Below are 144179 nucleotides of genomic sequence, written 5' to 3'. Positions count from 1 at the left end.
TTCGACATAACTTATGTCAGTCAAAAGTTTGTGAAAGGGTGGGCAATCTCCGACCATCTAGCAGCATTTCCCTCAGAGGATGATTCCCGAGCAACAGAGGACCTCTTCCCAGATGAAGATTTGCACTCCATAGAAGCCGAACCAACTAGAGGGTGGCAATTGTACTTTGATGGAGGCGTCAATCAAAAAGGATTTAGCGCAGGGGTATTATTGATAACCCCAGAGGACTTTTACTTGCCAATGGCCTTTAGATTGGAATTTAGTTGTACCAATAACATAATAGAGTATGAAGCTTGTGCTATTGGGTTAGAAATGGCTCTGTCTGTAGGAGTTGACAAAATTAAAGTTTACGGAGATTCCTCTATTGTGATCTGTCAAACACAAGGAAAGTGGAAGACTAAGGATGAGAAGCTGAAGCCCTACCAAGTTTATCTGGAACAACTGACGTAATGCTTCAAGGAAGTTTCTTTTGAGTATTTGCCCAGGGATAGCAATCGGTTTGCCGATGCTTTAGCCATTTTGGCATCCATGGTAGAATGTGATACTCGGGACAAGATCCAGCCCTTCCTAATAGAAAGAAGGACCCGCCCAGCATATGGAGAACCAGTCAATACACTCACCGAGGATGGAAGGCCTTGGTATGCTCCAGTGGTCGACTACATCAAGGAAAGGAGGTACCCTGAAGAGTTTTCAGTAAGAGAGAAGAGGCATTTGCAAAAATATGCTACTCAATTCATCCTCCAAGGAAACTTGTTGTATAAGAGGTCTTATGATGGTATCTAACTAGTATGTGTAGATGAGGATCAGGCTCAAATCATTATGGAAGAAATCCATCAAGGAATATGTGGACCACACATGAATGCAAGGATGTTGGCCAAGAAAATTCTCAGGATGGGATACTATTGGGTCACTATAGAAGCTGAGTGTGCTGCCTTCGTAAGGCGATGTCATAAATGCCAGATATTTGCCAACATCATTCATATTCCTCCGACAGAGTTGCACTCATTAAATGCCCCTTGGCCATTTTCTACCTAGGGAATTGATGTAGTTGGTAAAATAACTCCAAAGGCTTCAAATGGACATCAATTTGTTTTAGTCGCTATCTACTATTTCACAAAATGGGTGGAGGCTCAATCTTATGCAGTTCTAACTTCTGCCAAGGTAGCAAAGTTCATAAAAGAGAATCTCATCTGCAGATATGGTGTGCCACAATAGTTGATTTCAGATCAAGGCCTGCATTTCAGGGGAAAAGTGGAAGAACTCTGTAACCAATTTGGCATTAAGAGGCATAAGTCTACTACTTACCGGCCACAGACTAATGGAGCAGTAGAAGGTCATATTGCAAAAGATGGCAGATACACACAATGACTGGGTGGAGAAACTTCCACTAGCCTTATGGGCATATCGGACATCCATCCGAACCTCTACTGGAGCTACCCCGTATTCTCTGGTATATGGGATGGAAGCCGTATTGCAGGTAGAAATTCAGGTCCCTTCTCTTCGAGTCTTACTCGATAGTCAATTGCCAGAAGGGGAATGGGTAAGGGCCAGATACGAAGAGCTCAATCTCCAGGATGAGAAAAGGATGAAGGCCATGGACAATCTCAAGAAATATCAGCAAAGAATGGCTAGGGCATTCAATAAGGGTGTTTGCACTAGGAGCATTCAAGAAGGAGATTTAGTCCTTAGAGAGCAGCGAGCTCCAATCCACGACCTAAGAGGAAAGTTCCTACCCAATTGGAGTGGACCCTACAAAGTCAAGACCATATTGCCAGGATAGGCGGTCTAACTCTCTAATCTTGACGGAGAAGATCTTCGGGGTTTGGTCAATATGGACCAGCTAAAGAAGTGTTTTATCTGAGATATGCGAAGCAATTTGAACTACGTTTGACCTGATTCCTCCGAAGGGATACGTAGGCAACTCGATGTATTCGGGTACGGTCTCAAAAAAAAAAAAAAAAAAAAAAAGAGAGAGGTCATTTATTGGTTTCCTCCCATAAATTTCGCCAGCCTGCGTCCCTTGCACATATGAGTAAATCTTGCCATTTGGCCGTCTATTCCTTGACCTAGCTTAGGAGTAAAGTCATCTAGAGCTGGTTATTAACAAAGAATTTATTTATTCTGTGTCGCAAAGTGCTAACCTAATCCTTGATGTAGGTAGTATGAGGGGACCAAAGAAAGAAGGACTCGATGAACAGTTGCGTCAGTGGACTCTTCGGATGAATGTGGACGAGCCTACACTTCTAGAGGATCACCATCTGATAGTATTAGGAAGAATCGGTTGCTTCAAGCTCCATCATGATTTACTAAGGGAAGTGTCGAAGTGCTGGAACCCCCAATTGCATGCGTTTCGCTTCGAAAAAGTCTGGCTAGCTCCGACCATTGAAGAATTTTGGGCTTGCATGATGTCACCCCCTCGAGGAAAGTTGTTCCTCCCAACAATGATGAAAGAACAGCTTTTCAAAAATTTAGGAGATTTCTTTGCCATGAATAAGAAGGAGTTAAAGCAAGTTCTCAATTATGATAAGGTGGATGCGTTGAAAGTTGCGAAGATCTTCAATAATAATGGATTTGAAGAAGAAAGACAGATCCAACGCAAAAAGTGGGCGTAGTTATTCTGTATGATTGGGAGGTACTTGTTAGCATCTCCAGGAAAAGGCATGTCTCCAATAATTACAGAAGTGGTTAGGCAAATTGAAGAAGGATGCGACATCGCTCCTACCATTTTAGCAGAAATATTCAAAGGGTTTGATACCATGAGTCAGTCTCAGAAATACGAAACAGACTTCCTTCATAGATCTTCGACGGTGTTCCAAATGTGGTTGGTAGAAAAACTAAAATTGATCACGCCAATTCCGTGTCCTCACCTCCGGCCTATGCATTATCAAATACAAAGGGAAAAGTCAGAATTCCACAAGGTCCAAGACTGGAAGAAATATTTGGAGGAGAGAGATGTCCAAGAAATCCAATGGAACTGCCCTTGGATGAAGGCCGAGATAGAAAAATCAGAAACATCAGGGTACAATTATATGAGATTCATGGGTTTAACTCACACCAGTTTTTATATCCCTTCCTTAGTATCTCCGAGGCAGGAACAAACTAAGATGGAGAATTTTAGAACCCCAGAGATGTGACACAAGAAGTGGTGATTCTGTTATCCAAAAAATGTTACAAATAAGTGATATCAATTTGATGTTCCTATCTTTACTTGTTTATCTGTCCTTTCTCATGTAATGAAACCATTTACCAATGGAATTTGTGCTTCTAAGAAAAGGGATGGAGTCTCATGTGCATTTCAAAGAAAGAAATATCCAATGAATTCATAAACAATTCGTTTATGTGTACAAAAATAGAAGAAGAAAAGTATACATAAAAATTGCACCAGTATCCATACCAAAATGTATAAACAAAAAAAAGAAGAGGGGAAGGAGCGTAAATGTACATAGTTGTAACAATACTTCCAAATAAAAAAAAGGAACAAAAAAAAAAAAAAAAAAAAAAAAGAGGAGCGATCATGACTCAGGGGAGTAATCGTCAACATCCAAGCCTTCCCCCTCTCCGCTTTGGGACGCTATCAGGGCATCCCTCTCGACCTCAACCCGCGTAAGGTTGAGCTGCAGCTGATCATTTGCAAGCCTGAGTCTCTCAATCTCTCTCTGGCAATGGTCGAGCTCAACCCTCTAAAAAAAAAAGAGAGAGAGAGAGAGGAAAATCAAAAGATAAGCAAGAAAAAAAATAATAATAATAAAAAAATAAAATAAGAAAAAAAAAAGAAGAGAGAGGGGGGGAAAGAGACGAAGCATTACCATCCTATGGCCCGCGTCCACATGCGAGATGATCGTCTCATCCATGCTCACCATCATGCGCCTCATGTTGGCGTATCGGCTCGCATCCACCTAAACATGATAATCATCCAAGATGTCAAGAATTTGAAAAATAACGGATGAAGTTAGGAAAGTTGGATGTGCTTACCCCATCATAAGGAAGAGGGAGGCCTAGGTCGGTGTCTGCAGCCTGAGGAGGTGGTAAGATGGCCTCAACCATCCCAGGCTCGTGGTGGCAAATAAACCATGAACGATACCCTGGAATGTGGTCATCTGGACCAGCAATCCGCAGGGCTGGAACCTCTCCAGAAGGCCCAACACCTGACTCCACCTCCCCTACTCGGGAGGCGAGAGAAGAGCTCCCACCACCATAGACCTGGAATCATGGGGCGACCTGGAAACTATCAAGAAAAGAAACACATCAGGATAAAAGCTAGATTAACAATCTAAGGAGAAGAGGGAAAAATGGATAAAATCTTACCTGAGGTCCCTCGCGGGTGAGGGGGACGCAGATTGTCTCTCGGAGATGGAAGTCGGTATAGTCCGTCTCGGCTAGCACCAGCCTAGTCGCAGGCTCACCAACCCTCCAGTGCTCGATCTCATCCCGATCCATCAAGGCTGGCTGATGGACCCAAGCAGGAGGAGGGCAGGGCACCAAGCGAGCCTCAGACCACTGCAGGGACACTCGCTCTCCCAAGTAAAAGGCAAACCCCCATGGGCCCTCAAAAAGGACCCTACGAGTGGAGAGAGCTGAGGCCCTGTCAAACATGTCCGGCTCTAAAATCATCTCTCCCAAATAAGGACGGAGAGAAGCCTGTCAAGTAAGAGTTAGGATCAATGCAAAAAAAAAAAAAAAGAGAAAGAGAAGAAAAGAGAAAATAAGATAAACAACCACTTTAGATTTACCTCGGTAGGCTGCAGCTCATTCAGGAGGCCGCGAATGGACCCAAGGTCCTTATGGCGACCGCTCTTGAGCAAATGGGACTTACGCCATCACGTAGTCCGAGGAAAGGTGGTTCCAGGGTCATCTCCAGGTCTGAAAGAGGGGACCCAGAACCGAAGGATCTCATAGCTCCACGTCTATAATAGACAATCATAAATGAGCTCAAATAAATAAGAATAAGATAAAAATAAAAAAGGAAAGAGAAAAAGGCAAAGTTGAGAGAACTAACCCATAGGACGTAGCAGCATCCGATCAGGTTCGGCGACCCCACAACCAGATAGTCTAACATATCTAGGAAGTAGGCGTACACTGAACCCCCCCAATCGTAGCTCGCGGCCACGTCAAAGTGCTCAAAGAAACAAACATATGCGGCATCGACCGTCACTGTACCCGTCATATCGCTAAAGATCACCTCCGCCAGCAAGAAGAGGAGGAAGCATCGAGCCTACTGATCCTGATGGATGGACGGCGACTGGTCTGTAACAACCCTCTCATCCCAGGTACCCCTCAGGACCGACGCGGGGATCTCTCTCCCTATAACGGCAATCCCCAACTGCTGCCTGTAATACTCCAGGCGCTCTGATGGCTCCGTCGAGGCTATAATCCTCTCCTCCGGAGTCAATGTCTTGGGTAGCCCACCAAAGGGTAATCTCGTAATCATATAGAAATTTAGGGGGGTGGCCGTCGCCTCACCAAAGGGAAGGTGAAACATATGGGTGCTCGGCCACCACCTCTCTATCAGAGCCCTCGCAGTCGGGTTGTCCAACTCGTGAGCTAGGGACGAGGCGATGTGTCCCAGCCAGGTTTGAACTACCCATGACTGTACCGTCGGGCAGAGTGTGCGGTACCACTCTGAAATAGCCTCCAGCCCACAATACTTCTTGGGTGAAGGAAGGAGGCTGCCATGCAAAGAAAAATAAGGCAAATGGTTAGCCAAAATAATTGGGACAACAATTAAATAAATAGTAAAAAAAAAAGAGAGAGGGAGAGACTGTAAAAAGGGGGCATTACCTCAATTTGTGTGCCAAAAGACACTTAGGGTAGTGTCTAATGGCCTCGCTTTGATTTATGTGCCACTAGGTACCTAGGATGGTATCTAGAGGCGTTATCTCGATTCACATGCCAAAAGATACTTAGGGTAGTGTTTGATGGCCTTGCTTTGATTTACGTGCCACTCGGTGCCTAGGATGGTATATAGAGGCATTGCCTCGATTTACATGCCAAAAGATACTTAGGGTAGTGTCTGATGGCCTCGCTTTAATTTATGTGCCACTAGGTACCTAGGATGGTATCTAAAGGAGTTACCTCGATTTGCATGCCAAAAGATACTTAGGGTAGTGTCTGATGGCCTTGCTTTGATTTACGTGCCACTAGGTGCCTAGGATGGTATCTAGAGGCGTTGCCTTGATTTGCATGCCAAAAGATACTTAGGGTAGTGTCTGATGGCCTTGCTTTGATTTACGTGCCACTAGGTGCCTAGGAGGGTATCTAGAGGCGTCACCTAGATTTACGTGCCAAAAGACTCTTAGGGTGGTGTCTGATGGCCTTGCTTTGATTTGCATGCCACTAGGTGCCTAGGATGGTATCTAGAGGCGTTGCCTTGATTTGCATGCCAAAAGATACTTAGGGTAGTGTCTGATGGTCTTGCTTTGATTTACGTGCCACTAGGTGCCTAGGAGGGTATCTAGAGGTGTTACCTAGATTTACGTGCCAAAAGACACTTAGGGTAGTGTTTGATGGTCTTGCTTTGATTTATGTGCCACTAGGTGCCTAGGATGGTATCTAGAGGTGTTACCTAGATTTACGTGCCATTAGGTGCTTGGGGCAGAATCTAGGGACGTTACCTCGAATCTATGCGGTGAGGTATGAAGCTAATATAAATAAAATGCATAAATTGAAAGGGAAAGAGTAAGAGTACTGACCTGGCCCCATATGGAGCGGCAACCATGGCGGGCAATGTCGGCTAAGGTAACCCCTGAAGGATACCATGCAGCCTGTGCATCACGAGCGGTAGTACCGAGTAGTGACTCCCGGTGTGACTGGCATCCTCATCGACGGAAAGACATGATGTGAGTGAATAAAAAGGGAGTGAAGTCTAAAATCAAAAACAGCAGAGCTTCGCAGCAGAAATGATAGTGAAGAAATGAGGGAGGGAACCCTCTATTTATAAACTCTCCATCGCGCCCACGGCGCCGTGGAATTCTCCACGGTCCCATGGGATAGCGGCCCACGGCATCGTGGAGGTTTGCACATGGAGCCGTGAAGTCTGGCATGGAGCCGTGCACGCGGGGCTGTGCAAGCACGGGGCCGTGCAGACACCCACACGGTGCCGTGGACCAAAGAAGAAGAAGAAAAAAAAATCCCAATGAAATCCCTCAATACTGAATGCTTCGGTAGAGTGGTGCCTTATCACCCTCCAAACTTGATGGTTTTGGTCGAGTGGCACTTTATAACCATCCAAGTTTGACTTTCGGTCGAGTGGTGCCTTATCGATCGAGTGGCACCTTATAACCATCCAAGTTTGACTTTCGGTCGAGTGGTGCCTTATCACCCTCCAAACTTGATGGTTTCGATCGAGTGGCACCTTATAACAATCCAAGTTTGACTTTCGATTGAGTGGTGCCTTATTACCCTCAAATTTGATCTTCGGGCCGAGTAGTGCCTTATCTAGATCTTCGGTCGAGTGGTACCTTATCACCCTCCAAACTTGATGGTTTCGGTCGAGTGGCACTTTATAACCATCCAAGTTTGACTTTCGGACGAGTGGTGCCTTATCACCCTCCAAACTGGATGGTTTCGGTCGAGTGGCACCTTATAACCATCTAAGTTTGACTTTCGATCGAGTAGTGCCTTATCACCCTCCAAACTTGATGGTTTCAGTCGAGTGGCACCTTATAACCATCCAAGTTTGACTTTCGGTCGAGTGGTGCCTTATCACCCTCCAAACTCGATGGTTTCGATCGAGTGGCACCTTATAACCATCCAAGTTTGACTTTTGGTTGAGTGGTGTCTTATCACCCTCAAAATTCTATCCCAGTGGAGTCCCTCATATTCGATCTTGTGGGTCGAGTGGTGCCTTATCTAGATCTTTGGTCGAGTGGTGCCTTATCACCCTAAAAAATTGTTTGAGCAATGCTCACAAGATAAATATTTGGTTCTTCCGAGTTTTTCTTTTGAGGATTATCGAAAGATTTCATCGTGATTAACCGCCTATTTTTAGCAACTCTGCCACCTTTGAGCAAAGCGTCAGCAGTACATGCTCTTGGTGACAAAATTAGTCGGTCTTTTATCTTTACCCTTGGGCTATTGGCCCAGGCCTCGGCCAAAGAGGGGCAAACTGTAGACACTGATTTTTTATCACCCCCTAATTGGCGATGATGACAACGGGACATGGACGATGGACGACGCACTCTCCCTCTTTTTAGACCCAAGATACCTAACCCATAAGACCAAGAACCATGCTGAACACAAAATGGCCCATTTTAGGCCCAAAAACAAGGAAAAATGGTACTACGCTCCCACGGCGCCGTGGACTCTTCCCACGGCACAGTGGGCGCCTTCCCATGGCACCGTGGGGATGTGTACCGGATTTCCACGGCGCCATGAGGGGGTGTGACATCAGCCTGCTAATGTCACCCACGGCGCCGTGGAAAAGTCCCCCACGGTGCCGTGGAGATGTCCACGGCACCGTGGAGGACTTATCCAGCCAGGAGAGAGAAGGGGTCCCTCCTTATAAATAGGAAGGCCCCCTCCCACATTTCCCAAGGAAGATTGGGTGGAGAGACCCTCCCCAAGTGATTCCTAGCCTCTTTTCCTCCCTTTTCACCCTCATTTCTCCTCCTTTTCTCATGAGAGTGTGAGTGCTTGAAGTTTTCTTGTGGCGGACAGATCCTTTGGTTGTCCCTCTGAGTATAGAGCGCTTTGGCCCCTTGGCATTGTTATCCCGTCTGTGCACGGATAACCATCAAAACTCCTTTATTATAGACAGTATTCTGTCTGTTTACCCCTCTCCAAATCACTTGAAAGAGCCGTTACTCTGCCAAGAAAGAATCGGCATCAGTCCATTCGTCTATCTCCCCTGAGCCAGGGGAATACAACCATACAAGTATAAGTACTGCATTTTTATTGATTCAATGTAGTCCTTTCATATTTCATCAGTTTAGTCCGCATTTTTCATATATGAAATGTAGTTTATTATGCTTTAGTTCAATTCATAGCATCTGAATGTAGTTCATAATATCCCCCATCCCCGTAATAAAAGAGAGAGAACATTCATCTTATGTAGCATCTAACATAGAGAGACCGGCTTCAGCCGGGCGAGGTGGGTGCCTAACACCTTCCCACACTCGTAACCTGACCCTTTACCCGAACCTTTGGTCGGACCATATAGAGTCACGTAGCCCGATTCCGCTCACAACGGGTAGGGCTACACTTAATGGGTCCTAGGCCCTAACCCAAGGTGGCGACTTCACATTATATTAGCATATTTTAATGTATAATCCCAATCCCCTATTTATCAATATTATACATTGACAATATTATTCATATCCATATACACACACACATATATCTCCCAAAACCCTATGTCGCCATATACCATAAGGGCCAGGGGGAACCCTCGTCTCGAGGGACCACGGTACTTACATCATGTAATTTAATTCTGCTTTTTTGTGGACTAGTTTATGTTTTCCTTCATTTAATCAGTTATTTGAAAGTCTATAAATTTATTATGAAAGCATGTTGTATTTCATTCTTTCTTTTACTGGTTATGGTGTGTTGGAACAGTGATGTTAAACTTAAGTTATATATTGGACATCTTGAATGGAAATTGAGATAGAATAGGTGTCGTAGTCGGCATAGAAATGAAGGACATGGTGAGCCGTAGTATGGGATGCGGGAACACTGTGTACTTCATAGTACACCATGTAGAATGCATTCGGTTAGGTATAACTGTATCCCTATGCTACGACCCTTACAACAAGGGTTTAGGTGTTAGTTGTCATAGCTCCTTGTCGTCTGAGGAGTGTGAATGTTAAAAGAAAAATACGTGTTACTAGACTGGATTACTGAAAAGAGAATGATTGTTACGTTCTAAGAAGTACCAGGGTAAGGATGACAATGGTTATCGGGTCAGCCAGATGGATGATTATACAACCCATTACCTAAGCGGGCTCCATGCAACAATTAAGGTTACAACCCGGTGAGGTGTAGAAGAAGCCGTGGGTGTTTCTCTGAGTTATTGTAGTAGCATAAACCTAGAGACCTACACTTGATGTTAGGTGGATTAAAATATAGAATTGAATCTCATGCATATAGGTTCATATGTTGATGTGTATGCTTGTATGGTTTACTTTCACTCAATGGGCTCAGTGGAACTCACCCCTGCGGAATTTTCCCTTTATAGATGGTTTTGCAGGTGAAGATATTCCAGTGCTGAAGGTTGAGGATGTTCTTGGTGTTGCTACCGATCATGAATACATAAAGCTAGAGCCCGAGGGGCATGGTCCTTCTTGTGTGTGCGACTACTGCACGTCTTAATGATATGGCCTGAGGGACTTGGCTACTCTTTTTGTTGTTATAGTCACTCTTTATGTAAATAAACCTCCTTGTAGTCTAACTGTAAAGTTTAACTAACGATACTTATGTAATTAAATTATGAATATTACTTAGAACTCTGATATAAACTTGTTAATATGTTATTAGTATTCACTTTCTGTTGCATTGATTTTTCTGTATTGTGATGGCTGGTGAGTTGGAGTACTGTGTTAGCGGTCCTGGTGGTTGTTGGGGTGCCAGTTGGCATCCGAACTTACCGTATCCTCCTAGGGGTGGGTTTGGGACGTGACAAGAGCTCTCTACTTGGTCGCATGATCTCTACACAAGCGTTTGTGCCAATGGGTGAGCACGCCTAGGTATCTACCCAGGGGGCAGAGGCATCATCTCACGGTGCCTTGTGAGAGGGTGTAGGAAACATCGCTAAGTAGAGATCTTTTTCCCTTAAAATAAGTAATTTATTTTACTTAATGGAATTGATGCAATATTTAATTATCCATTAAAGGAAAAGTAAATAATTATTTTACTTTCCCTTTTAAATTCTGTTTCTTCCCTAATTTGATGCATACAAGGATAGGAAGTTGGGTATAAAGACAATAAATGAGGAGAGAGAATGTTAGACTCTCACAAGGAATCCAAAAAGGGAGTTCCCATATAAATAGACACCAAAGGGGAGGGGGCTTGACCAAAAAAGGTCCCCTTGGTCGAATTTTCTCTCTCCCCTCTCTCCACCACTCATCTCTCATTCTCTTGCTTCTACACTTGTGTTTGAGAATTAGGGTTTGGTGAAACCTTGAATTCGTGAAGGTGTGGATTGTGGAATCCCATGGAAATTCAAATTGATGGTTTTTTGACTTGGATATCCTTCACTGAATCAAGAAAGTTCGTGATCTCTTTCTATGTGTGCTTGTTGGAGGAAGAACCATTATCTGGAGGAGGAGCAACATTTGAGGCTCTTCAGGTTAGTAAATCTTACATTCCTATGTATGACTATATTTTTTATTTTTGGTTTGATATTCTTGGGATGCGAAATAACCCGAATCATTCTATTCCATTGCACATTCGGGCTTGGGATGGTTTCCTCTTTTTCCTAACATGGATCACATAAAACCTATGTATTTGTGGGTTTCGTGTCAATACATGATTCTTACAACCATATTATTTGGGTTGTCTAATTCAAATTTGTTATAATGTTATCATCTATAATTATTTTAAATAATTTTACCATAGAGAATAAATAGAAAACAAACATTGTAAAATTTTATTGATATTTTATATCATAATTTATTTCTTCAAAACAAACATTGAAAATTTTTTCAACGTATAAAATTTTCTCGTGTACAATTTGACACTAAAACAAAATAGCCAATAGTACAAATAACTGTAAAATATATAAAAATATGGGGAAAATTTCCCTCTTCCCCATGTTACACTTACACCGGAGTGCAATTTTCTTCTCACATAAGGTTTTTTTTTAATTATTTTTTTCTTCACTCTAAATATATAAACTCATAAATAATATTTTTTTCAAGACAACCATTAGTATGACGTGCACATTCCTTCCCACACTAGCAACTTAGAACCCTCTCTTTGAAAATATTTATGACACAAATATCAGTATGGTAAACCACGCCGTCATAGTTTAGAGATCTTCAAAGGACAAAAGGGTCAAGCCGCCATAATAAAAGGTTTGACCCATGGTCCCTACTCTTTCAGCTTTAAGGTTATGAATTAAGGATAATAACGTTACCAGGTTCACTTACCAGAACCATTCTCATACGGCATCTGCCATACAAATGGAATCTAAGAAATAATGCTGAGGTAATCACCAACGTCTATGCATCGGTTCCCTGTAGGTTGGAACTTGGAAGTGGTTGCTGAAGTAAGCTCGAACGTCTCCGAACCTTATCTTTTCAAAAGCGTTTTTTTATTTGTTTTAGTAAGTTGAAAAGGGTATTTAAGGTTATTAATTAATTAATGACAATAATACATGTGGGTTCTTCACCAAAAAAAAAATATAATAATAATAATACATGTGGATTTAATAAGCGTTATCAGTTATCACGGAAAATAAACTTTCCTTCTCCAGTCGTTTGACTAGAGGAACTATGTTAGGTCACCTGAGACGCAATCGTACGAATTCCAGTCTTGGATGGAAGGGAGATGATAGGACTCTACTATCAGAATTTGCAGAGCCATGATGTATTTGTACACGGCATCAAGTTTAGGGTTGAATTGGTATTACACACATCTCACTCTCTCACCCGTCAGCTGAAACGATATACACGATCGTATATTAAACTTTTCTATTTGAGATCATGTTCCCTGCGTCAACGTAGGAGCCAATAAAAACACGTGCAAAAGCATCAATGAGGGTAGGATTTCCGATAAGATGATCATTTTGCTCCATCCTGAGTGTAAGCAAAGGAGCCATGCATGTTCCCCAAGAGAATCCTTTTTCCTAATAAAAAAAAAGAGTCAGAGATCTCTCTACTTGGTCGCATGGTCTCTACACAAGTGTCTGGACTAATGAGGGGAGCGCACGCATTAGTATCTACCAAGGGGACAGAGGTGTCATTTCACGGTGCCCTCTGAGAGGGCATAGGAAACACCACAAATTAGAGATCTTTTTCCCTAAAAAAACAAAAAAAGTGTATGGTCAATAGGTCATGGTGTTTAAATTCAAACAATTAAAATGACCAAAATGCCACTTTCAAGTGAAGTGAATATGGCTAATTTGATCACGGGACAGTGCCTGCGTTAGGTGGACTAAAAAAGTGCATGATCAATTGGCCATGGTGTTCTTTCAGGGTGCCACGAAATCTTCTTTTCGCGCCTATATATGTATATATATAGCAAGATTTGTTGGATTTCTTTGTCCATTACAGAAAAACCTACCGATCGAGCCAATACCCATCAATGCTTTTGAGTGTTCATAAGTACAGTTGAGAATTTCAGCTACTCAAAGCTTTTTGTTCTTTTTGGGTTCTTGGTGAGTTTTCAGGTTTTTCTTTGTACAGTTAAGAAACACAAAGAAGAACTATAGACAGAGGGAGACTCAATGGAGAGTAGTGATGCATATCGAATTAGTAGTTTTCGTGGTAACAATTTTTCAATTTGGAGAAACAGTGTAGTTGATGATGTCTTCTCGAAATCTTCTCTAGAAGAAGATGATGAAGAAGCTCTGAAATGGGCTGCTCTAGAGAGATTACCAACTTATAATCGGCTCAGGAAAGGTGTATTGGCTGGCACAGAAGGTGACACCAAGGAAATTGACATTAAGAGTCTTGGTTTATCAGAGAGGAAGATTTTGTTAGAAAGGCTGCTTAAAGTTGCAGAGAAGGACAATGAGAGTTTCTTGTTGAAGCTCAAGAACCGCCTTGATCGGTAAGAAACTTCTCCTTCCAAAAACAATGAAAATCCCTATACATTTTCTCTGTTTTTAACTTTCTTTATTACACAGAGTTGGAATTGATGTACCCACAATTGAAGTCCGATTCGAGCATGTAAATGTAGATGCAGAAGCTTATGTGGGAAGTAGAGCTTTACCTACAATACTCAATTTCTCTGCTAATATATTAGAGGTAGAAAGTCTGTCTATCTGTAAATCATCATATGCAGAGTTCTTCTTCGGTAGAAACTGTTTCTATCTCAAACATAACTTTGCCAAGTAATTTGTTTTCTGGTTTTATAGGGGTTCTTGAGCTATCTTCATATTCTCCCAAGCAGAAAGAAGCCACTCTCAATCCTTCATGATGTCAGTGGAATAATCAAGCCTGGCAGGTGAGAACATTGAGAAGACAAACCCCGAAGATTGAATCAATTACTGAAGTTTTAGTTGATTTTGGTTTAATTCAACTAGTTAGGCTCTCTGGCTAATCCATTTTCTTTTATTGAGATGACTTCTGCAGAATGACATTGCTTTTAGGCCCTCCAAGCTCTGGAAAAACCACTTTCCTGATGTCTTTAGCAGGAATGCTTGATCGAGATCTAAAAGTACGAAAATGAATCACCTTTGGTATTCCTTTTAAAGTTCTAATTGTTCTTCTGAAAACACAAACATGTTCTCTTGAATCTTCCTCAGTTCTCTGGGAGAATAACTTACAATGGCCATGGAATGGATGAATTTGTCCCACAAAGGACAGCGGCTTATATCAGTCAACAAGATCTCCACATAGGGGAAATGACTGTGAGAGAAACCTTGGCTTTTTCTGCAAGATGCCAAGGGGTGGGAGCCCGATATGGTAAGTTGAACATGTTATCTTTTTTGAGATGGTTAGCTTCAATCGAAAAAGACTTAGACTGATGAGTGGTATCTGAATTTGATCAATTATTCCTCTACATTGAAAACCTGCAGAGATGTTGGCAGAGTTGCTGAGAAGAGAAAAGGAGGCAAACATTAAGCCAGATGCCGACCTTGATATTTACATGAAGGTAAAGAAGCTCTTATGATACAATAGACAACGCATTCAATAGAGTTTGTCAAATTATTTCAGGATGAATTGGGGTCCATTCTTGAATGGGATTAAAAAACTTTATGATTCATTACTCAAATGTATCCAATGAGATTCTCGTCGATCCCAAGATTCATTAGCTATTTTTTATCTCTTTGAATTTTCTGTTCAAAATCTTCTGTGGTACCACCCATCTTTCTCCATCCCCCACCCACATGGGGGGGGGGGGAATTCTAAATCAATTTTTGTAGTTAAATAGTGTTCTTAGAAGAAGAGATTAGTTTCTAGAACTTGACAACCTAATGCAGGAGAATTTGGGTTCCTACATTTGCAGGCAGCAGCATTAGATGGACAAGAGGTCAGTGTGGTCACAGATTATGTTCTAAAGGTATCAACTCTTCAAACTCATACCTGAATAAAGAGGATACTTTTAAACATAGGCAGATAGACTGATAAATAATTTTCCATAATACTCCACTTCAAACTTCTAGATCTTGGGGCTCGAGGTTTGTGCTGATACCTTGGTGGGAGATCAAATGCTTAGAGGGATCTCCGGAGGACAAAGAAAGCGTGTCACGACAGGTTAGTGTAACTTGTATTTCTAGTAGTCAATTTATTCTTGTTCTTCCTTCATGATGAAATGGATTTTGATATTCTTGACCAACATGATACAGGGGAAATGTTGGTTGGACCAGCAAGAGCACTTTTCATGGATGAGATATCAACCGGTTTGGACACTTCGACAACCTTCCAGATTGTGAATTCAATTAGGCAATGCATCCACATTCTAAATGGGACTGCAGTGATCTCTCTCCTCCAGCCAGCACCAGAGGTTTACGATCTATTTGATGACATTATTCTCCTATCAGATGGGCAGATTGTTTACCAGGGTCCTCGTGAACATGTGCTTGAGTTCTTCGAATTTATGGGATTCAAATGTCCTGAAAGGAAGGGAGTAGCTGATTTCTTGCAAGAAGTAAGCCTTCAAAATCCTTTTCCTTTGTCGTTTTGTTCCTTCTCTATCTCTAGCTTTTAGCAAAACTGGGACTATATTTCCCTGGGTTGGACAGGTGACATCAAGGAAAGATCAAAAACAGTACTGGACAGATAAAAACAAACCATACAGATTCATCCCTGTCAAGGAATTCTCTGAGGCGTTCCAGTCATTCCACATGGGCCAGAAGCTAGGAGATGAACTTGAAACCCCATTTGATAAGAACAAGAGTCACCCTGCTGCCTTAGTTACCAAAAAATATGGTGTCAGCAAGAAGGAACTGTTGAAAGCCTGCATATCAAGAGAAATATTACTGATGAAGAGAAACTCTTTTGTCTACATTTTCAAGATGACACAGGTGGGTAATTGGTTTCATCAACATTTGATTAAAAATTTTTTAGTCATGTCAAAAATTAAATGGTTTGCATTTTTATTTCAGATTACTGTTATGGCATCCATTTCAATGACCATCTTCTTGCGTACTGAGATGAAACGAGATTCAGTAACTGATGGCGGGATTTTTTTGGGTGCTTTGTTCTTTACTCTCAACTTTCTTATGTTTAATGGCCTCACAGAGCTTGCCATGACTGTAATGAGGCTTCCTGTATTTTACAAGCAAAGAGACTTCTTTTTTTATCCTTCTTGGGCGTACTTATTGCCCTCATGGATTGTAAAGATCCCACTCACACTAGTTGAAGTTGCCATTTGGGTGTTCATGACTTACTATGTCATTGGCCTTGACCCAAGCATTGCAAGGTAAAGATCAATGGAAAGAGGTTATAGTGTCTCTAGTGAAAGTCTACTTCTCTATTATTTGGATCTGTCATCAGAGAAGTAACTGGGAGAATGTTCACTGCAGGTTTTTCAAACAGTACTTTCTACTTGTATGCCTTAAACAGATGGGATCTGGATTGTTCAGATTCGTTGGATCAGTGGGGAGGAACATGATTGTTGCAAACACATTTGGGACCTTTGCATTCCTCATACTCATGGGTCTTGGTGGATTTATCTTGTCAAGAGGTATGGTTTCGATTTTACGTAGAGAGATTTCTTTCTTTGGATAATTTTTGAAGTAGGGATTTTGATTTGCTTTATGGCAGCTCTATATTTTTGGGTTCAACTTCATAAGAACCTTCTTTCTTGGTCACAGACAATATAAAAATATGGTGGAAATGGGGCTACTGGATCTCTCCATTGATGTATGGGCAAAATGCATTAGTTGTGAATGAGTTCCTTGGGAAAAGTTGGAAACATGTAAGGCTCCCTTTTTTTTCCTCCCAAAATCAAGATATAGAATCAAGATTAAATGAGAAGAATAGTCTCCTTTAAGTTCTAAATGACATTTGAACTTTTTTTTATAGTTTCAATCCAATTCTACACAGACATTAGGAGCGGCGGTCCTAAAATCTCGTGGGTTTTTCACTGAAGCTTATTGGTATTGGATCGGAGTAGGGGCATTGATTGGTTATACTTTCCTATTCAATGGTCTTTCAATTTTGGCTCTGTCTTATCTCAATCGTAAGTATACTTTAGAAAGAAAAAAAATTCAACTTTCAAAACTGAGTCATATTGTTTTAATAATTGGAAAATTTTATTGCAGCATTTGGGAAGCCTCAAGCAGTTCTATCTGAGGAGAGCTTGAACGACAAGCATGCTAACAGAACTGGAGAATCCATCAAGCTATCATCCAAGGAAAAGAGCTCAGTAGGTTGGTCCTCATCTAGATGCATATAAGCTGAATGAATTTCATCTACTTACTTTCTATTTTACCTTATGATGATTGACTTTATGAATAATGCATAAATGCAGAATGTGGAGATGAAATTGAAATAAGCATGTCGTCTGACACTTCATCTGCGAGGATAGCAGCAAGTGATGCCAATATGAGCAGGACACGGGGAATGATTCTTCCATTTGAACCACTTTCCCTTACCTTTGATGAAATTAGATACTCCATAGACATGCCTCAGGTAGTTTAAAGATTCAAAGAAATTGGAATTATGTCTATCAGAATAGGAGGTCTTGATTGCAATGATAACGATGACGCAAACTGAAAATGCAGGAAATGAAAGCAAAAGGTATTACAGAAGACCGGTTGGAGCTTCTCAAGGGAGTCAGTGGAGCTTTTAGGCCAGGAGTTCTTACAGCTCTAATGGGTGTCAGTGGTGCTGGTAAGACCACTTTGATGGATGTTTTGGCTGGAAGGAAAACTGGAGGCTATATCAAGGGAAACATAAAAATATCTGGCTACCCAAAGAAACAGGAAACATTCGCTCGTGTATCAGGATACTGTGAACAGAATGACATCCACTCTCCTAATGTTACGGTCTATGAGTCATTGCTCTATTCCGCTTGGCTTCGGTTACCCCATGAAGTCAATTCTGCCACTAGAAAGGTGCAAAAGAACAATACTTTAATCCTTTTTATGAGGTTGTTTGTATCAGTTGGGTTTTTTACTAACTGGTTAATGAATTAACAAATTGTAGATGTTCATTGAGGAGGTCATGGAGCTCGTAGAACTGACGACATTGAGGCAAGCAATGGTTGGGCTGCCAGGTGTAAATGGTCTCTCAACAGAGCAGCGCAAGAGGCTAACCATCGCAGTTGAACTTGTTGCCAACCCTTCAATTGTATTCATGGATGAACCAACCTCTGGCCTAGATGCAAGGGCAGCAGCTATAGTGATGAGAACAGTAAGAAACATCGTGGACACTGGACGAACAGTTGTGTGCACCATCCATCAGCCAAGTATTGACATATTTGATGCATTTGATGAGGTTAGAAATGTTTGAGATCAGTGGACTAGTAATCTGTTATGGCTTTCTAGTATTTACCACATACTTAGGCCTTTAATACTATGCAACAGCTATTATTACTGAAACAAGGAGGAGAAGAAATATATGTCGGCCCGTTGGGGAAACACTCATGTCATTTGATCAAGTATTTTGAGGTGAGGCAAACTATAAAAAACAACAAATAAGTAACTGAAACCTTGGATACTTTCCAATCTTTGGTATAGTTATAAATAAATGTGGTTAATTTGTGTTTCTTCTAGGCAATTGAAGGAGTCAAGAAAATAAAAGATGGTTATAATCCAGCCACATGGATGTTGGAAGTGACAACAGAAGCCCAAGAAGCAGATTTGGGATCCAACTTCAGTGATATATATAAGAACTCAGAACTATACAAGTAGGTTCACCTAATAAAATTCCTCTTCAATGTCACAGAGTTAATCGTTTAATTTTGTGCTTTTAACATTTAATGGTCTATAATCATTCAGGAGAAACAAAGCAATGATTATGGAATTGAGTGAACCTATCCCTGGTTCAAAAGACCTTCATTTCCCTACTCAGTACTCCCAGTCTTTCTTCACCCAGTGTGTAGCTTGCCTTTGGAAACAACATTGGTCATACTGGAGGAACCCACCATATAATGCAGTTAGGCTCTTCTTCACAACTATCATAGCTCTGATTTTGGGGACATTGTTTTGGGACCTTGGATCTAGAAGGTAACTTATCCTACACTGAACTCCAAAGTTTTTATGCTTTGCTTCTTTTTGTGTCCGATACTAAAACGATTTGGATTTTGAAAAAACCACAGCCAAAGGCAACAAGATATCTTCAATGCAACAGGTTCTATGTATATTGCTATTGTTTTCCTTGGGATGACAAATGCCTCCTCAGTACAGCCAGTTGTTGCCATTGAACGAACAGTTTTTTATAGAGAGAAAGCTGCTGGAATGTATTCAGCTTTGCCATACGCCTTTGCCCAAGTAATCACTTTTCTTTAATAAGATCAACGATACAGAATTTAATAAAGAAAATTATAGTTTAATTGTCTGTCTGTTTTCACCAAACACATTTCTTTCTGGTGCAGGTAATAATTGAGCTTCCATATATCTTCATGCAGGCTATAATATATGGGGTTATAGTATATTCAATGATTGGATTTCACTGGACAGTTGCTAAGTTCCTTTGGTATCTATTCTTCATGTACTTCACATTGTTATACTTCACCTTTTATGGCATGATGGCGGTGGCCATGACACCCAACCAATACATTGCTTCTATAGTTTCAACAGGATTCTATTCATTATGGAATATTTTCGCAGGGTTTATAATTCCAAGAATGGTCTGTTCATATAATTCTTTCTTGTTTTACAGTGTAGAAGTAATACACAACTTTTTTTTATTACTTATTAAATTTTTTTTTCTCTTTACAGAGGATTCCTGTGTGGTGGAGGTGGTACTACTGGATGAACCCTGTTTCTTGGACATTGTATGGATTGGTGGTGTCACAGTTTGGAGATATACAGGAAAAGCTTGAATCAGGCATCACAGTTGAAGGTTTTGTGAGGAGCTATTATGGATTTAGACATGAGCTTCTAGGAGTGGTTGCCATTGCGATTGTTGGGTTCCCTGTGCTTTTCGCATTCATATTTGCTTTTTCAATAAAGGCGTTTAACTTCCAGAGAAGATAAGAAGCCTCAAGTGATTAGCAAGTCAATGGAGCTATTACAGAACCTATCTCAAGGCTCTAAACTTTAGCAGTTAGAAACAATTTTCAAGTTTTATGGGCTTCAAATTTCGATGGTTATTTCATTATATCTCACTGCATGTAAGGAAAAAGGTTTCCTTCATTACTGTAGTTTGTAGAACTTTATATCGATACAAATAAATTGAAATTTTCAATTTTTTCTTTGAAAGGGAGTACTTTCATTACTATTTATTGCACTGTTACAAGGAAATGCAGAGGTCATTTTCTCAGAAAATGTCGAATTCTTAACAAGACAATCTGGACTAGTCAACAAAGTGAGTGCACAGTAATCTTGGATCCTCTAGACATAGCTGACTGTGATGGATCAAAATTCTTTTACAAGCTTTCCAAAGCCTTGTATTAAAATTTTTTCTTCTTTTTTTCTTCCATAATGTTCTGCAGCTACATATGTCAATTTTCCACATAATTACATTGGCAACTCCTCTATAATGATTCAGTGTTACATAAACTTCTTCGCCATTAGGAAGGCTTCTTCGCAGGCTTGTGCTTCTACTTCCATCTTCAGACAATCTTAACAGACTTGCGCTTATATTAATCTTAGGATTGAATTTTCAGAATTTGCCTGAGTCTTGCCATTACATACAGATTTCAATATCACAAACCTGATTCACACTTGTGATAACTTAGTAGTCTTGCTTCATAAGTGACCGTGCTGCTATCATTTCTTTTACTAAGAGAATGTAATTATTGGGGGAAAATAAAAGAAGTTAGGGATGAAATGTGGCTACGATACTAAGGCCCCCCTACAAACAGGCTAGAAATCAAAACAATAGAAGAAGAAAAGACTCACTCTATAAACTGTAAGCTTCTGCCAGAATTGAACCAGAATTGAATCTAGAGATTCCGATATGGCAGAGATTAAAGACTACTATAATGAACAAGGGAGTTGGAGACTTACCTCCTTGAGTTCCCAACATCCCAGCCATGCTCTGTCCAACCGTTGCCAATATGCTGCTTGCTACATCTGATATTCTGCAACTCTCCACTAGTCCCACTTGGTGCCAATCACATTCTTGTCAACTGGCTTAAGAACTAACAGTTGGAGCTTAGGGAATGAAGTTAAGCAAGGAAGAAGGAAGAAGACGAGAGAAGGAGAAGAAGATGAAGGCAAGGAAAGGAGAGAAAGAGAGTTCGGTGGAATGTGTTGGGAGAGTATTCTCAACAATCCCATATATTGATTCACTGCACTCAGAAATAGAAATCACATTCTTGCCCCCCATGCTAATATAAGATAGCTGAGGGAGGTAAAAGGTAAAAACCACATTAAATCAAATTACAACATAATGGGCATGTGCCTAAAACACCTTATTAACTTTAACACTCCCCCTCAAGCTGGAGAATAAATGTCACATTCCCAGCTTGCGCAGAAGGGTACTGAACTTATGAGGAATAAGATCTTTGCTAAAGATGTCTGCTCTGATCACCAGTTCTTACAAAAGGAGTGCATATGTAGCTGGAGTCAATCTTCTCTTTGATGAAGTGTCTGTCCACCTCAATATGCTTTGTGCTATCATGTTGTACAGGGTTGTGGGCTCTATTTATAGCAGCTTTGTTATCACAATAAAGTCTCATAGATGTTTCAGTATCGAACCCCAACTCTTGAACCAGCCTCTTCAACCATAGGAACTCCATGAGCCATAGCCCTAAACTCAGCCTTTGTACTAGATCTGGCCACCGCAAGTTGTTTCCTGATAGTCAATGCCATACACCTGATTGTACCCTTTGACCACCAACCTAGCTTTATATCTCTCAACAGTACCATCAAATCTGTACTTGATTGTATAAAACCATCTGCAACCAACTGGAACTCCCCTCCTGGGAAGATCAACCAGTTTCCAAGTATAGTTCTTCTAAAGTGGCATCATTTCCTTAGACATTGCTTGCTTCCACTTTGGGTCAGACATGACCTCAGTGACATTCTTAGGGATGGAAATAGAGTAAAGAACAGCAGTTAAGGCAATACCTATAGAAGAGATAGCATCATAGGAAACAAACTGGGATATGAGATTAGTGCACACTCTCTTTCCCTTTCGAATAGCAATGGGAAGATCTAAGTCAGAAGGAAAGGAAGGAGTGTCACCTGACTGAGGAAGGTGGATCTCAGGATATGGATCCAAAGAGGACTCTTGGTAGATCTTCTTTCCCTTTCTTTTGTACACAATTAACTCCTTATCATTACCATAATCAATACCTGAATCAACCACATCCACCTATTTGTGGTTTCCAATATAAAGCATAAATGGAGTGATAGGTAAGGGAGGAAGAATAGGGGTGACATCAATGACCTTTTCACTCCCTCTATTCTCCCCTTGAAGAGGAAGTTGATGAGAAGTAAGGAAAGGGATAGATTCACAGAAGGTGACATCTTTGGAGAGAAGCCACCGGCGAGAAGAAGGGTGATAGCACTTATAGCCTTTGGTAGAGGAGGACTATCTAAGAAAAATGCATTTAAGAGAATTGGGGTCAAGTTTAGTCCGAGCAAACTTGTTGACATGCACATAATAGACACATCCAAACACTTTGGGGAAGAGAGAAGGTAGGAACCTGAGGAGATAAGGTCTCCAAAGGGGATTTACAATAAAGAAGTTTAATAGGCATGTGATTGATGAGGAAGGCAGCAACAAGAAGAGCATCCGACCAAAAGGTCTTAGGGACATGCAAACTAAATAGTAGACTCCTAGTGACTTCTAACAAGTGTGATTTTTCGCTCAACTAGCCCATTTTATTGAGGTGCGTCAACACAAACCTGCTGATGGATAATGCCATTATCAGTAAAAAAAAGTTTTGGTGTCCACCATACATGTATTCCCCCCCCCCCCCCTTATCAGAACGAACAATTTTAATTTAGTATCAAACTAAGTACAAATCAGTTGATAGAAGTTTTTGAAGGCATCATATACATCACTTTTATGTTTCAGCAAAAAAATTCATATGGACCGAGAATAGTCATCAATAAAGGAAACAAAATAACAATAACCAAATAAAAAAGTAGTGGGAGAGAGTCCTCAAACATCAGAATGCATAATATGAAAAGGACCAGTGAATATATTACCATGATATGAATTGAATAAGAAGAGCAACATAGTTTAGCAAGCATACATGGTCCACACTCAAAACATGAGAGGAAGAAAATGAAGAAAACAAATGTGGCAATTGTTTTTTCATAACAACAAAAGAGGGGTAGCCTAAACGTTGATGCCAAAGCATCACAGAATCCAGAGTACTGCTATCACTTTGTCCACACACATAGGACTAGGCCAAGGGCAAAAAAGGTATAGGCCTTTCTCCTCACAGTCAATGTCAATAATCCTCTTCATCACCAAATTCTGAAACACACAATGAGAGAGAAAAAAAATTGCACAACAGTTCAAGGATTTGGTAAGATGGCTAACAAAAAGAAGATTAATGGTAAAATTAGGAACAGAAAGGACAAAGTTAAGAGAAATAGAAGAGGTAACATGTACATTGCCCTTTCCAGAAATGGAGGAAAAGGAGCCATCAACGACCCTAACCTTACCACAACCAGAATAAACATAGTAAGAATCATAACACTAGGACATACTAGTCATATGATCGGTGGCACCAGAGTCAATGACCCAAAAAGGAGCAATGGAAGGGGCCGAGGTGGAAACCTACAGGGCGCAAGTCGAAGTGTCTGGCACTATGGATTCAAAAGAAGAGCTGCCCAATTGAGACACAACCCTGTGAAATGATGCAATGTCACCCCTAGTAAGGGAACTATAATTGGACGGTAGACAAGATGGATACGCCATTGGGTCAGGCTTAGCCATCAAAGTATGTGCTCGAGCTCTCCCTCACCTACCACCATGCACACTAGTGGAACCACCATGCATACCAGGGGGATGACCATGGAGTTCCCAACACCTCTCTCCAATGTGTCCAGGTTTTCCCTAGTGATTACATCGAAGTCTATCTCTATCATCCCTACAGGTAGGACCTAGGCCTCTACCACCACCACGTCAATCTCTGTTAGAGCTAGAAGTAAGAGCAGACCGCTTACGGGATGATACTGGTTCCATGACCGAGTAACGGGGTCTCCACACTTTGCAAGGAGCTACAGACGTCATCTAAGGAGGGAAGATGAGACAGGCCTAAGATCTGTATCCGAATTGGTTCATACTCAGGGTTTAGGCCACCAGACAGAATTAGAACACGCTACTTCTCAATAGTGTGGTACACCGTGTCTTCATCCTCTAAAATGGTCAGTTGAATGTCCCTATAGTGGTTATATTCCTCCCAAAGGCCAGCAAAAGTATTATAGTACTCATAAATTGTCCTATCACCTTGCCACATTGTGATAACTTTCTAGAGAATTTGGTAAACCTTGGCAGAGTCACCCACCCTATCAAAGGGTCTTAGAAACACTATCCATAATATCTTTGGCAATTTCCTTTCTTATAAACCTTCTCCCAATCTCAAGCTTCATCAAGAAAACCAGCCAAGTCATAACAGTGGAGTTTTCGGTCTTCCATTTCTAATATGTAGGACTAGAAGTTGGAGCTTCAATGGTACCAGTAATATATCCAAGATTCCCCTACTCCGGAGGGAAAGCTTCATAGAATGAGCCCAATCTAAGTAGTTGGTGTTATCTAACTTCACAATGGAGATCTGGGTGTTAGGATTCTCAAATGCTAACTGAGTGGCTAGCTGAGTGGGCTGTGAATCAGCCAAAACTTTACTGGAGGCCTCTGTAGGTCCACTGACCCCAGACATAGTGGAGGAAGGCACACAACAATATAGGAAAAAATAGCCAAACCAAGGGTGGGAGTATACACTCTACCCAAATACACAATCCCAACACTGTAGAGTACAACCAACACGCGTTGTGGACCAAGTGCACCCTTTTCGCGGGGGTTTGACACCTCGATGACGATGCCTAACGGCATTGATGTCCCTGTTTCTTAACGACTTGAATTGAATGCCAAAAGATGGTGTTGTTGTTCACTCTTATGAACCGGTGATGGAGGTGCGGGGAAAGCACAATTTAAAATAACAGAAGGGAGTCGCCACCTAGGTTGTGAAGGGCCTAGAAACCTAAATGGTAGTCCAAATCCTTGTTAATTAGAGGATAGGGCTACAATTCCATATGATCCTACTAGAGAATGGGTAAGAGGTCAAGTTATGGAGATGAGAAAGTTTTACACACCCCACTCCGCCCAGAGGAGCCAGTCCTTCGCGTTAGATGCTTGGGTTCACAAATTCTCTCTAAACAAGGTCTCATATAACAACATGCAAGGTTAATCTATTGTCAAAATATCATGATCATGCATCGTAAGACATAAAATATGCAAACCAGCAAAAAATTATGGAAATTACCAAAATACCCCTAAAGGACATAAAGGCATAAAATGCAAATAAACCTATGTCTGAACATCACCACTGATCCAAATATGGCTAAATGTATTAATAACATATCTGTGAGGTATTCCAAATACCAATTATGCACTCCAACTCACAATGGTAAATATTACCAAATTACCCCTAAAGAGTTGACTTGTAGAAAATCACATTTACGCATCACTACTGATATTAAACATGATTAAATATGTTAACCAAACATATATGAGATATTCCAAATATCTAAAGTGCATTCTAGCTCAAAATAGCAATAATTACAAAAATGCCACTGGAGGGCAGAATTACAAGAAAATCATATTTTAGCATCATCATTGAAATTAAACATGATTAAATATGTTTAAAAAGTATATATATGCGATATTCCAAGATGAAAATAATTACCAAAATGCCACTAAAGGGTAGAATTGTAGGAAAATCATACTTTAGCATCACTACTGACATTAAACATGATTAAATATGTTAACAAAGCATATGTGAAATATTCCAAATACCTAAAGTGCAAACTAGCTCAGAAGGGCAATAATTACCAAAATGCCACTAGAGGGCAGAAATGTGGAAAATGCATGGAAATGATATTTTATGTGTCAAAACATGAATTGAAATTATTAGGAGTCCTTTTTGAGTCCTAAACAAATTTTGGTTACAAAATGACCAAAATGCCTCCAAGGGCATAATGGTAAATGGGTGTCAAAATGACACTATGGAGGGTTGTACATATCAAAAGCGATGTTGATCAACTTAAGATGTCTAGACATACTGAATAGTATTACTGGAATGGGATTGACATTTAATTGGTAAATCACCAAAATGCCTTTGAAGGACATAAGTGCAACGAGTGCGAATAAAATCTTTTTTGGGTATCACCATTGATTAAAAACTTGATTAAACTGCATCAATATGCATATAGTAACATTCCGAACCTGACGGGTGGGATCGAACGTATTTTTAGAAACAGTCGGCACCGTGAAGATATAGGGATCGACAGGTCTTTTTAGAAAACATGACAGCATAAGGGTAAAAAAAACCAAGATTCTGGAAGGACTAGTATAAAATAGTACAATTCTGTCAGATGCAGTCATTTACTCTAGGAACAACAATGATCGATGGGGGGGTAAAAGAACCTCTCGATCATCAATCAGATCATTAGAAAACAACGCACTGACACATCACTAAAACTTCGAAAAACGGTAATGATTGATGGTGGGTAAAAGAACCTCTTGATCATCAATCAGATTATTAGTGAATAATTTACGCACATAACACTAAAACTCTGGAAAGAAATTAAACGCCCGATGGCAAATCTCCTAAAACGACTAAATACGCCAATTTAGTGATAGTGGGTTGGGCTCTTTTGGATAATTATTGGAATGCCCCTAAAAGGTTGAGGTGATATTTTATCTGATTTTATGATGCACAATAAGCATAACATATGCATAGGGATGGCATAAAATATCCACAAGTGTATGCCATAACCCGGTTACATACTGGTCTACATCATGCAAAGTTGGAATGGAACAAAAAGGTGCAAATACCTGGATTTGGCCTTCGTACAGAAATTTTGACAGTGCTTCCGCTCTATATTAGGGTTTGCCGATGAAATGCGAGCAGAACCTCGGTGTCCCAGAAGAACTTCATCGGAGATCGAACAGAACCTCGGATCTAGAGGGGAAAAGACTTCTTCTCTCTCACTTAAAGGGCTATACCTCTCATAAGGTGGGGTTTGGAAACATCCCCATTAACTGCAGAGGGACTTCGAGGGACTTATCAAGGGACTTCCTGCGGAGTAACGGGGCATTGGGGCTCTTAGAATTCAATCCAGAAGAAAAGTTTTAGAAAGTCAAAATTCTCTAAGAACTCTTGCCAATTGACCAGGAGAGAGAATTTTGGATTTCCTTCAGAGCTTCTGCCAATGGACTAGGAGAGAGAATTTTGGATTTCCTTTAGAGCTTCTGGCAATGGACCAAAAGAGAGGGTTTTTGAATTCTCAAAGAAGAGAGAAATTCTTGGCCTTTTTTAAGGAGAGGGGGTATTTATAGGTTTAGATTTTAGGATATTTTTTATTTTTTATTATTTCTTTTATTATTTTATTTATTTTTTGGTTACGTAAAACTTATCCAAAGCTTACACGGATCCAAGGAACCACCCTTGGGTTCAATGGATCCTTGTAAGAATCGCTTATGCTTTACACGGATCCATGTATCTTACACAAATCCTTGTATGAACTGGCTATGGCTTACATGGATCCTTAGTGTTTACATGGATCCTTGGAGCTCAAGCTAATCAGTTGCAAGAACCACCTATGGCTTACACGGATCATTGGAGCTTACATGGGTCCGTGTAAGCTCATGCTAATCGGTGGGCTGCCACGTGGATCCGAATCCTTTGGTTTGGCCCAGAAATGTCAATTTTGACCTTTTTTTATTCCATTTCACTCCCGGGTATCGGATTTTAACGTGTAATTAATATACGGCCAGAATTGACTTTCTGACCATTATCCATTGGTATAAGATTTGGTCAAATATTAGATCAAAAAATCTTTTAATTTTGAAAACAATGATAAACCCTAATTCGGTGCCAGCAAATTGCCGACAGTGTTTCCAATCACTACTTCTGCACCCTTGGCTATCATTGAGCATTTGGCACTTAAAAACACTTGTCGGAACCTTATTGGGATAAAATGGGTTAGGTGGTCCAGCCCTTCTTGAGAGAGAAACTTCGTCGATTCACGTTTGGTTGTCATCATTGCCGGGGGGTGATAAAATTCACGGTCTATAGAATGCCCCTCTTTGGGCGAGGCCTTTGTGCCAGCCGAAGGGCAAAGACAAAAGAGCACTTGATTTTTCCACCCAGGGCATGTAATGCCAGTACCCTGCTCAGAAATGATGGAGATGCGATGCAAAATGCGAATGATAAGACCAAACCCGGTAAAATCGATCGATTGAAAGAAATGGCATTAACCAAAACCAAAAACATGATGGTTGCCCCTCATAAGGCTCCAATAATCCTTTATGTAAACCTCTCATAAGATTAACATCGTTGTGCAGATAAACCTCTCGTATGGTTAACAAAATTGTATGAACAAAACCCCTCATAAGGGCCTGTTTGTAGGCCTGTAAACGGATCGGATTCGGCTCGGATATGGATCGGATGTAATCGGATTCAGATATTTCCTAGTCGAATACGGATACCTCTAAATGGATTCGGATGGATTTGGATGCGGATCGAATTCAGATTTTTGACCATCCATTTACACCTCTGCCTTGTGTAACCCGAACCTTCCTCCCCCTAGTAGATACAATTCACTCTCAATCCATAGTTTTAGATCATGATTCTCTTCTCCTCAAATTCTAGAACCTGTTGAATCTTCAAAAACCTTCAAGATCATTATTTACTTAATTTTTTATAATTAAGTATTCGGATTTTTATCGGATTATTCAGATTTTTTTTCGGATATCTCTAATCGAATACGGATGCCCCTAAACAGATACGGATGCGGATCGAATTCGGATTTTCGGTTATCCATTTACAGCCTTACCTGTTTGGTATCACTTTTCATTTTCATTTTCTGACACATAAATGTTTTTACAAGTGTTTGGTACAATTTATGGACCCTATTTCTATTTACTAAACATCGAAATAATTGAAACAACCCCAAAATAATAATGGACTTTATGGCCCAAAATTGTTTTTAGTCATTTTTTTGGGACTTTAATGAGCATGTGCTCATAAGTCCCCAAAGTCCAGGGTAGAAGCGTCATTTCATTATTTAAAAACAAATCTCAACCCTCTTCTTCGTCCTGCGACCTCACCGGCCTCCTCCTTCTCCTCCGATGGTGCGTAATATTGATAGGACACCGCCTGTATCAGTTTCGCGAATCAAAGTTTTCAGCGGTCCACCAACAACATTGGCGTCAGCTCTGTGGCAACCACAGCTGCAACAAAGCTTGTCCAGTCGAGTATTGGGAATAAGCCCACCCCCGTAGTCTCACCCGAGGTTGCACCTTCTTTCTGTGAGATCTTCTACCTTGCAAGAAGATGATCAACGTTTTGAAACCCTTTCAGAAAAATCAATATATAGCGATTACCCTGGATCCGAAACATGCAGTGTTTCTCATCAAGGTGGCACATTTATTAGTCCTACAAATCCATTGCAGAAATGCAAGACACGGTCAATTCCAGATTTCCATTCTTCCATGCCAGAGGCGGATTTGTTGCCTACTATGTCCACCAGACTGGTGAATGGCCTTGGCGATTCTTCCAAAACCTCTGCTTCCCATTTCCACCGTCTTTGATTCGCCACTACCAAGTTGCGTAAACTCCTTATTTAATCTGGCCATATCTACAAGTCAGCATCTGTTTGGGAAAAAAAAAGGAAAAAAAGATAGATTTTTAAAAACCGAAACAGGGAAACAGAGAAGGGAAGAAGGAAAGAGAAGAAGAAGAAAACTTACCTGTGGAATCGGTGGTGTGGCAGGAATCTCCGTCGGTCTATGGAGTCATGGGAGTTGCCGCTGGTTCGTGGATTGGAGTTGTAGGAGGGGGAAGGGTTTGAGGAGGAGAAGAAGAAGAAATAGAAGAAAAAAGAGAAAATTACTTGGACATCCCCTGTACTATGGCCATTTTGCTTACGATTACCAACATTTGAAACAATTATTTGACACCCCTGAAAACCTGATAGTGTTAGTTTGCTGTTAGTGTTTAATTGAAAATGTCCATTTTACCCTTATAATTATTTCTATTAAAACTTAATATAAATTACACATTTGCCCTTTACATGTTTTAACCTGAAAAACCCTAAAAACCCCAAATCGAGGATGTTTCGGTCGCCGGAGGAGAAGCAACCATTGATTCACAGTAAAGTCTGTTTTATTCCCCAAAAAAATAAAAATAAAAGGGAGGCACAACAAGGAATTAATTACTTAAAATTTTTTAAGCTCCATCCGGAGAGTTGAGCAGCTGCTCTCAGGGCTAACCTCCACCTTTCCACCATGTCTGGGCGGAAGTGCTCCAAGTGCTTTCTAAAAGGCTCTCCAAAGATCCCCTTATGATGCTGTACGTCCAATGGATTGACGTCCGTGAGGAAAACTGGAAAAACCCTTTTGGTCATGATGCTTTTCCCTGCAACATTCTTCCATAATCAAGGCGAGTGGCACCATCTCGAATTAGCATAGTTCCTCGAGAATGATAATGGAAATTCTTGATTCCTTGTTCACCTTTTCGAGCGCTTCAGAGATCCGCCGTCCTTTTTTCAGTTTCTCATCATCCTTGAATGTTTCAAACCCTTTCCTCGATAGGGTGGCATAGACGTGACATGTGAAGTTTTTCCGTGTGTCCTCTCCTCTGAAACTCAAAAATACATCGTAAGTCCGTCGAGAGGCGGAGGATGAGGATGAAGAAGATGGGACAGCCATCAATTTGAGATAGATAGTTTACAGAAATTTGCTGTGGAGAAAGTTTGAAAGTTGAATTGAGAAGGATTATGGGAGCAACCCTCATGAAATCTAGAGTTTTGATTCGAAATGAAGCCTATTCTCTCTACTACCGTTATTTTAAGAATTGGAAGATCTTGCACTTGATTTTGGGTTGTAAAATCGAATACCTAGTGGTTGATCTTCAGAGAACCATGAATGCTATCTGTTGAAACTTCAAATTAAAAAGAACCCTAGTGAGAGAGATTACCACATGTTTCCTGTTGTGAACGAAGTCACGAAGGTAGAAAGCTCTCTTCTTTTTTTTTCCTTATTGTTCTGCTCTTGCTTTCATGTGGGTAGCGGAGTTGTAACCTGGGGTTACAGGAGGAGGAGGAGGAGGAGGAGGAAGAAGAAGAAGAAGAAGAAGAAGGGGGTAAATATGTCACTCCACTACACTTTAAGGGTAGTTTAGGTATTTATAAAATATTTAACTCATGGTAACGGTGATTGACTAACAGACAGGGCTACTTGAAAAAAATGGTAAACCGCAGGGGGTGTTCAAGTAATTGTTTCAAACGTTGGGGTGACTAAGCAAAATGGCCATAGTACAGGAGGTGTCCAAATAATTTTCCCAAGAAAAAAATACAGAATTACAGAGTGAAAAGAAAGGGGGGGAGAGGAGAAGAATAAAAAGGGAAAAAAAGACCAATTTACAAACCAAAATAGGGAAACAGAGAAGGGAAGAAGGAAAGAGGAGGAGGAGAAAAAAACTTAACTGTTGAATCGATGGTGTTGCAGGGATCTCCGTCGGTCAGTGGAGTCGCGGGAGTTGTTGCCGATCGTGGATTGGAGTTGCATGCGGGAGAAGGGTTTGACAATCGAGTAGAAGGGTTTCATGGGTGGGGCGGAGTTGGTTGTAAAGGGGAGTCTGCTCTATGCGTTTCACTGTATCAGACTTAGAAAAGATGATGGGTGATGGGGGAATTTCTTCACCTCCACTAAAAATTGTTTACACATAATTATTTTCCCAAACGATTTTTCATTCTATTCTCTTATATGATTGGTAGTTACCAAACAGTTTTTCATTTTTGATCAAAATGGCTTTTAGTAATGATTTTTTAAAAAAAAAAATAGGCCAAAATGAAAATAAAAAGTGATACCAAAGAGGCCCGAAAGTTTAACAAACCCCTCATAAGGTTAAAACAACTGTACAGCTAAGCCCCTCGTAAGGCTAAAAGAATTGTAGGTAAAATCCCTCGTAATGTTAAAACAATTATGCAGATAAACCCCTTGTAAGGCTAAAACGATCATGTAGGTAAAACCCCTGATAAGGGTGGAAACATGCAAATTGCCTTTCATAAGGCTGAAAAGACGCAAATTAATATGTATGAATAGCCCCTCATAAGGCTAAAACTATGCAAATTGCCTTTCATAAGGCTGAAAACATGCAAATTGCAAATTGATATGCATGAGTAGCCCCTCATAAGGCTAAAACTATTTTTGTTTGTTAATATCCACCTGATCCACCGCAAAAAGCAGTCATACGATTATTTACTTATGGTGATGTTTGGAGGACATTCCCTATTTGGCAGCCCCATGGCTATAAACCTAAGGGTCTTATGAATACCAATTCCTATTGGCAGCCTCATGGTGATCAACCTAAAGGATTTTTAGTAATAGTCCCTATTGGCAGCCCCATGGCTATCAACCTAAGGGTTTTGGGTAACAAACCCTATTGGCAGCCTCATGGCTATCAACCTAAGGGTTTTTTTAGTAACAATCCCTATTGATAGCCTCATGGCTATAAACCTAAGGGTTTCTGAGTAATAGTCCCTAATGACAGCCCCATGGTTATCAACCTAAGGGTTTTGGATAACAGTCCCTATTGATAGCCTCATAGCTATCAACCTAAGGGTTTTGGATAACAATCCCTATTAGCAGCCTTATAGTTATCAACCTAAGGGTTATGTATAACAGTCCCTATTGGTAGACTCATATATAGCTATCAACCTAAGGGTTTTGGGTAACAGTCCCTATTGGCAGCCTCATAGCTATCAACCTAAGGATTTTTGAGAATAACAGTCTCTATTGGCAGCCTCACGGCTATCAACCTTAGGGTTTTGGATAACAGCCCCTATTGACAACCTCATGCCTATCAACCTAAGGGTTTCTGAGAGTAACAGTCCCTATTGGCAGCCTCACGGCTATCAATCTAAAGGTTTTGGATAACAGTCCCTATTGGCAGCCTCATAGCTATCAACCTAAGGGTTTTGGATAACAGTCCCCATTTGCAGCTTCATGGTTATCAACCTAAGGGTTTTTGAGAATAACAGTCCCTATTAGCAGCATCATGGCTATAAACCTAAGGGTTTATGAGTAATAATCCCTATTGGCAGCCCACGGATATAACCCTAAGGGTTTTGGATAACAGCCCCTATTGGAAGATTCATAGCTATCACCTAAGGGTTTCTGAGAATAACAGTCTCTATTGGCAGTTGCACTGCTAACAACCTAAGGATTTCTGCAAATAATAGTCCCTATTGGCAACCTCACAGCTATCAAAGGGTTTTTGAGAATAATAGTCCCTATTGGCAGCCTCACGACTATCAACCTAAGGGTTTTTGAGAATAACAGTCCCTAATGACAGCCCCATGGCTATTAGCCTAAGGGTTTTGGAGTAATAATCCCTATTGGCAGCCTCACAGATATAAACCGAAATGTTTTGGATAAAAATCCATATTGGCAGCCTCCAACCTAAGGTTTTCTGATGATTGAGGATCAAAGGTAGTAACCATGGTCATACAACATTGGTAATCCTTGTCGACTTAAATCTGGTTACAAACCTCAGGGGGAAGGAATGATGGAGAATGTGGGTGAGATGGCACCACACAACCGCACCGAGATGCATGAGGGTGAGAAGGCATCACTCGATCAAAGAGTAAGGGTGATAAGGCACCACTCAACCAAAGAGTGAGGATGATAAGGCATCATTCGACCAATTATAGATGTATGAGGGTGATAGGGCACCGCTCGACCAATTAAATATGTATGAGGTTGATAAGATACAACTTGATTGATTAAAGATGTATGAGGGTGATAGGGTACTGCTCGACCGATCAAAGACTTATGAGGGTGATAAGGCACCACTCAACCGATTAAAGATGTGTGAGGGTAATGGGTCACCACTCGATCGATCAAAGATTTATGAGGGTGATAAGGCACCAATAGACCGATTAAAGATTTATGAGGGTGATAGGGCACCGTTCGATCGATCAAAGACTTATAAGGGTGATAAGGTACCACTCGATCGATCAAAGACTTATGAGGGTGATAAGGCACCACTCAACAGATTAAAGATGTGTGAGGGTGATGGGGCACCACTCAATAGATCAAAGATTTATGAGGGTGATAAGACACTGCTTGAGGGTGATAAGACACCACTCGACCGATAAAAGATTTATGACGGTGATAAGCACCACTTGATCGATCAAAGATTTATGAGGGTGATAAAGCACCACTCAACCGATCAAGGATTTATGAGGGTGATAAGGAACCACTTGACCGATCAAAGATTTATGAGGGTGATAAGGCACCACTCGACCGATTACAGATGTATGAAGGTGATAGGGCACCTCTTGATCGATTACAGATGTCTAAGGGTGATAGGGCACCACTCGACCAATTACAGATGTGTGAGGGTGATAAGGCACTTCTTAACCACTTAAAGATGTATGAGGGTGATAGGGCACCTCTCAACCGATTAAAGATAGAATTTTGGAGTGACACACTTTGGTCGGTCCAAGAAAATGATAAGTGGAAAGACATCCATCGGTCGATCCCAGGAAAATAGTGTATGGAAAGACACCCTTGGTCGATCCAAGAAAATTGTATATGGAAAGACACCCTTGGTCAATCCAGGAAAATTGTATATGGAAAGACACCCTTGGTCGATCCAGGAAAATGGTATATGGAAAGACATCCCTAGTCAATCTAGGAAAATGTTATATTGAAAAACACCCTTGGTCGATCTAGGAAAATGGTATATGGAAAGACACCCTTGGTCGATCCGAGAAAATAAAATGTTGGAGTGACACCCTTTGGTCGGTCTAAGAAAATTTTAGGATTTTTGTCGATCTGGCTGACTTTTGGCTAACCTAGTTTTTCAAACTTTGGAGGAGTATAAAGAAAGATGCAATCCTATGCACATAAATCCATGATGTAAATGAAAAAGCAATCCAACATGTATACCATTGGAAGTCAGGTAGTATGCTAATACTATGGTGACAAAGATTAGACAACATACAAGTGCTGATATAATCAGAGTATTGAAAAGTACAATGGTGATGCAACCCTATGCAAATAAATCCATGATGAAAATGGAAAAGCAATGAAACATGATGGAGTCACGTAATACATAGGTACTATGGTGACAGAGATCAGACAACATATGAATGCTGTCATAATCAAAGTATGGGAAAGTACAAAGGAAATGAAATCCTATATACATAAATCCATAATGAAAACAGAAAAATAATCTGTAACATGTATTCCATTGGAAGCCAGGTAGTATGCTAGTACTACAGGGATTGAGATCAAAGGCTTAGACAATGCAGTCCTATGCAAATGATTGCAAAATTGATGAGAATGCAAAAGGAAAGACAATCCTATGTAAATGATTTTTCTTTTGAAATACAAAGGGAAACACAGTCCAATGCAAAATATATCATGATATGCAAGAGGAAAACACAATCCTATGCAAACAAAATTTTTTTTTTTTTTTGGTTGCAAAGGGAAACACAATCCTATGCAAACCTAATTTGAAATGCAAAAGAGAAAACAATCCTATGCAAATAATTTTTTAAGATGCAAAGGGAAAAGAGTCTTATGCAACATAAAAAATGCAATAGGGAAACCTAGTCCTATGCAAACGATATTTGAAATGCAAAAGGAAAACAATCATATGCAAGTGATTTTCTTTTTTGGGATGTACAGAGGAAAACAGTCTTGTACAACACATTGAAATGCAATAGGAAAATAGAGTCCTATGCAAATGATTTGTTTTTAAAATGTACAGGGAAACACAGTCCTATGCAAATGAATTTTTTTAATGCACAGGGAAACACAATCCTATGCAACACATGAAATGCAATAGGAAAACAAAGTCCTATGCAAATGATTTTTTGAGATACAAAGGAAAAAGAGTCCTATGCAACATATACAATACAATAGGGAAACCCAGTCCTATGCAAATGATATCTAAAATGCAAAAAGAAAACAATCCTATGCAAGTGATCTTCTTTTTTGAGATGTATAGAGGAAAACAGTCATGTACAACACATTGAAATGTAATAGGAAAACACAGTCCTATGCAAATGATTTTTTTTTAAATGCACATGGAAACCCAGTCCTATGCAACACATGAAATGAAGTAGGAAAACACAATCCTACACAACCATAGATAAATGATTATGCTTACCAAAGATTCTCCATTTTCTTTATATGCATTGCACAATATCTACTCTTCACAAAGGGTTAGTGCACAATTATATGTGATGACATCACAAAAAAACCTTTGATTGTCTCACTGCAGAGACGAGATGGGAGTCATTCAAATAGTTTCTATGACTATGACTCTTTTTTGTTCTTTTTGAAAAACATTTTATTTTGAAAAACCATGTTTATTCACATTCTGACTTTGTAATGCACAATTCCATATAGGCATATTATTCACATCTCTACTACACACGTACACTCGATAAATAGCGCCAGTGGGCTAAGATTGAATGAGTCTTGGGTAGACTTGAAAAATGGGTCAATGGGTGAATGAAGAATGACTATAAACAAGATGGGTATATAAGTCATTCTTTTTTTTCCTCATGGATATGCTGAAAGGCCAACCATGACATTTGCCCCTTGACAGTATCATATTTTTTGTAAGACCACCTAAGTCTCTCAAATCGAGACTTTTCAATGGTCAGGAACCAATCCCCTTGAGCCAAGTGCCCCTTCAATGCCCCTGTCTTGTTAAATTTCCACAGAGGCAACAAATTTTTCAACTCATTCTCCTTTCTCTATCTCGTGTACAGATTGTCCCAACGGCAAATTAATTCTTCTTCTCATATGCCAATGACCATACTAGTGGTTAGAAGAGTAAGTGCCATGCAATTGACATTCGCAACTATCCCAATGATCATATGTAAATTTCAGATAAGCTTCCTTTTGTTCTTTCCTTTCATCACTGGATCGCATCAAAGACCGACAAAAAGAGAGAGAGAGAGAGAGAGAGAGAGAGAGAGAGACTGACAGGAAGGAGGGGAAAGTAGAAATGCGATAAACATGAAAGAGGAGCAAACAGAAATGTGGTAGACATGATGTAAACAAATGAAAAACTATATATGTAAATGGACTGAACTCGATTGTTACTTCATCAAGCTGCCTACATACCCCAAATAGGGAATAGATCAAACGTACTTCAGGATTCAGATGACTTAAGGCGTCTTTGGTATCACTTTTCATTTTCATTTTCTAACACATAAATGTTTTTTCAAGTGTTTGGTACAATTTATGGACCCTATTTCTATTTGCAAAACATCAAAATAAAAGTAAAACCACAATAGAGTTGAGACCTTATTATGGATTTTGGCCAAAAATTCATTTTAGCCATTTTTTCTATACTTTAATGAGCATGTGCTTATAAAGGTCCTAAAGTTGAGGGTAAAGGAGTCATTTCCTTCTTTAACTAGAAAGCTAACCCCACTCCCCCTCTTCCTCTTCTTCTTCTTCCCTAACGATTTGAAGTTTCTCTTTATCGTCATTAAAAGACAAACCTCTCCACCTGTCTAATTACTCTGAACTTGAAATTAGTCAGATCTAACTCGTACTCGTCTTCCTCTTCAAAATCTAGGTTTCCTGTTTTGGATCGATTGGTAAGGGTTTCACACATTCGATCGATCTGCAAAAGAATGCAACCATGGTGAAAGGAAGGCATTCTCGAATGCCGAATAAGAGATCATTCCATTAACACTCCTAGCTATTCTCCTCATGTTGTTTGTCGTTCTCTTGATGCTTCTCACGCTTGGAATTTTTTCTATTCCAGTCAATAACAGTGCTTCCCTAAAAGGTAACGATCTCAGTTCGGTCCACCTTCAGAATGTCGTCAAGTATGTAGCTTTGAATCTGTTGTTATTGGAGTGATACGCGTTTGATGTTGAATTTTTGATCTTTTGTTAAGAAGAAGAAGATGGAGAAGAAATCAGGTAAAGAAAACGACAAATATAAAGACGGTTTCAGATTGGGGAGGAAGATGGGTGAAGAGATGCCTTCTTCACCCACAACTTAAACTACATATGGGCTTTGGGTTTGGGTTCTTTCTTAAAAAATTGTTATAAAAATCATTTGCACCTAACCTATTTTTCATTCTGCAATCAATTATGTTTAGTAGTCACCAAACACTTTTTATTTTTTCATCAAAAATGGTTTTCAGTAATGATTTTTCTAACTAGGAAAAAAACAAAATGAAAAGTAATACTAGAGGCTCTTAATGTCAAAGTCTTGATAATTAAGTTCCGTCGTAGCCAGGTGAGCTTGAGGCTGTTGATGAGAATACCATTATCATTTCGCCTAGGAGGACTTCACTAGGTTATAATGGGCTTAGGACTATGTTCCAATGGATAGTAAAGGCTCAAACGTGCCCCTAGGGTCCAACCATGACTTAACACTTCTACCCCCAGAATTCAACTAAGAATTTTGTGATTCTTCTCTGAAAGGTTTGCTTAGAAATTTGGCAATTTTGCCCTTCAGAGGTTTAACTGAGAAATTTAGCAATTCTGCCCTCAAAAGATTGGATGAAAAAATCTGACAATTCTATCCCAAAGGCTTAACTGAGAAGATTGGCAATTTTTTCTATGGCTTACTAGCCATTTGGTGATTGCCTCCAATTGTTTGTGAGATCTTGGGGCAACTGATGTAATTCCCTTTTCTGTTTTTTTAACCTTCAATTTGAGATTGCTCTAGCTTGGGCCTTGGAAATGGAATTTTTCTTCTTTTTTTTTTCATTCCAAGGAAACTTATTGCCCTTGCAACATTGTACCACCAAAAAGAGCTCTTCTAACCTGAGCTAAGTGTTGGATCCATTTTAAGTCAAGCCAGTCAGACTAATGCTCATCAAGTTAATGATCGTAGTTTAACACCTTTGGACGAGATCTCGTCCACACGAGGTAAAGTATTGGTGCTGCTTCGTTACTAGATTGTGCAGTTTGTACAACCAAAAAGTACTCTTCTAACCAGAGCTAGGTGCTGGATCCATTTTAAGTCAAGCCAGCTGCAAGACTAATGCTCATCAAGTTAATGACCATAGTATAACGCCTTCGGGTGAGATCTTATTCAAACGAGAGTAAGGTATTGGTACTGCTTCATTACTAGACTGTGCAGTTTGTACGACCAAAAAGTGTTCTTCTAACCAGAGCTGGGTGTTGGATCCATTTTAAGTCAAGCCAGCCAGACTAATGCTCATAAAGTTAATGACCGTAGTTTAACACCTTCGGGCAAGTGATGGGCCTACACTACTTGCAGTAATTATTCCATGAGCTATCTTATTTATGCCACCTCAACTTGTAATTGGTTCAATTTCTGATCCAATTGTACTTTAGGTAAATCACTGCTGGATGAATCCATGGTGTCTTTGTTTGGAAATGAACCGGTTGGACTCTATCTCACAAGTTAAGTAGAGAAAAGGGAGGTTCAAAAATCTCTGGTGTATAGAGGGAGTGGGGACCGAATCGGGCTAGCCTATTGCTGAGACAGATCCACATGGGTAGCAAGAAATTTTCTTGATATGGAATCGTGCCTTACATAAGCAAAAAGAAGCTATTTTAGGACATAGAAATCATCTGACCTACTATGGACAACATTCCCACATAAATATGTACAAACCAGGTTAGTTCATGTACCAACACATTGTTTGGCTTTAATTAACCTTCCTCAGGTAATCGATGGTAGGACTACACTGTCATGTAGTAAGGAATATCAGAATCTGTATTGAATCTAGAATATATTCCCATGTGAGTGGGACTAGTACCCCTACACCATTAAGATGTGACTGACACAGTCATACCATAAATCCTTCATTGTTTGGTAAATCTTAGGTCAAACCTGTGTTGCCAAATGAAGAACAAATAAAGTACTTCAGATAAGATCGACCTCGCGGTTAACCTTACACTAACATAGGATGCCTTTTCATCGAGGGACAATCTGAGCTTCTCTTTTGTAGGCACACTATATCAGGTAAAGTATGTCCACAAGAGTATTGATCCAATGAGCACACTCAGTGGCTCTGACAAGAATATCCCAGTGGTTAACCCTTTGCTACTATAGAGTGCCTTTTATCGCGGGACAAATCGAGCTTCTCTTTTGTAGGCATGCTATAGTAACTAGAATTTACAAATAAAAATTCTAATCATAGTCCCCCAAACAATTTACCAAGTTAGTTTATGGTGAATCATATTCATGTATAGTCTAATTTCCTACATGATGGATGCAAATAGGTAGGCTGATAGGACATAATAGGTCACCTTTGACAGAATCGATATACCTATTGCTCGTGACAGTGAGTTGTGGGTGTATGGTTCTTTTGATATACCTGGGGAATAGATCAGTCAGACTTAGAATGATCAAACTAGTGCTTTTTTTTAGTATCCAATGTACCCCCCACAACACACTAGTGACCATCCTCTCTTATGATTCTAAGCCCGTAAAGTAAATATCAAGGGGGGTGACTTATCCGCGTTACCCATGACTACACATAGGGTCCAATGACTAAAACACCTAGCTGAGTGTTTTCCATGCATTGTGTGTGTGTGCAATGAGTGTAGTGTAGAAGCGAGCATCATTTGATCTCAAAATGTCCACTAGGAACACCCTCGTTCTCTGATTTCACTTCGAACACTCTTGTCCAGGAAGCGGCTATCATTCAATCCCAGAGCACTTATTATGATGTGTCTCACCTCCCAGAGGTAGAGACATAACGGGGAGTACCCTCATCATTTGATTTTACTCCGAGTACTATGTATGATGCAGTTAGTACAATGGTACAAACAAGGTTATCAAACAATCATATTGTCAAACAAATCAGTATGTGAGAGAATATTTGAATTTAAAACAAAAGTAGTATCTAGTATTGAAAGCTTGACTATAAACTTTCCCCAATGGAGTCGCCACTATAGAGTACCGATCAACGCGTGCCGTGGACCGGGTGCACCCTTTTCGCTGGGGTTTGACACCTCGATGACGATGCCTCACGGTGTTGATGTCCTTGTTCGTTAACGATTTGAATTGAATGCCAAAAGATGGTGTTGTGGTTTATTCTTATGAACCAGTGATGGGGGTGCGGGGAAAGCATAATTTAAAATAATAATAATAGAAGGGAGTCGCCACCTAGGTTGTGAAGGGCCTAGAACCCTAAATGGTAGTCCAAATCCTTGTTAATTAGGGGATAGGGCTATGATTGATTCCATATGATCCGACCAGAGAATGGGTAAGAGGTCAGGTCATGGAGATGGGAAGGTTTTACGCACCCCACTTCGCCCGGAGGAGCCAGTCCTTCATGTTAGATGCTTGGGTTCAAATTCTCTCTAAATAAGGCCTCATATAACAACATGCAAGGTTATTCTACTGTCAAAATATCATGATCATGCATCATAAAACATTAAATATGCAAACCAGCATAAAATAATGGAAATTATCAAAATACCCCTAAAGGGCATAAAGACATAAAATGCGAATAAAGCCATGTCTGAACATCACCACTTATCCGAATATGGCTAAATGCATTAATAACAAATGTATGAGGTATTCCAAATACCAATAATGCACTCCAGCTCACAATGGTAAATATTATCAAAATGCCCCTAGAGAGTAGACTTGCAGAAAATCACATTTAAGCATCACTACTGATATTAAACATGATTAAATATGTTAACCAAACATATATGAGATATTCCAAATATCTAAAGTGCATTCCAGCTCAAAATGGCACTAGAGGGCAGAATTGCAGGAAATTCATATTTTTGCATCACCACTTAACATTAAACATGATTAAATATGTTAAAAAAGTATATGTGAGATATTCCAAATATCTAAAGTACATTCCAGCTCAAAATGGAAATAATTATCAAAATGCCACTGGAGGGTGGAATTACAGGAAAATCATATTTTAGCATCACAATTGACATTAAACATGATTAAATATGTTAACAAAGCATATGTGAGATATTCCAAATATCAAAAGTGCATTTCAGCTCAAGTTGGCAATAATTACCAAAATGCGGCTAGAGGGCAGAAATGTAGAAAATGCATGAAAATGATGCTTTACGTGTGAAAACATGTTTATTAATGTCAAAACATGAGTTGGAATTATTAGGAGTCCTTTTTGAGTCCTAAACAAATTTTGGTTGCAAAATAACCAAAATGCCCCCAGGAGCATAATGGTAAATGGGTGTAAAAAATGACACTATGGAGGGTTGTATATATCAAAACGATGTTGTCATGTTGATCAACTTAAGATGTCCTGACATACTGAATAGTATTATTAGAATGGGATTTTGGGCCTTTAATTGATAAATTACCAAAATGCCCCCGAAGGGCATAAGTGCAACAAGTGCGAATAAAATCTTTTTTTTTTGTGTCACCATTGATTAAAAACTTGATTAAAGTGCATCCATATGCATATAGTAACGTTCCGAACCTGATGAGGGGATCAAACGCATTTTTAGAAAAAGCCAGCACCATGACGCTACAAGGATCAACAGGTTTTTTTAGAAAACATGATGGCATAAGGGCCGAAAAACCAAGATTCTATAAGGACTAGTAGATGCCAGAGTCAGTTACTCTAGAAAGCTGTAATTCTGGAAGGACCAGTGTAAAACGGTAAGATTTTGTCAGATGCTAAAGTCATTTTCTCTAGAAAGCAGTAATTCTGGAAGAACTGGTATAAAACAGTAAGATTTTGTCAGATGCCAGAGTCATTTACTTTAGGAATAATAATGAGGACCAGTATAAAACAGTAAGATTTTGTTAGATGCCAAAGTCATTTACTTTAGGAACAATAATGAGCGATGGAGGGTAAAAGAACCTCTCGATCAACAGTCAGATCATTAGTAAACAACACACGCACACATGACTAAAACTTCAGAAAGCGGTAATGATTGATGGGGGTAAAAGAACCTTTTGATCATCAATCAGATCATTAATGAATAACGTACGCACACATCACTAAAACTCCGAAAAGCAATTAAACGCCCGATGGCAAATCTCCTAAAATGACTAAATACGCCAATTTAGTGATAGTGGGTGGCCATTTTGGGATCTTTTGGATAATTACTAGAATGCCGCTGAAAGGCTGAGATGATATTTTATCTGATTTTATGATGCACAATGAGCATAACATATGCAAAGGGATGGCATAAAATATCCATAAGTGTATGCCATAACCCGTAACTTACCATTCTACCCATGCTAGAGTTGGAATGGAACAAAAAGGTGCAAATACCTGGATTTGGCTTTCGTACAGAAATTTTGACAGTGCTCCTGCTCTATATTAGGGTTCACCGATGAAATGCAGGCAGAACCTCAGCTCGCCAGCAGAACTTCGTCGAAGATCGAATAGAACCTCGGCTCAGGTGGAGGGGAAAAGACTTCTTCTCTCTCACTTAAATGGCTACACCTCGTAGGGCTTGGAAACATCCCCATTAACTGCAGGCTAGGGACTTCGAGGGACTTCCTGCAAAGTAATGGGGCATCGAGGCTTTCAAAATTCAAATCAGAAGAAAAGTTTTGGAAAGTCAAAATTCTCTAAGAACTCCTGCTAATGGACCAGGAGAGAGAATTTTTGAATTCTCAAAGAAGAGAAATTCTCAGCCTTTTTTAAGGAGAGGGGGTATTTATAGGTTTAGATTTTCGGATATTTTTTTTATTTTTTGTTATTTCTTTTATTCTTTTATTATTTTTTTGGTTACGTAAAACTTATCCAAAGCTTACACGGATCCAAGGAACCACCCTTGGGTTCCACGGATCCTTGTAAGAACCGCCTATGCTTTACATGGATCCATGTATCTTACACGGATCCTTGTAAGAACCGCCTATGGCTTACATGGATCCTTGGAGCTTACACAGATCCGTGTAAGCTCAAGCTAATCCGTGGGCTGCCACGTGGATTCGAATCCTTTGGTTTGGCGTAGAAATGCCAGTTTTGACCCTTTTTTAAGCCATTTATTGCCTGATTATCAGATTTTGACATGTAATATAACGTCGGAATCGTCTTTCTGAGCACTATCCATTGGTATAAGATTTGGTCCAAGATTAGGTCAAAAAATATTTGAATTTTGACCCCTCAAAAACAATTACTTCAAGAAGGAATGACCCCTCGAGCTGCTATTACCAAGTTCCTTGCCAGAACCCATGGCACATTAACAGAATGGTACATGTCTCTAGGACCTTATCAACAAATGCAATGGGTTCAGCTCAGTATTGATGAATTTTTCCTACAGCTCTACAATGAATTCATTGGTCCCCTTGAAAACAATAGGGTCAAAGCCCGTGAAGAATACTTCCAAATGAAGTGTTGCTCTTTCCAACGTTCTGATCTCGAAAACACTTCACTAGGATGATGGACAAATTTTACATCCTAGGAGGCATGGATGATGTCAATATGAAGCAAGTCTTTCTCAATTCTTTCCCAGAACCACTGGGAAACGATGCTATTAAACATTTGCATACCCAAGGTCTCCAACTCCAGCAAGTCACTCTTGGTCGATTGTACCAGGAAATCCAGACTACCCTCCAGAGATTATGCAACCAGCAGCAATTCTTTAAGACTTGGGAAAAGACCACAGAAAAATTGAGAGATACATGTGATTCTACTTATCTCAAGATCAAATGCAAAGATCAAGCTTGTCATTGCCCAACCAAAAAGAAGACTCATTTCTCTCATCCCCCCAAGCATAACTCCTACAAGCATAAGCATTTTCGTTCCTCCAAGAAGCAAGGTAAAGGCAAACGCTATAGATATTTCAAGAGAAAGAAGTTTTGAGGAAAAACTTCTGATCGTTGCTTTGCTTGTGGTAAAAAAGGACATTTTGCAAAAAATTGCCCTGATAAGCAAAAGAAGGCTAAACTCATGCATATGCTGACCCAGCATGACACCACAGATGATCCAGATGCTGATATAGAATCCTTGTATTCCATAGATGACGAATTCTCGGCAGATCTCCTCTTTGCCATAAAAGATTTCAGCTCAGATTTTGAATCAGATTCCGAGTCCGACGGATTTGAACCCCCCATATACCAACCCCCAATCCCTTTGTGTCCTTCTACCCAAAAGCTTACCCTTCCTCTCGCACCCCTCTAGATCTTCGCTTCTGCGTGGGACTGCCCAGTCAAAGTTATTGGTTACTTCGACACAGGAGCAACCATGACAGTCTGAGCCCCTCATGTCTTACCCCTGTCTTGTTGGAAATCTCACAAGCAGTATTTTACTGCCGCAGACGGAAACACCTTTTTGGTTGACCTAATTTCCAAGGAACCTATCAAATTCAAAATATTTCCTACTTTGGTTGTCAGCCATAGGGTTTTAGGCTCTTCCCTTCCAGATCGAGATGCTCTCATTGGTTTTGACCTTCTTACCAAGTTTCCTAATCTACAATGGAGTTCCCATGGCCTAACCTTCAAGAAGCAGTTCCTCCCTTGGATAATGACCCCCAATCTCTTCCCTATCACTCCTTTAGAAGATATTAAGCAGCAAATCATCTCCCATTGCTGTGCAGACTCTCACACTGAGTTCCTTACCAAGTGTGATCACCCTCGCTGGAAGAATTCCCAATTTTTCATCAGGTTGCCATTTAAGAAGAATGAAGATGCCAATCCCACTAAAGCCAGTTACTCAGGCATGAATCTAGAACACTTAGCTCTGGCCCAAGAAGAAGTTTCCCTTCTACAAACGCAAGGCCTGATTGAGCCCACTTCCTCCCCCCGGCATGTGAAGCATTCTATGTCAATAAATGAGCAGAACAAACTTATGGCAAACTTAGGCTTGTGATCAATTATTAGCCTCTTAATGCCTTCTTGGCAGATGATAAGTTTCCTTTGCCAACAAGGCCAGCCCTGATGTTGCAGCTTTCAGCAGCCACCATTTTCAGCAAATTCGATCTCATAGCAGGATTCTAGCAGCTTGGCATCCATCCTGAAGATAGACCGAAGACAAGATTTTGTATTCCAGATTCTCACTTTCAGTGGACTGTTATGCCATTTGGGCTTAAAGTGGCTCCCTCTTTGTTCCAGAAAGCCATGATGAAGATTTATGCACCCCTTTAGAAGCATGCTCTCATCTATATTGATGATATTCTTCTCTTCTCGAAAACTGCAAAAGATCATTGCAAGCTTCTTTCCCAGTTCTATAATCTCACTGCCCAATATGGGATCATGCTTTCACCAAAAAAGATGGTTATTAGAACAGACACTGTTGATTTCCTTGGTGTCACAATTCACAGAGTACAGTACCAGCTTCAACCTCATATTGGCAAATCCCTCTTACAATTCACAGATGGCCCTCTTACAATAACTCAGCTCCAGTAGTTTTTGGGCATTGTGAATTATATGGCAGAATTCATTCCTCACCAGACCTCATACACTGGACCTCTATACAAACTTCTCAAGAAGAATCCTCCTTTGTGGTCAGAAGAACACACTGAGGCCATTCAAGCTCTCAAGCAAATCACAGCATAGCTTCCCTCTCTCCATATCCCTACAAATGACAAGCGCATTCTTCAGACTGATGCAAGTGATGAACAATGAGCGGCAGTACTCCTTGAAGAAATTAATGGCCAAAGAAAATTTTGTGGATACAGAAGTGCTCAATTCAAGCCTTCAGAACAACATTATCATTCCACCTTCAAAGAAATATTGGCAGTATGGCGTGGTATTGAGAAATTCCAGTTCTATCTCATTGGTCATACTTTTACAGTGGAAATGGATATGTCATCTTTCCCTCGAACGCTCCAGTTCAAACAGAAAGTTCTTCTAGAACCTCAACACGATGGTTTTCATAATGGTCTTTCCAGGTCAAGCATATCAAAGGCAGAGATAATGTCTTGGCAAATTTCTTATCTCGGTCCAAGACGCCCATCCATTCCTCTATTCCAGTCCTCTGTATGCCCCTCTGGCCTACAGACCCAGGACCATCACAACCACCTCAAGATCCAGGCCCTTCTGATCTAGGTCCTTCTCAGCAGCCTGATGACCTTATTTTCCTCCTCTCCACACTCCCTCCTGAAATTTACTCAGATATTTCAGGCTGCACAATGGTTGGATATAGTACCCAGACCTTCCAGGATATGTTAGCAGTACTTGTATCTAGAAATGGTCTACTCTATGATTGGCATGCGTGTCACCCAGATTATCCTTACCTAACCCTCTTCACCATGACCTATTTTCATAATTTCAGTGAAGAATACATAGTATTTTTCTGGCATCTCCTTGTCGTCTACAAAATTGCTATGTGCTTCTCCACTCATGCCCTCCTCCATTATCTTCGGCAAACCACCACTATCTATCGCACAAGATCCAATCAGTTCATTCGCCCATCAGTCCCCTCTCACTTTGCCAGGCTCCTTCGTCTTTTTGCCCCTATTCCTCATTGGATCAACATCTTATCCGACATCCCTAGAGATCAGTTCTATATAACCATCCTCTTTCACAGGCCTGTTGATCACATTCACCCACAAAGGGTTGAACCGCTAATCTTAGACTCGGGCCATCATCTTATTGCCTATGACCCTACCTTCTCTATTCTAAATATGAGCACTGTGAATATCTGGGAGCACAGAGACCGTGATACTGAATCCCGTGACAGATGGCTTGCATTTATGAGAACCATGTGCGCCGAAAACCATGTGGACCCCTTCACAATACCAGAGATTCTCATCAATAATACCTACACTGCCTGGGATGTGAATCATGCAGTCCTCCATCACCCTCTGATACATCGCATCATGACAGCATATGCTCAGCATGAGGTGGACCACTTTCTCCTCTTTGCTCCTGTAGATTCCTCATCATCAGGATACAACACAGATTGATTGCATCAAAAGGAGCACTATGTGTGAGATGGACCACTTTCTCCTCTCTGCTCCTGTAGATTCCTCGTCATCAAGATACGACACAGATTGATTGCATCAAAAGGAGCACTATGTGTATTGTCTTAGCTTTTACTTTTAAATGTGTGGTGTGTATTGACCTACTTTTGCTTTTAAAATATCTTGAAATAATTTTGTAAGCGAGTGGATTCCAAAGTGTGTGAAGTTCGGATCTAAGGAACCTTGGTGTGTAAGCTCTTATAAATACCTATGGATGTAAGTTTGAAGGCAGGAGCTGCCTAGCATCAATAGAAAGCTTGATTGGTGTGCTCTACTATTACTTTCTTTGCTCTATTTACTGTCTCTAATCTCTAATTGGTCCATTGGTCATTATTATTAAGCTTAATTGGTGTGCTCTACTATTACTTTCTTTGCTCTACTTACTGTCTCTAATCTCTAATTGGTCCATTGGTCATTATTGTCTCTAATGATTACGGGCACTGTTTCCACTTTCCAATCACTACTTTTGCACCCTTGGTTATCACTGAGTATTTGGCACTTAACAACAATTGTCCGAACCTTATCGGGATAAAATGGGTTAGGTGGTCGAGCCCTTATAGATAGAGAAACTTCATTGATTCATGCCTGATTGTCTTCATTGTCGGGGGGTAACAAAATTCAAGGTCTACAAATACAAAAAAGAAAAAAAGAAAAAAAAAGGGGTAATAGGCTCCAAATGCGAAGAAAATCCACTCAAACAAACCCCGTGAAGGGTAACATCATCTCATTACAACTCAAGGATCCATATGAGGCATTCCACAACCATTTTACAACTAAAGAACATCATATATTGCATTCCAAATGCAAAAAAGAGGAAGAAAATGATGCGGATTATACTTGAAAGTCCACAAGGGTATGAGTTGGGCTCCCACAGCTCCTTTCAACAATGGAGACCTTATGGAACATTTAGAAGACCCTTAGGCAATTCTTAGGAGCCATCCCACAGCTCCAACAACTGTCGAGACAAAGAGAGAGAGAGAGAGAGAGAGAGAGAGAGAGAGAGAAAGAGAGAGAGAGAGAGAGAGGGAGAGGGAGAATCAGTTCCAAAAAACTGGCAGTAACCCTAGAGTGTTGGTGGTGGTGACCTAACTCATACTTCTTCAATCGATTCACATAGTAACCTCTTCTTTGGAATCCTTTGTGCCCTATGATTCCAAAGAGAGGAAATAGAGAAGAAAGAAAAGGAATACGACTCTAAACCGTAGAGCTCTGATACCAAGTTGGAATTTAAAGGATGAAGGTAAGCAAGGAAGAAGGAAGAAGATGAGAGAAGAAAGAGAAGAAGATGAAGACAAAGAAAGAAGAGGATAAGAGTTTGGTGGAATGTGTTGGGAGAGTATTCTCAATACTTCCATATATTATTCACTTAGCTTAGAAATAGAAATTATGTCCTTACCCCATGCTAATATAAGAGTGCTAAGGGAGGTACAAGGTAAAAAACTCATTACATCAAGTTACAAAATAATGGGCATGTACCCTAAATACCCTTATTAACTCCAACACTAACTCCCAAGTGTGTTTCCTCCCAATCTAAGCAAGTCCCACCTATGGTTTTTATCCAACCATCATCTCTGCTCATTTCTTCAACTAATTTTGGCTCAACCTATAACAGAATTGAATATGTGTTGGTTTCATCCTTCTAGTCTAAACCCCTGTCCTGAGATCACCAACAATCTGCATGTCTGGATGATGTCTGCTCAATCTACTTGATTTGTGACCCCTCTAAGTCAGTCTTGTCTTGGGTTTTCTCATCTCTCTTGTTTTGTTCATCCTCACCTTTATCATTACCATTGGTGAGATCTTCAAGAATGAGAGATTCAAGCTATGAGGTTCTGGGGAATTCTCTCTTCTCATTCACTACAACATCTTCACTTTCTACCGTAGTGCCTAACCTGTTGTTGTAACTTCTGTGGGCGTTGCTTGTAGAGGAGTAGCCTAAGAGGTGTCATTAAACTTCCCCAACTCTTGGTTGGTGTTCTTGATGTAACACTTGCTACCAAACACCTTACAATGTCTTGCAGTATCCCTCTTGCCAAACCAAAGCTTATAGTAGGCCTTACTCTCATGGGGTTTAACAAACACCTATTTTGGATGTACGCTGCATTGAGTGTAGCTTCTCTCCAGAACTTGTTACCCATGCCATTCTCTGTCAACATGGTCCTAGTCATCTGTTAAATAGTCATGTTCTTCCTCTCCACAACACCATTCTGCTGAGGTGTCTTTGTAGCTAAGGTTTGTCTTCTGATTCCATTTTCATAACAATATTCCTTGAAGTCCACCCAAGTGTACTCCCTAACTCTGTCAAATCTCAGATACTTGATCTTCTTTCTTGTTTAGTTTTCAACTTGTTGTTTGGTTTTCAACTTGCTTTTTGAAAACTTTGAACTTGTCAAGAGCATCTGACTTGTGTTTAATGAACATCACCCATGCCATTCTTGAGTATTCATAAATGAACAAGATAAAGTATCTCTCCCCAATTACACTTGTTGTCTTCATATGTCACACAAATCCATGTGCACAAGTTCCGAAGGTTGACTAGTGTGATACTCTTTGGACTTAAAAGATATCCTTGTCTGCTTACCTTTTTGACTCGAGGCACATATGTTGTTGGAGGGTTTCTTCAACATAGTAATGTTCCTCATAGTCTTCTTGCAGGAAATTTTGGCTAGGTTTTTTAACCCTCTATGCTCAAGTCTCTGGTACCACAACCATGTGTCTTTTTCTTCTTGACTCACCATGCATGAGTCATTCACTGCCTTTGTCAGGGTGTACATATTTTCTGAGGTCCTCTGTCTAGTAGCCATCAACTTGCTAATTTTTGTTCTTCTTATCTCATAGCCTTGGTTATTAAAACCACTTCATGGCCCATGTCACATATTTGTCCAATACTAAACAAGTAATATTTGAGGCCTTCTACATGCAGAACATCATGGGCTGGCACCTTCTCATTGTTGAGGCTGATAGTATCCTTCCATACTATCTTGGCACCATCATTACTGTCAAATTACACTGAACCTCTTTCATACCGTTGAAGCTTGTGAAATCTCTTTCTGTCCCCCGTCCCATAGCTTGAACATATGCTGTCTAGGATTTGTACAGTAGAGTTTCTTTGTGCCTTAAAACCTATATATACAACTAAGGAGTTCCTTCTAACCCTCTCAGTGAGTTAAAGGTTTGAGGACATGGTTGCTTATGCCCTCACTATAGGTACATGTGATTTATCTTCCTATCAGGATGCTATAAATGATGAGCATAGTGATAAATGGATGACAGATATGATGGAGGAAATAGAGTCTCTATATAAGAACAATACTTGGGAGATTATTGAAAAACCTAAGGGAAGAAAAATCATTGGGTGTAAATGGGTCTTTCGTAAGAAAGAGGCAGAGTCAGAGAAATTGCGTGAAAGGTTTAAGGCCAGACTTGTAGCCAAGGGCTATGCACAAAAAGAGGGGGTGGATTATAATGAAATATTCACTCTGGTGGTGAAACATACTTCTATTTAGGTACTATTTTCTTTGGTAGCTATGTTTGATTTTGAGCTTGAATAGCTTGATGTAAAGACAACATTTCTTCATGGGAACTTGGAGAAATAGATTTACATGGAGCAGAACATAGAAAAGAATATAAAATTTATCTGCTTAAGAGGTCGCTTTATGGTCTTAAGCAATTCCAAGGCAGTGGTACAAGCGGTTTAACTCCTACATGGTGCAGATTGTCTACACAAGAAGTAAGAATGATTGTTGTGTGTATTATAAAGTGTCATGTGATAATTCTATTATTCTTTTGATGCTTAATGTTGATGACATGCTCATTGCTGCCAAGAATAAACATGAAGTTATCCCTCTAAAGTCTTTGTTGAGTGCTGAATTTGATATGAAAGATTTTGGTGCTGCGAAAAAAATCCTTGGCATGAAAATCCTTTGAGATGGAAGTGTAGGTAAACTCTGGGTAACTCAAAAGAGGTATGTTGAAAATGTTGGAGTGTTTCAACATGGAAAAGGTTAAACCGGTTAGCACTCTGTTAGCTGGACACTTCAAGTTATCTGAAAAGCAATGCCCTACAACACATGATGAGGTGGAGTAGATGTCTCAGGTTTCCTATGCTAACGTAGTTGGGACTCTTACATGCACGAACAACTTATTAGGGAGAAAGGCATAATTATATGAAGGGAAATTTTTAGTAACACCCCCTCCGATGGACCGTTATATTAATGCCACCCCACTAAGGGCCAAAATGTCAATTTGGGCCCAAAAACTAATGGAAATAGCCTTGTAACAGTTAATTAGTGATGTCAGCATGTTAGTAATATTGTAAAGACAATTTTCCCCTTCCCATTGCAAGAACTAAACCTAGCTTCTTCTTCCTTAGTCGAACTTCCATCTCATCTGTTGTAGCATCACCTTCTGCAGCTGGCCACACTTACCTCTCCAACCTACAATTCACCTGCAACTCTGCTCCACGTCTTTGCACACATACTAACAACCAAAGAACCTTGAAGAAACAACCTCACTCTGGCGAGTACCCCCAAATGTAAGTTCTCACAAAACCAGGGTCCTTAAAATCAAATTGTTGGGTTTCAAAATCGTTTTTTTTTTTTTTTTTTTTTTTGCCCTCATCTTCATTTGTAGAATTGATATTTTTTGGAGCCTGTAAATGCATGATCTGTATTGACATTAATAAACCATGATCATCCCCTTGATGTACCCTAGAGAACACTCACACACCACTCACGGACTTGTAGACACATACACACACAGATTAGGGTGCTAGCTTACCCCTGATGCACCTAACACACATACACACACACACACACATACACATACACCCCGAGCCCTAGTACACACCCACCCACACGTACCCCACCCCATTGCCCCTTTCTACCCCCTAGCACAGACATACCCCACACACCCCCCCTTCTGCCCCTGTTGCACCTAGTACACACCCACCCCACACCCAACCCCATTGCCCCTACTGCACCTAGCACACACACACACACACACACCCCACCCCATTGCCCCTTACTGCTACTAGCATAGGCACCCCACCACACACACTCCACCCCATTGCCACTGCTTCACCTAGCACACACACACCCCCCATACCCCGCCCCATTGCCCCTTATCACAGACACACCCCACACCCCCCTTCTGCCCTTGCTGAACCTACCATACACACACCCCATACCCAACCCCATTGCCCCTGCTGGACCTACCACACACACACCCCACCCCATTGCCCCTTACTACCCCTTGCACAGGCACCCCACTCCCTTCTGCCCTTGCTGCACCTAGCACACACACACCCCATACCCCACCCCATTGCCCCTGCTGCACCTACCACACACACACACCCCACCCCCCATTGACCCTTACTACCCCTAGCACAAGCACCCCACCCCCTTTTGCCCCTGCTGCACCTAGCACACATAGACCCCCCCACACACATAACCCCATTGCCCCTGCTGCACCTACCACATACACACACACCCCATCACACACACCCAACCCCATTGCCCCTGCTGCACCTACCACACACACACACACACACCACCTCATTGCCCCTTATTGTCCCTATCATAGACACCCCCCCCCCTTTTGCCCTAGCTGCACCTACCACACACACACCCCACACCCAACTCCATTGCCCCTATTGCACCTACCACACACACACCCCACACCATTGCCCTTGTTGCACCTAGCACACACACACACACACACACACCCCCTTATTTGTGGAGTGTTTTAATCATAAGGTGTGCCTATTTTTCTAATGCTTGTAGGATGGATTTATTCATAGGTTATTACTATTATGATGGAAATGTTTCATATAAGGTAATTGACAGAGATAGGTATGGATCTATCAATTTGGTGCATGACATCTATAGCACAGTCCTAGGTCATATACCAGATGGTAGGACTTTGACTTTCAAATGCAAAGCTACACTACCTGGTGGGAATGAGGATATAGAGACGTGGGATGATCAATCTGTGATGCAGTTGTTTGACAACTATGATAATGACAAAGTCATTAGACTGCATGTCTTCAATGTGTAAGAGAGTGAGACTGACCAAAGAGGCCAATCTTATAAGATTAATGGGTTTGAACATGAGGTGATTGGTAGAGCCACTAATGTAAGAAGGCAAAGATATGTAGTTGGTGAGTCTACAATGCTGAGACAGCAAAGTGTTACTGCTCCTAGTAATAGTAAAATGCCAAAAAAGACTGTCAAAAGGGGTGGTGCTATAAGCCTTGGTGTAACAAATAGGATGCCTTCCAATTTTGCAAGATCTAATGTGTATGAACCTATGGAGTTGAATGAATCAAGTGATGATGATAAATGGCAACTTTGTGAGGATGAGCAGGATAAAGAAAGTGGTGGAACTTCAAATTCTTCACATGATGATGACAATGAATCTGAAGAAGTAGTAAGTGATGTGGATACAAAGAAAGTTGGTTAGGAAGGGGATGATGAATCAGATTATGTTCCTGAGAAAGATAAAGATGAAGATGATTCAGATAGTGATGGTATTTCAAATTATGATTCTAAAGAGTACCATTCACAATTTTCCAAAAAAAAAAATGGGTTGAATGCTAGGAATATTGGAGTTGGCTGAAGGGATGACTTTTGATTGTGTGGAACAATATAGAACTCACTTGAAGAATTCTGCAATTCAAGAGGGGTTTGAACTTCATAGGCTCAAAAATGAGAGGACTAGAGTAACTATGATTTGTGTAAATAATGGTTGCCCTTGGAGGATACATGCTTCTCCTGCAGTTGATGGCAAGTCTTTCATTGTAAAATTATACGCAGACAAACATACTTGTAGTGGAAGAAAGACAAAAATGGCAGCAGCTAACTCCAAATAGATAGCAGGTAAACTTGGTCCCCACATCAGGACAGATCCTGCAATGACCATTAAAAGCATGGAAGCAATGATGAAGGTATAGTATGGATTGCAACTAAGCAAGCAATAGTTGTATAGGACAAGAATGAATGCCAAAGAAGAGATTGAAGGCAACCATTCTCAATCATTTGCACAGTTGCAAGCTTATCTTGAATTGATTGATCAGTATAACCCAGGAGTAGTAATCAAGATTCAAATGGTGGAGAGACAAGATATGAATCAAAATCATGTGTTTAAGAGGGTATTTGTATGTTTTAAAGCATGTATAAAAGGTTTTGTACAAGGATGCAAACCATTTTTGGGACTAGATGGTTGCCACCTTAAGGGAAAGTATGGAGGTGTTTTTTTGGCAGTAATATCATTAGATGGAAATAATGGATTATTTTCAGTTGCTTTTAGGGTAATAGAGGCTGAGAGAAAAGACAGTTGGATGTGGTTCCATGACTGCTTAAACATTGCTCTACAATCAGAGGCAGACCCCACTTGACCTTTATATTTAACAAACAGAAGGTTAGTAATTATTATTTAGGTTAATAGTTGTTAGATATTTTCTTACATTTATATGCATAACTTAACATATATGATTTGTCAATCATTTACAGGGTCTAATTGATACAATTCAACAACAATTCCCTCGATGTAATCAGAGACATTGTTGTAGGCATTTATATAACAACTTTAGGGGTGTTTATCCTGGAGCAATGTTGACTATATTTTGGGCTGCTGCCAAAGCATCCACTGCTGTTGACTTCCAGAAAGCTATGGGGGAGATGAAAGATACACACAAGTTCATGACTGATTGATGAGAAACCCTCCTACTGGTCAAGACATGCCTTTGATCATGGTGCCAAGACTGACCATATGACTAACAACATGACCGAGTCATTCAACCAGTGGATCGCACCTTATAGAGACAAGCCAATAGTGAATTTGATTGACCAACTTAGGGTGCAGTTGATGACAAGGTTTCAACAGAGGTATGCTAATGCTTGCAGTTTCATGGGTATAGTTACACCAACTATTAAGAAGAGATTGGATTCTATTGAAAGGTCAGCAAGGGGTTGCACTGCATATGCAGTAGGTCTGTATGAGTTTGAAATCAATGATGGAAATCAAGTAGTTGTGGAGAACTTGGATGATAGAACTTTACCTGTAAAATCTGGGAAGCAACTAGGCTGCCTTGTAAGCATGCAGCCCATGCTATTGCTATTAAAAGACAGAACATTGAAGACTACTGTGATCCATACTACTATGTGCAAAGATATCAACTAGCATACGGAGAGATGATCCATGCACAACTAGATATAACAGGATTATCTGAGAGTAGTAGATATGGTGTGGTGCAGCCCCCTATGAGAAGGAGACCTGGCTGGCCCAATAAAAATAGAAGAGGATCTGTTGGTGAAGGAGCCCCTCCAGACTTCAAAAGAAGATCATCATCAGTAAGATGTAGCAAGTGCAATTAGTTAGATCACAACAAGAGAACCTACAAAGGGGGTGCAATGAAAGGGAAAAGGAAAAGAGTGGGTAGTGAAGTAAAATTTTTTGATTAATACTCTAACTAGTTTTATTTCATACTTATATATATATATATATTTATATATCACATTTTCTATTCAAAGGTTTGTTTTCAAGGTTTAGAATTAAAGCATTAATAAATCAAAACAGATTATCAAAAGGACCTTTATCCCATCCCTTAACCCTAATGCTCATGTAGATGTCATACAACAACATTATTTCATAAAATATTTTACTTTACATGAAAGAACTTATGTAATATTTTCAACCAAATATTAAATTGGGAAATTGAAGGACAATGGAGCTCCAAAACCCAAGAGTTGGAAATTCCAAAGAGATTGTCCTCATTTTTTTTGTTCATCCTTATTTAAAATCCTAGAGAAACCCAGTCGACATAGAAAATCCAAAAGTGCATTCATTAATGTAAGACCTTGCAGATAAAATGCATTTCAATTAAATAACCGTTTCTTTTAGGTTTTGAATAAATAGTGATAAACATCCATATGCTCAATTCAATGGTGCTTAAAATATAGTATGATAACCTAATATGCCATACTACCCAAGAAGGATGCTACTGGCAAAACGATGTCTTCTATCTATATTTAGGAAAAAAATATATTGGAAAGAAAAGAAAAATCTACATACCTAATATGGGTTATTTTGGGGGCTAACCTACCAATATGGTTTGAGTAACTGAAGAGTGGCTCTTACAATGGAAACTTACCTTCGTAAATAGAGTATTAACGATAAAAATTATTATTTCATCAAAAAAAAAATGATAAAAATTATTTTTTGGCGATAAAACTTCTACCACAAAAAACCAAATTTGTTGTAGTATCTGAAATAACAAATTTCCGATCTAAGAACCCCTAAAAGTAAACAATGGGGGGGGGGGGAGATTTTGACACTTGATTGCTCCCGAAAAATTTATTTAAATAATATTAGAGCACTTTTATTCTTACGATTTCGACTCGATAGGAGAAATACATGAGAGTGAGAGAGAGAGAGAGAGAGAGGTTGAGAATGAGAGAATAATATTGTGTATTATATAGGAGCATTTTTGTCGACTTAAGAAGCATATCAAACAATGGGTAGATTGAGATATTCATGGGAGTCATTTTCCTTTTCCATTTCATTCATTCTTAATATCCAGTTTCTACCCTTTACCAAAAAAAAATATCCAGTTTTTACTGCATCCAAACAAACTGACAACACACAGAAGGTTCAAGAAAATTTACAGCAGCATCATTCTATTTATGGATTCCTTCCGATGCCCTTTTTTTATGTGAAGACTGAGGGTTTCGCCCTTTCAAAACTTTCAATAGAAGGGTTATTTTAGACATTTCATTGTTCTAAATGAACAATGAAATGTGAAAGGGAGTGTAGTTTCGTTTTTTGAACTCATGTTATGGGAATCTTTTTTCCAAAGGAAAATCCTAATAATAAAAGATCAAATTCTTGTGGAACTTAAATTGGGTATGCAATGTTTTAAAGGAGTGATGGACCCAACGGTAAACCTATTAAGCCATCGGCCTGTTTATGTGAAAGCTCTGAATCAGTGCCTTGACTGGACTTTCCTTGAAAAGTCATGAATTCGTCAATGAACCATCTGTTTATCAAAAAAAAAAAAAAAAAAAAAGCCATTGAACCATCTGATGGTCAAACATTTCTGACTATCAATGAACCAGAGAATCATTGAGCCTATATTAAGTTTTTAAAGCTGGGGAGACTTGAACATATGCCAACTTGCCTGGTCCCTTACAATGTGCCATTGTATCATATCAAATAGAAGGCCTCAGCCTTTTATATACTAACCAACTTATATCCTGCCGTCTCCTTCAGATTGCCAATATAAAAAAGATGAAAAAGTCAGAAGAGTTTCTTAATAAGGCTTGCTTTCGGTAGTCAGCAATCCTACCAATGATCAATTCTATGTATATTCGTGAAAATGAATATAAGATGTCTATCATACAAAAACTTCTTTGGAAAGCGGTGGTGGTTGAAGTGATGCTAGTGGTGGGGGTGGCTTCTACTCACTGAATAGTAATTCAGGAGTTGAGCATCCTAGAAATGGATTGAGATGGTTATTTGGCTTTGGTTGTGAAGCCACTAGTTGGATCAATGGAGACAACAATGGTCAAAAGAATAACAAATATATAGCAGCTATTCCTATGACATGGATCTGACGGACTCTCGATTGAGGAAGGATACAAGCCGTCAAAGAGGTAGTACTTGAGAGACGTAATATGTTTGGAGAGATCGAGAGAGAGACAGAGAGAGAAAGAGAGAGAGTACTTGAATATCAGCCGAATATAGCAAAGCCACAGATGGCAAGCTATATTCGGTCCAGCCTTGAGTATTTTCCTTCCTAGGATCTTCCTTTGATGGAGAGCACAATTACAGCAACTGTATAACCAGCAGAATCTTCCTATTATTGTATGTACCTTTGTATAGCAAGACAACAGCTGTATCCTTCTCAGTTGATCGTGTATGAATAACACACTGTAAACTCTTGTAATCTTAGTGAATATCAATATAATATTACAGTTATTCTCTCAAGCTATCATGGTATCAGAGCCATCTTAAAAACTCAAACGAGTTCCTTTTTTTTTTTCAGATCTTCTCTTTCACTTGCTTAGACAATCCACCATGGGGGACCCAATCACGTCTACGCCAGTCTCTTCAACATCCACAGATCTGCTACATGCTGCTGCCTCCATCAACTCCACAGTTTCTTCTCCCCTCCCAGTATTACATAACCCATCTGTGCTCACTGATCCGATCATCAGCCTTCCCCAAAACCTGTCTCCAGCGGTTCCCAACGCCCACCATTATATATCAATTAAACTCTCACCCAAAAACTTCATCTACTGGCGTACCCAGATTGAAGCTTTCCTTCAAGGTCAGAACCTTTTTGTGTTCCTCGATGGTACTAATCCCTGCCCAACGGATCCATGAACAGCAGCTACGTGGCGTCAACAAGATGCCGTGCTACGCAATCTTCTTCTCTCTTCTCTAACAGAGGAGGTTTTTCCTCTCATAATTGGGAAAACCACGAGCAGGGAAATATGGGACACCCTGACAACGGCCTATGCATCTGCTTCCGCTACACGCATTCTCTCCTTGCACATTGCTCTGCAAGATCTTGTGCACCAACCTGATGAATCTGTTGCCTCATTTTTGCGACGTGCTAAAGCAATCGCCGATGATCTTGCCGCTGCCGGAGCACCAATTTCCGCCACCGATTTTAACATCCATATTTTCCGATCCTTGAGATCAGATCTTCGAGATATTATTCCTACATTAGCGGGGCGCCTCATGCCTGTTTCATATGATGATTTACACTCACAGCTCGTGACACATGAGTTCTTGCATCGGTCCTCTTTGAAAAAATTATCCATCGTTGATGCTAGCAGCAGCTCAACGACTCCCACAGCAAACATTGCCACCCGTGATACATCTTCACCAAATCAGCCCAGCTGGGCCCATCAGACCGTGGTGCTTCTAGGGGAGGGAGAAGTGGGCGTGGTGGTCGCGGTGGTCGTGGCCGTGGCTATCGTTCCAATCAGCAGGGCAGGTTGTGGTGCACTTTTTGCAACCGCAACACACATAATACAACAAATTGCTATTTTAAACCACAACACCCAGCCCCACATCCATCAGCATATCACACCTACTACCCACCACCACTGCCTTACCCATATCAGCCCCAACAGCCTTGGCCGAATACCTCCCACCCCTCCCCACCATCGTACCCTTCCATGTCCCCTCCATCCCATGCCATATGGTACCCTGACACTGGTGCTACCCACCACGTTACACCGGACTTGCAGGCCCTGTCATCTTATGATGCGTATTCAGGTACTGATCAACTCCATATCGGGAATGGTAAGGGTCTCTCAATTACTCATACTAGTCATTCTTCATTTCCTTCAGCTCATGGTTCCTTTCGTCTTTCTAATGTACTTTGTGTTCTCGATATGCAAAAATCCCTTGTTTCTGTTCAACGTTTTGCTCGTGACAACAATGTGTTTTTTGAGTTTCACCCGTCTTCTTTTTTTGTGAAGGATCAGAAAACCAGGTGCACCCTTCTTTCCTGTCCGAGCAATAATGGTCTTCACGTGTTTCCAGCAGCACATTCAGCGCCAATTGCCAATATTGCTGAGCGCACTTCTTCTGATGGGTGGCATCGTCGCCTTGGCCATCCCCATGTCCAAGTTTTTAAACATATTATTCGTAAACACAATTTACCTGTTTCTAGTTCTTCGTTGAACCATCTTTGTTCGGCCTGCCAACTTGGAAAATCGAGTAGGCAAACTTTACATTCCTCAGAATTTCGTAGCTCATTTCCTTTAGATGTAATTTTTATGGACATTTGGGGACCCTCGCATTTTATTTCGGTTAATGGTTTTAGATATTTTATTATATTTGTGGATGATCACACCCGTTACATTTGGTATTACCTGTTAGTTCGTCGCTCGGAGGCCTTTGATGTATTTAAAAGATTTCAGGCTCTTGTAGAACGCCTGTTTTCCAGAAAAATTAAGGCCGTCCAATCAGATGGGGGTGGGGAATTTCGTTCATTTTCCAATTTCTTTGCATCCTTAGGGATTCAACACCAGTTTGCCTGTCCCCACACCCATGAACAACAAGGCACTATCGAAAGGCGCCATCGCCACATTGTTGAAACCGGGTTAACCTTGCTTGCCCAAGGAATGGTGCCTCATCACTATTGGCATTTTACGTTTGAGACAGCGGTCTATCTTATAAATCGCTTGCCGTCTCATGCTACTGGAGGTAAATCTCCTTTTGCGCTTCTTTATAATCGCTCTCCTGATTATACTTTTTTACGAATTTTTGTGGTTTATGTTTTCCAAATCTTAGACCTTACAACTCTTACAAAATGGAATTTCGCTCAACTCCCTGTGTGTTCTTGGGGTATAGCCCCTCCCATTCTAGGTACCGTTGCATGGATATTTCCTCAAAAAAAATATACATTGCACGGCATGTCCGTTTTAATGAGACCATATTTCCTTTTTCTTCTTCTCAACCATCTCTTCTTGGCCCCGTTCCCTCAACCGTCCCATCTCCACCATGGGCATTGGTACCACTTATGCACCACATGGCAGGACCCTCATTCCCCACACCTAAACAACCTAACTATGTGGCCCCTACACCTCTATAGCCACAAAACCAGCCTCATTCACCAATACATATACCAACTTTTCCATCACCAAATCCTACAACAACACAACCGATCAGCCCTCCACCAACTTCACCAGCCAGCCTGCCACCCCACCATGTGGCAGCCCGACCCGGCCCAAAAATAAGAACTCTATCAGACCTTTATGCTACAACCCAACCCATACCATACCCGCAGCCCTTGCCTGCAACCTCAAGCCCACATGCTTTCTCATCCACTACCCAACCTGATGATGCTGAACCCACCTGTTACAGCCAAGCTAAGCGCAGCCCTGCATGGCGGGCTGCTATGGCAGATGAGTTTAATGCACTGCTAAGAAATGGCACTTGGTCCCTTGTTCCTCCCAACCCTAGATTTAATGTTGTTGGATGTAAGTGGGTGTACAGGATCAAGAAGAAAGTCGATGGGTCAGTCGAGCGCTACAAGGCCCGCCTTGTTGCCAAGGGCTTTCATCAACAACAAGGATTGGACTATAATGAAACTTTCAGTCCAGTGGTCAAAGCCACAACTATCAGGACGGTTCTTTCCTTGGTTGTGACAAAAGGGTGGCCCATACGCCTGCTAGATGTTAGCAATGCTTTTCTCCATGGCAATTTATCTGAGGACGTGCACATGGTTCAGCCACCAGGATTTGAGGACCCCACTCACCCTGATTATGTTTGCAGGTTACATCGTTCTCTCTATGGGCTCAAACAAGCCCCACGGGCCTAGTTCCATCGTCTGTCTCAATTTCTCCTCCAAACGGGTTTCCGAACCTCACTGACGGATCCGTCCCTATTTATATATCTCAATCAAGGGACGACCTATGTTTTGGTCTATGTAGATGACATTTTGGTCATGAGCAGCCATCCGCAACATATATCAACTCTTCTTGAACATCTGTCCAAGGAATTTTCTATAAAGGACCTCGGCCTGCTACACTATTTCTTGGGCATTGAGGCTGTACCTCATTCACAGGGCCTTATTCTATCTCAACAGAGGTATATTTTGGATTTGTTACAGAAGACTGGAATGACAGACTGCAAGGCAGTCCTCACACCTGTTCCGGTCTCCAGTTAGCCTATGAAGACAGGGGGTGCACTTTTTCCTGATGTCACATTGTATTGCTCCACTGTAGGAGCCTTGCAGTATGTCACACTCACTAGACCTGATGTCGCATATGCAGTAAATCGGGCTTGTCAACACATGCACGCCCCCACAGATGAACATTGGTCCCTTGTCAAGCGTATCCTACGCTACCTCAAAAGCACAAAGAGTCATGGTCTTCTGATTGACTAGAGGCCCAGCTCCCATCTTCAGGCCTATTCGGATGCTGGCTGGGCTGGTGACAACATTGATCGCCGATCCACAGGGGGTTTCGCTATTTTTCTTGGCAGTAACTTACTATCTTGGTCCTCTCGTAAGCAGCGTACGGTGGCTCGCTCTTCGACAGAGGCCGAATATAAAACAGTGGTTGATGCCACAGCCGAGTTGACATGGCTGATGGCCTTATTCAAAGAACTCGGAGTTTCAATACCGCACCCTCCCACCCTATGGTGTGACAATATTGGGGCCACATACCTCTCAGCCAATCCTGTGTTTCATGCCCGCACGAAACACATTGAGATAGACTATCACTTCGTCCGCGAAAAGGTCGCTCGCTGAGAAATCTCAATTCAGTTCATTTCGACAACAGACCAATTAGCGGATATTTTCACCAAAGGTTTGTCCTCGACCCGGTTCAGGTTCCTTAATGACAAGCTAAAGATCCGACCCATCGAATCCTCAGCTTGAGGGGGTGTATCAGCCGAATATAGCAAAGCCACAAATGGCAAACTATATTCGGTCCAGCCTTGAGTATTTTCCTTCCTAGGATCTTCCTTTGATGGAGAGCACAATTACAGCAACTGTATAACCAGCAGAATCTTCCTATTATTGTATGTACCTTTGTATAGCAAGACAACAGCTATATCCTTCTCAGTTGATCGTGTATAAATAACACACTGTAAACTCTTGTAATCTTAGTGAATATCAATATAATATTACAGTTATTCTCTCAAGCTATCATTGAAGAACGTACTTAATTGTTTGCCACCATGGATTGAACATTTCTGATAGATGGAACATATGATTTTTTTATGGGATGAAACTAAAATAAGTCCAAAAAAAAACTAACATGATAAGATTAAAAAAAAAAAAAAAAACTTAAAATTGCAGTGAGGCCATAAAGAACAGAATCTATAAGGCTACAACGGTTAATTATTGAAAAAGGGACCATCCTTGCCTGCTCTAACCCGCCTCAATCTGTCATTTAATAAACACTATGTTCAACGATTTAAATGTGCAAACATGGAGCGTACCTGTTCATTTGCATGATAAAAACTAGAACCAAACACTTACAAGTTTGATCAAATTTCAATGGCCAGATTCAGATATGCGAGCCAAAACTACAAATAGAAAAAAAAAAAAACTCAAGATCCCAAAAAAAAAAAAAAAAAAAGGAAGTTACGAACTTTCAATCAAAGCAGCAAATCAGTCCAAAATTTTAGTCGAATGTAGTTTTGGAATAGAACAACATAATTCCATCGAGATGATCAATACTTGAAGGGAACTTTTTCAGATCAAGAACTTGAAAAACATGGCACCGAAGGTAATGTAGTTGCCAAAAATAATATGGCATGGCACCATCGGAGCAAGATATTCTTCATCAAATACAGAAATCCCTTGTTACATATGTATATAAGAACCAAAGGAACCCATTAATCAAAGATGCGGCAGCAGTGGTGATGGTGTTCTATAGAGATCTTCGCCGATTCAATCGCTGAAGATGGTTGCAGTACAGGTTGCGGAGATTGTAGTGAGAGAAATCACAAGATCCATAAAGTTTGAAAGGTCAGTTCTCATGTTATATATATATAACATTATATATATATAATGTTATTTTTTTTTGCTGGAGTAGAGAAAGGAAAGTGGAAACAGCAGTCAGGGTGATACTAGTAACTCCCAGAGGCAAATCAGATCAAACACTGCATCTACAGAGACAAGTAGGTATATACAAGAGAGAGTGAGATCAAAGATGGCAGCCTATAGGGCAAGACGGAATTCAAAAGTTGCTAGTAGTTTAGCCACAGAGGGTAGTGGTCAATAGTTGTAGGTGTTGGTTTGATTTATTGGAAATTTGGGTCTTTAATGAATGCTTATTATGTGAGGAGTGTTTGTAGGGAAATTTGGGAAGTTTTAAGCTGTAATATTTGACATGGAACAGATGGATGCTATGACCCATTATTTTGAATGCTTTTTAAGTTGTAATATTTTTTATTGAATAGATGGATGCTATGTTTATGCCAATGGATGTGATCATCTTAATATAATGAATTTGATTGTCTACAAGTCTTTATTTATGTGTCCCTTTAGTATATTGGAATCACCAAGTAGTTTGGAAAAAACTTACACCCACTCAATGCCAAAGACCATTCTCTTTTCATTACTAATACTAACAACTTAAAAGACCATTCCCTTCTCATAACCAAGTTTCTAAAGTTACATCATACTTTAAAAAAAGTTTCATCATACTTTAAAAGCTAGCAGTACAAAGTTCACCATATAGAGAATCAATACAATTAGGGACACAAGAAATATTTTTGCAGACATCTCATCCTTCAGTTGTTGCACTCCATTTGGGTTAATTCCACTCCCATCAATCATGCGATTGTTTCTTGGTATAATTGTAGACATGGCCAGATTTCGCATATCTTCCTTTGGGTAGCACCAATCAAAGAAATTACAGTCTCCTTTGTCTTTTCTGGGACAGTTGTAGTAGAGTCTGTTTGGATTTTGCTCGGACTCTGAAATCCTAACTGCAGCTCAATATCCACATTCACATTTCAATTTCTCAAATTTCAATGCCCTTGAATTTGTACTGTTAATATTAGGACATTATTATATGTTAAATGGACAAAATATATCTCAAATATATGTTAAAAGGGTATTTCAAGTTTTCAAATTTCAATGGGAGTGGGTGTGGGTGTGAATGTGTGTGTGTGTGTATGGTGTACAACAAAGTGCAGGGGCAAGGGTGGGTGTGTGTGTGTTTGGTACAACAAGGGGCAGGGGTGTGTGGGTGTGTATATGTGTGGTTCAACAAAGTGCAAGGGCAGGGGTGTGTGTGTGTGTGGGGTGGGTGGGTGGGTGGGTGGGTGTTCTCAGGTACAGCAAGGGGCAAAGCAGGGGTGTGTGTGGGTGGGTGAGTGGGTGCTCAGGTAAAGGAAGGGGCTGAGCAAGTGTTGTGTGGGTGGATGTTCACAGGTACAACAAAGGGTTTAAAGGTTCTGCAGGAGAAAGAGGAGAAGATAGCAGGAGAAAGAGAAGGATATAGAAGGAGAAAGAGAGGGAGATGTAATGGAGAGGAGAAGATGGAAGCAGGTGGAAGCAATGGAACTCAGGTGCCCTAGTTCTGAACCTGTGGTTGCTGCTTCTCCGGTGTGCTGGTCACAAATATGGAAGCTACGAAGCTCGGGTGCCCTAGGTCTTTCAAAGGTTTGAACTCCCAACGATAAGATTAGGTCGAGGTTGGGTTTTTTCTGTTTTTAGTAGAAAGGGTAGTTTAGTTATTTTATTTCCACTCAATTAACCCTCAGTTATTTCCATTAGTTTTTGGGCCCAAATTGATATTTTGACCCTTAGTGAGGTGGCATTAATTTAATAGTCCATCGGAGAGGGTGTCGCTGAAAATTTCCCTTATATTAATTGTTCAAGCTAAAAGCTATTCTCAACTTCTCATATGATTTGGTATTTCAAAAGGGAATTAAAATCTGAGAACAATAGAAAGTGGCAGGTAAGTCAAGCATAAAAATCAAAGTGACTTTATGGGTTCCCAGAATTAATGTTCCAATTTCCAAGCACCAACGACCAAGTAAAGATAGAGTGGCTTTCATGCAAGAGATTATTTATGATTGGCTTCCTCCTTGTTGTGACCACTGCATGGTATTCGGACATGTCACTTTAAAGTGTGTTTTCTCCACAAATGCCAGCTCTAGTTTGTCTTAGCATGATTTACCTTCGAGGGGCAGGGACCCTTTGCAGACCTCTCCGATTGCTCCTCATAGATCGGTGTCGGAGAAGACAGCCATTGCTGCTCTTGCCTCAACTGCAATCCACTCAGGTATGAGGATGGGTCTCACCTCTGAAGTGCTACCTACCACTTTGGCCGTTGCCCAATCCTTGCCTTCCACCTATCCTGGGCCAACACATATTCCTCAGATATTGCAGCCTTCCAGTGTTTTGAACTCCTTGCAAGTTGTGGAAACCGATACTTACCACATCAATGATAAAACCCATATGCCCAATGCTACATGTTACGTGTCCACTAATAGGTTTGCCATCTTATCTGAGAATACCATGGAGCTCCCACTTCAGGCCACGTCCACTGTTGCAAGTGGCTTGGATGATGGCGATGCAAATATCTCTGAGGGCCTTGGTCAGTTGGAGACTGTTTTGAATAGGTCTCCCAAAGCCCAAGTAGATGGCCCACCAATGAATTCCCTCATTTTTGTTGGCATAGAGGGCCCAATTAGCCATGTAGAAATTGCTCCTCAGCGCCCTAGGCATGTTGATGATGCGATTCCGTGCTGATCTCCATTGTCTCATGATGTTGTCATCAACCCAGCCAGCAATGAAGATGTGTTGAACCCAAGTGGCATTGTGACTATCAATGGTCAAACTTCTACTAAGGGAAAGAAAAGAAAGGGTAAAAAAGAAAAAAAACATCAAGTTAACATTGAGGAGGCCGGACCAAGGTGGGGAGGCCCATCATCATATGGAAATTGAAGCAAGCTCTCCAATTGGGATGGAATTAATTTTTGATTTGGGGGGAGAGTCATCTCCCATTGTAGAAGATATTGGGGTTATTGGTAGGGTTAATGGTGCCATTTTTTATCAAGAGAATCCTTCCTTAGATTCTAATCGAAGTAGGAGTTAGGTGATCCCTCTCATTCTTCTCTATAACCCTAATGGGAAGAATGTCAACTTTATATATAGGTGATTAGTTGTTTGGGTTTGAATTTGTTATTTTGTTCATATATGAGTGGTCTCCTTTCAGCTTGATTTGGCTGTAGGTTATCCCTTGTTTTGTTGTGGAGCTTTCTCCTTGTATTCTTTTTTGTTCTTTCCATCTATTTTTTGGAGGGAGGAAAGATTCTCTATTCTTTTTGTTTTTTAATATAATTTTCATTCATCCAAAAAAAAAAACGATAGAGTTCCAAATTCAAAAGATTTATAACCTTTTTCACTTCTGTATATATGTGTGTTTGTACCAAGTCAATTATGAAAGAGACAGCTAGTCCACATGGACAGTAGAAAGAGCTAAGGAGTTACAGGATTGCCCAGTCAATATATTAACTTTACCATACAATTTACTTAAAAAATAAAGGGCTCACAAATTGATACAACCAATGCCACGCTGCCATCGACCACATTGCTTGCCAGCATCGGTTGCCATGGTTCATCTTCATAATCACCCAACTTGATTTTAACAAGTAGTATATTGATTCTTTATTGTATTAAGTACACTTGTATTCCCACTCTGGATTTCTTTCATTTCAAGAGAATTCATGTAGTCAAATTGAGTGACTCATCTATGATTCCATACAATTCTTGCGACGACCACAAGTTGGGAATGCAAATATAATTTTATTAATTCTATACGAGTCCCGATCGATTTGAACCATCATCTAACCATCATCTCCTAGGAACAATCCTAAGTACTCTTCCTTTTTGAGCTAGAGACTCACTTTGCAGTTCTGCTATTTACTTTAAGGGTGCACATTCTCTATCTGCAAGCGCATCTGGGTGAAGGTTGTGCCCAGACATATGGGGCGGGGTTTGCGTCATTGGGGGATGGGCAATGGGCTGGTCATTTCGCCCACCCACCTTGTCTAGGCGTACTCTACGCCCCGAGTGCAAAGAACTTTATCCTTTATTTTAAACATTATTACCACTGTCTAATCATAGAATTATTCAGAAAAGAGTCATTGTCTCAACCTCTGATAGTTAAAATGGGAAGGACAAAACAACGGTGTTCGGGACGTATGTGTTCTAAATGGATCAAAACTTTAACGGGACGATAAAAAATACGGTCAAATATGTCAAGAATGACAAAAGAACGAAAACAGACAATACATGTTTTAAACGTTTATATTTAAACAATACCATACCAAAAAAAGAACAACATACATATATAATTTGAAGAATTATTACTTAATTAATATCTGCATTTAATAATCCTAACATCCAATTATTCAAAAAGTTTATTTATTATCTATTCACTTATCAATTAATCTCTTGTGATTTCATTTTATATTAAAGCCTTGGGGTTAACAGTGGCTTATTGATCATATGATAAGTTAGTTGAGGGACTAATGACTGATGTTACACCATTGGATCTTGCTTCTCTTCTCCTTCTTCAAGGCCGATGGCATTGCTGAAGAGTGAAGACCGTCCATCTTTATTCCTCTTCTTCTTCTTCATCTCCATTCGGTTGCAATGGCAATTGTAGGTCTCCGTCCATCTCTCTTCCTCTTCTTCTTCTTCTTTGTTGTAAATCGTTTCTTATATGGACATCTTTTAATTCAATTTTTTTTATATGAGGATTACAAATACTGAGTTCTTTTTGTTTTTTGGTTTGAAAATATTGTCTCCCCCAGTTGTTACTTTGTCTCCGACAATGATTATTACTGTTTTTGATGAATTTGGTGAGGATTTTCAGCTAGGTTATTATGGTTTGATTTGTACTTAGCATGCTGAGAACAACAACTGCCTATTGTGTGATGGAAGGCAACACTCCGTTTTTTTATTTTTCATTTATTTTCTCTTAGTCTGAGTTGTTACTAAATTGTTCTTTATGGGGCTTTGGTCAATATCATTATCAGAGAATTATTCTCCACATCAATGACCGCATAGCGCAGTGGATTAGCGCGTCTGACTTCGGATCAGAAGGTCGTGGGTTCGACTCCCACTGTGGTCGGTGAATCATATAGTTTTGGGTTTAGAGAGGGTCCATAAGTCCATTGGTAGGTTCTGGATCTTCCCCCCACGTGGCCATATTTAATCCGTCTATTCCCTTTTTCTTGAAAGTTAAGAAAGAAAACCCAACCGATTATTTAAAATAAAAACCAAAAAACTCCCCCAACAGTACTGTCACTTCTCCTGACAGTCGTCTTCCGAAGCTCATTCTGCAATCCTTCCGTTCCCTTCCTTTGTCATTGCTTCCAACTACAAGGTATTCTTTCTCTCTCTCTCTCTGTGATTGTTTGTGTTGTTTCGAATTTAACTCCACTAATAGGGTTCTTTTCAAATTCAGCAATCTGGTAATCAGAGAATTGTTCTCTCCAAATTCAGCAATCTGGTTTTCTGAAATATACGTAAATTATCCTAAATTTTCGATTAATTTTTATTTTTCGTCCTGAGTTTCTGGGTCTGTAGTACTACGTTTAGTGTGTATGTAGTAATTGGGTCTTTGTTTCTGAGTGGAGTCTTCAAGGTGGAATTGCTTTACTAACTAAAGGGCTTTTGATTTCTTATTATCTTCTGAATGCATGTTTCAAGACATTGTTAGACGAATCATATGTGACCTATTCCTTATCTTATGTTTCTGATAGACTTTTCATAAACAAATTTAGAGCATGCTAAAGTAGTCATCCACAAAAGTATAATTTACCTGGTACCCATAATCCCTTCTTTAAGAAGGAAAAAAAGTTCTTTCTTTGATTCTCAAACTTTTGGTTTGGTTTAAGGTGTGCTAGGACACCTGCTAACTATTTAGAAGATGCTTATTGCTTTTCTGAAATCATTTTTACTAAATGATAATTATTCTGGAGTTGTCAAACTTGGACCTGTCTGCACATCACCTTTTAGCCTCAATCAGATGTTCAATTCAAGTTTTGTAATTTGAGTTTGGTTATTAATTGGACTGACAAGATTTGCAAGTTATTTTTTAGAGTGGTAGAATTTTTTTTTCTCATATTCAATGAATCCAATTGAAATTTTGGATATTATCCCTCCCCCTTTCCTCCTCTATTTTTTAAGTGCACCATTTGGTAGAAAAGGCCATCTTTTTTTTTTCAGAGGTATTGAAGCTAAAACTTGTTCTCTTCTGTTCAAAATAATTTCATGTTAATTGATTCATTCCTTGATGGAAATTAGATCTTAATGCTACTCAATAAGAGCCTGTTGTGTTGATATTGAGCAATATTTTGTCAAAAAAATTCATGCTTATAATCACAAAATGAGTATGATATGGTCTTCTACGTTGATTTTTGTGGCTAAGCTTCTATTTTATCCAAATCAATATCAAATGCTTGAGCTGCATTCATCTATCTGAAACTGAGAAAACACTGGTTGTTTGCTTCTATTTCTAGTTAGGATTTCTGTCAACTTCACATGGATCTCAATGATCTTAACAAGGTCTGGGAAGTCAAGCCTCTCAAAAAGGTTGGGGAGGATGAAGCAAGGAAGATTCTTGAGAATGTAGCAAAACAAGTGCAACCAATCATGCGCAAACGAAAATGGAGAGTCAAGCTCCTTTCAGAGTTCTGGTACTGATCTCTCTTTCCTTTTCTATAGTAAAATATTTAATTATATATTTATTTTACATTCTCTAATGGAAAATTAAAAAATGCAGCCCTGCCAATCCTTCTCTTTTAGGATTGAACATTGGAGGAGGTGTGGAAGTTAAGCTCAGATTGCGGAGGCCAAACAGAGAGTGGGATTTTTTCCCTTATACCCAGATTCTTGATACTATGTTGCATGAGCTCTGCCATAATGAGCATGGTCCTCATAATGCTGAATTTTACAAGCTATTGGATGAAATCAGAATGGTTTTGCTCCTTATCTCTCCCATTTATGTTTCCTTGGAACACTTATTTGAAGTTAGAAATTGACATAGTAAATTGTTGACTTTCTTCTATGCGTTATGATATAGTGAACTAGAGAGAGTGGGATTTCACAGAACCGGTTGAGACTCTATGATGCAGAAACATCACCAAAAGAAGCTGTTTTTTGATAGGAATAAGTCTAGGGTTAGGTTATATATATGTTGGGCCTTTGGTCCCATGGGTTTTCAATATAATAGGTCACTTTCATGGACCTAAAGTAGGGGTAAATAGGTTGCATACGGGATTTGCTTCTATACTTAGTTTATTTCTATGTTTTAGTAAAATTGAACCGGTCCAAAACTGGTTTGAACTAGTGGTTCAATTTAAGTGACTTGAGTCACCTTTCTTTTATTTGTTTTCGTTATAAGTTGGGTCCACACCTCTCCACAAATTTGAGAGAGGTTGTGATGTGTAATTAGAGTCGACTAGGTGCTTTTAGACTCCTAGGCTGATTAGGACAGCAGGCCTTTGGCCACTATAAATAAAAAGAATTCGGTGGAGAGTTTTCCCACCTCTGAATTTTTGAAAATTATTATTGCTGCTCTGCAACTTGATTTCTTCTTTGAAGAATTGCTTTGTGTCTGATCAAAGCTGGTGGGATTGGTGTTTGATCCAATTGACACCTTGCGGTGTGAAGCCCGAGTGGTTCCTATGAAGATCTCCTTCACGTTTCAGTTCAAGATTCAATTTTTATTCAAGTTTTTCCAGCAAAACAAGTTGCTGCCAGGACAATTCTGCAACTACAAGTAAGTTGGAAGCATCCCCATCCCCATCCTTCTCCTAATCCTCTATAACCCCAACCCTAGCTTTCCCCCCTTTCTAGTTTCACTTTCCCATAACCTAAAACCTGCACAGACCAATTCACCCATCAAAACCACATCAAACCAGAACCGAATTACACCTCTGCCCCTATAGCACTCGATCCAAACTCTAGCCCCATCCTCCCATTCTATACCCTAGATCCCTTCAATTTTCATTATTTAAAAACCCGAAACCCTAAACCTAATTTTCTGTTAATTCAAGTTTACACACTTTCATCTATCAAAACATCTCAGGGCCTTCACTGATTGACTCACCTATCTAAACTTGACATAACCCATATATTCACCTGTTCATAGTAGAACCTGGTTGTTGGCTTCTAGTTGGACCCCTTCTAGTCTAGGACTACATTACTCTATTAGAGTTTTTCTATGCTGTACTTGGAGCATTACGAACTCAATGTGCCCGAACAAGCTAATATTTTATGAGGTCAGTAAAAGTTAGCTTGTTGACCTTGGTTAGCTAGGAGCTTGAATGCCACAACAAGCCAATATTTATGAGTTCAATAATCCTCCAACTTTCTACAACAGATGGTAACAGAACATCTACCTTCAAGCTAATTTGGGGAACCATCCTTAAAAACTATTCATATATTGTTCACTCAGCCTATCAATTAAGGATAAACTAGAAGTGGAACAATCAGAGCTGCTTCAAGCTGATTGCAGAAATACCTGATATAATTACCTGGAAAGTTTACTGTTGCTTACATTTCATGACCGGCTTCAGTAGATCCTACTTTTATTGTTCTGCCAGCATATTTGGCAATCTATAATTTTTTTTATAAACATTTCCCCTAATATTGGAAACGGTTTTTGTTATTCATCAGGGAAAAACTATGTGTTGTTGTGTCTATGGTTTTCCTTTACATATGTTGAATTATTCAGGCAGAATTATTTTTTTCTTCCTGATTTACGAACTGACACCCATGAAAAAAATCATCTGTTCTATGTATCTTTTCTCCCAACTTTAATTATTATATCATAATTTTGCTTCTCTGATTTCATTCATTTTTAATCTCTGCTCTTCTTTAGGAATGTGAGGATCTTATGGCCAAAGGAATAACTGGCACTGGTCAGGGATTTGATCTTCCTGGAAGACGTCTGGGTGGTATTTCACATCGACCTCCTTTGTCATCTCTCCGCCAGGCTGCCCTTGCTGCAGCAGAAAACAGAGCACGTCAAGGAGCTCTATTACCATCAGGACCAAAGCGCTTGGGTGGTGATAGCGAGATTATGGTTGCACTTAGTCCAATACAAGCTGCAGCAATGGCAGCGGAAAGGAGATTGCATGATGATTTATGGTGCGGGTCCAAAACTCTTGAAGAAAGTAACACTGTTATGCCAGGGAAGATTGGACCACCTATAGGGTCTTCTGAGACATCTAAAGAAGATTCTGTGCGTGATATTCCTTTCCGAACTTCAGCTTCTGGATCCATGCATAATCATGGAAAGTCAGGCAGTAGATACGATGGTTCACTTTGGGAGTGCACTGCATGTACTCTGCTTAATCAGGTGATATTCTAATCTTCTTCATTAGACTGCCACTATATGCATGAATGCTATTTTCTAGATCATTAGGAATAATGTTGGGCTGTTTTGTATGGATCATGAACTAACCATTCTACTTTGTGAAACATTTTTTCAATTTTTACATCTAATATGTGGGTGAATGTTGGATCACTCAAACAGTCAAACCACAAACTAAACGAGGTCGATTTTCTTAACCTGTGATTCTCTGTTGGACAAGTTAAGGACATGATAATTCTCCTCTTCTAAATTTTCACATTAATCCGATTTACCATATGGTTGGATAAAAGTTATTCTTGGGACTTTTAGGCAGTTGTTGATCTATATTTTTTCTAAAATTATTGATCAGGACAGTGTGCTAATCATGCTTATTCCAAAAGAACATAATTGGGACATACTGTTCTAAAGAGGAGAAATATTTGCAAAATTTTGCTCAAAAAATTTCAGAACAGACTTCCTGCTTGTGCTGATCAAATTCACTTGCCTACTACTGACAACCATCTTTCAGTTTGAGATGTTCCTCTCTCTCTATCTCTCTCTCTAAGTTCTGTCTGGCCTTCGCAAATTTACTGCACATCTTTTCTTGTTCCTTATAGATTTTCCTCTAAATGTATTTGATACTTCAGAATCTTATACGATGTTTGTCCTATTGTAGCCACTTGCACTAACTTGTGAAGCCTGTGACACCCAAAAGCAAAAAGATGCGGGAAACATGCTCAAGATCTGGTCTTGCAAATTCTGTACCCTAGAGAACAGTGTTAAGTCAGAGAGATGCTTAGCTTGTGGGGAGTGGAGATATTCATATGGCCCACCAGCATCCACCAAAGGTCCCTATCTTGGAACCTGAAAGTTTCAAGCCTAAACTGCTGTACTAGCACAGGGTATAGAAAATCTCTTGCAACTACTTTGTGATTCAAATGTATTAAATTAGAACAAAGTTACAGTTATAGTGTAGAGTATGAACAACCCTTGTATCAGCCCATGATAATTTAGTGATACATTTAAATTGCACAGGGTACCAGGGTACATTCATTTACCCTTTTTAAAATGTATATAGTGTATGCTTTATATCTTTGTATCTTGTCTTAGACCTGTCCAGTGAGGGTTATCAATATCAGCAGTGACCTCGGTTTGCACTCCATCTGATGCATCTTGCATGATTCATGCCAGACTAGTTCCAGAATAGATTGCATATGAAAAGATATAAATGTTCCAAAGATTTGAGGGCAATATGGTAGAAAAAATCTTTTCCCAATTTCATGTTTTTGTTATTAACATTGCATCAAGAGAAATATCTAGAGTCTGACTTGGATGTGTTACGAAAACAACGCCCAGAATGGCGATTTGCAGAAGAAAAACGAAAAATAGAAAGAGAACACACAACGCACAACGCAGAGATTTACGTGGTTCACCTCCAAGATGGAAGCTACATCCACGGCCGAGCAGTAGAACAGGTTTTTCTATTTCTCTGAAATGTTACACAAATCCTCATCTATCTCTCTCAAAGAGATAAGAACAATAAATAAGAAAACCCTAACCCAGAAAGTACACAAATGCCCCCAGCCCAAAAATGCCCAAAAACTAGGCCAGACCAAAAACATGACACATGGCTCAAAAGTTACTCATTTCAAAGATCTCGACGAGCCCAACACCACTCCACGCCAAAGGCATGGAGCCCCGCCAGCTTTCGGCATTTTAAGATCGTTTCGAGGCCAAAATGGCCTTTTGAAGGTCTCAACCACACTTTCTTGACCAAATCAGGCTTCACCAACAACAGGATGATCGGCAGGGTCCTTTTGCTCCATATGAGTGGATTTCACTTGTGGGATCTCTCATACTACAAAATGAAGCCAACCTTCTCTGTGTTAGATTGGGGAAGTTTTTCTAGGTTGGTCATCAATATATCTTTGTTGGATTACTCCATCTTTTTTATCCTTCTTGTGGGATTATTTGAGAAGTTCATAGTGTGAAGCATCTTTCTGGATCTTCCATGTATGCAGTCCCCGACCCAGATCAGCTCTATATCCCATTGCATAGGAGGTCGATCACCTACTTAACACCATCCCCTGAAATTAGGAGCCATTTAGAATCCGTTTGTTGCCTTGGTAAAATCCATCTAAAAGGAAAAGCTTCAGCTACAACTAGTACAAAAAAGTGGGGTTTGCTTGAAAGGATTCCCAAATAGGTGTTCCCTAGGTCCTGCTCGGCAGAAAGTTTCCATGTGAGAATTGAGATGATATGGAATATATGCTACTAGCTGTGCTTCCATTTGTCCTTGGCCTACCTGCTTCTGGACAACTAGTACAAAAAAGTGGGGTTTGCTTGAAAGGATTCCCAAATAGGTGTTCCCTAGGTCCTGCTCGGCAGAAAGTCTCCATGTGAGAATTGAGATGATATGGAATATATGCTACTAGCTGTGCTTCCATTTGTCCTTGGCCTACCTGCTTCTGGACAACTAATACAAAAAAGTGGGGTTTGCTTGAAAGGATTCCCAAATAGGTGTTCCCTAGGTCCTGTTGCAGAAAGTTTCCATGTGAGAATTGAGATGATGGAATATATGTTACCAGCTGTGCTTCCATTTGTCCTTGGCCTGCCTGCTTCTGGAGAAGACAGCATCACTTATAGCAAAAAAATGGTGGGGTAGGATAAACTCAAAATCCAACCCTACTGTTACACTGAATGCGGAGTAGCACCAGGTTACCACCCTTTCTTCTCCATGAGCCATCTAGCAAATCCATTTCTACTAGTTAAAACGTTCCAGTTACTTTGTGACAAGTGTAGCAACCATGGAGAATATTAGGCAAGTTAAGTGCTGTAGAAGTAGTTCAACTAAAAACCACTCTACGGTAGGATCGATGATAAGCCAACAGTAGGTTCCAGCAACAATGATCTCTAGTTGAATGATGAACAAATCAGTAGTATTTTCCAGTTTGTAGATCTTACCAGCAACAACAATGAAGCTTCAATTGTATCTTAGATGAAGATTAACTCACAGCACAACATAATAGAAAGTAAGAACAAAACAGAAAAATAGAGAAGGGAACGAAGAAGGGATAGGTGGGGGTTGGGGATAGATGGCTATCTCAGCCTTGGGCCTCTCACCCACCCACAGCTATCTCAGCTGTTGAAACAAAAATCTCTTTCATTGATTTTTTAAACTGTTGAAAATTACAACTGATGGCCCCTTTATATAGATTGGCCAGGTTTCTCAACAATAGAAAGTTGAAATTCAGAAAGTTAAAAAATAGAAACTTACAAATGAAAAAGGAAAGAATATAAAATTAGGAAGTAATCAAAATAGGAAACTACTTGCCTAATTTCAACTTAATAAAACAAAGACTTGCTAAAAAACTAACTTGCTTGCTTGTTGAACAATCAACATAGAAAATAAAAATAGAAGCAAATCAGCCTTCTAGAAGCTGTAGCTGATCTTCCCTCTGCTGACTTGTTTTCTAAATAAGACAAAATATGGGACAGATTTGATCTTCAACTTGGGTCTTCTAGAAGGATTCCCACCAAGGTAATATGGTTGTGACACTGTTCACGTGAACAGTAACCCTCAAACAGTAACTTTTTACTAAATCCTATTTTGGTTCCTCTCTTCTTCATGCTTTGATCTACATCATTCAGTGTAATAATGAGAATATTAGGCAAGTTCAGTGCACCCTAATCTCGGGCTCCTACAACTGGCCACAGACATGGCTGAGACCAGGCTGTTATCAGGTTAGTGATTGTTATGTTGATAACATTCAAAGTACTCAACCAAAAGGAAAGAAAGATATCACCCAAAGTAAACATGGCATTATATTAGAATTGATATTATCGTCGGCTTCTCCTCCATCTTCTTTAATTTCATATATTGTAATCATAGTTTCTTTTTTCTATGGCATGTATTAAAGGTTAAAAGTCGTTAGAGGTCCCATAACCTTAACTCTTAACACCAGCCAACAACCTTAATTTGGGCTTGGATGAAGTTGAAAGATATCTCAGCATCCTCATTTGAGATATAACTGATGCTTTGCTTTATCTATACTCTCTTGTTTAATATCACTTCAATGTGATGACTATTGCAGAATGAAATAGAAGATTTATCAGATTCTCCAAGTTCATATGTGATTTAAAATGAAAATGTGATGTATTTATCAGATTCCCCTGTGGAGTTTGGTTTTTATAATTTTTTGAAATCATGGAAAGTGACTTCACAACCATTCTCAGTTGTTTTTAGTGTCATAGATCTGTTAGGACTAAAGATTGGCAGCCTTACAAGAGAGAATTTTTTAATAACTGATGGTGACAACTACAAATATGTCTAGCAAAATTAAACCAACCAAACACATCAATTCTTCTTTTGATAACTATGTATTGGAAACATAAATTTCTGTTGTTGATAACTTAGCTAGGAAGACTCAACTATGTCAGACTTATGTAATAACCTCTCAACATATATAATTGTCCCTAATCCACATAACAATATTACAATTGTCTACAATTTTTTTAAATTGATCTACTGGATTTTATATTTGGCTATCACATCTTCATTAGCAATCCCAGTAGATGAAGACTTTGGTACTAATTCTTAGAATGTTTTTCTGTTCCCCAAACCAAACAGTCTAGTTAATGAGTAAAGCCAAATTTCTAAGTTGAATGTTTGCTTCAACTGCCCATTAATATGTTTGGGGGATTTGGACTATAGAATTGAGTTAGAAAATAAAAGGTGCACAAAACTTTCAGATTTAAGGCTGTATAACTCTTCCTAAATCAAATAGAAAACCAGAGCCTGAGAGAAACACATATATCAAAGCCCATTTCCCTAATTCAATTGAAAAATGAAATCAATTTCAGAATTGCTTTGACTGGAGAATTATCAAGGAAACTACTTAGCCGCATCCGTATCAGTTTAGGGACATCCATATTCATTTAGAGATTTTCGGAAAAAAATCCGAATACTTTGATAAAAATCCGTCTGGAAAAAAGTCTGAATACTTGATAATAAAAAATTAATTAAATAATGATCTTGAGGGTTTTTTAAGATTCAACAGGTTCTAGAATCTGAAGAAAAGAGAATCATGATTTAAGAAATATGGATTGAAAGTGAATTGTATCCGCTAGGGGGAGGAAGGTCCAGGTTACACAAGGCAAAGATGTAAATGGATGGTAGAAAATCTGAATTTGATCCCCATCCGAATTCGTTTAGAGGTATCCGTATTTGGCAAGGGAATATCCGGATCCGATCACTTCTGATCTGTATCCAAGCTGAATCCGATCCGTTTACATCCCTAATCCAGAGACACTCAGAGAGAGAGAGAGAGAGAGAGAGAGATAATAACAGCTCAGCTGTACTACAATAATTTGAGGATAAAATTTTTGGCTGTTACAATAATTTGAGGATACATTTTTTGGCAACTTTACAGCTTTTTCAAACTTTTAGTCAAATAATAACAGTAAAAGTACATTTGTCATTGTTTCATTGCATAGATTGTGATATTTTCTTCTCTTGTAAAATGTTGGAAAGGAAAGTTCTCTTGTAAAATAGGATTTTAACAATTTGTTTTAATATAAAAACATAAAAAAATGCATTGAATTCTTTTTATATAAAAAGTATATTGAGGAAAATTTTCATGTCAAAATATCATTTGTATGAAAACAAATTACAAAGTCACATAGGGTTTTTGTCGGGCTTGCTCATATGGTACCTAAGCTAAGTAATCATATGATATTCGTAAAAAATTGAGGTTTTCTTCAATTCAACTAATATCGTAGTTCCTAAATTCTTACGTGAATCAAGTTCAAGTAAAGGAAGTCTTCGAATCACTGATTATGGTGAAGTAGGGTTGTGCTTCAATCTTTGAATCACCATAAACATATGATAAGGTCAAACAAGAAATCCAAGAACACCTGTACTAATCATGATATCCACCATACCTAAATGCCAGAAGATCGATTTTCCCACCAGCTCAATTAGGGCTAGGGATGTTAACGGATTGGATTCGGCTCGGATAGTGCTACATCTGCATCCGCATCCGGTTAGCTTTCAGACGGATAGTGCTAGACGGATACGGACACGGATTCGAATCGGATATTTTATTCATTTACATGTAAATATAGCTTTTCGAATAGCTATAGCCTATCCGTTTCCGCATCCGTTTAGCTTTCGGACAGATTCGGATAGTGCTAAACAGATACAAACACGGATATGGAAATGGATTTTGGTTATTCATTTACACCCCCTAATTAGGGCTACTACTCTTGCTTCTTAGGATGTAGCTTTGTGGACCGCTCGTCGAATCTGATAGATGGTGGTATCACACCCTTCTCAATATGGTCCGAAGGTATAGTTCCATGAATAATCCTTGTTTTTGTTTAAATGTAAAATGACAGAAGGGGGTTATTTTCTTTTAAAATAGGATTTTTTTAATATTTATTTTGATATAAAATGTAAGAAAATACATTAAAATAAAAAAATATATCTGTTTAGAAAAAAAAAATCATGTAAAATATCATTTGCCCAAAAAAAAATAAAAATTTATCTGACTAAGAATCTAAATAAATAGGTATAGAGAAAAAAGTCAAGGCACGTGCTTGGGATAAACCATTGAAGCTGGATTATGAAGTTATCTATTTAATCCATCTACACTACAACCACAAACGCATAGCCCTTTTATCACGAAACATGTGGCAATGTCATTAAAAGTCAGACAAAGAAAAAGACTTTGGAGTGGTGTGATTGGTTGTGAGGCTTTTAAAAAGATTAATGGGATGCATTGCAGTTAGAGTAAGAACAGGGAAAGACGTAAGCGCCGTATCACTTTTGAGGTTCGTGAAAACTGGAGAAGTCTCCTTTCCTGACTTAATAAAACCTGAACGACTTCACTTGTCAGCTCCTCCTCCTCAGTTTCTTTTTTAACCCCAATTTTGAATGAGTCTATGGGGAGAGAGAGAGAGAGAGAATTGTCTATTTCGAAGGTTGCTAAGCATATAAAACTAGACTTTGGCTATTTCAAAGCTTATAAAGCACCGAAGACTCCTGTTTGCTTCCTAGCTGCTTCGTATCCACCACTCAAGAAGAAGAAAGCAACACCACCACAAGTCTTTGGTGTTGTATGTCAAGTATGGTCCCCCTACTCCGACAATGTTAGAAGTATTTTGTCATCAAGTCTTCAAATACCCATAGGATATTGTTTCTTTATATAGAAGAACACAGATAGGTGAGGGGAAGGGAAAGATTTGAAAAGGCCCAATTCGGATTTGATTGATTGATTGAGTGAGTGAGAGAGTAGGATTTGAGGTGGCATGGCTATGTACAATGATGGCCTTTAGATATTCCGTGTGGAAGAGTGAATTGATTCAGATTGAAGGAACTAAAAAAAATTCTGGAAAAAAATCCTCTAGAATACGTGCACCGATCTGGTGGTGTATTGCATGCAGCCTTGTGAGCTCGACATAGGGGTGTCAATGGGTCGGTTCGGGTCGGTTTCGGTTCGGGCTTTTTGGTTTCGGTGTGACTTTTATAAAAATCGAAACCAAACCATTAAGAAATGTTCGATTTCGGTTTCGGTGCGATTTGATTTCGTGTCGGTTTCGATTTATGATAACGGGTTGATATCGGTTTGGTACCGATTTTATATAACTAGTAAGGTCCGGTTAGTGCTAATTTTTCTTCTCTTTCTCTTTTAAGTACATAAAATATTTCAAATACAATGCATCTTTGTATCCTATGTCCTATGGCCTATGGATACAATTGGTTGGGTAATCACTAACAAAGGATATGAGATAAAGTGAGAAACTATCACAACACATTTAGGGGGCAATGGGGCATTAGGCATTTACTGATTTACTCATTTATGGGGTTAGGTCGGTTCGGTTTGGGTTCGGGCCTAATGGTTCGGGCTACCGGTTCACCGTCGGGCTAGCCCAAACAAAACCAAACCGTTTGCCTTTCTGGATCCACAAACCGAACCGAACCATTAAGAGTTCGGTCCGGTGTGGTCCGGGCTCGTTCGGGCCGGTTTCATCGGTTCGGGTTGGGTATTGACACCCCTAGCTCGACACATGGATGATACGACATCCAACGATGCCAGATTGATTGCACCTTTTTTTTTTCTTCTCGAGCTTGGTAGCGTTGGATGTCGCATCATCCACGTGTCGAGCTCACAAGGCTGCACCGCAGTGCACCACTAGATCGGTGCACTACAGAGGATTTTAATCCAAAAACTCAAGGGATGACCTAAAATGACTCGGGAAAAAATGATGAAGAAATATATGTATAGCTTAAGCATTGTAACAAATGTGATTTTAAATAGAAGTGATTAGATGGTAAAGATCCATATAACTGATCCCATTTAGTTGAGAGAGAGAGAGATAGAGAGAGATTAGTGTGCCTAATACCTAACAGAATACCCATGCAATACATAGAAAGTTATGCGAATAAAATTATGAAAGGGTTCAATAAAAGAGAAACTAAAAGAAGAAAAATATGAGCTGCAGTTTCTCTAGATTGACACATATTAGAGAGAGTATCTTTTGATGATGCCTTTTTGTAATTTTATGTGCCATATGATAGCTTAGTTGGTCCTTAAATTTTGTGGAAAAAAGTTGTTCAACCTATGGTGTTGAAAGCTTTGTGAATAAATTTATAAAAAGAGAAGTGATACACATGAAATAATTTTAAGAGAAATAGTGAGGAAAGACATGCATAACTTAGGACTTCTAACAAGTATGATTTTGAGTAATTGAATTGATAAATATGATCAATGGAATAATCCCATTTAGTTGGGATAAGGTTGAGTTGAATTGTATTTAACAAAACATATGCGGAAAAAAAAAAAAAGTGGCATAGGTAGTTTCTTCTCTTAATGGGTGCCTTTTGTGATTTTGTGTGTTATGTGATAGCCTTAGGTGGTCCTCAATTTTGTAAACAAGTTGTTCAAGTCATTAGAGACTCATGTAGTAAGTTTTAGTTCAATTGCACAACTATCATGTGGCAAAATCCATTAGGTCAATTTTGTTAAGATTTGGATGGTTAAGGAAAATATTAAATGACATAATGGGCAATATGATTGTCTTTGGCTTCGAAGTTTTACAAAAGGTCAATCCACTCTGTCCAATATTGATTCAAGAGTCACAACTGTCATATTAGCATCAATACAATTGCCACATTAGTCTCAATACAATAAGAGAAAAATACACTAAACAATGGAGCCTAAGTTTGAGATCGTCCATGAAATTCAAGAAGTTTATCTTATTGATGAGTCATAAGATAAGTTCAATGGTTTTTAAGACTAGGAATAGAAAAGAATAATTTGCTAGGGTTCTAGGCAGAAGGCAGAAAAAATAATCCCACATTAGATATGAATGGGGAATGTAGGGAGAGGATATTTATAGGTACTTGGGCACTCTCTATCCAAGTCCCTAACAAGTAATATCAGAGCCAAGGCTGTACGTGGCATGGCCAAACTTGGGGCAAAGCAAGGGTGTGGGAATCCAGTGTGATCTTAGATGCTCCCCCTGGTAGGACCAAACTTGAGGTAAAGCCAAAGTGTTGGAACCCAGTGTGTTCTCGGATGCTCGCTTGTGGAGGGAAGATTGTTGGGGTTCCACGCAAAAGGCAGAAAAAATAGTCCCTTAACGGCTAGCTTTTGAGATGAGTTCGACCCAAGTCCCTAATATAATTGAATCAAACTCATGAAACAACTAAGAAATAGATATAGAGTAAGGAATTTCTCAAACCAAGTGCATTCTTTCGTATACGTCAGGAGTCCATTGCTGAGAGGCTCTAGAAAGCTTGAAAACAATTCCTACAATGATAAATATAAGCGCAATTGTCGTATACGTCAAGAGTCCATTGATGAGAAGGGGCTCTAGAAAGCTTGAAAACAATTCCTACAATGATAAATATAAGCGCAATTGAAATTCCTGGGGAATTTCTTTGGAATCCTTTCTTTCTTCAAACAGAACAAACAGAGATAGAATTAGACTGATTACCGAAATGTCTTTTTGGATATTCCTCAATGGCCCGAGTAAATCCATTATATATTATATGTAAAATAAGAAATAAATGTGATACTCTACCTCCGAGTTATACCCTTTTCCTATCCCCATCGAGAAATAGAATTGACTAATCCTAAGACAAAAGGACGAGAAACTTTGTAAAGTTTGTAGAAGATGACAGAATAAAGAAAAGGAAATTCTTAAGAATTGGTTATTCGAAGGATGGGCAAGAATCAAATAACTTTTGAATGAAAAAAAAAAAAAAAAAACCCTCTCAGAAAATCATGGGAGCATTGGAGGGAGGAAGATTTGTGACAAACACCGCTTAGTTTAAATATATAGTAATAAATTATTGTGTAATGTGGGAACTTTCTCATGCAAATCTTGACATTGCCACATGGCAACTATGTTTGGCCTAAAGCTTGCGGATATATTTCTCACCACCTAGTCATGCATTTCATTATAATGTTTAGGGAAAAATAAGCACTACCTAGTTGCGTAGCTCCTGCACCTAGACATAGGAGTGCTTGAAAGTATTGCCTTGCCCCCCATGAAATTGAAAAACACATATATGTTAATACCCCTGTATGTAGACTCTCATTAACCCACGCATTGGTGTAGGCACTATACAACTAGACAACGGATCTCTTGCCCTAATGTTTATTAAATTGTTTGTAAAGTCAATCCCTTTTAGATTATTTGAATACTAAGAATTATTGAATAAACAATGGAAAATGCCCTCTATACATAAGCCAGTATGAAACACTAAGGCTATGTTTGGATGTCAAAAACAGAAAAAAAAAATCAAAAAATTTTGAATTTGAAGAAAGATATACAGACATAAATCAATCATTGCATCATCATATTTTTTTGTCTCATTATGTTTTTTTTCTTTTTTTTTTCTTGGCATCCAAACACTGCCTAAATTCGATGTGAGGCTATCTAAGGAAATCCCCATCTTTCAAATAAGTGGAATGTGAAATTATCTTATCCACATTGCAATAAATAGAAGACATTTAAGAAATGATCCCTAAAATCATCATGCAGAAACCTTTTTAATTAAAATACAATTGTTGAAAGACTCTTATATCTGCAATAGTTAGAATGATATGATGTAAAATTTTTACAAGTAAAAATTTACAATTTTCAACATGAAAATTTTTTATATTTATTGGTGGAGGTAAAATATGATGTATAATGCTATTAGAAGATTTTTCATAATTTTTTTCTATTTAATTTATATGATAAAATTATTTTGAAATAATTACATATAATACCCTTATAACCAAATATGAATTTTGCAGCCCCTATCATACAGTTGTGAGAACCGCATATAGACATCCAAGGCATTAAAGTTACTCTAAGACCTAAAAATCTTAGGAGGGAAGATTTTACGAACAAAGTGTGTGTAAAATTTTCATGACAAAATGGCTAAAATACGTGGTCATAAATTTTAAAATAGATTATAGAAATTTTATGGTAAAATTTTCTTTCTAATTTTGTTATGCGTTGATCGAATTCAAGGGATTTTACATTTTCAGTAGCTTGATTTCATATTTAAGCAGGATCTGGATCCTCTCCAAAGTGCCAACCCCTCCGGTGTGCATTTGACGACTGGGAGCATCCGGGCACGCACCACCAGTACCTCCAACCGTTGGATGCACGCTAGAGAGGATCTCATTCCATTTAAGAATCCCACAAAGATGGCTCCACATGAGAAAGAAAGATTTCAAATTAACAAAAAAAAAAAAAAAAAAAAATTTATAGGATAATTCTATCAGGTCATTTTCCTGATAGTGAGAGTAATATAATTTATCTTTTCCATTTAAAAAAAAAAAAACTAAGTACTATTGCAAAGTGCAACTATCGGGCAGGTGGCTGGGTTGGGATTAGCAAAAAAAGCCCGAACCAACAAGTCCACATTTCCATTAAATTTCATGACGTGGCAATAAATTGGTCGCTCTGCCACACAATCTCAAATAAAAGTCCACATTTCCATTCATAATACGTCAGTGTTGACAATACTAGTCAGCACTGACGTATGGTTGAAAAGTGTGAGATTATCGTATTAAATGGGTCCAAAAACCCATTAGAACCGTCCGATTCTTGGGTCTACAATAACAACCCTGACAACATCTCCACACTAGTCAAACCCAAATTGAAATAAAAATTTTCAAACGGGTCGGGTCAAACGTACCTGTAATCGGGGTCTAAGAAAATTTGGCAAAGCTGCCAACTTGTCTGCACAGGTAAACTTATGATGAAAAATATTTCAAATTATTGACCTGAGATGAAAGTTGCATAGTTTTGAATTTGAATCTAGCTTATTTCTCGTCCCGGGTCATATTCGGGTTGAGAGACCCTGATGCTTCAAATTTCGACTTCTTCTTTCATTTTGCGGAGAAGGAACAAGCAACCTTCCTTTGTTTCCCAAGGACCAAGTCTGAGGTTGACTAATTCATCTGTTTTACTTCAGTTTGGAAGGGGGCGATCCTGTTTCAACTCAACCGGGCCTGTTGTTTTAATGGTGTGGCAGCTATTTACCAATGCTCCTCACTTGTTGAACCTTGTGTTGGATTTTGTCCATCAAAGTTAGATAATTTTGGAATAAATAAATTTAATTTTATTATTATTGCATGAATTTATTTATGAACTTATAAGTTTGTTCCATGAGTTTTCATTCAAAATGGTTTTCGACTAGGCATAGGACCAGACGTCATATTCATATGGCCGTTACATTGTATGTCACTAGAAATGTTGATTTCAAGACATAAATATAATATACATAAAATGTGTATATAGAAATGAATTTTGTACAATTTCTCACATGTGTTACTATCTGTCGTATTAAGGAGAGATATGTATCCGTCACCAATGACCCTTTGATCTGAGAGATCCTTATCATTACGATGTTACATTGTGGATTTTGGTACACCAATGGCTGATGTCACATGGACTATATATCGGTGTGTTGGATTTGGAATGACGCATCGTGAACGAAAGAGATACTCAACATGAAATCCACTGCCCTTGATTCCGGAATATCAAATATAGATAATGCATATGATGAATCAGACTATAATCTGGATCCAGTGGTATTTTTGTATATAGTTTACAGAATTTATTTTTTATTTATTAAACATATCAATGTATTATTTCTAATAATGTTTAATCACATTTTTTGTTGTCCGATTATAATCACATGATCTCTGATTAAAGGCATGTACGATGGATTGGGGTTTAGCAGTATTTAATTACATGTCCTATGATCTATCATGAGATATTGTTTAGTAGAGGGTTCAATATGCAAATTAAAGAGTTTAATTATGCATGACATTTAATTGAAAAATTAAAATAAGTTGTTGATATTTTATTTATGACCATTAATTTTTATTTGATAAATATAATTAACTATAATTAAAATATCACAAAGTCATTTCTAGATTCTACATCTTCCCTCTATAGAAGCAAGTTGGAATACAAGTCAAAATATCTCTTCACCAATAGTTTCGTATTCCCTTTAGGAAAATGAATAAAGGAATCCAACACAACTTTAAAGAGTTTTGATTATATATAATAGCACCAAGGGGAGGGAGAACACACAGTGCTGGCCGATTTTTCTCTCCACTCTCTCTCTTGTCAAAAGTAAGGTGCTTTGTGGTTTTGAATTTCAAGTTATTGATGATAGTTCGAGTAGATTATTTGCTTCAATTTGAAGATTCAAGAGTTGAACATCTTTAAATCTCATCGTTGCCCATGTGTGGAAGAACTATTATTTGGAGGAGGAACTACACTTACAGTTTTCAGGCAACCTATGTTTCTTGTTTAATTTTATTTTTATGGAAAAAGATCTCAAACTTGAATGCAAATTTAAATATCCAATCTGATTCTGATGCACATTTAAGTAACAAGATTAGTGGTTGAATCCCAACACCTTGAAACCTTCTCTCTCTCTCTCTCTCATTTTTAGGGACAAATAGAGTCCTGTTAAGAGACATATGCCTTTTTTTGCTAAAGATCAGATTATATTAAAAAAAATGAAAAATCAATAGAAGGAAGAAAAAAAGACTGGGCATACTCAACTAGATACAAAGACACAGATTTAGGGAGAACACACCTTTGGCAATACCATCAATAGGAACGCCCAAACCCAAAAAACTAAAAGCTGAAATGAAATCAAGGCCTACAAAATGCATCATTAAGGAGGTATTCCTTGATGCGAGAAGGAAAAGCAACCTGAGAAGAGGAAGGATAGTTAATAGTTGCATTCTTGGCTAAAAAGTCAATGATACTATTTACTTAATTCTCTAAAGCAATGAGCAAACTTCCATGTGATAGAAGACAAAGAAGGCCAAATGAAGAACCAATCTTGTATTAAATACTATGGAATTGAACCAACTTGAGTGGAGACAACAACCAAATCTGATTTGCATTCAATCCAGAGCTTTTCAACATTCATCTCCTTGGCATTAAGTAAACCATGTATGAGACTTGAATATTCAGCTTCATAATTTAAAGCATTCCCTAATAACTAATTGAATGCATTGTTGAACTAGGCTTCACTACTAAGAGGGGGGTGAATTAGTAGTCACACAAATTCTTTCCAAAATCAAAGTCTCACTAACAGTCAACTGTTCACTACATACACACAACTGGCAACCAAGAGCTGATTCAAATTACCTGTAAACACCATTGGCTGGGGCACCCCATTGGCCAGCTAAAGTTTGTGTGTACCTTAATTAGGTCAACCAGGAGTAGCACACCCACTCTGGAAGCACCACATCACTACACAAAGTACAAAAACAAATCACAACACACAAATATACATGGTTTGGCAATAAGCCTGCATCCACGGTGCAATACAAATACTGAGTTTCGTATTTGCACATATACTCTCCAACATTGCAACAACAGATATGGCTTCGGTCCTTGATCATACAAAGACGAAGGGCACCTACCCCAATAACTCACAGCCCCTACTGTGAGTACCTAAGTATGTCTAGGCTTTTATCAAACACCTTATAAGCAACTACTCATAAGGGTATTACAATGCAATAAATTGGTTGAAAATAAAAATCCAATCCCAACATCGATCAACTAGGCATTTACAATATTAAACAACATGCCTTATGATCTAATAAATTAAATGTTGGATAGAAATCACCTAAGTAGGCTAGCCACTTGAAGTTCTCCACTCACAAGCATCACTACAATCTCCTCCAAGTTTCTTGAACCTCCAATGCTGTGATCAAACTTGAAATATGTTCAATCCAAGCTTTCAAGTGATGCAATCAACAAGGAACTATTGATTTTCAATTCTAGGGTACTCTTTTTCTCAAACACATTGTTCCAACACCTTCTTCTCATTCTCCTGAGAAATACCCCCGCTTGAATCACACAAATCCGTGTTGAAATGACCAAGTTATGCCCATTTGAAGATTGGAGGGGAATTCTATAACCTTAGGGTCATTTCGTGATGCGGGGAAGATCACTATTTAAAGTCGTGCAGCCGCTTAGCGTCACGAATAGTCAGCTACCACAGGTGTCGTTCGATCTCCAAGATTCTGGCTTCTTTCTTTTCGGCCCTTAGATCTAAATCCAGACAATTCTGACTGAATCTGGGCCTTCCATTTGAAACAATCAAACTTCTTAAAATTATAATCAGGCCACTACACCAATTTTTAAAAAGGCCTTGTGCCACCCGTGCACGTGTGCCATGAGAGCTTTGTTGCTGCCCAAGCACGCTGCACCAATGAGTGCCTTTGCTACCCAGCTGAGCTTGGCCATAAGCCATGTGGCCTTGCCACAGCTACAAATCCAGTCCTTCCATAGGCTATGTGGCCTCGTATCTTGCCACCTTACTTCAAGACACTCCACCTCGCTGCGGTGCCTAGGTGCCATTGGCCTTGTCGGCCTTCATGCTACCATGCCCATGCTGACCGTGACCTATTTTGCTGGTTGCTATGCATGCTGCAACCTCATCACATCTCAAGAACACTTGCCACCTAAGCACCCTAAACATACACATCATTATACCAATTCATATCCATACATCATGCTACGACCATACCAAGCAACATAATACATCCATCCATCTTATGATTGAACTCATGTAAAATGACACAATACCCATGCATGCATCCATTATATGACACAAACCATGCATCCTCATGACATTATATGATGTACTCACATCATTTACATATCATTTCACATGCAGCCATCATCATTACATTGTATCATGATGCATCCACATGGTGAATTCCATTATTCCACATCACTTTTACACCAACAAGAATCTGTCATATAATGCCGAATCATCTCCAAGCTCGCAACCTTCTCAGATTTGCTTATAAATCGTGCGATCGTACAAAAATTAACATTACTTCTCCGTACAAACTCGGAATTTAATGATTCCAGTTGTATTGGAAAGAAGATTCATCGCACTACAACTATTCAATTCATAATTTCGTTAGATTCTACCAATTGGATGTTTCAAATTGGGTCCAAAGTTACCCCTTCCATGTGCTCCTATGATGCACTTTCAAAAATTGACATGAACCAAAACCCTATTGCTTCCAGCCTCTGTTAAACATTACCAAACACCATAAAATGCTGCCAACCACATCCAAACACTACCATACATGCTAATAAGCCTCAATAAACTACCCATCCTATGTTAGACTTTTTTTACGAATCCAACTAACCAGTACACTACCATAGCCTCAATATGGACACCGGTACCAAAGCAAATATCATTCCTCTGCTCACTATGCCATCTGTGTGAGTGTGTTGCTTAACTGACGGTGTTAACAATAATGACAACAACACCACCAGCCACAGTCCAACAATCTCCCCCTTTGGAATTGTTGGCAACTCATAGATATGCAATGTAACTGACTTACTATACTCATATGCTCCAACACACGAACACAAAACTCATTTGCATATGGCACTCTCTTCCCCATTGACAACAAGTCCAAAGGATACAAAAACTCTCCCTACATGGAAGTTCCCTACAAAGATTCACCTATGGGAGTGCCCACTGCATCTTACCAATCCCATAAATCTAATAATCTCTATGCACTAAGATAAGTGCTCACATTTACTGATAAACTCATCCTCACTCTTTTTTGTGAAGCTCTTCACATGCCAAAATATTTCAACACTTGAGATACTTCTCCCCCTACATATGATCTCTCTTTACTTCAACATACCTACCAAAGAACATGTCAAGTGACTCCTCCCGAGTTAGTCTGAGAGCGAAAAATAGCAATAACACTACTCCCCTTATCATATTCATCTGGTCTTCACTTAGTAATCAAGTCGTGTACACAGCAACACATCAACACTGCTGTCTGCACAAAACAACTCACATGCCACCACATGCTCTACCACATTTGCTACATACTGACAACACATCCACACAGACATAGCCATACAAAGAACTCATCATCTGACGATAACTCAACAAGCTGTAGAAACTGCAATTAGGCTGCATTCTCCATCAAGTGATGACTTCAAGACTTTCCCAAGAACTCTTCCTACAATACCAGAGTTCACCTAGGGGCACCAAAATATCATGGGAAATTTATGAATACCCCCCTATGGTATTGACTTTTTACCGATGCATCCATTTGTAAACACCCTTTACTCGTACCCCCCTGCTTTTCATAATAATTGTTAAGTTAATCCAAACCGTTAATTCTTCCCGTTACCACAAACGGATGGTGTTTGATAGAGTTTTTATGACCAAAATACCCTTAATAGGGTATTCCTAAATTTCCCTTTAACGAATGCACCCACCTCCCAGGCACGAACATATCGCTTCACCTGCAACCATTGATAGGGAGCCGAAGCCCTAACAGCTCTACCTCCACACCTCTCAGGCCACCACCTCCAGCGAAAGCCCTAATAGCTCCACCATTGTCTGCAATCCTTGATAGGGAGTCAAAGTCCTAATAACTCCACCTCCACACCTCTCAGGCCTCCAGCAGAAGCCCTAATAGCTCCATCATTGTCCCTGCCGCAGCGCTGAATCTGGCCACCGCCTCCAACGGTGATTACATCATCCAACTTGCTAACCTAGCTCATTGTGGGTCACCGTGGCTCGTCCCAGTAAGGTTGTGCACTGGTTGACACTCCATTGCAACTTGGAGCAAGTAAAAGTGACGATTAGATCCCAACTTATAGTCTGTAAGTGAAAACCCCTAACATATTTTTATGGAAAAATGAAATGTATGATATGTTTGCTAATTTAGGGTTGATCTGAGTTAAGTAAAGTAGGATTTATGAGCTAATTGATATGATTTTGAGGGTATGTGGTAATGGACTGTGATATTAAGGTTTTATTTGATTTCTGTAAACAATTTGTGATGAAAGTATGATAGGATTTTGCTGTGATTGTTATAAGAAAGTCAAATTAGGTATTTTAAATATTTGAAATTGAAATTAGGAATTTTACGTTGATTGGGTTTTGGATTTATGAAATTGCTGGTAAATTTGACAATGTGTGATCTAAATCTGTTTGGCTTGATCGACTATGTAAGTGTAGTAGGAGGAAATTTATATGTATGAGCTAAATGATCTTCCTATTTGTTATAATATGTGTTACTTCTTAACAATTGAATAATGTTTGCAATGACAGCCCAACAAGTCCTCAATGGACAGAACTATAAGCAGGGTAGTCTACCATTATATGAATGCTAAATGTAGAAAAATGGTTGATGTGGAAAGATATGGATATCTAGACTTAGTTAGTGACATATATAACTCACTGTTGAGTTATATACCCAAAGGAAGATCAGTGAACTTTTCTGTGAAATACATAACACCTGAGGAGCAAGCAGATATGTATGTGGAGAGTGATGCAGATGCACTGAAGATGTTTAACATCTTGAAGGATATGTATGAGGCACACCTTTATGTTTGCAATGTGCAAGTACGTGATCCAATGGAATGCAATACCATCAATGGACACACAACTACAGTGATTGGTGGTGATACATCCACTAATAGACCAGGAAGTGAAGAGCCATTAGTTTATCCAATAGAAGGATGTGTTGGTGAAGAGAAAATACCTGCTACTACTAGTAGACCACCAAAAGCAACTGTGAGAAGGGGTAGTGGAAGACATGGAACTACAGTGAGGAATGATTGCAGTCAAACTGCTGTTCTTGGTGAAAGAACTCAAAGATCTGTCCGAAAAGATGGTATCACATTTTACAACAAGAGTAGTGTAGTGCTGAGTGATATTGGTAGGTCATTTGAAGATGTTAGGATGTCTACCAGATGTGTAGGGATGGATGGTGGGTTTGTTAGGGCATCTACCATAAACAATACAAGTATTAATGAGAATGTTGCCTCAACTAGCATGTTGGCAGCAGACCAGGAACTGAATGAAGATGAACAGGGTAGTGACTCATCAGATGAAGATTGGTAGGCTCATGAATTAGATGAAATATTTGAGAGTTTAAGCAGCAGTGAAGATGAGGCAAGTGAATATGAAGTGGAAAAGGTGGAAGGGAGAGATGGGAACAATAATGATGACAATTCAGGGTTGGTGGAGTCTAGTGAAGGAGATAATGTTTCTGATGTTGAAAGAGGTGTAGACCAACAGATCTCATTGAGAGTTGGTACAGTGTTTAAGAATGTGAAACATTTTAGAGAGGTTTTACAAGATTATGAAGTTCAAGAGGGTTTTCATACTTTGAAGCAAAGGAATGAGAAAGCTAGAGTAACTGCAATTTGTGATGAGAAGGGTTGCTCATGGAGGATCCATGCCTCACCTATTGAGAATGGGATCACATTTATGATAAAGTCACTTAACCCCCCATCACAGTTGTACTAGATTTGGCACCAATAAGAAGGTGAATGCAACTTGGATAGCAAGAAAACTTGGTCCCAATCTGAGGTATGACCCAGATATGAGCATCAATGTCATGGAATCACTTTTGAAGGAGAAGTATAATGTAGAGGTTCAGACAATGCAACTGTACAGGGCAAGATGGATTGCAAAATAAGAAAATGAAGGAAGCCACTCAAAGTCTTATGCTAAATTGGAGGCCTATGGGACAATGGTAAAGCAAAGAAACCCTGGAACTTCATTTGTGATCGAATACCAGAATGCAGAGATATATAGAGTAGAAGTGAATGGAGTGGTGACAGTAATTCCACAGTTCAAGCGTATGTTTGTATGCTTTGATGCATGTAAACGAGGATTTTTAAAGGGATGTAGACCTTTCATTGGCCTTGATGGATGCCATTTGAAAGGGGTATATGGTGGAGTGTTAGTTTCGATTGTGTCAGTTGATGGGAATAATGGTATATTTCCAATTGCATATGGTGTGGTTGAGTCTAAAGGCAAGGACAGTTGGCTATTCTTCCTTCATCACTTACGTGAGTCCATCCAAATCACAATAGACACAGCCACTAGAGACCATTCACATTCATGATTGATAAACAGAAGGTACATCTGCCTGTTTTGCCCTATTTAGTTTTAAGCATATAATTGTTAACATAGTTTACTCTAACAAATGATGTTTGGTTTTCCCTTTTAATAGTTATATTTTATTCTATTGTATAGGGTCTCATTGAAGCAACTTCAATCATTTTCCCAGAAGCAAACCACAGGCATTATAGCAGACATTTATATAACAATTTGAGATCACAGTTTGGAGGTGGGAGTGGATTGAGGACACAATTCTGGGCTGCCAGCAAAGCATATAGTCTGCATAAGTTTAATATGGCCATGAATGAAATGAAAACAATAAATCAGGAAGCATATGATTGGTTGATGAAGAATCCAGTGAAGATGTGGGCAAGACATGCATTTGATCACAGCATCAAGAGTGATCACATTACCAATAATATGACTGAGTCATTCAACCAGTGGGTAGGAGTCGTCAGGAGCAAGCCAATCCTTACCTTGATGGACCAAGTTAGACTGAAGTTGATGGGTAGGCTATAAAAAAGGTATGAGAAGGATTGTAATTATCAAGATATTCTGACTCCAAGGATACAAGAGAGGCTTGATAAGTTGTAGAAAAATGTTAGGTACTGTATGCCAACATATTCAGAGGAAGATGAGTTTGAGGTGCAAGATGGAAGTACTAGGTATATGGTAAACCTAAGAAATCAAAGTTGTGACTGTGGGATCTGGGTAGCAACTGGACTACCATGTAGACATGTAGGATGTTACATTCAATATAACAGGGTCAATCTCTTTGATTTTTGTCATGCATATTACACAACAGAGAGATATCTTTTGGTTAATAAGGGAATAATTCATCCATTACCTGATCCCAGCACACTAGATGACAGTAAATTGCTTCCTCCACCAACGAGGAGATCAGTTGGCAGACCAAATAAAAATAGGAGGAGGGAAAAGGATGAGGCACCTAAGGAAGATGTTAGGAAGAAGTCCAGCAGTATTAGATGTGGGAGATGTAATGAATTTGATCATAACAGAAGGACATGTAAAGGAGGTCCAGTCAAAGGAAAGGACCCAACTTCTTCTCAGAACTGTGGGACCAAGGTAATACTCTACTTATATTTTAAAGTTTTTTACATTAGAACAATGTGTGTTTATTTCCCTTTTTTTCATTTGGTTTTGTTAATGCAACTTTAGAGGAAGAGGCAAGACATGAGTACCACCTTCTCCCAGAGAGTAACCAAGTCCTCTCAAGCATCTTGTACAACTTCACAAACAAATGAACAAGATAAGCTTCGAGAAAAAATGGCATCCAAGGCTACAAAGGAGAAGGCAAGGAGAGCTAGTAAAAAAACCAAGTAACAAGTGGGTTAATGAGTAAGGTATGAGAATGCCTGCATAATTATGAGAAGATTTATTACAATTTTGTTGTTCAATTCTTGATTGAGCTGAGTTGCTAATTTTCAGGTGCCACTGGTGAGGAGTTGCTAAATTTTAAGAATTGAACTACAATTGTGGAGGTGATTAGTGGACAAGAGCTGATGAAGTTGGTGACTAGGAGTTGTTGAAGTTGGTGGATAGGAGCTGATGAAGATGGTGGACAAGAGTTGATAAACTGCTTGAGTTGTTGTCCTTGAATCTGAGTTTATTAGTTGTTGTTTGAAAACAATTGTATAGATTTAATTTGCAATCTGACTCTAAGGATATTTAGGGATCTTAGTTTAATTTTGAATGACCTAACATGATGTGGATCTGATTTGCTGTCCATAGTACTCTGTGTTGATGTTTGAAAACATGTATATTGTTGGACCTATATGGTGGGAATATAGGTACTCTGTGTTGATATTTGAAAACATGTATATTGTTGGACTTATGTGGTGGGAATATAGGTACTCTGTGTTCATGGTAATCCGATTTGTTGTCCATGATGAATTGTGAATACTTGTGTGCTCTGTTCCATAAAGCAAAGCCATATTTGGATGTGGTACTGTTGCAGAATACTGAGGCCAGGGTGCTTCCACTAATTTCTTGATGTGAGCAAAACAGAGAAACTATTTCATAACCTCTATGTCTCTCTCCCTCTGCTGTTAGGCTAATTAGCTATAGATCATGCCATTGCAGCTGTTCTCATCTAATTTAGAGATGTAAGCAAAACAAAGGAACTGTTTAATAATCTCTCTGTCTCTCTCTCTTTGCTGTTAGGCTGATTGGCTCTAGATCAGTTAGATTAGCTCTTGAATAAATTGGGTTTTATTGAGTTTTGAGTATCCATAAAACTTATACCATTGTCATTGCCATTACATCAATTCATTCATTTAAAAACAATGAAACTTTAAATGTGAAATGTGAAAGCCTCCATTACATCAATTCATTAAAACCATAGAGTTGCATAATTCAATACACCAAAAAAAGATGTCAAATAAAGGTCCACTTCCCTCCCCCTTCCCATACATGCATTACATCTTCATAAAACTTACAATTAAGTTCAAGACATACAAAGCTACAATAAGTTGACACATTATCTTCATTGCATCAAGTGACTTCTCCACAACCTTCCTCAAACTACAAAACTCCTCACTCCTCTGTTGCTCCCTCCTCTGTTGGTCTTCAAAAATAATTTCACCCATAGTATTTGGGGCATCATTGGTTAGAGGGCTCTGTCCTGTTTCACCCATGATAGTACACTATTGGAAGAAATTGCAACCACCATTGTTTTTGTCTGCACAGTTATAATAGAGTCTATTCGGGTTGTCTATCGAATTTGAAATCCTCACAGCAACTCTTTTCCTACAGAAGCATAGCTTGTTCTCAAACTTCAGGTACCTTGAATTGCTGTCATTCACACTAATAGAAGACATCTTACCTACAAAACTACAAATTTGCATTTACATTAGCTCTATAGACCACAAAGAAGCATGAAAAAAGTTACAAAAAATTTTCACATGAACTTCCTATTACCTATTCACATATAACATTCTCCCTTCTTGAATCACAACAAATGTTCACATATTCATATGCTCCCTTCTTGAATCACAACAAATGATTATCACAGATGGGAATCATAGCTGGGATACTAGCAGGGAAACTCATTTTGGGTTGATCAATTGGGTGGCGTTTGGGTCTGGGTTTGACAAGAAACTCACAGTTTAGTGAGTTTGGGTCTGGGTGTGAGATGGTCTGATTTACTCTACTGTAATACTCTAATTTACAGTATAATATTCACATTATACCTAATCACACTAATAAATATCATAGGGATTATATAATATCACACTGATTTTTTCAAACTATGAGTAAGGTATATTACTTACAGTAAAAAATCAATGTACCCAGTTATAATAGACCTCAGTAGATGACCTTGGTAGCAGCTCACTCAACCTCAGAGATAATGGAGTGCGACAGGGACAATGGTGGCTTCTGATGGAGGTGGTAGTGGCCGGATTAAGCGCTGCGATATGGGAAAATGGTGGCTTCGGCTGGAGGTGGTGGCCGGATTAAGCGTTGCGATAGGGACAATGGTGTCTTCGGTTGGAGGTGGTGGCCTGGGAGGTATGGAGCTGGAGCTGGAGCTGTTAGGGCTTCGGCTCTTCCTTCTTCTCCTTTTCGATTTGGGAATTTGCTAAGTTAACAGTTGGTTTGAAGGGCAATTTGGTCAGTTAAGTTAAAACTTTAACATCTACCGTGAAGAATTAACGGTTTGGATTAACTTAACAATTATTATGAAAAGCAGGGGAGTACGAGTAAAGGGTGTTTACAAATGGATGCATCAGTAAAAAGTCAATACCACAGGGGGGAATTCATAAATTTCCCAAATATCATTTAGTGAGCTCCCCCTCTCCATATGCACCAGTGTGCACATTAGTGCTTGGGAAATGTGTCTGCTCCCATACCCAACTTGGGTGTTGATTGGGAGGTGATGCAAACTGCACTTGTTTCAATTTGTCTCTCTCTCCACACTCTCTAGGCATCTACCCTGCGTACGTGCCTATGCATCTGTTGTGACTTCATCTCAGATTTACTGCTCTGACTGCCTTTTCTATCAACAACTTGTTTCTTCCACTGCCTACGACCAAGTTGATCCACTGTAGACCCAACTGTTGCACTGCCAACTATAGCAACATCTGCCTGTGCCACTAGTGAACTGAAATCTGAAACTGATCTATTCTTATCTCTCCAAACTCTGTTCATTACAATCTCGATCTTCTGCTTTTGTGTCTCAGCAGTTGTTTGAGCCCTCTAAATTGCTCTCTCTTTCAATATACTAATCAAGCTAACATGAGACATCTTCTTACATTTCCTCACATAATGTCCAAACTCATGACATTGAAGATAAATAACTGGATTTTCTCTCATTGTTTCACCTTTATGCTTGTGCATATCAATCTAAGTCTGTAGTTGTTGTCTCTGTTGCCTGTATGGAGTCATACTCAGGCAATATCTAGCAGTGTGTTTATGCTTGTGACATCTGTAGCACTGTTGTGACTTTTGTATGTGTACAAACCTCCTATGACCATACCCATAAAACTAAGAATCACTCCTAGGTAATGGTCTGTGCCATGGTGTGGGAACCATCTATCTGTGCCTCTGATGGATGACTCTACCAAGTCTTCCAAATCCACCAACTCTACCATTTTGCTTAATACCTCTCTTCACAGCTTGACCTTTCAGCTTACTCATTTGTCTCTGGTTAGTGACGTGGGTAAAGCCATGTTTATCCAAACTACTGCTTGGCCATGTATTTTGTCTTTGACTTGCATGGTCAGTCTTACTGGGTTGGACAAACTTACCCTTACTACTTGACCTAGATTGTTCCTGGTCAACTATATCCACTGACTCAACTGTGCTAACCTGTCTTTGTACATCCTGTGATGACTGAATTGTCATCTCATCATTGCCTATAGATGTCTCAGATACATCCTTGCCTTTCTGGTTTGCCTTGTCTGATTTTGCCAACTGTGCTCTAAGTGCAATAATCTCCTCTTCCATTCCACTATATTTCTCAACACTTGAGTTGAGTTTTGCTTCAAGATCTTCAATTTGCACTTCCAAGCTTGTGAATTTTGTTTGTTGGAACTCTGCCACTTTTGCTTTGAGTGCATCTATCTCTTTCTCCCTTTCAACAAATTCATTGAGAATAAGAGACTGCTCCTCCAGTTGATCTTTTAACATTATGTTTTCTGACTCAAGTTCGGAGTAGATCACACTGAGCTTGGAAACTTAGCTTCAAGTATCTCAACAAACTGTGCATCACATCTGGCTTCTACCACATGTGAGGGATAAGACCTCTCAAGCTCTGACAATTGTATATTCAAAGTGAAGTTCTCTTCTTCAAGCATGCAACACCTCTCATTCCTCCTGATAATGTGAGCTTAAATTGCTTCAACAATTAACCTCAACTCCCTTTCTTAAGTTCTCAAATTGTATATGGTATCTTCTGCATACCTGATATCTCTGAAGGCTACAAAAACTTTCTCTCTCATCATCAAGGTCATCAAGAGCTAACACAAGCTCTTTTTCCAAATCAATGACTCCATCAATGTCTTCATCCTCAACATCAGTATATCCCTCTATACTCTTCTGCTCAATCTCATCAGAAACAATAGATGTTGACTCAATGCTCTCTGCTTCTGGATGACTGTGCAAGTACACCACTGGAACACATGGCTGACCAATCTTGATGCCAGACTTCTCTTCATATAATTTCTGTAACATGTCCCATATAGACTTTAAGGTCTTGCATCCTCTCACTTGAGCTCTAATACTATCCACTAAACCATCTAAAATTGCTTGTTTTGCCTTGGCGGCTACCTTGTGTTGTTTCTTGGAGGCTCCACTGCCTTTGTCAACTACCTCCCAAATTTCATAACCTAATGAGCCCAAAAAGAACTCCATTCTTCTTCTCAACAACATATAATTATTACCATTGAACTCAGGTGCCAATCCTCTCTCTTCTAAAACCATGTTCTGCCCTTGGGATCACTCAGTTGCTGATTAAGCCCTCACTGAGTAGTGGTTCTGATACCATTTGTTGAACTAGGCTTCACTACTGACAGGGGGGTGAATCAGTAGTCACAAAAATTCTTTCCAAAATCAAAGTCCCACTGATAGTCAATTGTTCACTGCATACACACAACAGGCTGCTAAGAGCTGATTCGAGTTACCTATACACACCACTGGCTGGGACACCCCATTGGCTAGCTACAGTTCGTGTGTACCCCCCTCCCCCCCACTTTCCACCAAGATTTATAAGGCCAAGTAGGAGTAGCACACCCACTCTGCAAGCACCACAACACTTCACAAAATACAAAAACAAACCACAACACACAAATATACGTGGTACGACAATAAGTCTACATCCACGGTGCATTATCAATATTGGGTTTTGTATTTGCACATATACTCCCCAACACTGCAACAACAGATATGGCTTCGGTCTTTAATTGTACAAAGACGAAGGACACCTACCCCAATAACTCACAGCCCCTACTGTGAGTACCTAAGTATGTCTAGGATTTTTATCAAACACCTTATGAGCAATTACTCATAAGGGTATTACAATGCAATCAATTGGTTGAAAATAAAAACCCAATCCCAACATCGATCAACTAGGTATTCACAACATTAAACAACATGCCTTACGATCTAATAAATTAAATGTTGGATAGAAATCACCTAAGTGGGCTAGCCACTTGAAGTTCTCCACTCACAAGCATCACCACAAGCTCGTCCAAGCTTCTTGAACCTCCAATGGTGTGATCAAACTTGAAATATAGTTAATCCAAACCTCCAAGTGATGCAATCATCAAGGAAGTATTGATTTTCGATTCTGGGCTACTTGTTTTCTCAATCACACTATTCCAACACTTTCTTCTCATTCTCCTGAGGAAAAACCCACTTGAATCACCCAAATATGTGTTGAAATGACCAAGTTATGCCCATTTGAAGATTGGAGGCAAATTCTATAATTTTGGGGCCATTTCGTGATGCGGGGAAGATCACTATTTAAAGTCATTCAACTGCTTCGCGTCACGAATAGTCGGTTACCACAAAAGCCATTCAATCTCTAAGATTCTGGCTCCTTGCTTTTCGGCCCTTAGATTTGAATCCAGAAAATTTTGACTCAATCTGGCCTTCCATTTGTAACAATCAAACTTCTTAAGATTACAGTCAGGCCCCCTACACCAATTTTTTAAAAGGCCCTGTGCTGCTCGTGCGCATGTGCCATGGGGGCCTTGTTGCTGCCCAGGCGCGCTGCACCAATGTGTGCATTTGCTACCCAGCTGGGCTTGGCCATAAGCCATGTGGCCTTGCCATAGCTACAAATCCAATCCTTCTATAGGCCATGTGGCCTCGTATCTTGCTACCTCACTTCAAGACACTCCACCTTGCTATCGTGCCTAGGTGCCATTGGCCTTATGGGCCTTTATGCTACCATGCCCATGTTGACTGTGAACTATTTTACTGGCTACTATGCATGTTGTAACCTCATCACATCTCAAGAACATTTGCCACCTAAGCACCCTGAACATACACATCATTATACCAACTCATACATTATGCTATGACCGTACCTAGCAACATAATACATCCATCCATCTTATGATTGAACTCATGTAAAATGACACAATACCCATTCATGCATCCATTATATGACACATACCATGCATCCTCATGACATCATATGATGCACTAACATCACTTACATATCATTTTAGTAAAACTATTTAGTTCATGATTTCTTTAGATTCTACCAATTGGATGTTCCAAATTGGGTCCCAAAGTTACCCCTTTCGTGTACTTCTATAATGCACTTTCAAAAACTGACATGAACCAAAACTCTATTGCTTCTAGCCTCTGTCAAACATTACCAAACACTGTAAAACACTATCAAACACCTCCAAACACTGCCACACATGCTCATAAGCCTCAGTAAACTATCCATCCTGTGTCTGACTTGTTTGATGAATCCAACTAACCAGTATTAACTATTTTTATTTGATTCAAATGGGTGTGTACTTTCTTATTTGGTTTCAGAAATTTTGTTACATAAGTTCCAGAATTGCTTTAACAAGGGACTTTAGCAATGGATTGGATGTTCTAATTAGAAATCTTGAGATTCCTTCATGAGGTAAGTATTAATCTACATTCCAGGAGTTTTGTGTTAAAACCAGGGTTTTGAAAGGGAATACATTGTTTTATGATTTCAGGTTTTAGAAATTGATTGATTATATTTTGGTTTATAAATTAGAAGAATTGATTATGCTACTCATAAATCTAAAATACTAGGATGGTTTGTATGTGAATGAATCGGTATATTGAGATTGTTAGAATCATAAATTTACATATTGGAATGGTATAAAATTATGAATATGTTTGATGTGATTGTAGAAAATCTACATTGAGGGTTTATGGTCAGTGGATATTGGACTGTTATTGGCCTCATGGTATAAAATCATAAATCTGAAATACTGGGATGGTTTGTATGTGAATGAATCGGTAATATTGTGATTGTTAGAATCATAAATTTACATATTGGACTGTAATTGACCTCATCTGGGACGCCAGTGGGTATATTGATATGTATTAGACCTTGACCAACATATATTGGACCCCATATGATTGGTCGGTGTGACGAGCTCCTATGGGGATCTCGAGCCCTCTGCTGTAGTAGGGTAAGCTCCAAAAAGGGACCCCAGGCCCTCATTTGACTCATCAGTGAGGATTGTTTGAATTGATTAAACCTCTTTGAGTGTTTCCAAATGTATTGAAATCTATGGAAAGAAATGAAAATAATGTAAATCCTTCGTGAGTGAATTAAAAAAATTCTCCCAAAAAAAAAAAAAAAGAATTAAAAAAATTAAACATTTTCCCTTATTGGAGTTGATAATTGGAAATGATATGAATTCATTGGAAATGAATTAGTGAACATTTTTCCTATGTGGAATTCTAGAGATGTTTAATTGTTATGGAAATTTATTGAACTTCTTCTCTAATTGGATCTTTTCCTTTATTCATATTTATGTGTGTGTATGTGAACAAGTTTTAGATCAATTTTGCCCCATTGAAATTTTATTTTTGAGATCACCTATTAGACTTGAATCAATGAAATTGTGTTTAAAGGTCTTCCAAATACAATTTTGTAATACAATAATGATTCTATTATGATATAGTTTGTGATTAGCTACTTATTGGGCTAATGTTGCTCATCCCTCGTCATTATTGAATTTTTTTTTTTCAAATTGATGATTAGAGCTCCTAGAAGTGGCTAGACCCTTGGGTAGGCTTTGTGCAAAGATTACTTTTGTTGAAGTGATACTTTGATGTAGTATTAGAAGAAGTTTGAATACTTGGAAGATTATATTTAGTGTGATCTTGAAGGTATTGTAATTTTTGGAATCGGTGACCCGATAGCGTAACGGATTTGGATAAGGTATAGAACCATTGCATTCAAATTTGAGATCAACTCATAACGAATTGAAACAGAAAAAATAGGTTACCTTAGAACCAAAATTGAAATTTCTCCTCCAGATAATAGTTCTTCCACACTCGAGCAACGATAGGAATTGAAGATGATCAACACTTGAATCTTCAATTAAATGCAAGCAAATAACGGAAACTATCGCCAAGATATTTGAGATTCACAATCTCAAATCAGCACCACCACTCATACGAGAGAGAGAGAGAGAGAGACCAGGTGGGAGCTCCAAAATTCGGTCAAGCTTGGTGTCTCCCTCCCCTTTGGTACTGCCCTTACATAACTCAACTCATTAGGGTTGAAAGGAATCTTAACTTTTTATTTCTTAAAGGGATTGCCCAAAAAAAATCTAAAAGGAATTTACCCAAATAAAATCTAAAAAGGATTTGATATCTCTTTGACTATGGTTGATGATTTTATTAAATAAAATTACTATAATTGCGAGTATCTCTTTCGTTCACCTTGCGCAATTTTTAATCCAACACACCAATATATAGTTTAGATGATCAACCATTGGTGTACCAAAACCTGTAACATAACATTATAACGATAAATATCTCTTTGGTCAAAGGGTCAACTGGTGATGGGTATATATCTCGTCCTTATACCACAGGCAATAACACATGTAAGAATTGTAGCAGATTCTTTTCTATCCACATACATAATGTGTAATACATTTATATCCTGAAATCATCAATTCTAGTAACATACAATGTAATGACTATATGAATAAGATGTCTGGTCCTATCTCTAGTCGAGAACTATTTTGGGTGAGAACCTATGAAACAATCTTATAAGCCAAAAACACATTCATGCAATAATAGAAATTAAATTTATTTATTCAAATTAATTTGGATTTGATGGACATATTCTAAAAAATCTTCCACTTGTACATCAAAGACAATTTCCCATATGCTTTACACTCATACTTGCTACATGTTTCTTAACACTATAGGTTACAAGCCCTTTATCATGGGATCCAGCATGTTGTCTAATGAGTCTATCTTCATTACAACATCACCATGCTTGATAATCTTTCTAATCAAATGTACTTCTGCTGCACATGTTTGTTTATCCGATGGGCCCTAGGTTCTTTTGCTTGCGCAATAGTCCCCTTGTTATCATAATAAAGGTATAGGCCCTTTGAAAAAACCAGGAACAACACCTAGGTCACTCAGAAATTGTCTCAACCAAACACTCTCTTTGGCTGCTTCACTGGCTGCAATATACTTAGTCTTAATGGTAGAATCGGTTGTAGATTTCTACTTTGCGCTCCTCTAATAATTACTCGTCCTCCCAACATAAAAATCGTTTTAGAAGTAGATTTCCTACCATCCTTATCGATTTGAAAATCTAAATCAGTATACCCCATTGTTGACATATGTTCAGTACCATAAACCAAGAAATAATCCTTAGTATTTTGTAAATACTTGAGGATATTCTTTATAATAGTCCGATGCTCACATCCAATGTTGGACTGATATCAGTTCACAATCCCAATTGAATAGTAGATATCTGGTCTAGAACATAACATAAAAAACATTTTAGAATTCGATTTCCTATCATCTTTATCAATTTGAAAATCTGAATCAGTATACCCCATTATTGACATATGTTCAATACCATAAACCAAGAAATAATCTTTAGTATTTCGTAAATACTTGAGGATATTGTTTATAACGGTCCAATGCGCATGTCTAACGTTGGACTGATATCGGTTCACAATCTCAATTGAATAGCAAATATCTGGTCTAGTACATAACATGTCGTACACAAGACTTCCCACTACAAATGCATAAAGAATTTTCTTTATTTCTTCAACGTTCTCTTGAGATTGAGGGCATTGAAATTTAGATTGATTAACTCCATGTCTGAAAGAAACATTTCCTTTCTTGCAATTCTTCATGCTAAACATAGCCAAAATCTTATCTCTGTAAGTGGATTGTGACAAGTCTAACATCTTTCTCTTGCAATCTCTCACAAGTCTAAATCCTAGGATGTAACTGGCTTCGTCAAGAATTTTTATTGAAAAAATTGTGGACAACCACATCTTCACAAATGATAGCATTTTCACATCATTATCCATTAGCAATATATCATTTACATACAATACAAAAAAACATACTGCGCTCTCACTAACCTTCTTGTAGATACATGGTTCATCCATGTTTTGATAAAACTAAACGATTTGACTGTTTGATCAAATCGAATGTTCCAATTCCTGGATGCTTGCTTTAATCCATATTTTGCACACTTTGTTCTCTTGATCAATGATAGATAGGTCCACTATATTTTTCATGTGAATGTCAAATCATTCTATCCACTTGGCAAAAAGTAGAGGGCATCTGAGAAGGGATTCCCCCAATGGACATGTAGGTACTCTCTTCCTTTTAAGATTTTAGCCATTTGACTTCGTCTTGTATTTTAAAAAAAATACATAACCCTAAAAAAATAAAAATAAAGGAAAAATATTGTAAAGTTTTTATTCTAAATTTCTTGAGTGAAATATTGAAATTTTTTTGATGGAATGAACTGAGTGAAGTTTCAACTAAAAAAATTTTGAAGTCTAAGAACATTTATTTCAGTTAGAGAGATTAAAATTCCTTCATTTAGAAATTGGTGAAAGGTAAGATCTCTTCTTCAACAAAGATATCTCTGAGTTAATGGGACTTTCATAGCCCCATAAGAAATCAAATCTTGCAAAAGCTAAAGAGCTGAGGAACATTCAGGTTGTATGGATTCCAACACTTACAGAAAAAAGAAAAATAAAATAAAATAGTCCATCACTACACTTTATGGAAGCAACAATGTTGTCTCACAGATTCCCTTGCAATGGGGACACCCCCACCCCCCTCTTCCCCTCCTATTCTCCCAATAAAAGGTTTATGCGTTTTTTTTCACTTGTTATCCTCTTAAACCAAAAACATTCAATGCTGATTTAGTAATCACCATTAAACCTAAACCTAAGATCAACAAAAATCCTTGCTCTAATCAGAATTTTTTGTCGGTGATTTACCACTAATTTTGCGTGATTGTAACGCAAGTAACTAAGATCAATTGGTAATCATGCTTATGTTTAAGAGATCTTGTTTTAGTGTTTATGTTGTGTATAAACAGGGGAAGAAAGAGGAGGGAGAATAGCTTCCCCTGTCTCTATCTTTGCTTTTAGATGGAATCCTTGTGATTAATGCTTCTAAGTAACCTTATTATATATAAGAAAAGGATGGAATTATGTGGAGTTAGGCTATTCTCTAGAAGAAAAAGGTGGTGCACTTGCTGTGGAGAGAGAGAGAGAGAGAAGGGAAAGGGATTCCAAGCCCTGCCCAACTCTGCCTTTTTTTGAGTGATTCTCTCCAAGTTTGCCTCCTACTTTACATCCAACTAACTTTTTATCTTTTAGGGGTTTTTTGTTTTTTAAACAATCATTTATTGTTTAGCCTGCCATTTGATTGCATCTAATCTTAAACACCTCTCTTCTTCTCTTTCTTGAAAAGAAAATTCTCATTGTAACCAAGTGGCCCAGCTGGTTTATTGTTCAAAAGCAAAAAATTCCAGAGGCACTTTTGAGTTCTCACCACCCAATTTTATGATTTGTTTTCAGATGTTAAAGTCAAATTCATATGTGTTCTTAAGCATAATTGAATTATGAACAAAATGTAATAGAGCTGGATTTATTTGTGATGAAGTTGGCTCCACATAGTATACCACTAACTCTATTAAATTATTGAGGAGATCTAAATAGCTAAAAGTGAAATCCAAAGGATTCTTGGTAATCTCCTTGTAGGGGTGTCAAATGGTCGGTTTGGTTTCTGTTGGGTTGAATCGGTTTTGGTCTTGAAATGAATGAGATAAAACCAAATTGTTAAGAAATTTTGGTTTTCGATCGGTTTTGATTTCGAACCAGAGCGATTTTGATTTATTACGATTTTTCAATATTAGGTTAATACCGGTTTAGATTAGTTTGTTTTCGAGTTTGAACCACAATGAAATCTTACATTTATAACTTGTACTGAGCAAAGATTTGATAAAAACACTTTAATTCATCTTCCCTTAGTCAAACAAGTAAACAATCAAGAATAGTAAAATTGATTTGATGTGTTCACGCATCTATACATTCTTGTTAGGATTGATTTGATGAGAGGATAATAACCGTGAGAAAATGGGGGTTTCTTACCGTTATTGAATGGGGATGGGGAAATCCATCTAAGGAAAGATCTTTTGGAGAGATTGGCTCATTTTAGAAATCCTAAGTCATCTTCAACCACTTCTTCTTTCAAACCGAGTTCAAGGTTTTTCCCAACTATGTTTTTGATTTTTTTTTTCATTTATATACATGAATCGGATTACAATGGGTGTAGATTTTTTCCATCTAAGGCAAGATCTTTGGATTTTTTCCAAATTTTTCCTTTTGTCTATTTCAATTTTTTATATTATTTTAATCAATACTGAACCATACATGAACCGATCCAGCTTTAACCAATTTTTTTGTAACGTTAGACCGATATAGACTGATCCAGAGCCCTAACTGATCCCGAGACCGATCCCAAGATTAAGAACCATGAGCCATATAACTCGCTTTGTTTCACCAGTTGTAAATATGGATAGTATCCAACCCGACAGGAAATAACCGAACCCGATTCAAAGACCTTTTTTGTGTTTTTGTGATACCCAATTCAACAACCTATTGCTTCCAAAATTCTGAAGATTATTACTCATCCACCAACCATTCAAAGGATGATTCTTCTTCTTCTTCTTTGGGTCTTACAGATCGCATCTAGTAATACATTAAGAATCATATGAGTTGTCGAGGCTGAAATGAACCCACTCAGATGACCCAAATAAGCATAACTTGTACGGGTAATTAGATTGGAGTAATGATTTGGGAATAAGAAAATCATATATCGTAGAGGGATCCATCCATTAACATGAAATTGCAAATGTGCTCTTTAGTATCATCCACAGTCCTCCAAATCCCACCCCCATAGTTACCACATTTGTGAATGTATCTAGCTCAGTTTTTTGCTATGCCTTAGCACCTTTTTTTAATGTGGGACCCTCACTTGCATATACTAGTATATTGTTATATGGGAGAAGGAACGCTATTTGGTCGTGTGATTCCTATGGTAGCGCAGCGACCAATGGTAGTGCACATCCAAGCATCCAATATGGGGAGTGGGGTGGTCATTTTGCCACCCAAGCAGCCTTCTTTTTCCCTTTTTATATGTATGTAGGTAAGGGTGTCAGCATCAAACCGAAACCGTTTACCTTAACCGAATCGAGCCATTTAAATCGAAACCGTTTGATAAATGGTTCGGTTATGATTTCAAAATTGAAACCATTTAATTAAATGATTTAAACCGAACCATTTAAGAGGTGTACCTAGGCGCATGGACCACTTGCCCAGGCACCATTCTTTTCTTCCTTGTCGTTTTTTTAATGCATAACATGTGATTCCATGTATCATAACAATGTATACAAACCAATAGAAAACTTTAAAAAAAAATCACATATCTTAACTTACAAAATAATAACAAATACCCAAAACCCAATACGGCAATTTAATGCCTTGCACTACGGGAAGTGCCTGGCCGCCAACTATTACTATTATAAAATAAGGATATTTACCCAAAAAAGGAAAAAAAAATTGGAAAATGAAATTAATATGTAATTAATTTTAAGGAGAAAGTTCTCTATCCGAGAATGTGGCCTATGCCAACACTCCCATGAGTCTCTCTCCTCTCCATTTGAAAAGATACCTCTGCCCCCTTGTTTTGAGGAGGAGAGAGATAGACACATGGGACTGTTGGTGTAGGCCACACTCGTGAACAGAAAACTACTTCCCTTAATTTTATATTTGAAATCTTGGATAGACATATATTTTAAGGGAAAAGACCTCTCAGCCTAAAACGTACACTATGTCTCATCACATGTATTATTTTATTAAATTTTTTTAAATAAAAAAATAATGATTAAAAAAATATGAGAAAAATTCTCAGTGGGAGACACAAAGACTATGCTGAGACATTATTGGAAAGCAAAGTGACCGCCCCGTCTCCTATGAAAGGCAAAGATCCCACACCCTAGATGTTAGCGTGTGTGACCATTGTGTTCCCCACAAAAAATGCTCCCCAAAAACAATAAATGTGAGAGGATATAAACTACACTACTTGCTCAAAAGAACCCTCTCTCAGATAGTTAAATAAATAATGTAATGATCGGTTGGAAATTAGGATTTTTGTATTTGATTAGTTTCTGAATAGATTTGGATACCTTTCTAACAATGATTTTTCACGTACAGATTATACTAATTGGATACAAATACAAATCAAATATGGATTTTTGACCTCCCATTTACATTTCTGTTGGGCATAGGACCACCCCTCCTCCCATATTTAGATTGAGAATGGAGATCACTGTCAGGACACGTGGCCCCTACACATAGACACAAGAGGGTGAAATGATCACCCCCCCGCCTGTAAGCCTATCCCTCTTGGTCTTGGATGCCTGTGCTTGTGCTCCCATTGCACCGCACTGGCGGCGCAGGGATATGCGACCTGCTAGCTTCCGTTTTTTTTTATCAAACGCTAATCAATCTTTCTCCCGTCTCTTTCTCCCTCACTTTCTCATTTCCCCATATATGCCCAAAATCTGAACAAAAAAAAATAAAAAAAAAAGCAAAGAAAAGAAACAAAACAAATTTCAAAAAATTAAAATCCTTCCCTTCTTCTTGTTCTTCTCTTTCCTGTCTTCTCTCCACAATTTTCTTCCTCCTCTCCCTTCCCAGAAATTTCATCCCTTCCTCTCTCTCCCTCTCTATCTATACCGTCCCAAACCCTCCACCTATCACAACCCCTATTTGAATAGCCACCAGAGAGACAAGCTATATAAGTCTCTGCAACTACTTCAACCCATCAAGAATACCAAGAATCCAAATGGGCTGAGATTTGAGAGAGAATGAGAAGAACCACCGACGACAACCACCACAAGAAACCCACTACACCCAAAACCAAGTCATGAGACCGATTCAACCCCCACCGCCCACAACCACCACAAATCGTTCTCGCCGGAGACCAGACCTAACCCTCCCTCTCCCCCAACGCGACCCTTCCTTCGCCGTCCCTCTCCCTCTCCCTCCCGTTGCCACCAGCATGACCACCACGACTACCATCACCAACACCTCCACTACCTCCTCCTCCGCCACCTACCCACCACCAGCCCCCTTGAGTTTCAACGAACTCGAACGACTCAACCGCGTCGGAAGCGGCAGCGGTGGAACTGTCTACAGAGTCCGTCACAAACCTACCGGCCGTCTCTACGCCCTCAAAGTCATCTACGGAAACCATGAAGACTCTGTTCGCCGCCAGATCTGCCGCGAGATCGAGATCCTTCGCACCGTTGACAACCCTAACGTCGTCAAGTGCCACGGAATGTTCGATTACGGCGGTGAAATCCAAGTCCTCCTCGAATACATGGACGGTGGATCTCTTGAACAAAAACACATCGCGAATGAACCAATCCTCGCCTCTGTGGCTTACCAGATCCTCTGTGGCCTCGCTTACCTCCACCGGCGCAGGATCGTTCATCGAGACATCAAACCCTCGAATCTCCTGATAAACACAAGAAATCAAGTCAAGATCGCAGATTTTGGGGTTGGTCGGATTCTTGACCAAACCATGGATCCATGTAATTCAGCGGTTGGGACGATTGCTTATATGAGCCCTGAAAGAATCAACACAGATTTAAACCACGGTGTTTATGATGGATACGCCGGAGATATTTGGAGTCTTGGGGTCAGCATCTTGGAGTTCTACTTGGGTAGGTTTCCGTTTAACGTGGGTCGCCAAGGAGATTGGGCGAGCTTGATGTGTGCGATTTGTATATCGCATCCACCGGAGGCACCGGTTACGGCTTCAAGAGAGTTCAGAGATTTTATTTCTTGTTGTTTGCAGAGAGAGCCAGGGAGGAGATGGACTGCTGCGCAATTGCTGTTTCATCCGTTTATTACTCAGAACAATCATGGAATCAACAACAACAATAACAACAACAACGGCGGTATTGGTCTTAGCAGCAGCCAGAATCAGGTTCGTCAGCATCAACTTCTACCCCCTCTTCAACATCAACACTCGTCTTCTTCTTCCCCTTCCTCTTCCAATGGCTGATTTTTTTAATCGAATTTGTAGAATTTTGTGACATGGGTTGAAACTGCTTCAATTTTAGTAGAAATGGAGGGATGGGTCAGCTCCAATTGCAATTTTTAATCAATCAGTTGGCCCAATTCTTGCTTTTTGTTCCTCAGTCAGTGATTAGAGAGATTAGATGTGGTATCAAGGTTTTCTTTTCTTCAGTCTTTTTTTTTTTTTTCTTGAAGTCCTCTTGGATATTTGGTCAATTGAGGTGACTGGCTGGATTCATACTGAAGCCCGTAAATCATGGGGCAACTTGGCTTTGTAATTTTTAGGCTTCAATCTTGGTATCTTTGGTGGAGAAACATGAAAAGTGAAGGAAAATTTGTAACTTTTCTTCCATGTCATGATTTTCCTTCTCTGAATGGATTGGTTGGGGAAAAAAAAAGGGTTTGTAGTGCAGATCTTTTAAGAAAGCTGGGTTCATACTAGATTTGGAACTTAGATAGGGGAAAGAAAAAGAATCTAATGTGAGGCCAGTGGTGTTCAGTTTCAACTGGATAAGCATCTGTATATTGCCAATATGTTGACAGTTTCTTGTGAGCATCTGTAGGCTCTGCACCCAAAACAGGTTAATTCTATCTTTGAGCTTCTACCTCTTTGTGGTAGTTTACCAAAGATCAAAATCTTACTAAAAGGGGAGAGTGTTTGACTAATTGTGGCATGACCCTTTATTTTATCCCCTATAAAAAGCATTTAAAGGAAAAGGTGAAAAATCTATCCAATTACTCTTTTACCTTACACACTCATACGTGGTAGCTCTTTTTGTAGACTAACTACTACTGTTTTTGTCTCAATGAACTTTCATGCAGATGATCTTATTAATGGGTCTTTGTCCCCTTTGTTAGAACAGTATTCTTCTTACCTGGTTTTTGAACTACTTTTACTTGCTATTCATTCAGTTTACTCCTTCCCCTGTTTCACTTTTACACCTCTCGTCATTATGCCTTACCTGACCATTTCATTTTCAACACATGTTGATCTCAAACTCTCTTGATGAGAGATGAATCACCCTACCCTGTTTGATTCTTTTGCATTATTTATCTATACTAAATAAAAACTGGGGGAGAATTTTTGAACTAAAAAACTGGGAAAATGAAGTAGGTATTATTTTTATGTTCTCAGAAATTGTGAACTAGCTATTCAACTTTAGTTGGATGATTTATTAAGCCCCCCCCTTAGGTTATTGAAATCAGGGGAAGGCTCAAAGCAGATACAAGATTATACAAGATTTTTCTACTACATATCTCTATGGTGAATTGTGAAGTTGAAGCTCTACTAAATCTTCCAGTGACAGAAAACTGAAGACCTGTTCATGTTCATATTCATCTTTGTAGAGCACATGGATGATAGAACCCCAGGCCCAGATGGATTGTATTGCTTTCTTGGTCCCAAGACTTGATAAAAGGTTGCAAAATGTCCTGCCTTTCATTGTGATACATGATGACCCCATGATTGAAACAAGGCTATGTACCAGACTATTTACTGTCCTTCATTCCTAATCATCTCCAAATAACACTTCTTCATAGATCCTGTATTGGTTAGTTGACCTATGATTGAAACAAGTCTTGATTGCTGTTTTGACTTGCCAAAAGTTTCACTTTCTTTCTCTATTGGAGGGTTTTATTTATTTTCCTGAACCCTTATTGGACAGTTAAGAATCCTAAAGTGTAAATAACATAAATTCTTTAACCTAATTTTTTTTGGGGAAAATTACATGATTAGCTATTTTTGGGTTTTCATTTACAAAACTATCCACCCTATGTTTGAGTTAACAAAAATAGACAAAAACAAGTTTAGTTTTACAAAACTAGACAAAACAGTGACTCTCCTTCCTCCGCAGTTTCCCTCTGAAAAAATCTCTTTTTTTTTTTTTCTTTCTGTTACTTGGGGTAGCAGAGAATGGCGGTGGTTGGGACAAGGGTAAGGTTGTAGGGAACGGAGAATGCCTGGACGAGAAGGCAATGACGGGGGTAAAAATATCTAAAAAAGTAAATGTGGGAGGGAGAGACACTTTTGTAAACCATAACTTGTTTTTGTCTATTTTTGTTAACTCAAACATAGAGTGGACAGTTTTGTAAATGAAAACCCAAAAGTAGCTAATCATGTAATTTCCCTTTTTTTTTTTTTTTTTCCCATAGATGCATAGATGGTATCAAGAAACATGTGATAGAAAATCCCCTTTTCCCAAATCATCACGTAGGTGGGATTAGGTTTCAGGGAGTTCATTGAAGGCTTGAAGTCAATTGCAATATATTATTTTAGCAGAGAATCAGTTTTACCATACAGAAGAGTTTGTGGAGTGCGAACACTTGGGCAGGTTCCGTTCACATTATATTTTCCGGTAAACCCTTTCACACCTCTTTACAAAAACCGTTGTTTCATAGAAGTATCCTTTTGTAGACGCTTCAAAATAAAAAATTTTGATTTCTTAGAAAAAATGGATTGACCTGTAAAAATTTGGTCATAGAATTGCAGTGAAAGATAATTCAATAAACGGAAAAAAAAAAAAACCAGTAGAAAGCTAGCCCACTCACTCAAATATTGAACTCAATGAGTCATAATTGTTCATGGGGAAAACCAGACGTACTTCCCCTCTTAGATGTCAGAAAGTGAGAGAGATTGGCGAGGATTCGGAAAAGATGGGTTTTGTTAGGCTGGTCGAGTTTACAGTTTTACCCATCAATTCTGTTGCCCTGAATACTATAGTGGGGTCATTTGTTTGACAGGGAGGGTGGGGTGGGAATTTTGTGGGACTGGTTCAGGTGTAGTTGGCTGGGAAACATGGGTGGGATTTGTACTTTTTCCATGAACAGTAATCAAGTTTCATCAATTTGGTCGGACTTTGGATAGGATAGGATGAGGATTTTCAAATGCTGTGTCAAGCATTTAAAGTTGTTTCGCGAGTGCGGATTGCGTCATTGTACACGTACCGTCTAAGGACCTCTAGGGCCACTCATATCCAGGAATCCACTGTGAGATCCCAAGAGAAGTGGATTCCATGTCAGTGGCCTTGGAGGGCCTTGGACGATACTTATACAAAGACACGATCCGGTCTCCACCAAATTAATCAAATAAGGTTGAGGTGGGATTGGAAGTACCACATTAGCACTTTACCATCCACGTAAGTCCCGGCTCCTCTCCTACGACCTGCCCCTCCATCCTCTCTCCTACCGGACACAAGTAAGGGAGAAATGATTGTCCTACCGCTGCTCGGGTGGGGTCCACCCCTGTTTGTGTTAGGTAGGAGGGATGGAGGTGGGGGCAGGTCGTAGGAGAGGAGATGGATCCTAAACAAAGTTAGACTTTTTAGGCGTCAGTCAGCCAAACCCAAAATGTAAATGAATAGAGCTTTATGATAAAAATAGAGTGTGGAAGACCCAAACCTCCCACTCTTTCCCTGCTCGACTCTAAATAATCCTTGAATTTTAAAACTCTTTTGGGACAATATCTATAGGGCAAAGCTGTTTGTAAACAACCCGGTTACTACATATTTTTTGTGATCACTTGATTTTTATTCATTCACCTTCTCTCTTTGTTTCTTTGTTTTAGGATATGGTGACGGAGAAGAACTCTGGTTGCGGTCTGGTGGCAAGAACCAGTAGCCGAGCTTGGAAGTCACCATTCCTTTCCCCTCAAGTATCCAATCTCAGATCTGATGAAGAACTTGGACACGTCATCCACCGGAATCACCATGGATCACAAACAGCGGGGAGTCATGGTTAATGACTGATTAGTCCTACCACTGCTACGCCAACAACTACGTCTGTGAAATTGCGGCCATAGATAGTGATCATCTTAAGAACCAATGCTTGCCGGAGACCACTGATTTCTGGCAAAGGAGCTTCTCATTCTCTACTTCCATCATTTGTTTGGTTATGTTAAAATACATCTTTTTCTTTACTCAAACTTTCTAGGTGATTATGAACTACCACCATACAAATTAGCTTGGGCTAGGATCTCAATAAATGGAGTTAAAACTAAGTATTGGAAAAACTACTTGAAGAAGAAATAAAGAATTGTACTTATTGCTAAATTGATGTAATTGGGTAGTTCTTCCTTCAAGCTCCCCTTCTTCTAACTTCAGGTTAATCCACCCAACCCAGCGATGCCTAATTGCCCACAGTTGATGATTTAAGAACCTCTTTTCTTTATCCCTTTCTCAACACAACATCCTAACTCCGAAGAATTTCTATTCTTCGGGTTCCAAGGACGGTAGTCGAGGGTCATGGAGATTCTTTCTGCAATATGTATGTGAATGGGCAGGTTGAAGCCATCGACAATGTTAGCACCGTCGAGGATGAAGCCACCACGCCACAGTTGCACTTTTGGTGACCACTAGTCCCTGGTAGCACAGGAGAAACGGTCATTGGAGCCATCCACCGGAGATGATGGCAGAGAGCGAAACTGAAACCTTTCCTTAAAAACCGAGGATCGTTGTGAATTTACATTATAGGGATACTAAAAGTAAGATTACAAAGTCTGTTTGTAACCTTCTACTACCTTATCTCTAAGCTTTAAATCTTGTGGGGCTGTTACCTCTTGTGAAGCTGTTACCAAAAACCAAAAACCAAAAACCAAAAACCAAAAAACAAAAAATCTTGTGGGCTCAATTTTCCGTATATTGTGTAAACTCAGAAATTTATTCCAATGGTTTTGACATTTTATAATTTGTGTTGAGATTATTTTTATGGCTATCCATGTTTTGGAGTCTCAATTAAGACATAAACAGAGAGTATTTCCAAGTTGGATTAATATAACTATGTTTAAAAATTGTTCAAATCCATGTCACGGGATGTATCAAATGTCAATCACGATGTCCAATAACTTTGGACATGTTGAAACACTTTGGAATTTTATTGACTCGTGACTGCATGACAATGTCTTCAACAACTACATGATTGCAATGTATTATTTAACTAGAAGAAAAAAATTACTTGTACACCCCCTGTGTTTTACTTAAAATAATAATAAACCTGAAATTTCCAAAAACCACAGCTTATACACTTCCTCGATTTAGACAAAATAAGTAAAAAACTGGTGATTTGTTTATGTACATTGCTCTGATTCTGAAGTAGAAGCAATGAAACTATGTATCTGGTTTACACAATAGTCATAATTTGTAAATACTTCAAGTGTGCCAGCCTATAAATCTTATGTTTGAGGAATAGGGATGAGGAACCCTAGTTGGGGAGGACGAAGACAGAGAGAGAATATACAAGAGTTCTGGTTGCCGGCGGAGGAACAGGGTTGGTTCAACTCTTCTTTGCACGGAGACAGGCATGATGGGTGAGGTTTAGGGAAGACGATGGTCATTGGTTTCTTAAGGGTGTTATGAAAGGGTTTAAGGGTTATTTCATGTTCGAAGTATATCCCGTGTCATCACTTAATGTTGAGTTTCTAATGGAATGTTACTTTTATGTTTTTTTGTTTTTTTTAAATGGAGGGGTTGTACAAGCTGGTTTTTGGCAACCTCAGGTTTATTATTATTTTAGGCAAATTACAGGGATGTACGCATAATTTTCCTCAAATATAATTATGTCATAGGAAGGAAGGTAGTAAAGGGGCAACGAGTGAACAATCGTGTTACATGTTTTTTATACCATGTTCTTTTATTACTTGTGAAACTCCTCCATTAATGTCAGAAAAGTTTGCTTATTTGAAAAGATTCTCACTTTATTCCAGCAAGGAACTAAAGAATGATATGGGTGTTGTCACTCAACTATATTTGGTGGGTTTTGTTGTGAGAATAGACCCACATCGGTTACCCTTGAGGCCTTCCATCGTCGCCTCATATATCTGTGAGTCTTGTCGCCTCATAATTTGTGCTTTTGGGATGAAAATTTACATGGTATCAGAGTAGGTCCCTACCTCTGTTCCAAGAGGTTTTGATCATTGTGCATCTGTATATGTGTACGTAGACACCTAGTTTCGTCTTGTCCATACTTGAGGGAGAGTGTTGGGAGAATAGTTCCTGGGTCAGCTACCCCTAGGCCTTCGGCCGCCTCCTATACCAGTGAATCCTTCCGGCTAGCATATTTCTACAACTAGGAAACAATATGTATTTATATCTAAGGCCAAAGATTTCATACACGGCCGTGCAAGCATGCACGGTTGTATCCCCTCTCACAAAAAGTAGGGAAAGTCATAAACCCCCCACCCATATTTAATGCCTTGAAACTCCCACCCTCTCACATGCACAACTTACACTGCCATGTATGAAAACTTCCCCCTATATCTAATTTATTTTTTCGGACACAACATTAATTAAAAAATAGTGGAAACTATTAGTAGTTTTTAAGTCATTTGTGAGAGGAAGCTGACTTGAAGAAAGGAGATACCTCAAATTTTTAAGTCATTTGTAAGGAGAAGATGCAACTGATAATAGGGGTGCACATTTGGCACTGATAGCCCGTGCCCACCTTGAGCCCGAACAGGGCTTGGGTTAAGACACCCTAGCCCTGAGGGCGGGTTAAGACACCTTAACCCTGAGGGCGGGTTAGGGTTGGACCATTTAATCTTCTTCTTCTCGTTCTTCTTATTTTTGTTCTTCCTTTTTTTTTTTTTTTTTTTTTTTTTCTTCTTCTTGCTCTTCCTCTAGAGCCACCTTGATTTGAGATGTTAATACAACAGCCAGATCCAAAAAACTTTCTTTCTTTCTTCTTCTTCTTCCCAGCCTAGCCAGCCCATGCATCTCTTCCCCCTCCCACCCCAATGGTCAAGGCCAATCAGGGTCAGCCCGGCTCAACCCTGAGGGTGGGTCAGGGTTGGATTTTTCTGGCCTTGAGTTAGGGCAAGGTTGGGCCTGGGCCTGGGCCCAGCTAAGGGGACTCAGGGTTGGACTGGAGTTTTATAAGATCTGGCCCCAGCCTGTTATAGCTCCAAGTGATAGATTCAAATTGCTTTGAATCAGGCACTGTGTAGACTTAATTTATATTGGGCTATTTTAGTGCTTTTGTTTTAGCAATTTTTTCTAGCTTGTTGAGTTTGATTGGATCATCTTTTACCGACAGTGTCTATAGTTAATTATGTTCGATGAAAGAGAGTAAGAGCAACAATGTGCAACAGCAAGGCAAGAAGCTTTGTAAACGAAAATCAAATTTTGTCTTGGGCCACTTTCAGTGGAAACAAAACCTCCACGAAAAGTAATCGCAGAAGTGATTTAGAAGTGTGGTAAAACCTATCTCTAATCAAATGGAAATTTTGCAACGGTTATTACTACCATTAAAACTTTCTAATAAAGAAGCCTTCCGAAGTGTTTAGCAGTGATAAGACTACATCTATTGAGTTATTAGAGGCAACTTAAACTGCAATTAATAAACGAAGTCCATATGCCACAAATACATATGGTGGGTAGAACCGGTTCTGATGTTTTTTTTTGGTAATAGCACTTTATTTAGTAACATGGAAATTCATGGCTGAAGATTATGTAACTTCAGGATCCAAGGATCAGAAATAGGCCATACTATCGTACATGTCACCGATAGGGCCTTCCATAAAAAACGCCAGGGAGTCAGCCAAACTGTTAATCTCCCTTGGAACAAAAAGATCTACATGTTTCCAAACAAGAGGAAAGATAAGCAATATCTTCCAAAATAGCACGAAGGTTAAGTGGTAACGAAGATAAACCTCCATATATGTAGATAAGTGATGATGCTCTTATTAATAGACTCCAATTGCACATTATCGAATCCCTCCGAAATTTCCTCCAATAGTGATGATGTTATTGCCGAAGCCTCCACAATGGCAGAATCATTGAAAACCATGGGAATAGACACAACATGAAGAGGTTTCCCATGGTAGTCACGATAAATAATCCCAAGTCCACCGCCTAATTTGTTTGATTGTAAGCTAACATCACAATTGATCTTCACCACACCTAATGGAGGAGCAATCTAGGACAAAATAGTGTTTGAAAAAGCAGAAGTATCTCCTTGGAGAGATGCAGTAGGTTGAGCATTAGAAAACTCGTTGAAGGCCGAAAGAGACACTTGATTTACTTCATCTGGTGTCCAATTTCGATGCATAACACCACATCATTTCTTGCTTTCCATAGGTTCCAACAAATAAAGGTACAATGAGAGATCAACAATTTTCTAATCTTCTTGTCATATGGAAAAAAGGAATCTTATTGTTGAATCCACTGATGTAAAGAAGGGTCATCTCCAGGCGGAACCACAATTTCAAGTGCACAACCAAACCAAGTTGCCCGAGTAAAACAACATCCCAATAAGATATGGGAGATAGTCTCTTTACAACCACAACGAAAACAACAGTCATCAATAGATATATTTCGACTACGAAGTGCATCTGAAGTTGCAACACCAGAGGCACAAGCCCTTCACAAAAATCTTTGAATCTTCGGAAGGGATAAGGTATTCCAGATTTTTCGCCAAACATCATCTGGGACTTGCGACCATGATACGGATCGGGATGTAGAAGCAACCAAATTTCGATCATCAAGTAAAAAGAGTTTGAAGCATGATGGTAAGTACTCTGGACAGAGAAAATACCATGTTTAGAGCCCGTCCATTCTAACTTATCTTGATGAGGAAATAGAGGAATCTGGATTTTAAGAATCTCCGCCACATCACTTGTGCAAAATATCGAATTCCATAGATCAGCATCCCATTTCCTATTTCCTTGGTCAATAAGGTTTCCCACCTTATGAACAGAACATAAATCAGGCTTTGGTGTAGTAATCATAAAATTCTTTTTTGTGGGCAACCATTTGTCATGCCAAATATCAACAAATTTGCAAGTGCCAATACACCAACAGAGACCTTTTTTCAATAAATTGCAACCCATAAGAATACTTCTCCAATACTTTGCAATGGTAAATTAGAGACAATTTTGCAGCATTTATTTTTTCCGTCCTTAATGTTTTTTTGGGCGTTTTATATAAGCTTTAGAGCATTTACCTACCATTGCTAAAATATAGTTTTTTTTTTGGTAAAATCTCCTTGTCTACTGCTGCAAAGCAAGGGTAAGGCTGCATACATTATGACCTTCCTCAGTCCCCGTAGTAGCGGGAGCCTTGTGCACTGGGTACATCTTTTTTTTTTAGTCTACTTTTCCTAGATCCTGATTAACCATAAAAATTACCGCCAATCAAAGGATGACATGTGGCAGACCCGAAACTGAATTGAAGAACCCGATCCGAGAGAACCAAGTGTTAACCATGTCGAGTCGGACGGGTTGGATAGAAGAGTACCAATGTCCGAGTGGTAGAGCCGACCCATGAAGGTCGGGTAAGGTGAGTCACCACGAAACCGAGCCTTGTAAGAACATCCGAGTGGTAGAGCCGACCCATGAAGGTCGGGTAAGGCGAGTCACCATGGGGCTGAGCCTTGAAAGCTCGGGAACTTGTCCGAGTCCTCTACGCTCGAATATTAGGCCAAGCCCTGTCAACTTGGTTGCAAGTTGAGTCTTACTAGCTCGGGCATAAAACCGAGCTCTAGACATTCGATCGCAGGTCGCCAACTGTAGTCGACATGCTGGAGCGCCGAGACGCTCGAGGCATGAGGGTCGGATGTCCTCAGTCGATTCATGAGTTGAGGCGATAACCGCAAACCCTGTAAGTCGCAGAGCCACATAAGTGATTCCCTATATTCTCGAGAGAAGTTGAGTCAGCCAGATCATGCGGTTATCAATTAGAGGAACCGTATCACACTCAAATGAGGACCCTTACAAAACATGGAGTCAGTTCCTTACTATAACTCCACTAAGAGGGCTCCTATCCAAACAGGACTCTTGCCATACAAGGAATCTCCCCACGTCACCAAAATTACCCTATAAATACCCAGGTATGTGGCCTGAACAAAGGACCGATTATTTACTAAGTTGAATTATTGCTAAAACGGAGACCTAACTTAGGCATCAGAGAGTCATCAGTCGGAGCCACACCGGCTCTCCTTTTTTGACCCAATTTTTTACAGGTTCGTCCATAAGCAGATTAGGTGGAGGTTTCCCTGATGCAATAGATCCATTCCTAGCAATTGTTTCACAATGATTTGAGCAGTCACTCCAAGATTAATTTTTTTTTTTCTTTTTGCTATCACTGGTTTCATTATAGTTGACATTAACTTGCCCCTTCAAAGGAGGTCCCCTTACCTGAAATTGGAGAGAGAGGGGGGGGGGAGGTATCTTGGTAGGGTTGCATTTCCTACCAGATAAATATGCTTTGTTTTGGGCCTTCACAGTTTCTAGCATATGAATATTAGGGTGGGCAAAACATTGCCTTTGTTGACAAATGTGCTACCTTTAAACATTCTTACCTTATGTAGCATTAGGTATTCAACTTATCTCATAGAAAAGCTTAGGGTTACTTGGTAGTTCATAGATTTAGTAATTATAGGTATGAACTGTCATAAATAATCTCTTATCTCATAGTAGCTTTCTACAAGGGAGGCTACTATGCTAAGGAGATAAAAGAGGTAGTATAGGAGATATCCCTTACTATCCTTAGCGTTCCAACTCCTGTCAATACGGGGGTATTAGCTCCCCAAAGTAGCGACGTGATGTAGATCTGGACGGCCTATACCAGGTCTATATGGTAGCGGCAAGTATAGGAGAGCGGGTGCTGGGAAGGATGAGAGTTGGTACTAGGGCTGCTGGGTTGAAGAAGGTCAAGGGTCAGTGTTGTGGTAGGTCTCGAGAGGTGTGATGAGTCAAGGTAGAGAGGCAAGTCTGGTGGTAAAGACAGAGGTCGGGAGGAGTGTGAGGATGATCGGGGTTTGGGAAGAGAGTAGAGGGGGAAATAGTAGAGCCGAGAGGGGCAAAGAGAAATTGTTGCTCAAATGGGACCTACCTTCTGATCGTTGGCTGGTCTCTAATGGAGGGGCTCTACAAAACCTCACCAAGATCTTTTGAGGATGGTTGAGATGACTCCAACAACACTTGTTTGACGAAATCTGGGAAGGGAGTAGAGGGGAAATCAAGTTTGTGTTGGGTTAGGGACGAGATATCAAAGAGAGAGAGCAGAAGTCGGAGGGGAACGTGAGAAAGTGATCATGGGACCGTGAGAGAGTACAAAGTGGTTGTGGGAGAGAAATTGAGGGGTGAGAGTGAGAGAGGAATGTAAGGGAAGGACTTATAGGGCTCTGTTGATAGGGCATGGTAAGCTGGGGTTCCACGCTAGGGCAGAGAGTCTCGTGAGAAACACAAACACTCGAGATAGGTCGTGAGAGAGAAGAAATCGAAGCCCCTATATAATTGTAACCTTGAGAGAATCTAGGGAGAAGGGAGAGATATCAGGGGGAGATAGAGAGAGGTTGAGGTAGAATCGAATGGGAAAATCGAATAAGGCAAAGAGGTTGGGAGATAGTAAGTGGGGAGAAGGGAGACTCGAAGAGGGAAGGAGTCAGAGGAGGGGTCGAGGGAGGAGGAGGGAGGGGTATACTTACCTGGGGGCTGTACTGGCTTCGCCGCTGCATGAGACGGTGTTGTAGTGCCGGCGAATGGACCGGTTATAGAACTGTTAGCAATTTGCAGCTAACAGACAAAAATGAAAATGAAAAGTATTCTTGTAGTTTGTGCATACATTATTTTCTTGAGTGGTTGTTTGCCTTTTATATGAAAAACACACTGAAACAGGTTACTTTAACGACCTAAATTGATAGGGGGTCAAAGTAATTGCACAAAGTCATATTTAAGCATCACCATTGATTAAAATATGACCAAATATATTAAAAAATTGTATATGAAATATTCCAAATGTCTAAGATGTAAACAAGCATGAAATGATGATAATTACCAAAGATGCCCCCAAAAGCGGAAAATACCAATAAAGTCATATTAACATATCACCACTAATAAGAACATGACTAAATACATCAATAACATATATGTGAGATATTCCAAAGTTTAAAATGATAATAATTACCAAAATGCCCTTAGAGGGCAAAAGGGCAAAAAATGCCAATAAGTCATATTAAAATATCACCACTAATAAGAACATGACTAAATACATCAATAACATATATGTGAGATATTCCAAAGTTTAAAATGATAATAATTACCAAAATGCCCTTAGAGGGCAAAAGGGTAAAAAATGCCAATAAGTCATATTAAAATATCACCACTGATAAGAACATGACTAAATGCATTAACAACATGTATGTGAGATACTATAAATATCTAGAAATGCAAATAGCATAAAAATGACAAATTATCAAAATGCCCCTAAAGAGCATAATTGTAGAAAATGTGTGGAAATGATTTCTTATGCATCAAAACATGTATAATAATGTTAAAATATATGGCACAAATGATATGAGTCCTTATGGGGTCCTAAACAAATTTTGACTGCAAAATGACCAAAATACGCATAAGGGCACAATGGTAAAAAGTGTCAAAATAGACACTTAAGGGTATTATAGGGATCAAAAGTGATTTTGATCAACTTATGATGACCAAACATACCAAATAGTATTACTGGAATGAAATTACAGGCCTGTAATTGGTAAATTATTGAAATGCCCCAGAAGGGCAAAAATGCAAAGAATGCAAATAAAATCATATTTAGACATCAACACTGATTAAAATATGACTAGGTGAATTAACTATATGCATGGAATGATGTTCTGGGCTTGACAAAAGAGCGTCGAACGTATTTTTAGAAAACAGGTATTGTGCCGATATGAGGATCAATAGGGTTTTAGGAAAACATAACGGCTTAAGGGTCGAAAAGCTAAAATTCTAGATTGACCAGAATGTGTAAATAAAGCAGTAAGCTTCTAACGATGCCAATCATTTATTCTAAAAGGCAATAATGACTGGTGGTGGGCAGAGCCTCACATCTATCGGTTAGATCGTTAGTAAAACAACGGACACACACATCACTGAAAATCCTAGAAAGCAGTAATACTGATGGTGGGCAGAGCCTCATATCTATTAGTCATATCGTTAGTAAAACCATCCAAGCAAACATCACTAAAAACCTGGAAAGCAGTAATGACTGACGGTGGGCAAAGCCTCACATATATCGGTCAGATTGTTAGCAAAATAACGCACACACACATCACTGAAATCCCAAGAAACAGTAATGACTGGTGGTGGGCAGAGCCTCACATCTTTCGGTCAGATCACGAGTAAAACAATGCACACACACATCACTGAAATCCTAGAAACAAATAATGATTGATGGTGGGCAGAGCCTCATATCTATCAGGCATATCGTTTAGTAAAACAACGCACATACACATCACTGAAATCCCAACAAATAGTAACGCGTGATGATAAACATCCTAATATGACTAAATATGCCAAATAGTGGTATTGGATGCCATTTTGGGTTCGCATTGGATAAATTAGCAAAATGCCCCTAGAAGGCAAGAATGACATTTTATGTGCTATTATGAATGCAGGATAGACATGTGCATGCAATGAAACCTTATAAACGTCTTAACAAACATTAATATGTATAATAACAAGTTTACTTTAATGGCCTACATTATGTCAAACTCGAAATGAAATGAGGAGATGAAATACCTAGATACAAACTACAACGTAGGTCAGAAAGGGAAGAACTTCCTTGTAGAGATTTTAACAAAGCTTCCGCTTTATTAGGTGAGGTTCATTGATAAAATCAGAGCAGACCCTGGCTTATCAAACGAACTTTTGTTGACAAAATTTGGGCAGAACCTCGGCGTATCGGTAGAACTTTGTTGAAATTCCAACAGAACCTCGGCTTATCGAGTGCACCTTTTTTATGGGAACCGGACAAAACCCCGACTCAGGTGGAGGGGAACAAACTATTTCTCTCTCTCTCTTGAAGGACTATACCTCCTAAAAGGGTAAGGTTTAGAAGTGGATTGCTCAACCAGCTCTAATCTTTAATCTAGAAAAATCCAGTTTTTTGCGGATTCGGGACTTCAAGGGACTTTTCGCAAAATAATGGTACATCGGGGTTTCGAAACCATGTCGACAAAGGTTAAAAGGACTAAAAAAGGAAATATTTTTCAAAATCAAACAGGATTCGTGAGCTTTGGAGATATAAAAAAAATAATAAAAAAAAAACTTAGATTTCAGAGAAACCCAATCTTCTCAAAGGTGAAATGGGGTATTAATAGGGTAGATATTTTAGGTATTTACCCTGATTTTTATTCCACGGATCTGATAGTGGATCCCTGAAACCGCCAAGAGAGTCGTGGGTCATTTTTTGGGCCTCAAATCCATTAATGAATCCCCATTTTGACTCGGCAATGCCGATTTTGACTGTTTTCGGTGCTGTTTTGCACCCGAGTATCGGATTTTGACGTGTAATGTATCGTTGGAATTGTCTTTCCGAGCAATATCTAATGGTGCAAGTGTTAGTCCAAGTCTTGGTCAAAAAATATTTTGAATTTCAAAACAAAGGCTAATCCTAATTTGGGGCCAAGGGAATTCCCAACAGTCTTTTTAATCACTGTTGTTGCACCCTTGGCTATCATTAAATATTTTGCACTTAAAAACACTTGTGCGAACCTTATCGGGATCATGGTAGGGTACGTTAGGTGGTTGAATCGTTCTTGAGAGTCAGTTGTCATCATTGTCGGGGGTGACAAAATTCAGGATCTACAATATTCTGAAACACTAGATTGCATAAACGTAGCGCGGAGATCCTCCTTGATATCTATCCACCCATTCACGTGCACAAGTCATGCGCAAGACCATATAGCTTCAGAATGAGGGCAGGATATAAACTGATGTGAGGGGTCCAACCAGGGGAAAGAGCATATATTACAGAATAAAGGAACATGTATATTCCTTCTATTCAAGAAGTCAGTAATAGGGAGTCCACCATGTAAAAGTTTCCAATTAAACATTTAACCTTAAGAGCAGTGGGTATGTGCCATAACTTTAACCATACTGGGTTAAGGAGATGATTCATATCCTTCACCACCAGTCTATATATAGAGGCAACCGTGAAGTTCCCATTTGAAGTGAGAAGCCAAATATAATGATCAGCCCTTTGAGACAAAGCCATAGGAAAAGCTAGAATTTGAAACGCAATGTCTGGAGGCAACCAATGGAATATGATGTCCGCCCTCCAATGTCGGCTAACAAGAACAATCGATTGAAAAACCATAGTAGGGGCATCACACGGTAATGGGTAAGGAGCAACACATGTTGGACTTGAGGGATCCAATAATCTAGCCACGGATTAATAAAGCATCCATCACCACTTGAATAAAAAGACCTTTTCTGGTGTAATTGACGAGCTCGATAATAGATTTCCAACCCCATGAAGACCTCAGGGAAACTTTATCATGAAGGAAGTCTGTACTAAGAAAGTACTTCAAATATTAGCTTCATTTAAAAATGTTCACAATCTCAAAAATTTCTAAAAGTGACTTTTCCTCTAGGGAGAGGGTTCCTCATGCCACGAATCCGGGAGGATCATTCCACGCCACACCAATCACGACGTGAAAAAATGAATTCTTAAATAAGAACATACGTAGTCAGAGAGAAAATAGAGTGTTAGGGCCGGATTTTTATCGTCTCAATTACACCCTCTCAATTACATTTCAAGTACACACCTGCGATGAAGACACGTGGTGTTAAATGATCTGACGGTCTAAATTAAAAATCCTAATTTATCTTTCATTTGGCTCAGAATCGAAAGTTTCCCTTTCCCTCCATTCTCTCTTCGTCTCTGTTCTCTCCAGACGACGAACTGAACTTGTGCTCCACAGTGGACTCCTCTTCACGATGACGACAACCTGATCAGACTCACCGTAAACTGCATCCTCACGCCGGCGTTCACCTTCCTCGTGGTTTTCGTTTCTAAATCCCTAACTCTCTGCCATAATTCCAGGCGTTCATCTTCCTCTCACGAACGAAGCTCTCTGCCCCTGGTACTTCAAGAGGTAAATGGGAGTATTCCTAAATCCCCAACTTCCTCTCCTTGTTCATCTTTTTCGTACGAACAAAACCCTAACCCATTCTGACTTTGGGTTTGTAGACCCTCATCTGCAAACTCCTCTCCCCCAAGGCGTTGGAGGCGACGACGACTCCTCTTCTCCACACGCCAGGTATCGCTGCTATCTCTCCCTCTCACTTTCTTTTTTTTTTTTTGCCATTAAGCATGGCGTTTATTTTGCAGACCAAACCCTATCTCCTCTCCTCCAAGGCAGCGGCGGCGGTGACTGCGGTGGCGAGTACGGCGACTCCTCTTCACACTCCAGGTATCCCCATGACTCCTTTCCTTGGATCTCTGTTACCTTTACATTGCCTCTTTGTTTGTGTTTTGTGTTTTTGTTTTTTTGTTGCCATTGTGTCGATTTGGAACCAAATCAATCAGTGATTATTTAGAAGTGAAGACGTGGTGGATTCCTGTTCTGGTTTTTTTTTTTTTTTTTTTTGTTCTTTCTTTTTTATGTATCCCTTTCTATCATTCAAGCAAGGTTCAAGTTAGATTTGTTAGTTTCTAAACCCGATGGCTTAGATTTAAAACTTTCCATCAATTTCTGGTTTTTCCTGGCTCATGATATAATCAAGTAATTAATCAAATAAGATTTGTGATTTTTTAAGATCGAGTTTTCCTTCAGCCACGGTCAAGGGGAATCCTTAATCATGGTCGCCTTCAGATGGGTGGCAGAGGGTATTGCGCAACAATAGGGGAATGCTTTAGGACCCCAGGATGGTGGCTGAACCCTACAGTACTACATGCAGTTGTAAGAAAACTTTCTGCATTTTATTATGTTAAACTAAAAGCTATTTAAACTGAAGTTGAGTCATCAAAGCGTCACATAATTTTTTTGTGTTTTAAGACTGAGTGGCATGCTTATGAGAATGTTATGGAGAAAGTATTCCATCTTCGTGGGAGAAGAAAACACCCACAAATCTACCACCATTATTATTTCTATTATAGGGAAAATGGGCAAATTACCCTTCCCCTGTTATTACAGGGATAGGTTTTCATCACCGACGTACCTCCTTCTCTGTGGCTGAAGGAAAACTGCTTCCGAAAGATTTTTTTTTCTTTTCCTGAAAGTTATTATGCATGTTTTGGACATTTGCTATGCTACCTCCATATCTTCTTTACCAAAGAAATAGCTTGTATAAACTTCCCCTGACCACTTAAGACCCAAATATTTAATGTGGATTCCCTTAACCTTGTTGTATAGGAGTTTGTTTCTCATCTGCCAAATTGAATAGGCAAGCAATGTACCTTTGGTTAAGGACCAAATCTTCTCCTTATGGGGCATTGTATTAGAGTTTAAGGGATTCAACCAAATCTTTCATTGAGGCTGCTCTTAACTTTTAATGAGTTTTGGTGCCTAGGTTTGATGCAACCCATACTTGGTTGTGTTTGGTATGCATTCTTGGAATGCATTCTGAAATCATAATTTTCACTGTTTTTAGAATTTCAGAATGCATACCAAACATAGCTTTTTCGTCTCTGTCCTTTGATCTATCCCACAGATGCTGCTGAATAACCAATCCTAAATAAACAGGTCCATTGTAAGAGAACCCTCATTTATGTACACCACTTACCTAGTGCACTAGGCTCCTGCCACCGTAGGGTCTGGACAGTCATAATGTATGCAGCCTTACCCTTGCTTTCGCAAAGTAACTGTTTCTTGAAAAGTGTACTAATTACTACAGATATCAATTCCTGGCAACTTTAGTTCATATTTATGTTTAGTTGCTTCATGTGCAGGTGAATGTTGATCAATTTGCCTCCCAGTCTTCTTTACCTTCTGCACCTACTGATTCATGAACCAAATGGTTGATCAATATATTTTATTTTGGCCTTCGATTGATGGTTAGTATTGGAGAGGAAGAAGATTTTGCTGGTTTCTTACTAGTATTCCCTCAGCTCTGTCCTGTTTAATTTGCTGGTTTTTTTTTCCTCTCTTGGTTTTTTTCTCCTTTTGAATAGACCTTTATTATTATATTGTTTTCTCTCTTGAATTGTCTATACAGCTGAGTTGGTGGGGAATTTTATAGATATGGCACAAGAATATATTTTTCCTTCGATGGAACTCTTTCTTATTGTATGATTGGAGTACTTAGTACTCTCTTGAACTCTTTTACAGTTGCTGGATGTGCTTTTATTGTGTCTAATCACATCTTTGTGGTTTAACATGTCACTAGATATTGTTATATCTCTAAACTCTGGTGATATATTTCTTTGTTGTTGTATGATTGGAGTATTTGATCCTTGATAAAGGGGAAGAACAGTCTCTTTGCTCCTTCGGACTAAATTTTCTTTCTTGATTTTTTGGTCTTCAGGAGTAATTTCTGGTGCTCTTCTTTATTATTAGAGATGACTTCAAGGTTGTTGATAGGCATATTGTTGATTGGTGGTTAGTTGTTAGGTGAGAGGGAGAGGAGAGGTTAGTTCTGTTGGTTCTGTTTCCAACTACGAATTGTGTTATGGAATTGTGGGGTGAAGGGTGGGTGGTCAAGTATATATTTGGAGACTACTGTATATCAAGTTCTGGACCTGTTATTGGTTCTTTTTTGCATGGTAAGTCAGTCACTTAGATGTACTTAGTTGATGACATGAGTTTGGGTATGAATGCCCCTAAAATACTAACAGCTATGTTGTGAGTTTATACTATGGTACTCTTACATTTTGAGGTTTAAAATAAAACCCTCCTTCTGATAGATCATGGACCTCATTTTTCAGTGACTTGAACGCTTACATTTTTTGGGGTTTAAAATAAAACCCTCCATTCAATATGCTTTGCCATATTGCTTTTGATATTGATTGTAGCTATTTGTGTCCAATAAATTACATTCACTCTAGCTTGATTTAAAGAGTATTTGCATCCTAAAAAATACATCCTTTTGCTGCCCTCCATCCATGCTCTTAAAAATTGACTTGACTTCTAGCTTTCCCTACATCTATGCTCTTAAAAATTGACTTTACTTCTAGCTTTTCCTACATTCATGCTCTTAAAAATTGACTTTTATTAACCTTGGTTTTATATTGTAGGTTTCGATGCTTCAAGTCACACTCTCAGACTCCAATAACTGGGTGGTGCTGTAGATAATGAAAGAAAAAAGAAAGTGATGCTGCAGCCTCTAAGAAAAAGGGGAGGAAGGCTTTAGCCTGAGCCATGGGTTATTAGCCTCAATTGCAGCTACCAGCCTCCTTTTGAGTTTCTATTTTGTGTGTTTGGACTGGTTATAGCAAGTTTTTTTTTTTTTTTTTTTTAAGATTTTAGAAAATTTATTGCTTGTAATTGAAGCCAAGGCTGATCCCTTAGCATACATGTAGGGATTGACCCCTTGTAAGCGCAAGGTTTTTTGAATGTCTTCTCTTTGAATGAAAGTTTGCAAGCACATCTAACAAATTTATTAAGTGCACATTAGAAATTTCATGTATGGTCATGTTCCCAACTTTGGGTGGTAATAGCAGTGTATCAACTCTTGGAGTATGGATCGAGTGAGTCATGAATCAGTCAATTACTACAGCAAGTCAGTCACTTCGATGTGCTTAGTTGATGACATGAGTTTGGACAGATATGAGGTTCTTGATTTTAAAGGCTCATTTAGTGTGGAGTAATAATGATCATCTATATCTAATTTCTTGTTTTTTAAGGTGGTATTTTTTTTAGAAGGGATCACCTTTCCACCACTAACATGAGTGGGTGAAGCAGTCTTTTGTCATCATACAAAAAAATGGAATTTTTCTAGCTACCAAAAACGGATGATACTCAATGAGGGGTCTCTTGTTCCATAAGCCCCACTACTTTCCCCTACTAGTATAGCAAGGATATATATGTGATCACTTGAATTTCCTAGTCACACAAACTAGACAAAAAAGGAACTCAATCCTCACATATCAACCATTTATAAAAATTTTTACAAGATGAAGTACATATAACAGTTCTTCAATTGACTGAATTGGTCTGCCCATATTAAGAATTATGAAACCAGAAAATAAGTTTCAAGCCCCTTGGAGTACTCTTCTTCATAGGACGCTTGTAATAATTCTCCCTAAGAACTATGTCATCCACATAAGACCAAGTAGGCCCTCTTGGAGTGCTCTCTGCCCATAAGAACCTCTTTGAGTATGGGTTCGCAAGACTTTCAGGGAATTCTTCAACAGTTTCACAGAGCAATCCCTGCAAACAAACAAAATTAAACCACAGTTAATATGAGAAGAACAAATTCTCCAAGACTCCACATTTAATAAACACTTTATTACCGTGTCTAGTTTTTATATGAGGTGTCTATCAGTCCATATAAGTAACTTGCCTAAAGCATCCAATCCCTTTTCTTTTTCTTGTACAGCCTCGTGAATCTGGCATTTTCTAAGGACGTTTCAAAATGCATGGACATGGAAGCAGTTAGCAATAGCAAGTCAAACTGAAACTGCTACTGATGATGATGCCAAAATAGACAGGTTTCCAAATCTATTATGTGCTTTTTCACAATGACATAAAGACCTCCAAACTAGAGAATTGCTGTCCCACTTTAAATCAATTTTCCTTCTTAACTTCACAAAAGTTGAACTTTGTCTTAAAGGTTTAACATTTCTATATCAAGTTTACGTTCTATCTTCTACCAAATCGACACAAAAATTTGACATGAACCAACAAAAACCAGAAATTGATGGAAAGTTTTAAATCTAAAAGAGACTGAAAACAGAGATAGAGATAAATTGCATTCAGGTATGGCAAGAAACAATCAATAACCAAATCAGAAGCTAGAATCAAGGAAGGAAGCAAATCGGAAACTGTAATTTCAGGTAAAACACTATAGCCATCGGGTTTAGAAACTAACAAATCTAACCTGAACCTTGCTTGAATGATAGAAAGGGATACATAAAAAATAAAGAACAAAAAAAGAAAAGAAAAACCAGAACAGGAATCCACCAAGTCTTCACTTCTAAACCCACAGAAGTACCACTCAGAATCCACTAAATAATCACTGATTGATTTGGTTCCAAATCGACACAATGACAACAACAACAAAAAAAAACACAAAACACAAACAAAGAGGTAATGTAAAGGTAACAGAGATCGAAGGAAAGGAGTCATGGTGATACCTGGAGTGTGAAGAGGAGTCGCCGTAGTCGCCGCCGCAGTCGCCACCACCGCTGCCTTGGAGGAGAGAAGATAGGGTTTGGTTTGCAAAATAAACGCCATGCTTAATGGCAAAAAAAAAAAAAAAGAAAGTGAGAGGGAGAGATAGCAGCGATACCTGGCGTGTGGAGAAGAGGAGTCGTCGTCGCCTCCAGCGCCTTGGGGGAGCGGAGTTTGCAGATGAGGGTCTGCAAAACAAACCCAAAGTCAGAATGGGTTAGGGTTTCGTTTGTGCAAAAAAGATGAACGAGGAGAGGAAGTTGGGGATTTAGAAATACTCCCATTTACCTCTTGAAGTACCAGTGGCAGAGACCTTCGTTCGTGAGAGGAAGATGAACGCCTGGAATTATGGCAGAGAGTTAGGGATTTAGAAACGAAAACCACGAGGAAGGTGAACGCCGGCGTGAGGATGCAGTTTACGGTGAGTCTGGTCAGGTCGTCGTCATCGTGAAGAGGAGTCCACCGTGGAGCACAAGTTCAGTTCGTCGTCTGGAGAGAATGGAGGGAAAGGGAAACTTTCGATTCTGAACTAAATGAAAGATAAATTAGGATTTTTAATGTAAACCGTCAGATCATTTAACGCCACATGTCTTCATCGCAGGTATGTACTTGAAATGTAATTGAGAGGGTGTAATTGAGACGATAAAACTTTGAATAACTTAGTATTTCTACAAAGAAGAGACACATGGATCAAATAGAAGCACCTATATGAGGATTGTTGTTAGCGTAGTTGACTTGAGACTAGTGCAGCACTGCAGCCTAGCCCCCCAATAGGTTTCTATATAAACTTGATAATATCGCATGGCTTATTCGTATTAGCTTCATTTAAAAATGTTCACAATCTCAAAAATTTCTAAAAGTGATTTTTCCTCTAGGGAGAGGGTTCCTCATGCCACGAATCCGGGAGGATCATTCCACGCCACATCAATCACGACGTGAAAAATGAATTCTTAAATAAGAACATACGTAGTCAGAGAGAAAATAGAGTGTTAGGGCTGATCCCATATTCCCATATAACCAGAATGTAAGAGAACGTTAGAAAATATCCCCACATTGTCGGCATAGGAATCTTTTTATTTTCCTATATTTTGGTTTTTCTGTTGGAAAGGTGGAAAAAAAAAATAAAAAAATAAAAAAAGCCGACCCAACAACAGCTTATTTTTGTAAAGATATAACAACATTCAAATGTCTTATACGCAAAACCTTCAACAGACACAAACTGGTGGCCCGAATTTAATCATAAAAGTTTCCAATCAGAAAAGATTTTCTTTCGAAAACCATGGTCGATATATATCCTGCTCTAAACTTGGTGAAATTCTCTCATGGGAACATTGGTAAAGTTGGTTAGGACTTAGGAATGTGTATGTGGGCCGCTTGAAATAAGAGAATCAGATATCATACATATATTATCAAACTATAATTTTAAAATTTTACAGAATTTCAGTTTTGGTTTGGTAATTAGGTGACAAGATCAAATGATTTCAAATGTTTGAAATTTCTGAGTGAAGAACTCAGACAGTTCGGAATTTCAAAATTTCAAAATCTCATACTTCTGTCTTATATCAGGATGAATTCTGGAAAAGTGTAGACTCCATGTGGTTGGTCTAGTGAAAAAAGAGGAGGAAAGAGAATGCTATCTGGTCGCTTGCGGTGCGCTGTCCCTGCGACCAGACATAGGGACGCGCTAAATGACTATCGCTCCCTCAGGAATTTTTGCCTTTCCATGGCAGCACGTGTAGGCAGTCATGGGATCGTCTCTTGGTTCAATTCATCCCATAGGGATGGAAAAAATCAGAGTAGAATTTTCTTGGTACGATAAAAAATTTATTATATACATCTCTTTTAATTTCCCATGTGCATCGGGAAAAAGAAAGAGAAAATGTCATCTCTTCCCAACACATGGAAATAGGAAACCATCCCATACCCGAATGCATAGCGGAAAGAGATTGATTCGGGTTTTCTTTCACATCCCACGCTTACCAAATAATTAAAACCTTAATGCATAATAATAAACATCAAGATATGCTAACCTGTAGAGCCTCAAGTGTTGCTCCTCCTCTAGATAATGGTTCTTCCCCTAACGAGCACTTCAAAAAAGCCCTAACTTGAATCTCCTTGATGCAGTAAAAAATCCTCAAGTCGAACTAGAACTTCTTTTCCAAGAATGGGATCTTGTCCTATCAAAACTAGGGTTTCCAAAACCAAACCAGCTTCACCACTCAAGAGAGCAAGAGAACAAGAGAGAAGAGAGAGGAGAAAGAATTTGGGTTCAATACGGGGGAGTGAAAATTCGGCCAAGCTATGTTGGTTGCCCCCCCCCCCCCCTTTAGGTTTAAATAGCTCTTGTATTCCCAGTGAAAGTCTAACACTCTCTCTCCTATTTGACTTAAACCATATTGGGCTTTCTTGATGAGCTTTTAATTAGTGAAGAAACATAATCTAAAAAAGAAATAAAATAATTCAAAATTTTAATCTTTGGTGGGCCTTTAATTATTTGCATCAAGCCCACTTAAGATTAAATAAATTAATTATTAATTAAAAAAATCCCAGAAATATCCTTGCATAATAATTATGCATCAACCCTCCACTAATCAAATCATCGTTATGGAATCTAGGGCATGTACACAAGTACTATCAAACCCTTATTCCATTGTACATGTCCATATTAGAGTGTATGAGTACATGATCGGAATCCGCAAAACACGATTAAATGCTTTGACCATAAACGTAAATATAATATGTCATTTTATGTGAAAATAAGTTTTGCAAAATCATTTTCAAAACAGTATAGGATCTTAATTTTGATCCGACCATCCACAGACAATCTCCCTTTGACGCTCCTCAATCGAGCAATGGAAACCGTGTTGAGTGACTCTTTCACTTACACAACGTTTACGCATTCCCAAAACATCGGCTTTAATTTTCTTGAACCGTAGTCATTGGTGAACCAAAGAATACGGTTACATCATGCAGTGACAAGACCCTCTCAGGTACTAGGTCTCAGTGATGCATGTCTATCCCAAACCTACATCTGGCAGTAATACATGAGGGAATCGACAAAATAAGATTCCTTGTCAATACACATCCATGTGTGTACTCGTATTCATACCCTGACATCAACATGTCTAGGCATACCCAATGCGAAGACCATATAATAAGGGTGCCCAATCCAATCCCTAGTCATGACTACTAATTTAAAGTGTAACTTATGGATATACATTGTTCAAAAAGTTTATATCGTATGTGATGATATTAAACCAAAACGTATGAAATGTTTAATACAAAGAAAACTAGATTGAACCAGAATGAACTGGATTTGATGGCCATACATATCCAACAGTACAGTGGTCATTTTGTGCTGTCCTGTGTCTGGACGAAAGGCCATTTGCAGCACTCAACCAGGTAGGGTTCTTTCTCCCACCCACCCCCAAAATATATATATATCTTGAATAAGGGTAATTCTAGGACATCGACATAGTTAGAAATAATTGAGGCATATAAGTGGTTAATTTTCAAATTTTACTAATTAGTACCTAAACAACATAGTACAAGAAATGTCACCATATACCATGCTTGTAAAAAGGATCATCTGCAACTTGATCTTATATGCAAATCCATATGCCCTACATTGACCATCATAGTTTAAAAAATTACTCTAGTGATCTGGCGGGTCAAACTAAAATGGCTACATGAGAGACTCGGGTTTTTTAGGTTAATTTCCCAATTAGACCAGACCTCTAATTAGATATAGAAATTTGGTAGGTAATGCAAAGGACCTTGGGGTTCATCTATACACAAGTTTTCATTCTCACCTAAACCAACATTTGAGGGCATCTTGAGACCCTGTTCAATATTTTATGAGAAAAGTTCTCTACATTGTAGGAACATTTCCTACATGCCCTATCATGTGGATAGTTTGGTGAAGCTATTTCGACCATTGGATAGAGAGGTCATAGTATGGATTAGAGACACACCTATGGTACTTTGACAACTTCCATACCCTAGATTTCATAACTCCATTTTGCCAATTGGCATACTCTAGTCTAGTCGGTTTAAAACTTCACATGTGAATAGGAATGGTAGTCATTGGCATTTAAAATTGGAATATAGGAACAACTCCCATATTTTATAATGTGATAAAATGAAACCTAACCACAAAATTAAATTCTCATCTAATAATCTGTCACGTGATAGTCATTGTTATTTAAAATTGGCATATAGGAACAGCCCCCACATTTTACGGATATGGAAAAATGAACTCTCTCTCTGTCTCTCTCTCTCTCTGAAACGTGCTGAAGGGTTCACCCACAAACCTATTGTCATTATTAATCCTCCTATTTGTTGGAGATTCAAAATACCTTCATTGTTTCTAGGAACCCATCCTAACGCAGTGATAGCCATCGGTGAAGGAGGAATTCCTTCACCCTAGCTTAAAGAAAACTTGATCCAAATAAATAAAGCATGTATAAATCATATCCCCCCCCCCCCCCTTTAGACATTGCATTTTGATACCTTAGGAGGAACTTTTGCAATGATTCACCTTCCCCATGTGTAACATGATACTTATTCAATGATCTGGACATACATGTCACTTATATATAAGACAAACTTGTCATTGAGTTTGAAGTTAATTTAGTGTCTCTCCTCCAAAGGAGGGACATCATTTGTAGATCCTAGACCCTAATCTAGGTGATGATTCCTCTTTTCCCAATCTACCATCTGGAGACATGAGATGCGAGGTTCTAGATAGTGAGTCTGGCGCATCCTCCTAAGGTGTCATTCGGATCTCCCCGATCCATTGTACCACCTACAGTGGTGATTCCACTGCGGTAACGTTAGACTTCTGATTATCCTTCACTTTGATGTGTACTTTTTGTATTATACTCACCTTGTTTGTACATGATTGTTATTTTTACATTTTATGTTTTCATTTCTTGTACTACATATGCACAACATTGATTTAACCTCATGGAGTAGTCGTTGGAACCTATGTGTAGTCATGGATAATTTGTTGTTTCACATGATGAGGTAGGAAGAGAAACTTTAATAATTTACTTGCCACATGAGCTGGAATAAGCAGACATACGAGAACTAGTCCATGTACGATGACTAATAAGCTCATTAACAATAGTAAAGCCAGACACTCTTGAAACATGAAGTGGCAAACTAAAGTTATGTACATAGGAAAGCCATGGATCAATCCAAATACTAGTCTTGCATCCATTATCAATATTAATACATACATCTTTTTAAGAATTGGTAAAACACCAACAATACTATTTCAAGTCCAAGAATTTTATTTTATAGGGAAAATTACTTGTACACCCCTTGTATTATGGCCCGATTGCTTGATACACCCAACTTTTCAAACAATTACTTGAAGCCCCATGAAACTTGAAGGTATTAGTTTGTTGTTAGTGGTTGAATGAAAAAGTCCATTTTACCCTTATAAGTTATTCAATTGAAAATTATGAAGTTAAAATTACCAATTTACCCTTTCAATGTTTTAACCTTAAAATACTCAAAAAACCCAAATCAATTCTAATAGCACCGTTGGAGAAGAAGCTTGGTAGTGCTCCATATCCATTGTCAGCGAAGGTGAAGGTGAAAGTGAAGAAGACGACTGAAATTTCCGGCAAGGTTCACCACTGCAACTCTCGGCGAGTGAGCTAGAGTGGTGGACGGCAGCGAAGAAGAGAGGATGGCGTCTGAGGGTGATCGGACAGATTTCGATACAGCCCTTCTTCGGCAGCGAAGAGATGACGGTGTCGGAGACATGGATGGCAAATGGTATATTGGTGACGCCTAAACGGATGGATTGGTTGTGGAATGCATTCTTGTCGGAAGGAGAGAACGAAGACCATGAAACGGTGAATGTGCCAAAGTCGAGCAGTGGATACTAGGGAAGTGAAGTATCCGGGGACGATGGTGGTGATGGGAGGGTTCCATCCATTGTAGGACAGGCAGAGAGAGTTATACGATTGGCTCAAGAGATTTGGGAAAGAAATGAAGCTATTAGAGTATCCAAACACAATTCATGCTTTCTATTTGTTTCCTAAACTAACAAAAACTTCTGAGTTTATGGGTATTAGAATTAGAATTCTGATTTCTTGGACATCCAGGAGATAAGATTGGGGCCCATAAAAATAGCATAACCGCCAGTTGACTTACGATCATCACCGTCACCGGCCCAATCTGCATCAGAAAAAGTCTGGAGAAGGGACGGTGATTGAGAGATGAATAGACCATATGATTTTGTATGCTTGAGGTACCGTAAGATCCGTTTCACCATGGACCAATGAGATTCGGTTGGAGCATGCATATATTGGCACGCACGATTGATGGAGTAAGCAACATCTGGGCATGTATGTGAGTGTAACATACTGCAAGGCACCAACGATTGACCTATAGGTAGTAGGGTCTGAAAGAGGAGCACCCCCTAAGTGAGACAATTGGACAGTGGTAGCCATGGGGGTGAGCATAGTCTTGCAATCAGTCATCCCGGAATGGTGAAGGAGGTCAGTGATGTATCTGGATTGTGAGAGTAGGATCCCACCTTTTTGAGAAATAGCCTCAACACCAAGAAAGAAGCTCAGGGGACCAAGGTCCTTAATGGAAAATGCAGTTGCCAGTTGACCGAGAAGAGCAGTGACATGATCGAACTAACTGCCTGTAATCAAAATATCATCAACATATACTAAGACATAAGTAGCGGTAGAGCCCTGAAGATAGATAAATAATGATGGATCGGTTTGGGATGACCGAAAACCAAAGCGAACCAAGAACTGGGAGAGCCGATGGAACCATGCTCGTGGGGCCTATTTGAGGCCATAAAGGGATTTGTGCAGTTTGCAAACATGATGGGGATGGAGTGGATCAGCAAAGCCCGGGGGTTGGGCCATATATACCTCCTCAGTTAAGACGCCATGTAAAAATGCATTCTGAACATCCAGTTGACGAACAGACCAGCCATTGGAGACGGCTAGGGTAAGGACCGTACGTATGGTCGTAGGCTTGATAGCAGGGCTTAATGTTTCATGATAGTCCAGTCCAGGCTACTGATGAAATCCCTTGGCAACAAGGTGGGCTTTGTAGCATTCTAAGGAACCATCAGCCTTTCTTTTGATTCTGTAGACCCACTTGCAACCAACTAAATTCATGGCCTATGTGGGTGGCACTAGGGACCATGTGCCGTTGCGAAGAAGGGCATTAAACTCAGTAGTCATAGCAGAGTGCCACTCAGGAATTTTATTTGCCTGTGTAAAGCCGGTAGGTTCAATGAGTGGGGAGGTGATGTGAAGAGCATGGGGGTTAGAGGGATGGGGGCGAAGGATCATGGGGTGAGTGCGGGTGGAAGTGGGGGAGAAGGGTGAGGTGTAGAGGTCAGTAAGGGGACGAGTTTTAAGGGGAGGGGGAGAAGGGGAAGGGGAAGAATCTTGAGAGGTGGGAAGGGGAGAAATGGGGGGTCGGGGATTGGGTGGTGGTGTGGGGGGTATATGTGTGGGTGGGGGGCGGTTGGAATGGAAATGACAGCCCAAGGGGAGGATGGGGAGGAGATGAAGGGAGGTGGTGGGGGAGAAGTGCGGAAGGGTAGGTGGTCCTCATCAAATCGCACATGACGCACAATGTAGATCCTATAAGTGGAGAGATCCATGCAACGGTAACTAGTGTGAGAGGGGTTGTAACCCAAGAAAACACAGGGAGAAGAGCGGTAGTCCATTTTATGATGGTTATAAGGGCGCAGAAAAGGGAAACATAAACAGTCAAATACACGGAGTGAATGTGTAGTCAGGGTTTTTATGGAACATCAATTGATAGGGTGAGATATTATTGGTCACAGGGGAAGGCATCCGATTGATGAGATAAACAGCGGTTTCAAAGGCATAGTCCCAATAAGTGAGAGGAACGCCGCCATGAGCAAGAAGGGAAAGACCAGTCTCAACAATGTGCCTATGGCGGCGTTCAACAGAACCCTGTTGCTTATGAGTGTGAGGACCAGAGAGGCGATGTTGAATGCCTAGGGACAAGAAATAGGTAGAGAGGGAACAATATTCCCCACCCCAATCGGTCTGTATGAATTTTATTTGATGGGAAAATTGACGCTTAGCAAGTAATTGAAAACGTTTAAAAGTTGAAAATACATCAGATTTATTTTTCAAATGAAAGAACCAAATGAACTTACTGAAATCATCCACAAAAATGACGAAATATCTATGACCAACTGAAGAGATAGTGGGGGAAGGTCCCCATACATCACTAAAAACAAGTTCTAAAGGAAAAGCACTACGAGAAGTGGGAGAGGGTTGCTGATTATGGGTAAAATAAGTGGCAGGAGACGGTGGTTGGCGGTTTGATGGAGGGTAATACGGTGGTGTAGGGAGAAGTGGTGGAGTAGATGACTGGCCTGAGTTTTGCTGCCTAGAGAAGCACCGATCGGCAGTGTGATTGGTGCGGTTGCATATTGTACAAAGAAAACGTCCTGAAGAACCTGAGCTACCGCCCCTTCCACCACGGCCACTATTGCCATGGCCACTACGGCCCCCGTGACTAGGATGTGGATATGAAGAAGAAGAAGGGCCATAGGTGTGGCTTTGTTGTATGAGATTGGCAGAAGCAGCAACTGTGGGATCAATAATAGCTTATCTTGAGGTAAGAAGATATTCATGACTGAGCAAAAGGCTGTGAAGCTAAATGTATGGAATAGGATCAGTACGTGCCATGAGTGTAGGAACCAGTGGCTGAAACTCAGATAGAAGAGACCTGAAAAATATGTATATTAAAATCAGTAGGTGCAAGAGGCTTGCCAGGAGCAGTCAATTCGTCGGAGAGAGCCTTTGCACGGTGGAGAAAATGGGTCACCGTTTCATCTGGTTTATGAGCAAGGTTCTGCAGAGCGACATTGAGAGATAAAATTCGCATAGTGGAGGCAGAATTGAAGGCAGCAAAGAGGGCATCCCACAGGTCCTTACTGGTATTTTTGTCGATAGCGAGAGGAAGGGCTTCATCAGAGAGTGAAGCAATCAAAATACTCATAATGGCTGCATCGTGTTCCATCCAAGTTTCAGTAAGTGCAGGGTCAATAGGGCACGGTTTGGTGCCGAAAACATAGTCGAAGAGTCTCTGTCCTTTGAGATAAGGGATGAGCTGGGTCTTCCAATAAACAAAGTTCTTATATGATAGCTTGATAGAAAGGTAATGGTGGGAGCCATGAGAACCAGACGTGGAAGAAGAGAGTAGAGGAGCGGAAGTAACCACGGCTGTGGTAGAAGCGGGTGGAGGTGAATCCGACATGGATGCTTGCTCAGTTTAGCAAGAAAAAAAAAAAAAAAAAAAAAGAAGAGAAGAATTAGAGGTGAAGTTGCTCGACAACTCTGATACCATATTAGAATTAGAATTCTAGTTTCATTGATTGATTATGATAGGTTACAATGCAAATATATAAATGTAGAAGAAGATAGGAGAAGTGCAAAACACATGTACAAACATTGGTCGGTGAGATAAGATAAGAGACATCCATGTTGTTGGTGGTTGAGGTAATGAAGATAGGAGACTTCATGTAAGAGACATCCATGCTAGTGGTGGTTGAGATAATTAAGATAGGAGACTTCATGTGTGAGTGGAGGTTGATATCACATGGATCTCATGTGCAGATAGGATTCGATTGATAATGGGGGAGGTCAAGAATTTTGTCCATAACGTTTTTGCTAAGTTCATCAAGTGATCACATCCAATTGTTATATTATCTCATAAATTTGGAGCGAGTGAGCTAGAGTGAGAAATTTACAGCGAGTGAGCTAGAGTGGTGGGCGGCGATAGTGCTTGCGGTGGAGGGTTTCAGTTAGGAGAGAGGGGTTTCAGCGAGGGTTTGTGGGAAGGGTTGGGGGGTTTTTTAATGGTCAGTGTTATGATCACAAGGGTTGAGGGCTTGTTCCATTCAAGGCTTGCTTCGTCTTCTCCGACGACTACAAATCACCATAACAACTATAGTAGAGTGGAGGGTGGAGGGTTTGTTTAACGATGAAAAGGAAAGTACCATTTACTATGGCCAAAGGGTAAATGACTCACTTCACTAACCTTAAAGGTTAGTTTAGGCATTTAGAAATTTTTTAACTCATGACATCCTCACTAAATGGTGACTGACTAAGAGACAGTGGCTAGACAGTGGCTACTTGTAAGAAATCGTAAAATGTGAGGGGTGTTTAAGTAATTTCTTAAAAAATTAGGGGTATCAAGCAATCTGGCCATAGTTCATGGGGTGTACAAGTAATTTTCTCTTTATTTTATATAAAGGGTTATAGAAATTCTATAGCACTATGGCAAGTGAAGTGGATTTTCACTATCACTTTTTTGCCCACACTTTTTATTCATGTTGTTCAATTTTAGAGGGTGGCTATAGGAATTTTACACACAATAGAATATTATACCAAAACCTATGTGGACGGGGGTGTGTGGGGTTGGGGGGTTTGAGGGCTAACCTGGTGTGCGGCCTCACCCCAACCAGCGACAGGGAGAGGCATCCGGACCCACCCGTGGTGTGGTGGCTTAGCTTGGGGGGGGGGGGGGGGGGGGGGGGGGGGGGGCCGTGGGCGAAGTGTTCGGGGTCATGGGTAATAAACCATGACGAGGGGAAAAGTAAGTTCTAGCCTCAAGACTTATTAATTATTCTTCCCTTGGTAACCTCGAAGTGCAGGTCCGGGCTTGAACCGCTCGAGCTATTTCATGAGAGAAGGGAATAATTTAAGTTCGGGTCCCGCGTACCTTTAGGAAGTACATTGGGACTTATACCCATCTCTTATGAACCCATCTAAGAATGGGCTTTTCCCTAATTAAGGTTGTGGGCAGGCCCATTTAACCTATTGACCCAATGATGGGTTATTCCATCCACTTACCCA

At 39.4% G+C, this 144179-nt stretch overlaps 3 protein-coding genes, 1 long non-coding RNA gene and 1 other non-coding gene across 7 annotated transcripts; all 5 read left to right on the top strand.

Annotated features, from left to right (window-relative positions):
• The first annotated feature begins 13381 nt into the window (after window positions 1–13381).
• On the top strand, window positions 13382–20264 carry LOC122660066 (pleiotropic drug resistance protein 1-like). Of its 2 annotated transcripts, XM_043855241.1 has the most exons (24): window positions 13382–13707; window positions 13784–13904; window positions 14015–14103; window positions 14232–14316; window positions 14405–14564; window positions 14678–14754; window positions 15109–15162; window positions 15266–15356; window positions 15449–15750; window positions 15845–16126; window positions 16208–16524; window positions 16628–16788; window positions 16919–17022; window positions 17130–17286; window positions 17369–17476; window positions 17578–17738; window positions 17831–18163; window positions 18255–18545; window positions 18635–18718; window positions 18824–18957; window positions 19049–19276; window positions 19369–19540; window positions 19645–19899; window positions 19991–20264. In XM_043855241.1, the coding sequence occupies exons 1-24, from the start codon at window positions 13382–13384 to the stop codon at window positions 20246–20248; spliced, it is 4350 nt and encodes a 1449-aa protein (XP_043711176.1). In that variant the 3' UTR covers window positions 20249–20264. The 2 variants fall into 2 exon arrangements, with proteins under 2 accessions (XP_043711176.1, XP_043711175.1); XM_043855240.1 differs by having other exon boundaries at window positions 15845–16524.
• Window positions 20265–38282: 18018 nt separating this feature from the next.
• On the top strand, window positions 38283–52188 carry LOC122660547. The gene is made up of 4 exons (XR_006332708.1): window positions 38283–38293; window positions 42371–42375; window positions 49532–49538; window positions 52013–52188. It is a non-coding gene; the product is annotated as an uncharacterized LOC122660547 (long non-coding RNA).
• Window positions 52189–69853: 17665 nt separating this feature from the next.
• On the top strand, window positions 69854–69927 carry TRNAR-UCG. Its single transcript has one exon. It is a non-coding gene; the product is annotated as a tRNA-Arg (tRNA).
• Window positions 69928–70130: 203 nt separating this feature from the next.
• LOC122660228 (DNA-dependent metalloprotease WSS1-like) lies at window positions 70131–75191 on the top strand. Of its 2 annotated transcripts, none has more exons than XM_043855446.1 (5): window positions 70131–70182; window positions 71325–71497; window positions 71584–71779; window positions 73687–74166; window positions 74837–75191. In XM_043855446.1, the coding sequence occupies exons 2-5, from the start codon at window positions 71343–71345 to the stop codon at window positions 75026–75028; spliced, it is 1023 nt and encodes a 340-aa protein (XP_043711381.1). In that variant the 5' UTR covers window positions 70131–70182; window positions 71325–71342; the 3' UTR covers window positions 75029–75191. The 2 variants fall into 2 exon arrangements, with proteins under 2 accessions (XP_043711381.1, XP_043711380.1); XM_043855445.1 differs by having other exon boundaries at window positions 70138–70175; window positions 71323–71497.
• Window positions 75192–110829: 35638 nt separating this feature from the next.
• On the top strand, window positions 110830–112600 carry LOC122659865 (mitogen-activated protein kinase kinase 5-like). Its single transcript, XM_043855011.1, has one exon. The coding sequence runs from the start codon at window positions 111089–111091 to the stop codon at window positions 112232–112234; it is 1146 nt and encodes a 381-aa protein (XP_043710946.1). The 5' UTR covers window positions 110830–111088; the 3' UTR covers window positions 112235–112600.
• The last annotated feature ends 31579 nt before the right edge of the window (window positions 112601–144179 follow it).

This window comes from Telopea speciosissima, chromosome 4, assembly GCF_018873765.1.
Source record: "Telopea speciosissima isolate NSW1024214 ecotype Mountain lineage chromosome 4, Tspe_v1, whole genome shotgun sequence".
NCBI classification, from domain to species: Eukaryota; Viridiplantae; Streptophyta; class Magnoliopsida; order Proteales; family Proteaceae; genus Telopea; species Telopea speciosissima.
This window is presented reverse-complemented; position numbering and strand designations above follow the sequence as displayed.

Coding starts and splice junctions, on each gene's coding strand:
- LOC122660228 (XM_043855446.1), top strand. CDS start 71,343: ATGGATCTCAATGATCTTAACAAGGTCTGGGAAGTCAAGCCTCTCAAA. Junction 71,780..73,686: donor TATTGGATGAAATCAGAATG/GTTTTGCTCCTT, acceptor GCTCTTCTTTAG/GAATGTGAGGATCTTATGGC. Junction 74,167..74,836: donor CATGTACTCTGCTTAATCAG/GTGATATTCTAA, acceptor GTCCTATTGTAG/CCACTTGCACTAACTTGTGA.
- LOC122660066 (XM_043855240.1), top strand. CDS start 13,382: ATGGAGAGTAGTGATGCATATCGAATTAGTAGTTTTCGTGGTAACAAT. Junction 14,755..15,108: donor ACCTTGATATTTACATGAAG/GTAAAGAAGCTC, acceptor CTACATTTGCAG/GCAGCAGCATTAGATGGACA. Junction 16,525..16,627: donor CTTGACCCAAGCATTGCAAG/GTAAAGATCAAT, acceptor TGTTCACTGCAG/GTTTTTCAAACAGTACTTTC.
- LOC122659865 (XM_043855011.1), top strand. CDS start 111,089: ATGAGACCGATTCAACCCCCACCGCCCACAACCACCACAAATCGTTCT.